General features: G+C 43.2%; 1 protein-coding gene across 3 annotated transcripts; it reads left to right on the top strand.

Annotated features, from left to right (window-relative positions):
• The first annotated feature begins 38,922 nt into the window (after positions 1-38,922).
• Positions 38,923-108,509, top strand: ELOVL5 (ELOVL fatty acid elongase 5). 3 transcript variants are annotated; one of them, XM_054991315.1, is made up of 8 exons: positions 38,923-39,106; positions 81,563-81,629; positions 83,473-83,660; positions 88,881-88,958; positions 93,742-93,913; positions 102,152-102,276; positions 104,660-104,794; positions 106,029-108,509. In XM_054991315.1, exons 2-8 carry the CDS (start codon positions 81,572-81,574, stop codon positions 106,158-106,160), a joined length of 888 nt encoding a protein of 295 aa, XP_054847290.1. In that variant the 5' UTR covers positions 38,923-39,106; positions 81,563-81,571; the 3' UTR covers positions 106,161-108,509. The 3 variants fall into 3 exon arrangements, with proteins under 3 accessions (XP_054847290.1, XP_054847282.1, XP_054847274.1); XM_054991307.1 differs by lacking the exon at positions 38,923-39,106 and adding an exon at positions 75,681-75,771; XM_054991299.1 differs by lacking the exon at positions 38,923-39,106 and adding an exon at positions 75,778-75,801.
• Positions 108,510-127,430: the final 18,921 nt, after the last annotated feature.

Raw genomic sequence — 127,430 nt, 5'->3', positions numbered from 1 at the left:
TGTCAAGTATTTTCAAGAGGTGCCAGAACTCCGTTCCCCCGCATTCCCCCTGAAAAAAAGCCCTCAGCATACCTGAATATGTTTACTAAGTGTATATAGAAGGGTATGATACTTATACACTGAATCACACTGATGTTTTTAATCATATTTTTGTGCTTTCAATTGTTGAATTAAATTATATACTCATGTTTTATTCCTTTGTATTACATTTGCCATGATATTTAATTCCCATTTTTTCCCCTCAACCTCTTTGGTTACACCACCTCTTCAATCTGTTCCTGTCCCTCTTGCTTCTGTTGCTGTGAAATAACATGTTGCTGTGTCCCCATGTGGAAGCAGACCAGCCCTCTCACAAGTCCCACGACAGAAAACTGGGCCTCTTTCGTGCCTGAATAGACCTCTCCAGAAGACAATGAGATGAATAATTTTGTTTATTACCCATGATTATCAATGCATATTTTAAAATAAAACATGCCTGTTGGTATTTAGCATCTGCTTTGTATCTGTGTGGTTGCCATTCCCCACTGGAACGATGAACAGGCCCTGCTTCTTTCTTTCTTTTTAAAAAATAAACAAACCATGCCACAGCTTACAAGAATACTTTCCTTCTGACTTGTCCTGGTTTGGCTGGCATGAATAACTATTTGTTCCAAGCAATAGGATTATGCCACGCAATATTTGTACCAGTTGCATTTACAAAGGAGCAAAAAGCTTGAGGGCACAGTTTTCAAATGGAGGGACGAAGCTCTTTTGAGCAGACTGAGGTGTCTTTCACACAGGGATAGAGTTTTATGGTTTCTCCATTGCTGGTACAGCTGGAGATAAAGTGCAGGAGTATTAGGGCTTCCATATGGCTCATTTCCCCATGGTTTCCCCACAGTTTCCCTGAAGCAATCCCCTGGAAAAGCCCCCCCCCTTCCTGGGCCATCAGAGCTTTTACATTAAAAAAAATAAGTACAAGAATTAGGGTTGCCAGGTCTCCTCACCATCATGGCTGGAGCATGGATGGAAAGATGGTGTAGAAATGTTTTAAATAAATAAAACTGAGTTAGATTTCTTACTGATTTACTTAACTGAAGATTATTGTGACATGAAGTTTTTGTGAACTAGAGCCCATTTCATCAGATTAAAGAAGTGTATCCTATGCTGGCAGCAGGGTTGTTGTTCCTCCAGTGGGAATGGGGGTCCCCCTACTCCCAGCCTCTGCCCCCCACTCACCGCTAACCTGGCCAATGGGGGGGGGTGAAGGAGGCCTCCTGGGGCATGTTCCTGGAGTAACATCATTGCACAGGCCATGGAAGTGCTCCCTTGCTTCAGGCTGAGCCAATTTGGTCCCCTAACAAGGGAGTTCCCAACGGGAAGTATTTCCACGGCCTGTGCAATGACATCACTACTTAAAGTGATGTCATCATGCCACGCCAGGAGTGAATGAGTCAGGTTGTCCTGAAAGTGAGTGCTGGGTCCTCCCCCTCTGCCAGCAAGGTGTCGTAAGTCAGTCTCAGTCAGTGCTCAGTGATGATTCATCAGATGAATAGCTGCCTGCAGTTAGCCCTAAAATGGACGCAGCTGCAGCTGGCCTCAAATCAGATGAAGAGCAACATGAGATCAGGGTTGCTTCCACACGTCCTTAATGACACGGCCTGCTAACAGTACTTTGGCAGGTTATCTCACTCATTACATACGTCATCGTCTCCCATATGCGAGCAGGTCGTCATGATCCCAGGTTTTGAGCGCTTTTTGTTTTCATTTTTGATGCTGGTTTTTTTTGCGCGATTATCTAACGTATCAATGTATCTAGAGGCTTTTTTGTGCTTTTGAAGTGCCCTTTCACAAATATTCAACCCCTCCTCTTGCCATTACCCCTCCCACACAAGTGTCTGGCTCGCATGCGCGATCGTATAAGTTCTCCCCCCCCCTTTTTTTTTTTACTTTTTAAAACAGTCCTTGCGCTATTATGATGCAGTGCTTGCTACACTGGAGCACTCAGCAATCAGACTATCAGTTTAGGAACAACATTGGGAACAGAATGCCATTTCTGATTTTATTTCAAACTAGCATTAAAGCCTGTTGTTTTGGGAAATATAACAGCTCCTAGCAGCACTTCCCCCCACCCCCGCACCTCTCCCCGCGGCATCAGTCAAGAGGGGGATGGGGAAGAGAGCAGGGGGCTCCCTCCTCCTCTGATCCCTCAGCCAGCACTTGGCTTGTGCTGGTCCCTCCCAAGACCCCACGGAAGCGGCAGGGAGTACCACCGCTGCTGCTGTGGGATGTTGGGAGGGCCTTGCTGCCACACTGAGCCTTCCCACAGCCTGTGCTGAGCTATTGTTTTGTCCCTCACTAGCTGCTAGGGAATACGGTTTGCCTTTTATATAGTAGGAGGATATGAAATCGTGTAATTGCACTACTCTACTGTTCTCATATTTATTATACACTTTTGCATTTAAAACTTTGGAAAATCAACGGTAGAGAACAGAGTACTACACATGCCCAGTTTCTATAGAAACTGAAAGACAGGACAATGATATAGCGCAATCCCGCTCAAAAAAAAAAAGGAAAGTTGGGCAGGACTGCACCAACGTCATTTGTGACGAGGTGCAGAAAGAACGTGCTTTCTGTTTTGGGACTTTTTTTTCCTTCCGCTACAAACACACACAAGAAACGCATGAGGACACTGTGTATGGAAGGTGAGTTATGAAAGCGGGTTGGGAAGACTTGGCTTCAGGACAGAGAAAGCCCAGGAAAAAAGGAACATGTCGAAGCGACCCAGGTAACTGGCTGATCAGAGAGCACAACCTACAGCTGAAATAGTCAGCGTCACAGAACTCTGAAGCATTCAACAAGGCTAAAGAAGCCATTCCCAGTCCACCCACTTCTCTGACACCCTTGCAGTGCCGATGCTGTCAGAGATGGGTAGAGATGCAAGAACATAGAAGGAGTGCAAGACTCATGAGCTGTCATTGACTGTCAACTACTGAGATGGATTAGTAGTTTCAGGAGGACAACCAAGTAATTGGCTGGGAATTTAGCTCAATAGGACTTGGCCATAAAAATGGCTGGAAGAAGCAGCAGTTTTCAGACACAACAAGTACACTTTACAAGTATACTTACAAACACACAAGTACAGTGTCCTTGCTGTTACCTAGGCCGATTCCAGACGGGCACAAATAAAGCGAGTGCTTTCGCTTTTCCAGTGACCTCACTCGTAAAAACCCATAATGTCCCGTCCCTGCTTACCTCCGGTTCATGGCGCTGTGTTGCGCTCCAGAAGCGGACGGTGTGAACGCCGTATTGCAGGTTTGCACACTTCTGGACGCTTCGTCGCCGTGGAGAGGCCCTCCCCTTTCCCTCCTTCCTTTGCCGGCCGGCCAGCAACAATATTCCCTTAATTTTTTTTTTTAAACCGGGCGCCATTTGCGCAGTCGCACGTTTGCGCACATCAAACTGTGCAAATGCGCACAAATGCACAAAAGTTTACGCTGCATATTCGCATACCTGCACATTTGCGCATTTGCGCAAAACACGTAAAAAAATTTTTTTTAAAAACTGAAATGCGAACCAATGAAGGCCCCTGACGTCAACTGTGACGGGGAGGAAACAACCAATCCCGGGTACCTCAGTTGGCCGTGCGAACATCCAGAAGCGGGATGGCACGGCATGCTGCGAGACAAAGCGGATGGAGACGAAAGTGAACGTGTGGCCGGTAAGCGATTATTTCCGCAGAAAAAACGCAATTTCTGGCCATCTGGAATCGGCCCTAGTTTCTGGAACTCTGACCCTTGGACTGGACCTGATGGTGGTTTCTCTGGAACTCTTGGACTGGACCTGACTTTTGATTTCTTTGGAACTCTGACCCTTGAACTAGACCTGACCTTTGGCTTTTCTGGAACCCCTGACCCTGGACTGGGCTTGGACTCGTTATCTAGACCTCTTGACCCTGGGCTGCACTAGCTTACCAGATTCCTATAACCCCTGACATTTAGAATGGATTCTGATTCCTCTTTGCTGCTTGGTCATGACTGGCCTCTGAACTCCAGCCCCTGGGCCTTGGGGACTATGCCAGGGGATTGGGCAATCCTAACTGGTAGACATATATGTGTGTATAAATATAAGATTACAAAATTAGACACATGGCTAGAGAGATAAATACTGAGGGACACAGGCTAGGGATGCCAGATCCCCACCCCACCTTTGGTCCCTTGGGCCTGCTCACTTGGCTGGCAAGAGAGAAAGGAGGAAGAGGTAGGCTAGGAGTCACTGGAGCAAGAGGTAAAATGGTGAACATGTGCTCCAGAAGCCCTGATAACATACTTCCAGTTGAAAATGATAAGCTATGGGATCTCAGCACGGCCAAAATTGTCTCCCAACATACTGGTATGTTTCAGGCCAATTTGATCCTGCTTCATTAGAGCCTTTGGAGCAGATACATGCAGTCCACAAGGAAGCTGAATTGGGGCTCCCACCTGCCTAGTGACCCCCTCCCATTTTTAAGGTAAGGGGGACTGGCAACCCTAGCACAGGCATTGCTAACTGCATAGATGATGTAGCAGGAATCATGAGAGGCTGCTACAATGAAAACAGGTGTTTCCAGAATCTTTAATGGATAGAAGAGCTATCTAGAAATGAAACCTTATATAGAAAGATAACAATAGAGAGAGAGGCTGATAAACTAGGGAATAGAGGTGGGCATGGATCAAAAAATGGACCAAAATTTTACACGGATTGGCCCAGTTTGGTGTTCACAAACCGGCAGGTCGTGGGACGGGCATTTTTCACAGATGCGACTACTTTTGGGCTGGTCCATCGGTCCGTTGGTCCATGAAACCAGACATGTCAGCACCAAGCAATCAATTCCCTAGGCAACCAAGGGGATGTCCGCAGACCTTCTCTGGCTGTCAAACAGAAAGCTCCTGTTCTTCTCTATAAGAGCAGAAGGAGTAAATTCCACTCCACCTCTCAGGCAAGTGGTTTCTGTAAGACCCGGAGAAACTGCAGGATGGATTTTTCAGTCACAGAGGGAGGTATTCGAAGCTTTTGCTTGAGATTCTGGCTGCTTCTGTTACACAGCCAGGCTAAGGGGCTAAGCCTGTGAGGACTCACAGAATACTTTTTATATATATACTTTTTATAATCAGTATATATTATACTTATTAACAGTATCATTATTATTTAGAGCACTTGTCCTAACTGGGAAGGTGCCTGGGTTGGTCAGGGCTCTGGACCACCCCCCTGTCCTTGCCAAATGTGACTACACCACCCCACAAGGGGAATTTTAACCTCCTTCCCCATAAGTCCTTTTGTCCTTTAGTCCACCAGTGCCTGCTGCCCTCTGGCAGCATCCCAGGAGAGGGACTCATTGTCCATAGCTGGGTTTGTTCCAGAAGGATCTGACCCCGCCCTTTGGGAATTCCTTGCCACTAGACCATGAGGATCCGTGGTTTTGAAGCATATTTTTGCACCATGGTGGTGCAATGAAATGATGAGTGCATGTTTTTTGGGTGCAATTTCTGACAGTAGACATGATATGGGATTGTGTGGTGGATTTTGGGTGGCCCTATGTAAAAATCAAGAGGCTCGATGAGGACCCGTGCTTTTGAAGCATGTTTTTGCACTTCGGTGGTGCCACGGATTGGTGGGTGCATGACTGTTTCGGTACTGTCTGTAGACTAGGACATGATCTGTAATATGAGGGCCTTTTTGTTTTGTTTCAATATAAAAAGCACATGAATTCATGAGGATCCATTTAAAATCATCTGGATCCAACTTTTACCAACTCCCTTTGATCTGTTCCCAGAGACCATCATTCCACTCTGGTGGCTGTCATTCCAGTCCCAGAGCAGTTTAGCTGCTCCCAGGGACTGTCATTCCACTCTGCAGGAGGGGGGCATCATTCTAGGCCCAGATAGGCTTGCCATCTCCAGGATGGGAAATTCTTGGAGAATTTGAGGATGGAGCCTGAAGAAGGCAGGTTTTGGGGAGGGGAGGAACCTCAGCAGGGTATAATGCCATAGAGATCTCCCTCCAAAGCAACTGTTTTCTCCAGATGAACTCATCTCTGTGGCCTGGAGATCAGTTCAGGGAGATCTCCAGCCACCATCTGGAAGCTGGCAACCCTAGGCCCAAAGTAGAGCAGTGCATCTAAGCTTGTGCAGAAATAACAGAGAATAGCATCTCTGCAGAGCACTTTCCATTCTCAGAGGAAGATTCTCTAACTCCATTCTATGTTTTCATTGCAACTTTTTGGTGCTGCAATTGTGGCTCCTATTATATCTAATGGAACTTTCCTGGAGGCAGCCGCTTTGGGTGTCTATAACTCCGACATCTGAAATCCAATCTTCACCAAACTTGGAGGGTGGCTGGAGGCGAGCCTGCTGAAGACCCCCTGCAAGTTTGGCATCTCTGAGTCTGAAGGGGGCTGTCCTAGGGCTCCTGGAAGTGATGGACCATGGACCGACAAACCGGTCCACGACCAAGGGCAGGTCCATGAAAAGTTCATGGTCCATGGACCGTAAAACGCAATGGACCATGGACCAATGGTCTGTGTTTTTTTCCTGGTCTGTGCCCACCTCTACTAGGGAATGATGTGAAGAAAATAAACAGTGAGAATTTTTTCCTGACTCACTACAACAGTTCATCCATAGTGAACCTGATTGGCAGTAAGTTCAGGACAGCCAAAAAGAAGTACTACATCACAAGCTGCATAATTAATTCACTGAAAAAACTACAATAAAAAGTGACATCCACTAGTTCAGACATCTTTAAAGGGGGATTATTCAGATTCATGGAGGTGGACAAGTCCACCAATGGCCATTAGCTAAGTTGGCTAAATAGAATTTCCATATTCAGAGCCGATATGTGACTGAATAGTGAATACCAGTTATTGGGGGCAACTGTGAGGGAGGGTTGCTCTTGCCTTTTCCCCCTGCCAGTAGGATTCCCAGAAACATCAGGCTGGCCGGTGCGAGAAACAGAATGTTGCACTGGACAGACCTTATTTTATTCTAATGAAAGCTACAGCACACGTAGTTACATTTTTACAGAGGGATTTAAAAATATAATTCAGTTATTCCACTGCTTCCTTTGCATCTTTAAGGAAGGGTGGAAATACACGTTACAAGTACCTAGGTATGCTCAAGTGAACCTCATTTTAAATGTCTCCCCCTCCAACTTCCCATGCACTTGCTCACACAGTCACACTTCAGTTTGCTTCACGTGGGTGCATTCACACATTCGATATTAGTTCATCCTCAACTGCTAAAAATATCCCAGGTTCCCTTGCTACTTTAAAAAAAAAATTATTGTGAGGCTTCAATGTTTTCCATCTTTCCCTTCTGATAACAATGTGGTTTGAAATTGATGCAAACTGTTGCATTATATTTCTGTAAAGAAATAGCTCAGGCTATGCCTTTCTTTACTACCCCTGTAATTAATCTTTGACAAAGAAATTCTGTTTACAGCTGCCAAATTCCCACTTTTCCCCACCTCCCATTCATTGAAATGCAGATCTTGACACTTTCTCATACCTTAAAGAAATGCAAATTGGCAAGTCAGAGGAGCGTACAAGACTTGCTCTACAGTGTCCATCCCTGAGAGTTCTTGCTAGAGATGGGCACAAACAGCAATACAAACAAAAAAAAAAAGCCACGAACGGCCCAATCTGCTATTTGCGAGTAAGCTGTTCGCCCCATACCTGGCAAACATGTGTTCCTTCCAAGCCCTCTTTATGGTGTTCATCAGCCGTTCGTAAAGCCAGACAGTCTGGCGCCTTTCAATCAATTCTCCTGGCAACATAGGCATGGACTGTCTGAACTCGTCTGACTCCTTCTGGCTTTCCTTCTGGCTTGTAACTTCTCAAAGTAGCTTCCAGCAGACAGTCCAGTTTTTTCCACTGTGAAAAGAAAATGTCAGGAAAGGGAGAGACCCATGGATCATGGCTTTCCCAGGGTCCAATCTCTCTGAAACTTGGGGGGGGGGGTTCTTCAGAGGACAGTGAGGACTATGTCCCCTGCAGATTTGGTGGGTATTGGACATTGGGAAGGTCAGTTTGTAATCCCTCAAAGTAGCGTCCAGCAGACAGTCCAGTTTTTGCCACTGTGAAGAGAAAATGACATGAAAGGGGGAGACCCATAGATCATGCCTTTCCCAGGGTGCAATCTCTCTGAAACTTGGGGGGGGGATCAGAGGACAGTGAGGACTATCTTCCCTGAAAATTTGGTGGGTATTGGACATTGGGAAGGTCAGTTTGTAACCCCTCAAAGTAGCTTCCAGTAGACAGTCCAGTTTTTGCCACTGAAAAGAAAATGACATGAAAGGAGGAGATCCATGGATCATGCTTTTCCCAGTGTGCAATCTCTCTGAAACTTGGGGGGGGGGTGTCTTCAGAGGACAGTGAGGACTATGTCCCCTGCAAATTTGGTGGGTATTGGACATTGGGAAGGTCAGTTTGTAACCCCTCAAAGTAGCTTCCAGCAGACAGTCCAGTTTTTGCCACTGTGAAGAGAAAATGACATGAAAGGGGGACTCTCCCTGGCTCAAGTTCAGCTAAGTCCCAAGGGGGCCGTTCTGGCTCCCACGAACCTCCAACTACAAACATGTTCATGAACATGTCATGTCCATCGATGTTCGTGAATCCCTGTTCATGGATGGCAACGAAGAACGAACTTCATGTTCAGGGTTTTTTTCCTGTTCGTGCCCATCTCTAGTTCTTGCTGCAAAAAACAGCTGAATTGGAGCTCTGCCCTACCGACTCAGCATTTGTACTCACTTGCAAATGTAATCACACAAAGGGAGCTCCTGTGAGCAAGAGACAGCCTGCCCGGGAATTTAGGACCACACATCAAATCCTGCACTAGAGCGTCCCCAGGTAATTCGCAATGTGTATTTCCACTCCAAGCTACCGGATTATTAAGGTCCATGGGAAAAAAGGAGACTGCTATTTTCCCGTACAGAGGGGAAGGCATTCTGTGTGTGCCAGAAGTATTTTCCTACTAGAACTCAGCCTGTGCTGAAACAAACTCTTGGGCCAAACCCTAGTGAAATCTTGGCACAAACTTAGTAAGTAGAGGTGAAGGACAACAGTAGCAGAGACAAATTCTAGAAGGCAGCCATGTTAGTCTTTTGTGGCAGAACCAAAAAAGAATCTTGTACTATCATAAAAAATAACACCATCATCTGGGATCGCGGCTAATGTGCCTCTTCTCTAAGGAGGATGCAATGAACTTTTCACATCTACCCAATTTTGCCTTTTTGTTTAGGTGAGTAAAAATATTTTAAAGTATTTTTTTCAGTACTTTTTAAAAGAGAGACTGGTATCACACTTTCCCTCAGGTAATTTGTGGCTCATATGAATTGCATTTGTAGTGCACTTCAGTCTTCTGGCTCGGTAAATAATAAATTAACTAAAATCTATTCTTTACAAATCCTGTCCCTTTCCCTTCACTGTTCATTACCTAATGAACAATCATAATTCTGTTCATGATATCAGGAAGCTAAGTGATTTGTTATGATATTTGGTTTGAATTAGGATCATATTGGGGGAGAGGGCAGAGGGAATCTTTGCCTGGGGCCCATGGTAGCTCTTGGCAACCGGCTTCTTGATAATCTCTTGCCTGGGAACCTCTACCCCCAAAACGTGATTATTGAGCAGCATTGCAGATTATGCACATACTGCTTTAGAATAGATCCAGATCAGTATTATGATATATGTTTTGCCCCACTCTGAGCCTGCTTACAGTGAGTGTGGATTATAAATAAATAAATAAGTAAGTAAGTAAATAAATAAATAAATAAATAAATATCATGTATTTATTTATTGACTTCATTTATACTCTGCCTTTCCCCCCATTGGGGCCCAAAGCAGCTTACATCATTCTTTTCTCCTTTTTTATCCTCTAAATAACACTTTGGGGTAGGTTAGGTCAAGACAGCATGACTGGCCCAAGGTCACTCAGCAAGCTTCAGTGGCAAAGGGGAGATTTGAACTTGATTCTCCCAGATCCTAGTCCAATGCTCTAAATTACGGCTGCTGCTGAAGAAGGTGTATACAACAAGGTAGCCCAGTGCCCATGAACACCTTATGGCTTTTCCATTGCTTGGATTCCACCTAAGGAAAATTGAGGTGATTTTCTATTAACCCCACCCCCGCTGCAGCCTGCCGTGCCTCTCAAACTCTTGCTGCTGGGGGTCAGCAGTAAAGTCATTAAGAAGAAGAAGCTGTAGGGGCAAGTCACTCTGGAAGCCTGTGGAGACAGACAAGTAATTCGACTGAATTTTGTATGATGTTTACTTTGATCTGGAGGCCCATGGTGGCTGTTAACAACCCTGGTCAGTGAATCTTCTCAAAATAGAGTGAGGCGCAATTTAGCGGGACTCTGCCGTGGGAGAGGGGAATCAGAAAAAAAACCCACCACCATCCCACACTTCACTGGGATCTACATTAGTCTCCATGTGAAACTTGCACTTCATTTCAGTAATGTGATTTTCCTGCAATTAATCTGAACAGAGCTCTTCCAGCAGTGGTCTTCCATTATTGATGCATTTTCCTTCTTCTTTCTATATTTATGTTGAATTTGTGCCCTTGCATCCACAGCCCTTGGACCCATTCAGTAAATTCCATTTAGCATATGTTAAACTTGACTACTTCATGATCCTGGTAGCTGTCCATGTTGCGATCTCACTTTGCAATTTCTGCACGCAAACAGCCCTACAAACAATATTTTATTTTGATCGTATTCTGTTAAATGTATTAAAGATATTATATGGGTGCAAACAGTGGAGAAGAGGGGGACTTAAAAATGAAGTCTTTGGTTCTGAAAAATGGGCACATGTTTTTACAGACAGGTACAACTTGCAAAAATTACTATCTAGATAGTAAAGAGCAGAACAGTAAATGTGACAAGGATGCTAGTCTAGGCACATCCTTATAGATATTGGACAGGCAAAGGCTGTCATTTTCAAAGAAAAAATGGTTGAAGTACAAGAAAAATGTAAGAGGAAAGGTCAAAGACGAAAATGTGTGTGCCTTTGAGAGAAGATTAGAGACACTGATTCCCTCCATCCCATCATTATAAACCACACACTGTACCCCACGCTGTTTTTTGACTGTGAAGTAAATTGTAGGGGAAATTGTGAATCAGCAGCACAGTTCTGCAAAATGGAACTACATGCAAACTCCAGGGGGACGTAAAAGATTTTTATTCCTACCCAGCCTCATATACACAACGTTCTCAAGGTGGGTGCATGGGGGGTAAAAATATGCAATCACTTTAAAAAATCATTCCCAACCAATAAAGTATCAGTACTAATAGCACTAAAGCTATAACAATGACATGTTTAAAACTACGATACAGCAGTTAAAACAATTGACAATTTAACAGAAAGAATCATTCCGTTCCATTTATCTGATCAGAACCATTCCATTCCATTTATTAACAGGTTTTAATAAATATAGCTCATAATTTTTTAGAAAATATTAAGTTATATAAAAGGAAAATTATATAAAATATAGGGTTTAAGATAAAATATAAAACCAAACCTCCAAGCTAATTAGTCTCCAAAATCACACTAACTAAAAGATAAACAATAGACAATTATCCCAGGTCTCCCAGATTGCTAGACACCTCCTGCCCCCTGCTAGTCATTCCCATTGCCACTCAGCTGGAGAAAATGGTGGGGAGACAGATGCTCAACCATTTGACCTCAAAACTCTATGGTTAAACCAAAGAGTTTTGGCCAAATAGTAGAACATCATCAGGGACGCAATTATGTCAGTTCTAGTCATTGCATCTACTGATGTTGGTATATCACTAATGAGAAGGGACACCCCCCCCCCCCCCCCGCTGGTGAGTTTCCTGCCATTTTTGGCAACTTTCATCTGATCAGAACAACAAAGTGTTAAGTCACTGTTGGACTTTAACAAGTTTTTTATAGATATGTGCTAAGGAAATGGAGTGAATGGAGCATTCATCACTATGCACGAGGTGCTACATTGAGGTAGAGATGTGGAGGCTAGGTGCAGGGACACAAAAATAAGGGGAAATTAGTCCCTCCAGGACTACTTTCATTTTTCCACTGGGAAAAACTGGAAATTTGGGGGAGCACAGGGAAAAAACCCTCCTCTGTAATGCTTTCTTTTTGGAATAAGTAAAGAACTTTTTAAGAAAAGTTCGTCAGATGGAAGAATCCAAGAGAGTGTGTTAAGGTAGCTTGCAGCTCTCTGTCTCTTTATTATTGGGTAAACTTGCAATTTTCGGTATACTGATAACAAATAAAAAAGGGGGGCACACCAAGGCAAAATGAAGAAGGAACAGCAAATGGTGCAAAAGGAAGAATTCTTTAATGGTAAGTAAGCCCTACTTGTTTCACATCAACTTCATCAGGGGGATCTTCAGAATTCATTTTACTTAAGTGCACATAAGGAATAGACATATTTTTTTTCTGTTTCCCCACAGCATTGTGATGGTGCATTTGTGCACCTTGGACGGGGGGGGGGGGGGTTCCCCCAGCTTTTCTCCAATCTTTCTCAAATTGGCTGGTGAGTAGTCCAAGGGTGTGTGTGGCTGCATAAATGCCCTTATTTCCTCTTTTCTCATATGTTAAGGTATTATGTAATATAATACATGCAATGCAAATATGCCAAGTAGTAAAATTTTGTGGGAGCAGGGGCACCATCACGCGGAATCCCTGCCCCTCTGCCCATCCTCACCAACAGCTGCCACGAGCTCTTTATTTATTCCCTTTCCCACACAGCTACAGAGTGCTGATTCTGTTGCCAAGTAGGCCCCCTCTCCTGCTTTAAGGCCTGCCATGAACTGTGTTGAAGTTTCCTGCGTTGCTGTTTTACTACTGCACCAAAGACTGCCCTGCACGTGTGTGTTCTGGTACACGTGTCAGTTTCCCGCCTGCGTGTTAATTACCTTGCTGCTGCAATAGACTGTGTAGTTCCCTGACTCCATGTTTGGTTAACTGCACAAAGGACTCTTTTCCTGGGCAACCCTGCCCAGACCTGTATCTGGACTTCCCAGTGTGTGTTTGGACTTTATTACAAGTGTGCCTCGTGCCTGCATTGCCATCTGCCACGGACCGTGCCTGTTCCCTGCTTTGGACTGTGTTTTAAGTGCTGTTCCCCCTGCCTCCATGGAAGCCTGCCTCATGTGGGCCCAAGCCGCTGCTAGCAGCCGGGCGCCTGCCGGGGAAACCTCCAGCGAGCCTGGCTAGGCGCTCCCTGGTCAGTTCCCGCCTGGAGCCTCCCACGGGCCGGTCCCCGAGCTTGCCCTCGCTACCGGGCAGCCTGCTATCCAGCCCCAGCTATGCCCAGCCAGCATCCATGTTCTCAGGCAGCCAGAAGACCCAGGGAAGAAGCCTGCTTTGGGAAGCCATTTCGGCAAAGCAGGCACACCACGTCCGCAGCGAGAGTACCTCGCCCCGCTCTGCATATCTTAGGAGCCGCCCCGGAGAAGGAACTAAGTGCCGACCATCCCAAGCACTTAGAGAATGCATCTCAAAGAAACCTCCGCATTCCAGAGCTGATGATATCAGGACAAGCCCTGTCCACTGGAACATCCTTTCAGCCCACTTGGATTTCCCCCTCCCTCTTTTGTCCCCTCTTCCTGAGGTGTCACTTATCGCAATCAGATTACCAAAGTGGCCCATCCAAGCCATTCAGTAACCCATTAGGACCTTTGTTTTAAACTGTGAGAACCACCAAGTACAGCACCAGCCCCAGGGTACGTTTTGGGGTATTTAAGCCGGTCCCTCAGACCGCATGGTGTGCGTGCCATCCTATCCAAAATCCCTTGCTGTCCGTCTGTGGTCCCAGTGCTGGCATTGGGCCACCTCGCTGCTGTGTCTCTGCTTCGCTACAGGATTGTGAGTATTCCCCACCATCGTTGGGAACCAGCTAATGCGAAAGTCTCTGTATTTCCTACTCTGTATTTCTTAGGTCTTGTGTGTTCTCTTGTATGCTTGTGCAAGTTTAGGCTTACGCCACATTGTTAGCAAATACACGTGTTTGGAACCTATTTGTAGTCTTCCTCTTTTTCACTAGAGTGTCTGGGATCGGGACCTCCGTAAACATAGGTTAAGATCCGCGCTAATTTTAAGTTACAGACTGCTAAAGCTAATTTCCCCCTTTAATAAGAGCAGTTCTGGTAACAATTCTTTAATTTGAGTCTGCGGTCCCTTCCCTCATTTGAGGCCTGCTCGCTGTCCCTCTATAAGGATGCCAGGCTACTCTCAAGAGACTTCACTTCATGATGAGTACTTTATTGATACGATGCCAGTATCATACACTTACACCATCCTTGCTAGGACTGGTGGCTACAGACAAGTATCAAGCAGATATAGGTTCCCCAAGGCTACTCCTAATTCCCACCCCCCTTTCTCCTAACAGTCCTCTAACTCTGCATTCAGGAAGACAGGCTGTGTGATTCACGGACTGCTCAAGGTCAAGCAGGCACCCAGTCTCGGGAGAGATTACAACAGGAACAAACCTCTCCCTTTCTCAGTTTCACACCCCAGGTTTAAATAACAGAATCACCCCAACAGCATCAGCTTCAGAGGCAGGGGGGAATTGAATATGACAGGTGATCCTGAGCACCTGACACCCGGCCCCACCAAGGGAACAGATCTGCAACCGGCACAACGGTATATAGATATAATGATATTGTAGTTAGAGTTGCTGGTCCTCTGGTGGGGTGAGGAATACCCTCCCCCCAGCCTCCACCCCCCCCCTCCACTGCTCACCTGGCCAGTGGGGGGGAAAGGTGCAGGAATGGACCACTCATGGTGCGTTCCTGGCGTGGCAAGATGGTATCATTCCCAGGAGTCATATCATTGTGTAGGCCCCAAGAGTACTCCCAAGCTTTAAATATTTAATATTTAAATATGTGAATGGGTTATCTAGGTAATTGTATGTTGCATTCATCAATCTTAAATCTGCTTTTGATTCTATCCCAAGGTAGCGCCTATGGGATAAATTAAGTAAACTGAATATTGACAGTAGGCTATTGGATTGAATTAATGCTCTTTATACCACTCTTAAGGTTAGACTAGGTATTTATGGTCAATTGTCCAACTAGGGTTGCCAAGTCCTCTTACCGTCCTGGCAGGAGGCTGGGGACCTGGCATTTACCTTTCTTGTGGCTCCAATATGCATGCATGGTCCTGCACCTGTGCAATGACGTCACTTCCAGTGATGGCACTTCTGGGTGATGTCATCATGTGGGTGTAGGAGCACACGCGCACTTCGCAATGGGCCCAAATCATCCCGCTGCAAAGCATGCGTGCACTCTTGGGGCAGCACAATGACATCACTCCTGGGAGTTACGTTGTCATGCTGCCCCAAGAGCATGGCCGGGAGGCCCGTTCCCATGCCTTTCTCCCCCGCCAGCCAGGTGAGTGGTGGAAGTGGGGGGCAGAAGGCGAAAGCAGGTCTTTTGCTTGCTGATAAAAATAAATGGGTAACTTCACAAATGGCAATGTTTATCACTCGGGTGATAAAGACTGTCAAAACCATCTATTGTTGCATGGTTGATGGATAAACTGTAAAGTGCTATGCTGGGTTCAATGTGTTAATCTAGGAATAAGTTGCCTCTAATTGCTATGATTTGAATTATTATGTATTTTAATTTTAAATGAACATTTTAAATGTTTTAATTGGTCTTAAATTGACTTGTATTGCAGTTTTTTCCTGGTGCTGTTTGCTAAGGCTATGAGCTAATGAAATAAAATGTATGATTGTGAAACCCAACACAACCAGGGAGGAAGGCCAATAAGTGTTTGCCTTTGTATCTTTATCTAGCACAAAACCAGGGGCAAAATAGGGTGCCAAATGAGAAGCACTGGTATTAATTTCACTAACATCTCTTTTTAAAAGGTTTAGTCATTTCTCATGTAACATGAAGCTTAATGTCTGCAGTAGCAGAACTGCATTTATAAAAGGCCAAGTATCAAATATCCCACCAGTGCAATAATAATTTTTAAAAATGCTTAAACAGTTTAAAAATGTAATTAAATCACTTCTAAATATTGGGGAGGGGCAGTAGTTCTAACTACTAATCCCAGACGTAATGTATGCTTTAACTAAGTCTAAAACAAGCTATATTAAAAAACACAAACAAATGATAGTCACAGACTTAAGCTAGAGTATTGTCTGTTTGAGTTGTTTGATCAAGAAAGTCATTAACTTTTCCACATTTATAACTGTCTATACAGGTTAATACAGATCACCATACATGTAGTGGGTAGAGGGAGTGAAAAATCACCCTTTCACTATGTTGATAGATTGTTGGGAAATATTTACTTGAACATTCATAATATTAACAGAGTTTTGTTGTTCATATCAATAAGGCACTGTGGAGTCCTCTGGGATGTGCCCACTCAGTGTAATGCCAAGTTCCACAGGTACACTACTTGCCTACTGAAGTGAGAATGGTGGTACTCTTGCTCCTTGATTAGCCTCTTGGAGTTATCAAATACCCAGGGTTTTTTTTCAGCAGGAACGTGGTGGAATGGAGTTCTGGCGCCTCTTGAAAATGGTCACATGGCTGGTGGCGCCGCCCCCTGATCTCCAGACAGAGGGGAGTTTCGATTGCCCTCTGCACCGCTCGGCGGCACAGAGGGCAATCTAAACTCTCCTCTGTCTGGAGATCAGGGGGCAGGGCCACCAGCCATGTGACCATTTTCTCCACGGGCAACCCACTGAGTTCCACTACCTCTTTTCCCAGAAAAAAAGCCTTGCAAATACCTGACCTAATCAACTAGTGTTATTAGCTGCTATACTCACTATAGGACAGATATACTTCAAACTCATATAACTCTGCTCTTAAATATTATTTGGAACAACTAATTTCGCAGTAGCATTACAGAGCTGTTTAGCCTTTTGAGTGCCTCAGTCAGCACAGAATGGGGTCAGCAAATGTTCTGTACGACATAAGGAGCATTTTAAGAAAGAATATGGCTGAGCAAATGAAATTCACTGATCTTGCAAGACTACCATGCTCCGCTTTAGCTTCAGATTAAGAAATATGCCGAACCACAAGGAAGGGCATCCATATCTTTGACTCATGGGTTGTGGTTTATTATCTGCCACAAGCAAATGTAACTATTGCATGTCTGGTCTGTCTTATCTCTTCTGACCCACGAAGCCTTTTTCTGCAGTGCAGAGAGCACTAGGCTGCTCATGCTTGCTGAGGAGCTACTGAAAATTGTCCCGCTGCATCTAGAAATTGATCAGTTAGTCCCACCACTTTCTAATTTGCAGGGCATTTGAAAGGAGCGCAAGAAGCAGGAAATTCTCGATTATGTTGAACATAGAAGCGGCAGGGCAATTTGATTACTTGTAGCGAATCCTGATTCCAATCCTGACCCTGTTTAGTTTATTTATATTATTAGATTTTTATCTCAACTATTCTCCAGGGTCTATGCATGGCCTCCCTCCATTTTATCCTCACAGCAACCCTTCAAGGTAGGTTAGGCTGTGTAAGAGTAAATGGCAAAGTCAGTCAGTGAGCTTTACAAGCAGAGTAGACGTTTGAACCTTGGTTTCCTCAGTTATAGGCTGGCTTTCTAATGGCTTCATCATGCTGACTGTTTGCATGAATTGAGTGTGTTGAGTTATGCATGTGTAAGAGTGTGTGTGTATGTGTGTGTGAAAAAACCATGCATTTTCTGCATTATGTTCAAATAGCTTTAGCTGTAGTAGTAGTAATTTTATTGAAAATAGTTATATACCTACTTTTCTCACAAACATCCAAGAATACTAAGTTGATAATAGCAGTAAAAAAACAATGTGGTAAAACAATAAACATCAAAACAGAAAAAATAAAAAGGCATAAAATACCTAAAATATCTTATGCACCTACCAGCAGAGTATTCCCCTTTTGCCAGGCTTAGGCTGCTCCACTAGCTCTCTAGAATAACTCTGTATTACAGCCTCACCAGAAAGTCAGGATGATAGGAGCCCCTGACCTCTTTCTGAGAAGCTGTTCCAGAGGCTGGTGTAGCCAAAATGCTCAACACTAGACCACAGCAGAATATGCCTTAGGCAAGGGGAGTATTGATAATAGACCTTGTTGGGAAGAACAGAGCTGCCATGGATATAATCATAAAAGAGTTTTAAAATGTATTTTTATTTATTTAGCTAATTATTTGTATAGAGCCCTCAATGTACATAGCACTTTAGAGAGTGTGTTATAGCGGTTACACTGCAAGGATCTGGGAGACCCAGGTTCAAATTCCGGTTCTGCAGTGGAAGTTCACTGGGTGACCTTGGGCCAGTCACACTCTTCAGCCTAGCCTACCTCAAAGGGTTGTTTTGAGGGTATAATGTAGGAGAGGAGAATATGTAAGCTGCTTTGGGTCCCCAGAGGAGTCTAAAGATGTAGTGAGTAGAGGTGAGCACAAACTGAAATACAAACCGAAGTTCATCATGAACTGGGCCAGTTCGTTGTTCATGAACCAGCGGTTTGTGGAAGCTCATTCCTCACGAATCGTGACGAATTTGTTTGGTTTGCATTTTGGTCACTGCAGATAGCCTGGAGCCGATCAATCAGTTTCTTAAGCTACAAGGGGGATGGGCTGTCTGCAGACCTTCTGTTGACCCATAAATGAAGTTTTCATGAACCCAACGAACCAGTTTGTGAACCGGGGCAAGTTTGTGAAAGTTTGTGGTTCATATAATGCGACAAACCATGAACTGTATGGTTCAGAATTTTCCTGGTTCGTGCCTATCTCTAGTAGTGAAGCAGGGAATGAAAATGTATTGATGTTAAGTTACGTGCGCTTAGTTTTAGGGATGAGGACACAGAGGTCGTAACAAGGGATTCACAGAAAAGCTGACTTTTTGAGGAAGGATAGGAAGGGTAAGAATGCAGAAACATCTTGTAGATGCCATGTGAGGAAGTTCTAGGTATAAGGGGCAACCATGGAGAAAGGACATACTTTTTGATGGAGCAGGAGACCTTCTGTAGTAAAGTTCACAGGCAGGTAAGTAAGTATTAAAATATGAGAATGGGTCACCCTGGAGTTTGTGCTGGGTCTGAGTGGACAAAAAGCCACTGTAGGGCTTTGAGGGCAGCATCATATGGTCATAAGTGAATAATTTGAGTGGCAGATTTCTGGATAGAGACTGGTGAGTGAGAGGTGACAATGGAAGATCGGCTATACATAATGTCACAATTCCACACAGTGGTGCTTAAATTCCAGTATCATCTAATTCAATCATTCTTGTAACCTCCCTGACATTAACCAGAGCCCATACTTTTTCTTAAACTTCCACACACATTATAGGATGGGCTTTCTGAGAAAGTGAGGGGGGCACCATCTCTAGTAGTTTTTAGGTAGCTTGGCAAGGCCATTTTATTTGCTATGACTTAATAGGGTACATGCTACAGGCATTTGGGAGGCTTTGGGGGATTTTCTTATATTTAACTAGTTATTTGCAGAGAGGACTTCCTACTCCCATATGAACCTACTTGACCATTCCAGTCATCTTCAGGTGCCCTGCTTCAGGTGCCCTTGCCATCTGAGGCTAGACAGGTGGCAACCTGAGAAAGGGCCTTTGTGGTCGTGGCTCCAGAACTTTGGAATTGCCCTACCCAGGGAGATTCATCTTGGTGTTCCTTCACTAATCTTATTAGCCCAATTCCCTGTTTGTGTGTTTTATGTGCTTATATGTTTTATGTAACTCCTTATATGTATGTATGTATGTATGTATATGTTTTAGTGTTTTAATGTTCACTACCTTGAGGACCCTGAATTGGGAAAGGTGGCATAGAAATGTTTTAAACAAATAAATACAATATAATTTTATGTTTTAAATTTGGATGTGCAAGCTACCTTGGCCTATAGTGAAAGGTAAGGTATAAATATTGAAACAAACAAATTGTGCATGTTACTGTGTGTTTATGACATTAGAGAGAGAGCGTTCTCAGCAGGACAAATGAAGGTGTGTTCTCTGTCCTTTAATACTTAATGGGTACCCAGTTGTCTGGAACTTGGACCACAAGACAACTTTCAAAGATCAGCAGCTTGCTTGATCCCCATTTCAAGAAACCCTGTTTGTTCTGGCTCAGTAAACACTTGGGCTTGCCTACACTGGTGCTTGACCTAGCTGAAACTTGCCTGAGGATATATAGATCTGCTTTGCCTTTTTATCTGACCCTTGGCTTTAAAAAATTGTTGCTGACATAAGCAGAACTTGGCATTATACTGCTCAGTGCTGAGTGATCACATGCCAGAATAGACTGTCATCTTTATAGTTTGGGGGCAGTTTTCTTATTTGGGGCAGGAGTTATTTGTGTCTGTAATCATCATAAAGTGGAACTCAGTGTGTCACCTACATGTATATAACCAAGGCATCTGCTTTTGTTACAGAAAAGTCGCTTTTGGAGGAAGCATTTTCAGCAGAGAAGCAGCAGGAGGGGATGCTTAACCTTTCTCCATCCTCCACTTTCCTGCTGTAATTCTCTCTCCCCAAAGACATTTTCCCTTGTTGGGACTCTTGCAACACCCACGACATCCTAGGGGAGACTTGCATTAGAAAAGCATTAGGCAAGGAAAAGATTAAGCATCTCCACACACAACACATACTCTCTAAAAAATCTTTGATTTTCTCTAGTAAATGTGGTGGACCAGGCTCTGTCCCATGCCCTTGCTTGTTATGTTTAGTTCCAGCCTTAGCTCATAATTTGTCACCTTTCCTTTTAATTTAAAATTTCACACAAATTTTTGCAATTGCATCTGAACTTTGTTCAGAAAATGCTGAAAAAAGAAAAAGCGCCATCAGTGGAGGCTGGTCCATTAGGGTGAATGGGACAGTGCCTAAGTGCCAACCCCTTTCCTGCCTCACCAGACAATTTGTGGGGTGAGGGTGGTTACGTTAGGCCGTCAGCAAAATCAGTGTCTGTCTTGTTTAACTCACACACTCCTTAAAGGTCCACCCACACCAGTATGCTAATTCCTTGGTCAGAGAATCATCCTTACTGAGTCCCTGATTAGTCAATGAAGCCATAAAAATCTATTAACCAGGCCTGTCAATTATTCTTTTTTCCTAGGGAGAAGGGAGAGGAAGAAAAGGACCAATCAGGGACTCTCACATGCAACAGAGTAATGGCTCCTGGTAAGGAGCTGTATTTTCTTTAGGCCTACAGAGAATGAATATAGCATTTTTAAAACATATATCTATTTAGTAGGGATTCCTGGAGGCAGCCCAGCATTCCTAGGAGCTTCAGGGATGGGGCAGGAGGCGGAAATGATGTCGGGCTACCATATTACTATAGAGTTTCTAGAGTGTCAGGTGACATCTGACATCATGTCCAGGTTTTTGCCTCGTCTGAGAGGCAAGGGCCCATTAGCAGGAGACTGGCCGCCAAAAGTGGGCAATTGGCATACCTACTATTTAGCCATTTTCTGTCCAAGAGAGGAGAACTCACACAGGTATGTCTCACAAGAAACTTTTGCTGCTGCAGCAACTTCTGTGTTAGTGTGAAGACAAAAAAAAATCTCTCAGCTTTTTTCCTGGCTCTGAGAAGATTGATGGAAGGATTCAATAACTCACTGTCAGTTGTTGAACTTAATGCTACCCTGCCCCAAATATAATTTCATTGCCTAAAGAAAACAAAACCTTTCTCAGTCCACTTTCTCAGTCTATTTGCTTCATACTGAATCCTGTTGAATATTGAAAGACTTGCTTCTAGACATGGGCATGAACCGCATTATGAACCAAAAAAACCCACGAACCGCCTGATGATCTGTTCGCGAACTGGCAGTTCGTGAGGATCCATGGCCAATGAACCAGCGTTCATTGGAAGCCTGGTTCGTTGCATTCGCCCGCGTTTCATGAAGCCAGACAGTCAGGCACCATCAATCAATTCCCTTGGAAACGGAGCTGGGGGAATGCCTGAACTCTGTCTGCACTCCTTCTGTCGCCCTGGAAACCCAAATCGAAGCCCAGTTTACCTTGATCAGCAGGTCTTACTTCCAACCATGGAGCTGCAAATTGGTTACGATTGGTTACATGGGAGAAGACACCTGGGGGGAGGGAGGGGGGAGGGGGTGTTCTGTAGCCATGGGCACTCCAATCTCATCCCTGCAAACCCTGATAGGCACCTGATGGCCACTCGTACACTGGGCCAACGTCAACTGGTGGCTCTAATTTTATAGAATGGGAGTTTCCTGGGGGCCTCGGATTGGAGAGGGTATAACTCCAAGATCCCTATTGTAATCTTGACCAAACTTGGATGCTGGCTGGAGGAGAGCCTGCTAAACACTCCCTGTGAATATGGGCTCTCTAAGTCCAACAGGGGCCATTCTGATGCCCACAAACCACGAACCTCGAACTGGTTCATCAGCAGGAAAAGTTCATTTCGGTTCATTAGTTCGGGTTCGTCAGCGGCACCGAACCACGAACTGCTGGTTCATTAAATTTTTTTGGTCCGTGCCCATGTCTACTTGCTTCTTGTTAAACATGCAAAGAATTGCCCCTTTAGTGGTAAATTCAAAGCACTTTGTGTATGCTCTCATTATTTTGTAACTGGTATTTCTGAAAAATGTTTCCTCTTAAAAGCAAAGGTTCTGGGTCTCTTGAAAGTCTCCTTTTTGGAATCAGGATCCTTTAATATGGTTTGGGATGGTTGTAGGTAATTAATTGTCCCTTGCTGAAGGAATGCCTTTGACTTCTTCCTGTGAGAAAAGGCCTCCCTGCTTGTGTTGAGCAAGATTCGAGTCCAATAGCACCTTAAAGACGAACAAGATTTCCAGGGTTTAAACTTTTGAGCATCCAGCTCTCTTTGTCACAGATTTCCATTCCTACTTGTAGCTGACAAAAGGGGCTTGACTATCAAAAGTTTATACCCTGGACATCTTGTTGGTCTTTAAGATGCTACTGGACTCAAAAACTTGCTCTTCTTCTGCAAACCAACCCATCCATCCACCTGAAACTTGGTTTGTGTTAATTCACATCACTGAAAATGAGTTGTTAAGCTAGGGTTTTGTTTTGGGGATTTCTGGATCAAATTAAGACCTGCAGTGTTCATATCCTTTTGTTGTCTCATAAACCTTACCCTTCTGGTTACTGTGTTCAGTAGCTGGCTTTACAAGGGGAGAGCATGTGACAGGATTTCTTTCCTGCTTTGGGTAATCCTATTGTTATTACTAACCACAGCAACGACAGGGAGAGGTAGCAGTAGTTTGACACCTGCATAGAGATTGGCACTTCCATGTTTTCCAGTATGATTGAAAGGGAAGAGAGCAGGGATAAAGCCAGAACTAGTTGGCTCAGCCTACTGTGTGTTGACTCTGGCTCCCATCTACTTCTTGACCATTGACCACACTGCCCCCTGCCCCACCAGCCCCCATGGCTGCCAGCTGTGACACGGAACGATGACAGAGTACATTGGTGGAAATGGCCTCACTTTGTATGAAGATACCTTTGAAATAACAAGGAGAGAGCAGCCTGAGTTAATATGCAGTAACCCTGATGGCCAAGTGTGTCATCTCTTGAGTACTGCCAGAACAGCAACACAAATCAGAGTGCTACCCCCACAAGTCATCTGTGACATCAGGCTGAGAAGGTCATTGGACCAAAGAACAAAAATACAGCCACTGCACTTCACTGCTGTGCTGAACCCTTTGCTAGTGACAAATCTGCAGCGTTGCTTTTTTTGTGAGCTTCCAGCTAGAACATCAGCACAAGGAGAGTAATTGTTCTTGCCTTCAAAAGCCCAAGCACTTTGTTTAAAAATGCAGTCTCGGACTTTTTTTTAATGGTTTACTTTTTTATGCCGGGGAAGAAAAATCCTGTGATACTTATTCAGTGGTTCAGAGTAACAACAATGAAGATTTAAAAAATGTATAGTTGCAGAAATATCACTAGGGCTCTTTCCACATGACAACACGTGTGTATTTATTGAGTTACTTAGTCCAGCTTTCGCACTTGAGACTCTAGGAGGATTACAGGCTAGAAGCAATGCAGTAAGAACAGCATGATACATACAACCAAGAGAACTAGAAAACGTTGCACTGAAAACTCAGTGCAGCAGGGATTACAAGATTAGAGAAACATTATATTATATAGGATAAATAATCTGATAAAGATGGATTACAAAAGTAGAAAACAATGCAATAAATGCCACATTTTACGCACACACAATGAAGAATGTATTCAATTCCACAACATACATTAGCCTTATTCACTTTAAAAAATGCTCTCCGGTGCGTTTCTGTTTTACATACTGTGGGGAGTGATGGCAACCTGGGATCCTTACCTCAGGTGGGAGCCACAAACATTCACTGTAGCAAATTCCTCCTCACTTTCTTTACCTCAGCCCTCTGTGGCCACCAGTTCCCTCCAGGGCTTTTCCAGACTTTTAAAAATAGTATTGTAATAACATTATAGCTCTATAGTGCGATTGAAAACTGTTGACACGATCTAATAGTTCACATGACTCCCCCCAGTTTTCATTTTATTAAAGTAAGCCTCTACTCCTTTTTGTTGCAGATATGTAAGACATGCATCTTTCTCTTTATGTTTCAACAAAAAAGGGCTAGTGATGGGAGAGACTTGCAGTTTAAAAACAATTAAAGATGGAACTATATTGTGTCAGTAGATCATTATAATGGTATAATGCTAAAGGACAGTAGCAACTACTGATTTTTAGAAGGTGGAAATCTCCTTTGGTGGAAATCAGCACAACCTTATATATGAGTAGTCACCTTTAAAAAGGGGGGGGGGGGGAGAAACAGCAGCCAGGGGCAGGGGTGTATGTGTGAAACGGCATCAATGTGGGTGGGACTTGCAAAGATGAACCTTCCTGCCATATTTTTAAACAGAAATACAAGACAATGACTTCACTGCTCTGGCTCACTCCTTGGCCAACAGCTAAGAACCTTTTGGTTCTTACCTCTGGCTATGTTTATGCTCAATACAGAAACAGAAGCTCAGACCAGATCTATTTACAGCTTATGTGAAGACATTCCATCTCTCCTTTAGGGTTGTCAACAGTGAACTGGAGGTGGCTGGGCAACTTCAAGGATTCCTGAATGAATCTGGATTTTTTGGAACTGTTCCAATGTGGTTTCAGGCCTGGTTATGGGACTGAGATGACATTGGTTGCCCGGCTGGATGACCTAGGAGATGGACAAGGAGAGTGCAACCCTATTAATTCTCCTGGACCTCTTAGTAGGTTTCAATATCCTTTTTGGTATTAATACCCTTGGTACCTACTCCCATATGAACCTACCTATCCACTTCAGTCATCTTCGGAGGCCCTGCTTTCAGTTTCCTGCCATATGAGGCTAGACAGTAGCAACCCAAGAAAGAGCCTTCTTGGTTGTGGTGTGGAAACATTGGCACTCCCTCTCCAGGAAGATTCATCTGTCTCCCTCTATAGTTGTCGTGGGTGAAGGCTTTATTGACCCTTCTCCCTGGTCATCGTCATTTATATCTGTTTGTGTGTTTCTATGCTTTATTGAATTGTTTAAATGTTTTATATACACTTATATTTTAAATGCTATTTTAATGTCTTGATGGTTTTAATGTAGAAATGTTTTAATGTTTCCTGCTTCAGACACCTTTTTTGGGTGGAAAGGTGGCATAGAAATGTTTTGAATAAATAAATTAACAGCCTGGAGGGGAAAAAATCAACTTATCAACTTACATCAGCAAAGTCAGAAAAGAATGGGCAGCAGCCAAGCTTTCTTCTCTTTTGCCTGGAGTGAGACCTCACTCAAATTATATTTTAATTGAGATTTGAATTAGCTTTTAATTGCTATAAACAGCTTTGATATTCACTTTTAGTTGTTTGACAAGTAGAGTAAGAATACAATAAATAGATAAAGCCAGTGGCGTAGTGTTGGTTGCCAGCACCTGGGGCAATTCCCAGCAGGAGGTGGCACCCCGGCATCACACATATGCACAAAGTGTGTGTGTGCTGTCAGGACTGCATGATGATGTCACTTCAAGGAAGTGACATCATCGTGCAGGGTGCAGCCACCTCCCTGTCCCTTACCTGGCAGCCCTCTGCTGCAGCAGCCCTGCTGCCGCCACCTGTTCAGAACACTCCTCAGCCAGTAGCCACTACAGGACAGCAAGCCCAGCGCCCAGCAAGCTGGCTGCCCTATTGGCACGGCAGGCGGCCAGGGCGCCGCAGGTGGCCTCCCACGGACGCAGCACAGGCTCTCCTTGGCACAGCGCCCCCTAAAAATTATGTGCCCGGGGCAATCACCCTTCTGTCCCCCCCCACACTACGCCACTGATTGCAGCTATTTCCTTAGAGCCATCTGGAAGTAGACTTAGATTTTTATCCCACCTTTTCTCTAGGTAGGTTCCAGGACAGGGTAAATAGTTCTTCCTACCTTCATTTAATCCTTTCAATAATTCTGTAAGGCAGAGCACACATGAAGATGTCTTATACCAAGTCAGACATCAAGGTCAGTATGTTCTATATCAGTGATTCTTAGCTTTCCATATCTTATATCTCACTAATAACTCCTCCATGATAGAAATAAAAGGCCCACTTTTTCCAAAGAGGACATGTTAATAGGCACTTTGTTGTTACTACTGGCATCCCAAATGATCACAAATGGATAATCTGTGGCAGGTAGGGTTGGCAGGAGATAGCACATCATACTTGCAAGTGGGCATGGGGATCGAGGGAGACTGAATGCTTAGTAACTGTTATGAAAATCCTGTGTACCACCTAGACTTCTGTTACACCCCACTGGTGGTATGCATACCACTGGTTCAGAGCCACTGACCACTATTGGTTCTCCAGAATCTCAGGTCAACTTCTTTCATATCACTTACTACCAGATCCTTCTAACCAGGGATTTTGGAGATTGAACCTATGACATTTTGCACACAAAACAGATGCTTTCCCATTGGACCACATCCCCTCCCTAGTCCTGTGCACATGGGACAGTGAATGCATGTACAACTTGCATGAACATACTCCCTCCTGTTTTTAAGAAAGAGGCAGGGCTTTTTTTGGTGATGATACTCAGTACTGAGCACCAGCTCCTTTTTTCAGGGTTCTCCTGAAGTCCTGATCTTCATGCACTGGCCTGCCCCACTCTGCCAGAGAAAGAGAGAGTAGACCTCAAGAGCAGCCTGGGGAGGATCAGTAGAGGGAGGGGAGATTTGGTGGAAATCAGCACAACCTTATATATGAGTAGTCACCTTTAAAAAAAATCACTGGAAAGAGCTAACACACATTCATGTGATGTTACAAATAAACCAAGGACCAGTACCTGGTTAAATGTGAGATTTAAATCATACATTCAGCTGTACATGTGTTGAATGCAACATGAGATTTGCTCAACGCATGTATAAAGAAAAATCAAGTGTACACTTAACTGAGATTGTGCATATATTCCCTGTAACTTGTGAACAGGGCTCTTGATGCAAGTTCACCTGATTAATTTCACAAATGAACAGAAATTGGAACCTGAGTACACCACATAAACTACCACACCACAATGGCTGGGCCCTTAATCCTATGCACAGTTATTCCGAGGAAGAATCCCTAAACTCACAATGCAATCTTAAAAAGGATTGTTTGGATGTAAATCCCACTGAGTTCAATAGAACTTGCTGAAAGGTAAGTGTGCACAGGAGACTCAGCGCAGTGCAGTTTTCTTCTGAGTAAGCATATCCTGAGTCATACCTATTACAGTGTTTTGAAATCACGGCCGTCCTTTGAAGCTTATCCTGGCTCATCGGGGGTTTATCAGCTGTGCCTCACAGTGACCTTAACTGTACCTTAGAATATTGCTTCATATTTTGAAATGTAGGCAGAGATGCAGTCGGTTATTCGACTCCTCCGACCTGTCCCCCAGAATCAAGTAGTTGTAATTAGCATTGAGGACGAAGTGAAATGCTTCCTCTCCTTCCATACCTCCAACTAGAGCAAAGGCAGCCATTTTTTTTCCTTTTCCTCTCTGAAGTAATAAAACAGCACTGATTGAACGGGGAAGGTGCAGTCTGAAATGATAAGGGAAATATATCTATTTCTATATTTATACCCTGTTTTTTTCCTAATGGGGATACATCCTTCTTTCTTTCTTCCTCCCTCCTCCATTTTATTCTCACAACAGGTACCCTGTGAGGTAATTTTGGCTGACAGTGAATGTGTCTCAGCCAAGGTCGCTCCGAAAATTTCCATGGCAGAGATCCTAGTCTGGCACTCTAACCACTAGACCACACTGGCTCTGATCACTTGGCTTATGTTGGTTAGTTGGGCCTGTTCCTAAATATTTTTTACACGATAGTACCTGCCCTACTCTCAGAAGTCAAAGTAAGTCCAATGTTTTAATCCAAAGTGGTGGATTAGAGTTTCAGACTTCAGTAAAATATTATAAGGGCTTCTTCTATGCTAATATGAATTAGGTGATCTGAATTAGAGATTATTAGATGACAAATCCTTTTATGAGAATTTTACCAGAATAATTTGGAGTGCAGTCAGAAATGGTGTATAATGATGCAGTGTCTGATTGGAATAACAACCACGTGTGTGAGAAGTATAATGCTTACAATATCCTGTTGATTTTTCATGTGTTCTAATGTATCCCTGGCAAACATGCATTTTCCCCCTTTAAAAAGCTAATAACATAGGTAGCCCACCTTCGAATAGCAAAACCAGGTGGAGGTTAAAGGGTTAAGCACCCTCTCCCTTCCCTGCACAGCTATGAGGCAAACTGAGGCTCTATGAGCGTGCAGGTTGCATTCAATGAAAAGAATATTTGTTTGAACCCTAATAAGCAATCTTTGAAGAGAAAGAACAAGAGACACCACATGTGATCCTGAACTTAAACACTATTTTGCATTCCATTTTCCAGCTTAGTTTATCTCAGAGAATAGAGGGAAAAGTTGTGGGTGATTGAATTCTTAAGAGCGCATTCTTCATTCACTCATTGATTGATTCGCCCCATCTCTCCACAGTGTCTGAGAACTGATGCAGAACTACAATGTGGCGGGCCTGTATCTTTATCACTGATCTACTGGTCAGCAATACAGGCTATTTTTGAACAGAGAAAGCATTAAAATCAGAAATGGTATAGTTTCAAGCTGTGATTTTTTTTAACCATGTGAGTCCCCTCCCCCCAATATGTCGATGTACGATAGAAGACAGAAAAGGTCTTGTTGCTGGGATTTTCTGCATGCTCGACTTACTCCTGATTTTCTTAGCAGTCAATCCACAAGGATTAAAACTGGTTTGGAAATGTTCTTAGGCATGTCTGCCTTCCCTCTGCATTTTTACAGTTGTTGATCCAGTTTATTTTCTTCTGCACATGCTTTAAATAACCAGGATTTTCAAGCAAAGGTACTGTCATAATTGATGGTGTTGCCACTGGCATCACAACAACCCCTCCCCCTTTTAAATTTTTTGTTCATGCTTATAATAATGTAAGGGTATAATTTTTTAAAAAACCTAGCCAAGGGAAGAAACCCCCCTGACTCCCCTGTCACCTCCTGCACCCCCTCTCTATGAAATTGGTGGGAAGGGAAGCAAAGCTTTGGGGACTTTCCAGCAGCTCCAAGCCAAGATTCTTCCTAAGCTCTGAAGTGGTGGGGAGGGGCGGAAATGCCAGCTAAATGGGGATTGTCAGAGTCTAGGGGTGCCAGGTCCATATACCCTCCTGGCGTATATACCATCTCGGCATACCCTCCCAGAGTACTTACCAGGAGGATGCTTGCCTTGGCTGCTTGCCAGTGGTGAGCGATTGCTGGACTGTTTGCAACAGAGCAAACTGGCAGGCAACTGGAAACCCTATCAGAGTCAGAAGCCGTGAAACCCATATCTTTATGAATTATTTGGGTCATGTGCCACCAATCAAGCCCAGTTCTGTGCAGCCACCATAAAGTACAGTGGGGGCAGCTGTGGCAGATTTTCTGTGTGTCTGTGTGGGCATGTGGAAACAGCAAGTTGTTCAACAAGCACTCTTCCCCCCCCCCCCACCTCCTCTTTCTCCCTCCATTTCCAGTGTCCTACAGGAGACTATTATCCACACACACACACCCAGTCTACTCTGTATAAAATAAAAGGGCAGAAAATGAATTTCTATTGCCTTTGGTACAAATCATACTCAAGCAGGCAGCTGGCAGGAGTGAATGGGGCGGGGGAGGACAAAGAGAGGCTGTGGAGAAAGAGAAACGAATTAAAAATAAAAAAGCTGGAAAAAGGGAAGTGCAAAGGGAGAAAAGCAAACAAGTGAATAATAAAAGCTGCAAACTGCCTGGAAATTTCATTTGGCTTTTCAATTTGAAAGTGACGTGACATCTGAGCAGGGAGGCAAATGTGAGGGAGGAGAGAGAGAAAAGACAGAAGAGGGGGGGAAATGCAAAGCTAAAAGAGAAGCAGCTGAAATAATGATATTGGAACTAATCCAAAGACCAGTTGCAAATGAACCCTAGCGTGAAACCTCCGAGTCATGCCAAAGCTGTATGAGGCCAGAATTGCCAAAAAAAAAAAATCCCTGTGTGGAAAAGCCCTCTAATTACTTATCCTAATATAGCAGAATTCTGCAGAGGTGGCATAGAAATATCAGAAATAAATAAATAATAGAGACTATGGGCTTCTAGATGCTTCTGAGCCAGAGAAAGGAAAGCACATTCCAATCAAGGGCAGATATTAACATGCAACCTGCCTGTAACAGGTATGCTATGGGAAGCTGGAATCAGTGCTTATGATTTTTTCCTTGAACTCCAGAAATTTTATTTGAAGAAAAAAAAATGGATTTTTGTTTCAAAGCAGGCTATTTCTCTGGAAACAGGCGAATAACAGCTTGATTTGCTATAAAACAGTTGTACACCATCTTTTTCTAGCCAGAGAATGGGCCCAAAATGTATTTGAATAATGGATACTCACCAATCATAATACATTCGTGTCCCCCCACCCACCCACCCACCCAAACAGTGATCATTTTGTGTGTCAATTTTCCATTTTTGGTTCACTAAATTTGTTCAGGTAACTCAGCATGTCAGGAGAAAAAAATTGTTCCTAAATGGGGAACTTGTATGTGTATAGATGGAAATTTGATGAGGAAAATCTAAAACATTGCCTGCAACTGAGCTAAAATGGCAGACTGAAAACAAATGTCATTAGGGTTAATGTCTTTGAGTGATCCCTTCTGTTTCCATTGAAGGATTTCCAACCCACCCACCCCGATCCGGCACAGAAACCACCCTGCCTTTACAGCAGGCCTTGTAATGAGCTTGTTTAAACAGCACAGATCAATGTTACAGGCAGGACTTGGAATGACAACTCGAGCTGCCAATTCCAGCTTGGGAAATTGCTAGATATTTGAAGGCAATTCCTCGGGAGGGTGGAATTCGGAAGCGATGGAACTCAGCAAGGATATGATGCCATAAAATTCACCCTCCAAAGCTGCCAATCTGCCATTTCCTTCAGGAGAACTTACCTTTGTAGTCTGGAGATCAGCTTTAGTTCTAGGAGATCCCAAGGCCCCTCCACATGAAGGTTGGTAGCCCTAAAGAAGACGCCCCTCTGTTCATCAGCAGAGCAAAGGGTCAGACAGTCTATGCAGCACCACAGGTCTAGACATTCCCTTTTACAGATATTTTCTCTCTGGGACCAGGAGGAAGTTTGGGGATGTCATATGAGCTCCACTGTTCATCCTTCATTTTGTTTCAGAACTTCTGTGTATCTAGCATGTATTGCAAGAGGTGCTCGGGATATAAGAAAAAAGCAACCAAATTGAGAAATCAGGAAACCATTTCTAGAAACCAAAGGACAGTTTGTTCTCTTCTGGCCTTCTCTGATCTCGTAAGCCACAGCTTTAGACAGTAGTCGGCTCTCCTGCCAAGTACAGGACATAGAATGAAGAAGAATCTTGCTCAAAACCGTTTTTTGTCTCATAAGGGAAGACTGATTGTATTACAATACATGGCCGCAATAAGGAGCACAAGGACAAGCATTCTTAGGACAGCAAAAGAAGTTCAGGATTAAAAGGAAACAAGAGATTCAGATAAAGTAGGCTTAGATTTCTCCCTTCCCCGCCAATTTGTGTTTGTGTTGGGGGACTCTGAAACTGTATCCACCTTACCTACTAGTCCAAGAACATATGCCCTCCACAGTAAAGTTCATATGAAAATAACTCTCCCCAAAAAATCCACACACAGTTCTTTGGGGGACATTAATGAATGAATTTAGAGGCGTGCTATTGTGACAACTCTGTTCCTTTAATCCAGGTCAGTGTTTTAGACTGCACTCCAGATCTTAGTGTGGGCAGGGACAAAGAAAAAGGAAGTTATTGGTACTGCAGATCCACACAGGGAAAGAACCTGAGTTATTAAACTGAGTTCCTGTTTAAAACAACGCTCTTTTCTGAGTGCTGCTGCCAAGCACTCCAGGGGCACAACACTGGTGACAAGAACAGGATTTCATTATAGGCACTTGTTTCTTCGTTGTAATTGAGAGTTATTCCACAAAGCACAGCTGGCCGTGTACCCATTTTAGAAATATGCAAGGGCAGGGGGAACCATAGAATATACATGAAGATAGTTTCAGGCGAGTAGCCATGTTGGTCTGCAGTTGAAGAACAAAATCCAGGTCCAACGGCACCTGAAAGACCAACACTTCATATTGCACCTGCTTATTTTGAACTAGATTTTATGTTAATCCTTTTTTTTAAAAAATAGTTTTTCATACAAATAATTGTATTGATTACACACAGGTGTAATCAATGAGTCAGGCAGATGATCATATCTTGTCAAGACTCAGTGAGGTAAGCATCCTCTTAATTCACAGAAGATCCTAGAGACCTAAATCCAAGCAACCATCATATCACAGCTAAACAACACATTTTTTCTGTCAGACTTTAACCGAGACCTTTTATATCTAAAATTAATTATATAAGACTATTTTCTTTTCCCAGTCACCTGCTCCTTCACAGTCAATTCATTACCTTGTCATACAGAAATTGAATATCTAGTTCTTTATTCCAAGAAACAAAACAAAAAACCCTTCCAAGAATCAGAGTAATCCTACCTTGCCTATCGATCAACAGAAAAGAGCAAGAGTCCAGCGTCACCTGTAAGACAGACAAAATTTGTGGTAGGGTATGAGCTTTCTGAAGAAGTGAGCTGTGACCCATGAGAGCTCATACCCTACCACAAATTTTGTTAGTCCTGCTGGATTCTTGCTCTTTTCTACTGCTACAGACAGACTAACACAGCGACCCATCTTGGTCTATCTATCAACAGTTGGGGATGGGCTTTACCCACTCTAAGCAAACTGATATCTTTTGATTGGATCTTGTTTTAAACCAGCCTTTCTTTATGATATATGCATTGGCTCTGGGTTTGCTGCAAATTTCTCTTTTTTCTTAAATGCTTTCACTCAGTTGTGTTTGCAGACAACAGCTATGTAGATCATTGCTTGCTTCCGGGAAATGTTCAGGATGGAGGGACTACAACTGAAGAAGTTCCACTTTTCAGTTCTGCTACATGTTCAGGCAAATCTCACTCCCTGATCTGATTAAATTTAAAGTAGGCTTAGGACAAACAACTTAATGCATGTGGGTTCATTAGAGAAAAAACACCTGCTTAGATCCATTGAGCCCAGGCTGAGATGCTACACATAACCAACACATAGAACTGAGCCCTGAAATCAATGCAAACGGTGAAATATTAGCCTTATATGTTCCCCCATTTGTTTCTTTCAGGAAATGAGCCTTGGCATTTTGCACCAGCTGGCTGCAGTTCATATTTCAGTTCTTCCTTTCTTTGCATTAACAAATGCTTTGAACGTCATAAAATATTTGCTGAAGAGGAAGAAAAGAACAGAAATATAAATAACCCTTTTATGTGCAATTCAAGTAAATGATTGCTATTGTCACTTTTCTTTCCTAACAGAAATTGCAGCCTCTCACTTTAATATCAAAACGAGTCCAGTAGCACCTTTAAGACTAACCAACTTTATTGTAGCATAAGCTTTCGAGAATCACAGTTCTCTTCGTCAGATGCATGGAGGGCAAGAAGAAACTGGTCAGATATATAGGTTATATATATATATCTGATATATATACCTATCTATCTATCTATCCACACATACATACATACATACATACATACATACATATACATATACATATATACATATACATATATCCACCTATATATCTGACCAGTTTCTTCTTGCCCTCCATGCATCTGACGAAGAGAACTGTGATTCTCGAAAGCTTGTGCTACAATAAAGTCGGTTAGTCTTAAAGGTGCTATTGGACTCTTTTTGATTTTGCTACTACAGACTAACATGGCTAACTCCTCTGCATCTATCACTTTAATATGGTTGTTTCTTGTGGCTGTGATGTTCTGATGTGCCCAGGGAGTCCCTTGCCCTCAAGAATTTCCCCATTAATTTCACTGGAGAGGGGAACTCTGCAAGAGCGTTCCTTTGCACATCAGTGTTACCAAGTCCACTGGTATGGAAAAGGATGCATTGATATGCATGCAGAACTGCAAACTGGGATTAGGGGCATGTAGAGAGCTGCTGTAGCATAGTGGTTAAGTGATTGGGGTTAAATCAACATTCTGTTGGTGAAATCCTCTGATTTCCATGAGCCCAGCACAGGGCCTTGGGTGATCCACTCCTCTCAGCCCTAGTTCCCCAGCTGTGTTGCAGGGACTGCCTGCTTACTGCTCTGAGCAGGGCACTAATCTGTCTAGAAGAGTGGTATATAAGTGCAGTTATTAAAAATATGCCGTTTTTAATTTCTTTTAGTTTTCATATATATTTGCTGTGTTTTAAACCTGCATATTTTGTGGGATGTTTTTCTCATTTCAATGCAGCATTTTTACTAAGTGCCATTTTAAAGTTATTAATACATTACGCAGCATTGTACACTAGTTGAAGATAAAATCATGCTTCAGTTTTGATATTAACATACCAAGACAGCATAAAAATAATTTTAAAGTTTTGGATTTTATTTTATGTACATTTATTTTCTTTATACCCTGCCAGTGGGTACCCAAAGCAGCTTACATCATTCTCCTCTCCTCCATTTTATCCTCAAAACAACCCTGTGAGGTAGGTTAGGGTAAGAGTTTGTGACTGGTCCAAAGTCATCCAGCAAACTTCCATGGCAGAATGAGAATTCAAACCTGGGACTTTTAGATCCTAGTATGATATTCTAACCACTACTGTGCTCTGAATCTTAAAAGTATTTCCTTGTATGTTAAAATCAAGTATTTATTTTTAAAGAAGAGCATTCTAGAATCACATCTAAGAATCCTTATTAATGAATCCTGGGTTATTTAATGAAGACCTCTCTAATGATTCCAATCCAATATAGAATCTGGCACATAAACCTTGGACTCTCACCAGTATGTAATTTAATATCATCATGCAGGGAGACATGATGGAGAGAGTCTGGCTAAGAGCTGGCTCTGAAGAGCAAATCATCATTGCAGCGCTAATGGAAATACTCCCTCAGTACTAATTCATTTCATATATCAAGAGTCCCCAAATCAGTGGAATGACTTCACTACAAATACCAGTTCTGAAGGTCACACAGTTTAAAGTCCGCTTTACCCACAATAACCCAACACGGGCAAGCTGCTCTCAGTCCCAGCATCCATTCGAATCCTGCCCTGTAATAATTGCTGTCGCTGTTGATGGCTAATTTGCAGACCGCAAGAGATGGCAGTCCTCATAACTGGTTAGCAATCAGATCTCCAGCTGCAAAATGAGACCACATTCTGCAGTCTTCATAACTGTCAGCAGCAAGCCCCATCCATCCACTAGCTGTTCCTCTGCAGTGTGCTCTGTAGCAGACAGTCCTGAGTGCCTGTTTGGACTCTGCCAGAGGCGAGAAAGCTTGCAACCTGCCTTTTTGTGGAATGGCCAAGGATGGAAGTTCCAGTCTCAGCACTAGCTCCCAAGCATAATGAAAGTTGCTGGTTTTAATCTCTGCAGCTCTGAAGAGCTTGATCCAAGCAAGATTAAGAGACTACTAACATTTGGTCATGACTCCTGAGTGCAACAATCTTAAGGAGATCTATTCAGGTCTATTTAGTAAAGCTTACTTCCAGGAAAAGTGTTCTTAGGACTGCACTACGAGAAGAGCCATTGAAGAACATAAGACTCATTTCCGGGTACACCTGCTTAAGATTGCTCTTGAAGCCTCCTGTTCTACATATGCACCAAGCAAAGGCACATTGCATGACATTGTTGATAGTGGCCAGTTACAGAACTCTATCCTGTGTAACGTGTGTGTGTGTGTGTGTGTGTGTGCGTGCCCGCATGCCTTAACAATGATTATATTAAGCAAAAAATTAGCAGCTTAAAGTGATATGTAAAGACTGATCTAAGAGTGGTTGTAAAAAGTTAAATGTCTATATAGAGTGTTTAAACTGTTGGCTGGCAGAATGTATTTGAACGAATGTACTTTCATGAATGACTGGTTTCATCTGGAGGCATAAGGATGGAGGGATGTTTACTGTATGGTTAATTGTCAATAAATTGTCAATAAATAACATGTTTGAAAAAGCTGATCTTATCTAAGTGGCATGATGTCCACTCCCCTCACCTGACTGTGGTGTTGTCTGGGGACTCTGATCCCTCGGTTTCATTGCAGTCAGCAGCAGTTACAACAGGAAAAGAACTGATTTCATACAGGAAGACAGAAAGTTGTGTTTGCATGAGAGATTCTGGCATTTGAAATCTCCAACCTCCACAGGTGACCTTGAGCCAGCAGCGCACTCACCGTCTGCCAGAAGTGTGCAATAATGCACAATGCATCTGGTTGCCTGCCCTGAGTCCTTTCCAGAGGATGGGGAAGAAACGCCAGCTAAAGCCTTTGAACACAAAAGCACATCTGAATTGTGTGGTGATTCAGGGATTCTGAGTTTTGGACTTAATTAGGCGTTTTGCTGGGTTTAGAAAGGAATCTGAAGTTTTTCATGGTTGTTTTTTCAAAAGCCAAATGGCTTGTACGCATAGTTATCTTGATTGTGGGAACTTGGGACTTCTTTGTCATTGAGAACATTCTGTTCCAATCAGTTTCTGATTGCTGTAAGAGTAAGCAAGTTTTATCAAGTTTATAGAATGCTTCATTATTCTGCCTGTATATAACAGCTCTGTGTAACTCAAAGGTTTGCATTTTAAAAAACCAGCCTTTTTACTGCAAGTGTGTAAAATCAGTCTCTGTGCAAAACTGGGTAATTTCATTCATGACATCCATAGTTTCCTACAGAATCCACTAAAAAGCATCTTGGAGCTTTTTCTCCAGTTTTATGTAAAGGATGGCTAAAAAAATAGTGTGGACGGGATTATATACATCAGGTGTTACACAGACATGAAAAACAGAATACACACAGAGTGCATTCCTCCCCACCCACTAGTTGCCCAACCACTGGCCATGCCAACCTTTCACCCTGGCAGCCAGTCGAGTGACCTCCCCCGGGGACTGCCTGGGTCAGACCTCAGGAGCCCCCTCCTCGGCACCTCCCCTCGCGGCTCCCATTGGCCGCCTCTGCGGCCGGCTCCATGGGGTGACCCGCCAGAGGGGGAGAAACAAAAGCGAGTGCCGCTGAGCCCCGCCCCCTGCCCCGGCCGAGCGGGGGATGGGGGGGGGGAGAGATTAGAGAGGGGGAAGGCCGGCTCCGAGCCAAGGATGAGGTTCTCCGCCTCCAGGAGAAAAGCGAGCTGTTGCCTGAGCTCACCCGCCGCGGCGCAGGGGGCAATGTCAGAAGAGGCCGCCTCCAGCGCCGGGGAGCAAAGGGGCAGCCAGCGTGGAGCCGCGAAGTGCCAGACTCCCGCAGGGTCAGCCTGCGGGCAGCCCCTGCGCGCCTCGCTCGTCAGGCCCTCATTGCTTCCGAATTAGCCCCCGCTCACCCTACGATCCGTGATACAATCGGCCCTCCTTCCCAGACAGGCGGCCCTCTCCACCACGCCTTTCTCCTTCTCTGAGGTTAAACTACTCTCGCCGCCAGCCTGGGCAGGCGTCTGGCTTGTTTATTTACCAATTACACCCATCGGCGGCGCGCTCCTGTAAGGTGCGTTACTTAGGAACAAGGAGCCTGGAGGTCAATGGGGCTTACTTGCGAGTAACTTGGTGCGTGTCACCTTCTGCGTTACTTCGGGCGATTCCTTTCTTTCAGGATCATCAGTTTGTCTCATCTGAAGCCATCCCACTTAGGTTGCGATTATCAGAGCAAATCATCTGCAGTTCCGGAGCTGAAGCAACGCGCGTTTGGGAAGTATACTGCGAGAGGTCTAGTTTAATTTGAGCGGCCTCGTTGTAATCCCCATTGAGTTCCATAAATCTTACTCCTAAGTAAATATGCATAGAATTACAGCCTCTAAACTTATCTTCAACAGACCCCCCCCCCCGGTTCAATTCGATGCATATTTCCTTGAAAATAAAACCCGTTACGTTGGGCAGAATACTTTTTCTCAACCCCCCCAATCCCATTCAAAGTGGAGCCCAATCCAATGCAGAGATAGGCTGAAACTTTATGCAGGTTCATATATATATATAATAAGCGCGAATCCACCAAAGTTTATGCGGCAATAAAATTTTGCTAATCTTTAACACACAACAAAACTCCTGTTTATTAGTTCTGGCAACAAAAGTAACGCGGCAACTTCTCGGAAATAATCTATATAAGATTGCAGCCTTAATGGGGAACCAATGCCAAGAGATTAATTTCCAAAGAAGGATGCCTGTCCTGGGGTGAAAAATGCGCGCCGGATTGCAGCATTACAGCGAGACACCGATGCCTGCCTCGGATTTAGTCTTTGCTCTCCAAACGGGTTCCCCCCTCCCTCCTGCTCCATCGCCCGCTCCCGACACAGGCAGCGTAACGTCATAGTCACCCCTTGCCAGATCCCTTCCTATTTGCCTCCCGCCGCCTCTGTGACGTCACAATCAGCCCACAATTTAGCCTGGGAATCGCTCTCTCTTCCCTTCTTCCGTCCTTTCTAGCGGTGCCGGAGCCCGCGGCTCCGGACCCCGCCCCTGCTTCCCTTCCCCGCCTCCGCAGCGTGACTGAGCCGGACTGGCTTCTGCTGCCGCTACTTCTCCGCCTTCCTTTTCGCTGGGATCCACGGCCGACTTCGATTTGCTCGCTGCTGAGTTCGAGGAGAAGGTAAGGCGCCGGCTTAGTATTAGCAAGCAGCTCTAGGCTGGGCCCCGGTTGCAACTCTCGCGGGCGGCAGGCAGGCAGGCAGGCAGGCGCCCAGCTGTTGCTTTGCAGGGCGGATGCTGCTCTTGGAGGGAGAGGGGAGAATACTCCGTTCCCTTCCCGCTTGTTGCGGCCAGCCGTTGGCTGGGGCGCTGGGCCGGCCCGGGCGAGCACAAGGCAGCAGCCGGAGCCGATCTTGCGACGATGCGAGGGGTAGGAGCGCGCGGGGACACGGGCGCTGCCGGATCCGCCACCCCACCCTCGCATCAGCCCATGCGAGGAGCGGCCGGTGGTTGGCTGGGATCCGCTGACAGACACGGCTGGCTGTTGAGGGGGCTGCTCGGAAGCGGGCTGGGCTGGGCGGGAGGGCGGAGGGAAGCGGGGCTTGTTTCCAGGCAGCCTTCATCCGAGCGGGGCGCGCGTGTGTGCGCTTTCGCCGTCTGCAAAAAAATTAAAACCGCTTCGCTCCGGGCGGGCGTCGGAGCACTGCTGCACGTGCATCCGCCCTGCTGCCGGCAGCCCGTTATTGCTCCAGGCCGGAGCGAGCAGCGGGGCAGGCGAGGCGGCTGCTGTGGAGTAAGTTTGAGGGCGCAGACCAAGTGCTGCGTCTTCCTCTCCGCCAGGGGCACCGAGTGCTGCGAGGGCTGCAGCGCTCTCTGCTTAGAGGAGTGAGCGTGAGCGTGTGCGGGCCGGCCAAGCCTGGTTCTCCTCAGAAGTCAGGATCACTGATGCATGCAGTTGGCCAGCGAGCTGTATTTGCTACTCAGAGGCGAGAAAGTGAGAGTTCCTTCAGTGTTGGAAAACTCTGACCTCTGCACATCCATTTGACTGTGATTACCAGCTCTGGAGAGCCCACAAGTAGTCTTAAGGGCGTCCATCCCTGAATGTTCTCCACAAGTGATGTAGAGGTAGAATTTTTCTGAGCAGAAGCAATATGCTTGGAGGTATTCTTTCTGAGGCAAGGTGTTGGATCCAAAGTTTAACTTGGTCCTTTAATGAAGAGAGGTATCTATTTCCTTCCTAGGAAGTTTTGAAGAATACTTATAAATTGGTGCCCTAGACTGGGATTGATTGTGTCAGTGACCCTTATGTCATAAATGTCAACCTCAGGTTAACTAGAAAAATTGAATTGGGAAAGCATGCTGCACAGAAAGATGTTTGGCTTTCTTCTCATTTGGAATAATCTGTTTCCCATAGACTACTACTTACAATGTATTCTCCTTTAACTCTGGCTATTTGGAAGGAGCTTTTTAAAATGTAATGAGTGCTGTCCTGTGACTTGTGTGGTAACAGCAGTAATGACTTCAAAATGTACTGATTACAAAGTTTATAAAGAACTTTTTGAAGTTCTAAACCTTTTTTTTTAGGTATGAGGGAGGTTATGTTCTTTGAACAACAGATCACAAGAATTTCAAAAACTTCCCAGCCCCAGACTGTGGAAACTTTAAGCAGGGAAGAGGAAACATCAAAGTATACTGCCCAAAATGTCCCTCTCTTTGAGTATTTTTAAAATAAAATAATATTTTATTAAGGAATCTTAAGGGAAGGTCACACGTGCAACTTGTATGCTGCAGAACAGTAGTTCTTAACTTGGATCCAGAAATGACTTCTCCCACCTGTATCTACCTGTTCACTCTGGTCATCTTTGGAGGCCGTGCTTTTGGAGGCCCCCACCATATGAAGCGAAAGAGGTTGCAAGCCCAGAACGGGCCTTCTCAGTAGTGACACCAAAACTTTGGAACTCCCTTTCCAGGGAGATTCTTCTCTCCCCCTCTACAGCTGCCTTCCACCAGCGAGTGAAGGCTTTTTTTGTTCTATCTGGCATATCCCCAGCAATTGTTATCAGCACTCCTCCCTCTGCTTTGTGTTGTATATTTGAGGCCATATTTATTGAATTGTTCTAATACCATTTTAAATGTTTTAAATTTAAATTGTTTTAGAATGTCCTTTTAATTTATTGGATGTTTGCTGCCTTGGGAACCCTGTTTTGAGTGGAAAGGCAGCATACAAATATTTTAAATAAACAAATACACCCATAAGTGCAATGATTGTAAAATGCTATCAGATAGTTCCCTGCAGCTAACCCCTTATAATAAATGGGCTGCCTCATTCTGTATTAAATGTAGCTTTTGCATTGTCTTCAAGAGCAGCCCTCTGTAAAGCAACGGCAACAATCAAGACATGACGTTACTGTAATGTGGATCGGCACAGTCAAGTTGACAGTCGTAGAATGGAGTAAAGTGCAGTTGGAAGATTGTATTCTTTGCCACCAGAGACTGTGTTGGAGTCAACAGTCTAAAACAACTCTCCTTTGCCCGCTGTCCAGAAGCGCTATAAGTGGAGAGAAAGGGCTACCTAAAATCCCAAATGCCGTCTGTTTGTCCTCCAGTGTTCTGAATACCCCTCCAGATTTGTGGATTGCCCCCTAAGGAGGCCATATACCCCCTCTAAGAAACAATTAGAAAAATGCCCCCATTAGAAAAAGACAAAAATACCCGTTCACAAGTCATCATCCACCTTCAACCAAGGAGAGAATAAGAAGGGAAACATTTTTTTCAAAGCCATAATGCTAGACCAAGTGCTAGAAAGCAAAGCTTGCCTGTCAGAAGTGTCCCGTAACATCTGCTTGCGAGTGCAACCATCTACTAATGTGCCTGGGAGGAAGCAGGAAACCCCAAAAGAGTGATGTTTACTTTCCACTTGTAGGATTATACAAATTGCACTAGAATATTTTTATTGGGCAGAGAAATGCAAATACAGAGGCTCAGTTAAGAGAGATTTTTTTTTTGTACAAGTTTTGCTTCTTGAGATTTTTCTGATCAGATACAAATTTGCAAAATGTGGTAGCTCCCTTTCTTTAGCTTGCAATGCACATATTAAAATCTAATTTATTGAACAGCATAGATCAAAAACCAGTATGGGAGACATGTTGCCACATTAGCTGAAAAAGTAAAAATCTCTGCATCAAGAATTTAGTTGCTCTTAGACTTTGAACATCAAATAATTCTGTATTGCAGAGATCTTTTTTGTTGATAAGGAAAACTAATACCATTGCTTAGTCAGCAAGGAGGTTTGCTCTCCAGGCAAGGTCTTTTCCTCGGAAAAAAATGATTACATCACACAGGGAAAGAGGATAGTGAGGTCTTGCATCTGTGCATGGTGGCTGGCTAATCCTATGGCCTTGCAAACAGTGTAGCATGGCTGCAGTCCTGTGCATTTCCAGCAACAATAAATGGATCACATGAGAACAACTGTAGACATAACAGAGGAAGTTGCAATTTTGAGGGATGAGCTGCTGTGAAAGGAGTATGCCTCAAAAGAGTCATGTGTGGAAGGTGTTCATCGGTATGTGGTGATTGCACAAACAGCATGGCGATGTCACCCTCTTCGTTATATGCTGACTTTCACATAAACAGCCCCATTACCAGAGGCCTGTCCAGCCCAGCTGATAGGAGGGGCTGCTGCTGCCTTCAGCAACAAGCTCTTGGATGGTCACATCCCCAGAAAACCAAACACAACCAGCCACAGAACAGGAAAGGGCGTAGCAACCCTTTTGTCAGAAAAAAGATTAGGGCCACCCAAAGCATGAAGGTAGAAAAAATTAGATCAGGCGGAGAAGGACAGCAGCCAGATAACTCCAGAGCCCGGTGTGTTAGAGGCCTGTATGGAGACCCCATAGCCACTCTTCCCATTTGAGAGATGTTGGAGTCCTGCATGAGGCACCAAAGCTCACAGCAATGGTCAGAAAGTCTGCCCTCCAAACAGATTTGCAGCCACACAACCAATTACAGATTGAAATTGATATATTAAAAGCTGCCTTTTTAAAATTCATCAAAATGCCTACTAATTTACTTGTAATAATAATATTTGATTTATCAGGACAACTTAACACCCATTCAGAGCAGTTTGTTAGAGTGTTGTTGTTATTCTCACAACAGTCACCCTGTGAGGTGGGTGGAACTGAGAGAGCTCCGAGAGCTGTGACTGACCCAAGGTCACCCAGCTGGCTTTGAGTGGAGGAGCGGGAAATCAAACCTGGTTCTTCAGATTAGAGTGCTGCCACTCTTAACCACTACACCAAACTGGCTCTTTTATATCTTGTGGCACTGAGGCAATGACACCCGGGCACCCTCTGCCCAGGTGCCATTGCCCTGATCCGAATTAGAGTACTGCATCATGTCCAGTGCTGAGTGGTATATAGTAGCTGGCACATGAGTCTGAATCCCCATCTTTGCTGTGGCAGTCATTGGGTGGGCTTTGAGTTACTTTTTCCTAGCATACGTACCTTACAAATAAATGAAATGTGTGTTGTGCATGCTGCTCTGTAATCCTTAAAAGAAAGGCAGGCAGTAGATAGTAGCTTACTATTAGGAGCAATTGTTTTCCTACTAGACATGTCTGCTTGGCTTTGGGGAGAGGTAGCATTCTTGCATATCTTTGTGTTAAATGGCTGCCTGGTTGCCTCTGGAGAGAGGGGGGTTATTAGAATAGAAAAGTATGCCGTGGCAGACATAACCTATGATTAGGTGCTTGTTTGGGTTTGGCGAGTGTGCTGCTACCTAGATCTTCCTTTCCCCATGCCCCATTCACATTTGTCCGTGGATAGCCCTAAGGTTAAAAATGCTTGCTCATTCTGTCTAGTGAGTTTCATCGGAAGTTGGGCAGTAGGTACTAGTTTTCCATTTCTGTATGCCCTAGGCCTGATTCTGGGAGAAGCAGTTCATCACAAGAAGAGTGCTCAGTGCGCGCCAGCTAAGATGATTGTGCTTCTCTTACCTGTTTAAAATAGAGAGGGCTGTTGGTCCAGTATCTGGCCCTCATATTTGGGCAGGGGATGGGTGTCTGTAGTCATGGACATTAGAATATTCTGTACACCTTGGAGTAGCAGGGGATATACAGAGGATGTTCAAGGGTCCTGTCTTGAGATGGGTTCACATCCCCAGGGAAGGCCCCCTTTCAGTGTGAGTGTCTTGTCCTGCAGCTTCAGGTATAACACTGTGGGTATTTTTGGTAGAGTACCTGAGAAAAGATACCAGTTTTCCCTTTCTACTTGTGTTATTAGACTTGTCTGGTGGTGGTTTGTATAAGGGGTTATGTTTATGCGAAGTGCCCTTTTCCTTCACCAGAGTTCCCACATGCAGCCATGGGAGCTGAGAGATGCCATACATCTGGATATGTGATCTTTCTTTCCCTTCCAGGGGACTACATAACCTGGTGCTGTGCTTCTGGCTTATGTGAAACTGTCTCAAATGGAGATGTTTTCACTTGTCACTTCTGATGAAGGTTTCATATGATGCATTGGGGAGGGAATTAGCCTCTGAGCAACTTTTGAACTTTAAAGAAACAAAAGTAAAAGCACAGCTTTGGCTGATACACGTGGCCGTTCCTCAAAAAACGTAATCTGGCTACTGTGATCCAATCACAGCAATCCATGCTCTGATTACATCCAGGTCAGATTATTGTAATGCACTTTATATGGGGGCTGCATTTGAACATTGTCTGGAAACATCAGCTCCTTGAAAATGCAGCAGCCAGGCTATTGTCAGGGGTGGGATACAAGGATCGTATCGCCTCAATGCTGAAAGTTCTGTGCTCGCTGCCTATTTGATTCTGGGTGCAATTCAGAGTGTGGTTCTTACCTTGGAAGCCCTAAAAGGCATATGCCAGGATAGTTGAAGGACCACCTCCTCCGATATTGGCCAAGTTAAGATCTGCCTCACGTGCCCTGCTCTGTGCGCCCTTGTCTTCAGAGGTGAGGCAGGTGGCAACCAGAGACTGGGCTTTGTGAGTAGTGACACCTTGCTTATCTTCCCCTTGAGTCTGGCCTGGCACCTACCTTGCTTTCTTTTAGGTTCTATTCTAAAACATTGCTGGGTTCACCCAAGCTTTCAGTTAAGTGGTTGATTTTTTTAAAACACAATTTTAGTCTGGAAACTTACCTTAAGCTGTCAGTAGTCTGTTTTCGTGGTCTGTTTTATGCTGGGCTGGGTTTTTATTGCTGGATTTTAATATTTTTAATGTTTTTATTTTTATGTATTTTGTAAGTTTGCTTTGGGTTAGGTGCTTGTTTGGGTTTGGCGAGTGTTTGTGTTTAATTGCTGATTTTTTTTTAAAAAAAAGACCATTGGTGGCAGCCGAGGAAATGGCCACGGAGGGAACAGTGTCAGGAAAACTAGCTGCCTTGTGGGCAGAAAAGTCCAAACTTTCCTACCCCCGTGGCACCCATCCAGGCTGTACGGCAATCTTTTCCAGAATTTGACATCAAAGCAGGTTTGAAAGTGGTCAGAGAAAAGCTTGGAAATGTACTACAATCCTGAGGGATAGCAAGATAAACTGCTTCCCAACACCATTGAACCCGGTGGAAATGGTCCATAGCAGCTTTGAACACATGGATAATGTTCTTGAAACGGAAATGTTAATGACTGTGAAAACAAAAAGTGTTCCTATTTTCATTTTTAATCTCAAGGGTTTAATTTTTTTTAACTTCATTTATACCCCAACTTTCCCCAGTGGGCACCCAAGGTAGCTTGCATGATTCTCCTCTCCTCTGTTTTCCCCCACAACAACCCTGTGAGGTAGGTGTAACTTGTCCAAGGTCGCCCAGCAAGCTTCCATGGCAGAGAGGGATTTGAACCTGGTTCTCCCAGATCCTAGTCCAACACTTTAACCGCTACACCACACTGGCAGTCTATACAGTGAGTTCGTTACTAGGATGCACAAATCGGCTACACATGGATTACCCCAATGTAAGAGATTAAATAAACATCTCTAGTAGAAGTCTCTGATGTATCCTTCTTTGCTGAGGGCTTGTTAATTCTAGTTGACTATTTCTTGTCAAAGAGCCCTGTTTAGGTAATTTCTTGATCCTGTCATTATTGCTCACATAGTCAAAGTGCTGTATAACGCTTCTTATTGCAGTAATCTTGTGAGATAGATTGGGTTGAGAGAAGATGAATACCAGATCCACCCATTGATCCTATAGGCTGAGAATGGAGATAGCTGAGAGCACATATTTACTGAGATAACAACTACGTTGGCTGAGATAATTTGAAGGGGACACTTGAAGGGGAAAATTGCCATGTAAGATTTGCCAATCATGGTTGTCATGATTAAAGGTCGACTCTCATATATTCTGGAGAACTTCTGTGATGTAGAGCAGTAATGGGTTCTTGAGATGGGAGACATGGAGGAAGCAGCTAAGAGAATCCCATCAGTTGTTGTCAGTAGCTGAGTTCCTCTACATTTCTTGCAGCTTCTTGGGTAGCAAAATATCTTCAGGATGAAACTCCATGCAGCGGTTTCAATTGTACAATTATTTGTGCAAGAATGGAAGTTGGTTGGTTGGAATTCTCAAGCATTGTACTTAGTTTGCTTCATTCTTTTCAGATTTTGGATAAGTGTGTGTGAGTTAAAAATGCAAGAATAGGCTTGCTGTGTATGATATAAAAATATGCTTCCTTTAAGCTCTGTGTAAACTCAAAAAGTTCCTGGAAGTTCAGAGGGCAATGGAGCCTTAACACATAGAATCATAGAATCATAGAGTTGGAAGGGGCCATACAGACCATCTAGTCCAACCCCCTGCCCAGTGCAGGATCAGCCTAAAGCACCTCTGACAAGTATTCATCCAGCCTCTTCTTGAAAACTGCCAGTGAGGGGGAGCTCACCACCTCCCTAGGCAGCTGATTCCACTTTTGAACTACTCTGACGGTGAAAAAGTTTTTCCTAATATCCAGTCGGTACCTTTGTGCATGTAGTTTTAGCCCATTGCTTCGCGTCCTACCCTCTGCTGCCAACTGGAACTGCTCCCTGCCCTCCTCCAAATGACAGCCTTTCAAATATTTAAAGAGAGCCATCATGTCCCCCCTCAACCTCCTCTTCTCCAAACTAAACATTCCCAAGGCCCTCAGCCTTTCCTCGTAGGGCTCAGTCTCCAGACCCCTGATCATCCTCGTCTCTCTCCTCTGCACCCTCTCGATTTTGTCCACATCTTTTTTGAAGTGAGGCCTCCAGAACTGCACACAATACTCCAGGTGTGGCCTGACCAAGGCAGTATAGAGAGGTGCTATGACCTCCTGCGATTTCGATGCTATGGCCCCTTTGATACAACCCAGGATTGAATTAGCCTTTTTTGCCACCGCATCACACTGACTGCTCATATTCAGTTTACAGTCCACTCTTACCCCAAGATCCCTTTCACATATACTACTGCCCAGAAGTGTATCCCCCATCCAGTATTTGTGCTTCTCATTTTTGTGGCCCAGATGTAATACTGTGCACTTGTCTATGTTGAATTGCATCCTATTCACAGCTGCCCACTTCTCCAGAGTATTCAGGTCTTGTTGAATTTTAATTCTATCTTCTTGGGTGTTTCCTACCCCTCCCAATTTGGTATCATCAGCAAATTTAATGATCAGCCCTTGCACTCCTTCATCCAGATCATTGATAAAAATATTGAAAAGTACCGGGCCCAAAACCGAGCCCTACGGCACCCCACTGGACACCTCCCTCCAATCTGATGAAACGCTGTTGACCACCACTCTTTGAGTGTGGTCCTCCAACCAGTTCCCTATCCACCGAACTGTCCTATAGTCTACTCCACAGTCTTCCAGTTTGCCCATCAGAATGTCATGGGGGACCTTATCAAAAGCTTTACTGAAATCCAGATAAATCACGTCAACAGAGTTCCCCCGATCCAGTAAGCTGGTCACTTGATCAAAGAAGGAAACCAGGTTGGTCTGGCAAGATCTGTTAGGAACAAAACCATGCTGACTTCCCCGGATCACTGAGCGGTCCTTCAGATGCTTACAGATTGATCCCTTTAAAATCTGTTCTAATATCTTCCCAGCAACAGAAGTCAGGCTGACTGGCCTGTAGTTTCCGGGGTCATCCTTCCTCCCTTTCTTAAAGATTGGGATAACATTCGCTCTTCTCCAATCTTGTGGCACATCCCCAGTCCTCCAGGAGGCCTTGAAGATGATGGACAGGGGTTCTGCAAGTTCTCTGGAAAGTTCTTTCAGCGCTCTTGGGTGCACCCCATCCGGCCCAGGGGATTTGTATTCATCCAGTGCAGCCGGATGCCTCTCCAGTACCTCTCTGTCAATGTCAATTAGCCACTCAGGTGTCCTGCCACATTTTCTACTATCTCTAGATGTGCCTGAGTTCTTCAGGGAGAAAACAGAGGCAAAAAAGTCATTAAGCCTGTCTGCTTTTTCTCTGTCTTGCATCAGAGTCTCTCCATCTACTCCCAACAGCAGTCCAATTGCCTCTTTTACCTTGCATTTGCTTCTCACATATCTGTAGAAGTTTTCCTTGTTGTAGCGAGCCCTCCTGGCCAGACCCAGCTCGTACTGAGCTTTGGCCTCTCTGATGGCTGATCTGCAGTACCTAGTAACCCTCATATACTCCTCTTTAGAGGTCTGTCCTTCTCTCCATTTCCTGAACATTTCCTTTTTCTCCCTTAGCTTATTCTGGAGCTCTCTGTGCATCCACATCGGTTTCTTGGAGCCCTTACCATGTTTCCGTCTTGCTGGGATAGTGAAGGCTTGAGCTTGCAAAAGCTCATGTTTGAGAATGGCCCACCCTTCACTCGCTGCTTTCCCTTCCAGCACACTCCCCCACGGAATGACTCTCATCAAGCCTCTGAGTTCATCGAAGTTGGCCCTACGAAAATCTAACCTATGAGTCTGGCTACGAACTTCCTTGGCTCCCCACAGCAACTGGAATTCAAGAAGGACATGGTCACTTCCCCCTAAGGTCCCCACCACCTTCATCTCATCTACCAATTCTTCCCTGTTGGTTAATATCAACATGTTAATTACCAGCTGAGCATGCTTATCAGGTGCACGTTAATCTAATTAAAGTTGAGTCTGGCTACTTCCCCCCAAAAGGATGTACTGAAATAATAATAATGATAGAGGCAAAGTATCTACTTCTCTGATTGTAGCTTTGTAGCATTCTCACTTAATCCCAGGGACACCTCATTCCATTGGGGCTAGTAATATGGAGGAATTGTACAATACATGACTGTAGTATAACTAAACTAAACATAACTAAATAAAACTTTTTAAAAAAAGAATCCTACCTATGATCTCTGTAACCCTCTGCACTGGCAAGTAAGGAGACAGGTGAGAACTGGGGACAGCAGAGCCTGGTGGGGCAGTGCCCCCTTCGCCCTAATCAGCCAGCCTCCCCTGTTAGTTTGGTGGGGGCTGGTATTATTTATTATAATGTATTAAAATTACTCTAATGCCTGTAGTAAAGCAGTAATAAAACCAGGTACTTTACTGTTTTGGGAGGTGAACTTTATGCCCTCAGTGTCCTGATCCTTCTGATGACTGTGGTGCACTAGGGCAAGCTGTCCCTCCCTTAGTATTTTCAGTGCCCACTTCTGGCTAGGGACTTTGGCATTGGTTAATGGTGTTCTGTACTGATGCTGCTGCTGCATGTTAACAGCACTCCTTGGTGCAGAAGATGTCCCCAGACCTTTCCATATTGTGTAAACTGGCCACAGGTACAACCTTACCCAACCTATTCGTGGTGAGGCAAACAGGGCCATGAATTTCCTCACTAGACGTTAGTATCTTCTTGTCCTGCCTCCTTTTTTTTTTGGATGCTAGACAAAACACAGGGACCATGGAGTGAAGAACACATGAGCCACCAGAATGGTGAGAACCTCCGTGCCAGTGTTTCTAATGCTGAAGGACCTTTGTTCCATTACAAAAAGTTGGGATTGGCTTGTGATATACAGTAGCAGGTTCCACATTGAGTGATTACACTTTGGAGAAGCTTGCGACTTAGGAGGAAGAGATGGATGAAACGAGCTTCAACTGGGTGCTTGTAGAGTCAAGCTACAAATATATTTTATGTACTGTGATCAAGTTATCAACAGCAAGATGTATCTACTCTACGTCAGGAACTACAATGCCAAGACCACGGCTATACAGCTCGGAAAATCCACAACAACCACTGCTCTACACAGTTTATCTACTGGAATTTAGTTGTAGTCATACAATAAGATTCTTCATTCTGTGTCTTTAAGAAAGCATATATGACTGATGATTCCACAGCTAATTCTTAACATTGTGGGTAGAAATTGTAGTTGGTATATTGTGGTTATTTTTGGACATGTTATAAAAGATAACAATAACATAACAGATTAATGAAACAAATGCACATTTTGTAATACAGGTTTTTATAATCACAGAGAGGTTTGTTCCAGCATGGTATACTTTTTTTTTTTTTGAGCCAGAGGTATAAAGAAAATTGGCTGTAGGTGCACATAACTTTGAGTCTGTAGGTTCCACTTCTTGTATTCTTTATGTGTGATGGGGCTGCCTGCTCATGTCAGGTTTGGACAGTGTGAACATGCTCTTAGTAACTCTCTTGCGGTGTTCCTGCCATGCTGGCAATGTGCCAGCATGTGACTCACACAGGATGTTAGCTACTGTGTATTTGCATCCTAACTTGGAGTACTTTAGTAGAGCATTTACGCCTGATAGTATCCACTATTGCAGATGGTAACACTGTGAAATGCTTGAGAGCACGTAGTTTCACATGGTATTGCAACGAACCCTGGGGTTCTTCAGAAACTCCTAAGAAAGGGTCCCAGGAGAAGATTAGCAGGCGAGCTTCAGTTTACCCATAGCAGATTTTTTTTCTCTGCCATGTGCATCTGCAGGGAACTCTTAGGTGTGTTCAAGTGCACACTCTTGTTTATGAGGCACATCTAACAGGCCCATGTGAATTAAGGGTGAACATCACAATACTGCAGTGTGCAGGGGCTCCGTGGCTATCAAGGTTGATGTGGAAGTTTTCCTTGGTTTTGGAAAGCCTGGAAAAGTACTGAGCTTGATAAAAGATTTGCAATTCTTTTCAGTTCAGCTCAGTGCTCCTTCAAGCTGGTTTAATTTTGCTAAGGGTATGGCATGACTTGAATGCCATGTCCTTTGCCACATTAGGGACATACTCAGGAATAAATTCTGCTACGTCTGAGTGAATATGTGCAGGGCTGAGCTGTGTGTATGCTTTTGCTATGTAGCATTTTCGTGTCCTGTGTAGGGGTAGTTACACACTGTGCTCAATTGTGCATAATAGAATCCTGGCCTTTTGTAAAAGAAAAGTCGCTTTGCAGAGGAGACGTTTTGAATGACAAGGTAGCAGGAATGAGGGGGTGCTCCTTCCCTGGCTATAATTTCTCCATTCTAAATCATCATGCCCCCACCCCGTATCCTCCCCATTGGGAATTACCACATTTTTTTAACCTCATGGGAGATTACATTAATACCTCCTAGAAAGCTGTTTTATTATAGCACTCTGTTTCTCCTGGGTGTAATTAATTTTAAAAAAAATTACTTATGCCATGCCTTTCTCTCCCAGTGGGACCTAAATAGCCTTAGACAGTCCTCCTCTTCTCCATTTTATCCTCTCCACGGCCCAGTGAGGTTCATTGTACTGAGTGTGTGTGACTGGCTCAAGGTCACGCAATGAGCTTCCATGGCAGAATGGGGATTTGAACCTGGGTCTCCCAGATCCTAGTCCACAGGGAAGGCACCTACCCGGTGGCTGTGCAGCATGAGCTACCTGGCCAGAAGTGACATGGTACTTACTGCTACCCGTGTAATAGCCACCTTGTTGCTACCCTGGAAATCTATAAATGACCTGCGCAGCTAAGGAACAGAATGTAGCTGGAGCTGTCCTGGAAGAAAGCTTCAACGTGGAAGGCTACCTGAAGAGGCTTCTGGGGGTGCTTCATCACAGGAAGTCAGCTGGTGCTTGCCCCCTCCTTCAGTTACTGCCTCTTGTGTCATTCATTCTTAGGAAATGGCAAGACTGAGAATGCATTCCTAGTAGAACTGGTTTTAGAAAAACCTAGACAGCTCTTTTACTTAGCATTGTCTTCTCAGGAACTTAACCACACGGTTAAAGGAGGTATTATTGTATATCCAGCATTGAAATGGCAAACCAGAAAGGGGTTAAGCCTGCCCAATCCAAAGCCTCCGTGCTGGGCTCCATTATGGGATGGTATGTGGTGAGCTTGACAGGTCATAGGAGCGCTCCTTGTATCTGAAAGCAAAATCTAAGAGAGGCTTATGCCTGTATGTGTTCTGCTGGTTTTGATAAGCAAGCTGTCCATTAGCTCATCTGCATCTTTCTCAAAAGTGGATAGTTCTTTCTCTCTTGACTTAAGTGCTTCGCCTTGCTTTCTGCCCATATCTTGGAACATAGGCAAGGCTTTAAAAGCTCTTTCTTTTCAATTGGGCTTTTTAATGCAAATGGAAGACTTGCAGCTGGTCAGGATGCTTGCTGGTATTACAGATGTCTGCTTCGTCTGCAGGGTCAACAATAGGACTTGCGGGCTGGAAAACCTCAAGAGCCATCTAACTTTAAAATGCCTGTTCAGTTCATGCAGGAACTGAAAATGGGTGTGAGGTGTTTGTTACGCAGATGAACCTTCTGGCCAATGTAGGTGTTATGTTTACATTCCAAATCAAAGTTGCTTTAAGCCTCATGTATGAAAATATACTTTGTGTAATCTAGGAATTGGCCCTTGTTGATGTTCTTTGGCTGTTAAAGTTTACAAATCTGAAAGCAGCATAATGAGAAGTTCCCATGCATTTAATATTGTTACTGCTTTCCAGTTTTTTTAAATTAAAACAGGACAAGTAGAGATGAACTTTTAAAATATACTAACAAAACTATATTTCTTCCTTCCCAAAAAGTCTTTGATTGTGTTTATATGCCCCTTTAAGAGATCTGTGGATACAACTGGTGATGGTTTTCAGTGTTTCCCTTGTTTCTGTGTCTTCCCTGCTAGCTGTCTTAATTCTGGTATTACTTTGGCTGTGGCTAAATTTCTGGCAGTAGTGGCTTATATGCAAGGATGGAAATAGAGGATGGTATTTGTAAGATTGGTTTTGTCCAAGACTGTTGGGTCATCGGATTGTTAAAGGGAAAAATGTTCCACAAAAGGACAAGACAATTGTGGGAAATGCATACAGGGAATAAAGATAGGAAAGTGGTGTGTGTGTGTGGGGGGGAGATAGAAATATAACAACAACAACATTTGATTTATATACCACCCTTCAGGACAACCTAACGCTCACTCAGAGTGGTTTACAAAGTATGTTATTATTATCCCCACAACAGTAATCACCCTGTGAGGTGGGTGAGGCTGAGAGAGCTCTAAGAAGCTGTGACTGACCCAAGGTCACCCAGCTGGTTTCAAGCAGAGAAGTGGGGAATCAAACCCGGTTCTTCAGATTAGAGTCCCACACTCTTAACCACTACACCAAACTGAAGAAGAACAAATTGGTGAGAAGAATTCTGAATGCAATAAAACTTCCTCTGAAGTGATTCTGGAAAAGAAGGGTTTTCTTGATGTTGTCATTTTTGTGCCTAGAGTGGAAAGGGTTCCCCCCACCCATACCTGTGGTGACAATCCTGCAGGTTTTTTTCTGCCCTTTAATGGAATCCCCAAATCTCGTCCCTCAAACCAGCTGCCATGGAACTTTTATTGAAAGGTGAGAGAACTCCTTCACATGGTAGAAGAGAAGGAGTCTTAATCAGTTACATTGGGGAGATGTTAATCTTCAAGGCTTGTCTCTGTCAAAGTTTTAGATAGTTTCTTTGCCAGTATTTATATTGGCTAATTTTGGTTCTGATTTTAGGCCCCCCCTCGCCTCCTTTTGCACTGTTGTACAAGCAAGCATGACAATCTGTATGCTTCAATTGTAAATCATGGGCTTTTTTCCTGCATTGCCATCTTGTAGTTACTGTGTTCCTGTTTCTACCAGCACATACTGCTGTTAAGATTTTGCTGCACAGGTCGTCCTGTGCAGTGACCTTCAGTTTCTGGTAAGCTTCAAAAAACATGATGCTTACAGGAAAGGATGGCTGCTTATTGCTGAGGAATAAGCATCCTGATGACGTCATAAAAGGTTACTGCCTTTTCTGCACAGGAAACCGCTCTGTAACCTGCAAAGCCTGCTTGTGTGACTTTCCTGCCTTAACGTTTGCTTTTTGCTCTGCTTAGAAATGTTAGAGGTTTATATTCAGTGTACCTCTGCATATCAGTTTGTGTTTGCTTTGATTTTCCTATTGCCTTTTTTTTGTGTGCGTGCGCTATTGTAAGCAATCACTTCACAGTACTGGTAATTTGCATGCCTCATTAGAACGGGGTTGATCACAAAGTGAAGCATATTCTGTGCTTCACTTAAACTGGAGCTCCACTTGTGGAATGCTCTTGTCCTGCCTCCCTGTTCCTGCCCCCTCCCCCGGTCTTAGAGATTTACTGTTCATGTTGGAAATGCATAGAAATTGTGGGTCTTCCCTAATGAACAGAGGGCCTTCCGCTCACAAAAGGGCACATTTAGATCCAACTCTGTATACTGGTCCAGGCTTACCACTGCATGAGAAACCCTAGTCTTTCACAAAATCATCTCTTTTTTTTTTCTACTTGAAAATTCAACACCCAGACCATGTTGCTTTGGAGTAAACTAGCTTTTAAGGCTTGTTAGTTTTGAGTGCTCCTGCCTGTATTCTTACCAACACCTTGCAAAGAAGTTGGGTTCTTTTTCTGTAAACATTTCGAATCAAGCGATACAATTCCTGCCTCACAGAAAATATTTGTTGCTTGTCGGTACCACTTCAGATTACAGGTGGTGAGTCAATGGATTTTGTCTTGATGATGGGGGTTGTGTCTTCATTTCAGTCCTTTATAGACTAACTAGTTGGCTTTGGGCAAACAGCAGCATTGCAGGCTTTTGTTCTGCCATATGTAAAATAAGAGACAACATGACTTACTTGAAAGAGAATGCAGTGTCCTGTTTTCTATTAATATTTCCAAAGCTGGGCTATCTTATTACCATTTTGTTGGTATGGGCTTGGATTGGCAGCTCAGCCCCTGCTTTTTCACTATACAATTTTATTTATTACGTTTTTTATCCCGTTCAGAGGTGGCTTACATCAATCTCTCTTCCATTTTGTCCTCACAACAATCCAGTTGGGTAGATAAGGCTGAAAGAAAATACCTGGCCCACAGTCACCAAATGAGCTTCTTGACTGTGTGGGGGACTAGTTTCCCTGGTCCTCCTCTGGCACCTTAACCACTACTTCACATTAATTTTTTCCCCTCTGTTTTTTTCCTTCCCTCCCCATTAATTTCTAATGTGGCTAACAGCAATCCTGAGTTACAACTCCCCAAACACTATTAGTAAGCCGCTTGTTTGGGAGTCAGATTGTTAGCATTACCTCAGCAAAACCTGGGAGATTTTGAGGGTGGTTCCTGAGGAGAGTGAAGTTTGGGGAGGATGTGATATCACTTCCAGGTTGAAGCTCTAGAGATTTCCTCTAATGTCTGTGATAAAGACCACAGAGACATAGGGAAATTCCTAGAGTTTCACTGTGGAGGACATTTCCCAGCCATTTCCCCCCCCTGCTCCTCAATTTCTTGGGTCCAGGGGAGGGGAGTTACCCACAACAGGCAAATGGCAAGCCTGCTTTTTGTTGACTCATATCTGATGTACTAATATGGGTAGCCATATTAGTCTGTCTGTAGCAGGAGAAAGGAGCAAAGGGTCCAGTAACACCTACTAGACTAACAAATGTATGAGCTTTATGAGGATATGAGCTTTCGTGAGCCACAGCTGAAGAAGTAAGGTGTGGCTCATGAAAGCTCATATCCTACCACAAATTTTGTTAATCTTGTAGGTGCTACTGGACTCTTGCTCTTTTCTACTGATGTACTAAGCATGAGTAGCTGAAAACCACTACCTTGTCTTCGTAAGAATTCACATTCTGTCTGTATTATTGATGTAATTGTGCACACACAACTGTTGGATTTTTCCTTTGAATATTTGTCACATTGACACAGTCTCTGAATAAGCAGGCAAGAAACTACAAACAACTTAGAAGTTTCTGTGGGAAAGATCAGCTTCAAAATGGATTTCAGCAAGCTATCTGTAATCACTGCATTAGCGGGCTGAATTTGATGTTTGATGTGTGCTTTGGCATTTTGATGTACATCTCTATCATAGTATAATTGGTTGAAGACATGTTATATTTTTGTTTATATATTGTATTTTGTCCATATCAGTTTTTGTAGTATGTGAGTGTTTATCTATTGACTAATGTGCTGAATACAGTCCTTTATTGTGTTTTTGTAATACACCTCTAGTACATGAGTACCTTCTGTTTTCTCACTTGAAGTCTCTTTGGGAGCTTCTGTTAGGAACTTGGTTAATGTCATTTTCTTGAAGTCTTACTTTTCCTTTGCCCTTCCTTGCCTTTTCATAAGAATATTTTTTTTAAAAAAAAAAAACCTTTGAAATTGGGTGGAACATACAGAGCTAATTTAAGGCTCCAGCAGTTTGCAGTGTGAGAACAGAAAATACAACTCTGTCTTTTTAATCTGGTTTGCATTTCTCGACTTCCTGGTTCTGGCTCACTGTGGTGAACAGAGGGTGGTGATGAGCCAATGGCATAATTTTCACAGGTCCTTCTAAAACTGTCTTCGTAATGTGTGCTGCAGTTCTAGCATGGTAACATGGTGATGCCTACGTGCAAAGGAACTGACAGGAACAAGTAGAATATGTTGCTGCACCTTAATACTCTGACTGTAGATAGATATGACAGAGGGGGAGATAACAGGAATATTGAAATGCATGGATTTATTTTTTTCATCTCTTTCATAGTTGTCATTTCTTTGGGGGTTTAAATTATTTTTACCTCTTCTTCCTCTTCCACCTGCCCTTCAGATTTATACACTGTTCTCTCTCTCTCTCTCTCTCTCTGTGTGTGTGTGTGTGTGTGTGTGTGTGTGTGTTTTGCAGGTGGGTATCTGTTGTGGTCTGCAGTAGAGAGAGATTTGATGTCCTGAGGAGAGAGAGAGAGTTTCTGCTAGCTTTTCAAAACACTCAGCAGGGATGGGTCGTTTCTGTGGCTTATGACAGCACCTTTCAGTCTGAACTGTACAAGGGAGTGTTTGGCTTCGAGCCTAACTGTGACTTTCTTTTTTTTATCTGTTTAGCTTGGGTTTTTAAATTCTTTATCTAGGTGCTTATATAACATTTATCTGGTATTGTTTTGACTTTTGTTTGAAGTGCCAGAAGCTGAGTTGAACTAGGGTTAAGTCAACTGCCTTAAAAAGTATGCTTGCTTTCTTCGAACCTTTAAAGTCGTCTTTGGTTTAGGGAACACTGTCTTTGAAAGAGCAGGAATGGATGTTTAATTCTGTTAAAGTTGTGCTGTTCAAAAGAGTGTCCTTTCTGCTTGCAGAGAGGGATTGTGGGACAGTTAATTCCCATGATGTTTCTGGGGCCCCATTGTCCTAAGCCAACACAATTATACAAAAGAGACGAAGACTGTAGCAGGAGGCAGGAAAGACACTGTTTATGCAGTGCAGGTCCACTTACGTTGCATAGGATCAAAGTGCGACATTCCTACAGATGTCACATTGATTTTGATGTGGGAGAGAGATTGCTCTTAGAAGGACCATTAAGAACCCAGTAAAAGAGACTGTGGTTTGGCACCAGCCAAAGTGTGCAAAAGGAATTTGTGGGTTCAAGTCAGCTCCTTCACAGATGGTACCAGAATACCTGTCCTGTACTGCTGTTGTGCAGGAAAGGTAAGGATGGAAGGAATCAGCCTGGCTCTCCCAACATACTGATCTGAAGGGGTGGTTTGTTCCTGCCTTTCTCTTTACCCACCTTACTTTGTTGGTGTGTTGTATCTTTTGTGGACAGGAAATTTTAAAAAATGTGTTCAATCTATGTGGGACACCAGAGTGGTAATTCAAGGTCTGGTTGTTATATTTGGCCATGAGAGAGTCTCTGCTTGGTCCGGAGATAACGATCGGCTGCTTGTCCAAGAATCACCTGGTATTAGATGTGCTGCGGTTTGAGATGGAGCTTCCATTTAATTGCCATGACAGGTATGGGTGGGGTCAAAAGGTGTTTTGGGAGTGTCTTGATAGGAAGTGGGGTATAGTTAAAGATGTGAATGTGTGGAGAAAAATGGGGGGATAGTTCTTTTTTCATCTCCAGACCTTTTCGATTTTTTAGTAGTTAAGTTGGTAAATGAGTTGGGGGGATGCTTGTGAAATGTCTTCTCTCAAATAATGACTGAAACAAAGTTTTTAAAATGCATTCTGTAGCCCAGTCAACAATATTGTGTAACTACAGTTGAGATAAACAGTTCTTGAATCCTGCCCCCCTGTTTTGGATAGCTCCATCTTGTGCTGCAAGTGAAAGAAACTGTTCTGTGACTTGAAATCTACACACCCAATCAAGAAAAGGCTTGTGCTGGAAGAGTAGATAAGCTTTTTTCAACCCAGGCAAATAGTTAGTTCCCTGAAGTCCATCAAGTTCAAAATTAGAAGCTATTGATCTTTCAGAAACTTTTCTGATTAGAGAACACAGCTTGAGATGACAGTATATTATTGTTTCAATGACATGTGGCAAATTTTGTCCACATTTACTATGTGTGATGATGGTACAATACTGAAGAAATCAATGTGATAAAGTTTAAATTTATAACCAGTTTTTGTTAATACTCCTAGTCTGGCCCTGTACTAAAGAAGAATATGAATAACAGCACCGGCTCCACTGTCCAGCTAAACTTCAGTTTAAATATATGTATTACACAGAGTGAGAGAGATTTATACCCTATTTCTTCCCTCATTGGGGGAGACAGAAAGTGGTTCACAAGGTAATTCTCCCTTTCTCCGTTTTATCCTCGCAACAACAGCCCTGTGCAATAGACTAGGGTGAATGACTGGCCAAAAATTACGCTAGTTCAGCACTGTAACTAGTACACTGCACTTCATCTAGTAAGCCCAGTTTAGAGTCTGTGGTATAACTTAACTTAAGGTCACTGACATGCTTGCAATCAGGTACTATATTGAATTGGAACGCAAGCAAACTGGCAAGTTTTAATTAGGATGTCCATGCACCTTGCGCCCCCCACCCCCACCCCCAGTTTGGCTCACATCCAGTTCACCAGTCATGAACAGGAAGCCATTTTTTGACAGACTATTCATCAACCTGTTTGGCAGGCTGCTTTTCCATATTCCTTTGTAATGGTGCAGTATAGTACAATCAGTTTTATGCACATGTACAGTCCTATTGATTTATTTGATTTGTGACTGACTCACAATCTCTTCAAACTGTTGCCTACCCAATAGAGCAGTAGTGCCAGAAAGGTGGGGGTGTGGCTATAGCATTCAATCCTAAATAAACACTATATGTTAAAAAAAAAAAAACGACCATTCAGTGTTCATCTAAGTAACCCTTAGCAATGTCAGTGACTACTGAACTGTCTAGAATGGCAGAGTTTGTATGCAGAGTTTTTGGAAAAAAACCCACAGCAAATCTGTTTAGAAGGTATTGAGGTCATCCGGTACCGAACAGATCTGGTGATCAGCTAATGTCATTGTGTCAAACTCAGGAGTGTGAAATTTGTAGCATCCCTAGTTTTAACTGCATGAACTTCTTGCACAAAAGGGAGATGGGGTGGGCACATACAAGCACAGTAGCAACCTGTATACTTGCCTGATTGGAGTTCAATCGCATCTTGTGATGTCTGAATGCAGCCTTTGTTAAAGTGACAAATGAGGTGTGTACTTAGTCGTGTGTAGGCCCAGCAGTTCTTCCTAGAAATCAGCTTTTGTCTATGCTGTATTTCAGTTTCATACATAGTGTTGCTGTTTCTTTAGTGAGTGCTGAGTGACTTTGTAACATTAGATCTCTTGAAGTTCTGGAAGTGCTTTTTGCTTCTGTTTATACTGGGGTCAGAAGGAGGAGTTCTGGCTTTCTCAGACTCCGTGGCTCAGGGCAATCCTATGCAGGTACTCCAGTCTAAACACTGAAATCATGGTGTCTTCCAGTGAAATCCTAAGCGGAGTTATTCCAGTCTAAGCCCATTGAAATCAGTGGGTTTAGACTGGAGTAACTCTTCTTAGGATTTCACTTGTGGTAGGGTCTGAGCTTTTGGGAGTCATAGCTCACTTCTTCAGATACTGAAGAAGAGAGCGGTGACTCCCAAAAGCTCATACCCTACCACTAATTTTGTTAATCTTATAGGTGCTACTGGACTCTTGCTCTTTTCTACTGCTTCAGACAGACAAACTTGACTACCCATGTTGATCTAGGATTTCACTGTTAGACTGGAACAACTCCACATAAGTATGATTTCTGAAAAAGACACAAATTCTGCTCCCAAGAAATGGTTGAGTTTATGAACTAATTTGATCTTGCGTGCATTTCAAGATGTTTCCACACCAATATTGGTTTAAAGACTTCCTGTAAAAGATTTTTATATAAATTCAGGCTTCAGTGGACTTCTCTCAGCCAAGACGCTGCTATTGATTTAAACATGGAAAACCTCATGTTGGAAACAAGCTTGAATTTTGTTTTTCATATTAATTTATAAATATATAGCCTTACTGGGCAACAGGCTGTGTTTGCATAACAGGTGAAAATGGCCTTGAAAGGCAAAGCCAGATTTGCTGTCAGACCTCCTCTGTCAGCTTATCCCCTTCCTTATCCTCCCTCTTGGCTTTGCCACCCATTTGTGTGAGTCATCATGACCCACTTTTTGGGTCCTTTCCCTCTATTTGAGAACCACTGGCTTATATAGATAATGATGATTTACTGCAGTGCTTTCAAAACTTCTTTTCTTTGGGCAAACCTTTTCTTATTTCTGCCTTCCTAGGAACCCCTGCACATCAGTAGCTGACAAATCAAGTGCGTTGCAAAGGATTTGGGGATAAGCTTTAGCTACCTTCGGAAGCCCTTTCTATGCAGACTCAATTGGTGTTTGCCATCAAATATTTGCAGGCGGTTCTGAATCATGTTTTACGGCAGTCACAGGGCACATGAGGACTCATTGCTGTATTGGGAAGAACAAGTATCTTAAAGCATATTCAAAGTCCCTGCATTTATTATTTAGCAGGCTGTAATAATCTCTGTGCCCAGATATGTCTAGTTTGACCCTTGGAAGGCAGATCTGTCTCCAGCAGAGAGAGGCACAATAAAGCCTAGTGCTACTGCCCACCGTTCCAACCTGCTCTATGGATGCTGAAGTAGCCCGGCCCTAGCCTGTCCTCCTTCTCCCATAGTAAATGCAGTTGCTTAGACAGCTATGCTGAGTATGCTTCCCATAAGCAGTCTTCAGCCAAATATTTTGAGGGTTGCCCTTTTCTTTCTTTGTCAGATTACAGTAGATGGTTGGCACACAAATCCTAGATAACTTACTTATGACTAATCCTGTTTACTCCACCAGAGTTCACTTGCTGGCCTGTGCAGCTGTACCAGTAGCCTCGTGGAAACTCTTCCGTCCAGTGAGGATGGTCTCATCCATCATACCCCACAAGCAGAAAAGTTTGTGCAAGAAACAGCTGACGCTGATTGTTCAGGGCCCCATGTATACTGGCATGCCACTTGGAGACTTTGCCCTGTAACTTGAGGTTGGACTTTGGAATATGCTGCCGAGATGTTTCAATAGTTGCTTTTGTGCCAGATTCTTTAATAAGAATTAAATGTTTGGCTGCTTCCTAACAGCAAACTCCCTTTTTGGCCTTTTCAGTCTAGGTTATCTCATATGTCAACCCTCCATAGGGCATAAATCTGACTGAATTTGGAGCTTACTTTAAAGTAAAAAAAATACATAGATTTGGGCTGTTGGTGGGACTTTTAGTGCTGTAGGAATCAGTAATAACATCCATCTTATATGCATAAGACATTGGGTTGAATCTCGCCATGTGATAGCAGAACAGAAGTTTTACTTAACACAGTTCTATTTGTGTAAAATATTGTAAAAGACCTGCTGTAAAAGTAAGTACTGTTTCCCCCCCCCCCCATTTCTAATCACAAAATCAGTGTACAAAAATCAAAAAGCGATCAGTGCAGTCATTACAGTCCAGTTTCAATGTATGGTATGGTATGATTGAAGGAGGTCATCATTGGGAGTGCTGAAATATACCTTGCACTAAGTAGAAAGGCAAGTAAAGTACAGTAAAATAGTACCTTAAAAAAATAGTGCTTTACTTGTAAGTAGTGGGTGACCTCTTTTATCATGCCTGTCAGAGCAAATCTCCTTCTGTTCCTTTAAAGCTTCATTTTCATAGGCGTTAGGGTATGTTCGTTTCATGTGACAAGTCTTGCCCAAATATATTCTTATTTCCTTAATATCTAGATCTTGGAAGTGTTGACAAATAGCACTCCTGCCCTGACAGTCCAATTTCCCATTTTTCTTATCACAATATTTTGAAACAAAGATTCACATAAAGGTTGGTTACAACCTGTTCTAACAGCATATTTGGCTGTTGCCTCCTTGGAGAAGGACTTTTCCTGGATAGTGAAGAACCACCATTGTTTGAGGATCCTGATCAAAGATCATAATTGAACAGCATTAATCACGCTCTTTAGTATGCAGTTTCTTAACATAAGAAAAGTTAATCTGACCTAACCAAAAACAGTATCCCAGACTGAGACGTTCACCTGCCTCCAGCATTACTTAAGGTAAAACTCAAGTCAATTTGTAATGAAACAGCAATCTCAGCTATATGAATGGTATTGCACCACTTATACAAAGAGAGCAAAACCAAATTCTAGTTTTAACTCCCTTCTGTTCCACACACACCCAACTATCTGTTGGCTATAGAGTTGTTGGACTTCAGGAACAAATTGAATCTGGGTTTGGCCATGTGGCTAGAATAACATTAGTCACAGTTTGTGCTTCACCAGATTTTGGGAACTAGTTCCTCGAGGTTTGTCTGTCACATCTTGCCAGAGGCATGTTGGAAATGTGTAGACTGAGTCCATGACACAGTTTCTTTCAGAGCTAAAAGATTCTCACTTTGCAAGGCTTTTAATGTGGCTCAAACCTCTGTTTGGTGGTGCTTTGGAGGGATCATGCTGTGGGGGAAAGCCTGTATTAATTATGAGAAATATATATTTATTTGCATGTTCTTGTAGTTTGTTTACATTTTTCCTCTCTCCATAGTGGGGCTTCAGAGTGGCTTCCATCATTCTTGTTTCCCACATTGTATCCTCACAACAACTTTGTGAGAAAGGTTAGTCTGAGAGTATGTGACTGGCCTGAGGTCACTCAACAAGCTTCCATGAGAGAGTGAGGATTTGAACCTGGGTCTCCCAGATCCCAATTGGGTACTTTTAACTACTACACTGGCTCTCTTCTGAATAGCGCATCCTGAATCATTAGAAAACCAACAACATTCCAAAGATGTTAGTGGTCCATTTTGCTACTTAGAGATTCTCTCTGCAAGGCCAGTTGTTGGTGTCTTCATGACATTTCCTCCTCACCCCCCTCCTCATACAGTTGTGTGAATTTTTACAACTTCATCTAACATTTATTATAATATTTCATTAAAGTAATTCTGCAGATTCAAGTAGCTATAACTGTAAAAGAGAATCCCTTATGCCTGGAACAAGTACCATGATATTAAAAAATATCATTTGCATTGTTATGTTTCCTAGAGTGCTCCTACCTCTTGAACTTATTAATGGTACAGGAGGTGTAATAAAATCCTCTAATATCCTCCCTCCACTTAATAGTAAAAAATTAAAATTAACTTTTACTTATTTCCTTTATTTAACTTATTGTGTGCAACAACATATGAGAACAGACAGACTAGACTTGGACATATCTCTCGTACTCTCAAAAGGCCAACTAGCACATTTTTCTATTTTGCTACTTCGTTTCAGCATTCTTCTTGATGTATTTCTGTTGCCATTAGGACTTTGCGTTCCCTGTACTTGGCAATTAGCCTCAGCCTCTCATTTCAGGCCCTTGATATCCATCACATAGAAAGCATTGTCCTACCAAGAGACTAAAATGTAAGATAATGTCTTGAGCTTGATGAAGAATAACATTTCTTTTTGTTGTTGTTGTCCGACTTTGGGGGTGGGGGGTCAAGGGCGGGTGACAGTCGGTTTCCTGAACTCTGATTCATTGTCCAGCCACTTGACATTAAATGATTGATTAACATGAAGCCCCCCCCCCCCCCGTGAATAAGCATTCTGGGTGTCAAAGGGCAAGAGGGGAAAGTAGCTTGCAGTTGGGATGATCTGTGGCAAAGAAGTAGTGGCCAAACATGCATGGGCAAAGTTGTTGGGGGGAGGGAAGGCCCATGGGTCACTTTGCACATGTTTTAGGGCACATATTCCGTGTAATTTCTACTTCAGAAGTTGTCTTGGTCTGTGAAGCATTTGTGATGGAGAAGCAGAAAAGCATAAATCTGTACAGCAATGTATGCATCTAGGTTTGTAGCATATTAGATTGCAAGAAAAGAAGCCGTCAGCTCCTTGTGCCTACTGACCTGGAGAGCAAGTCCTGTTTAACTTAGTAGGATTTATTTCCTGTGAACATGCATAGCATTGGGGTGAAAAGAAGCAAAATTTTAAGAGCAGTAGCAGTGATGTGGGTCTGCCAGGAAAAATTTGAAATGAGAAATATTTGTAAAATTTTCTGATTCTAAATTAAATAATTAAAATAATGTTAGAAAAAGAAGATAAATACACCGTGTACAAGCCTGGACCACATACAAGCAGCTAGGTTTGTCCTTGCTTCATATTCCACATGATTGATTTGGCGCACTACAGCCCTGATAACTATAGATAAACCAACTCTATTTACAAATACGTGGCAGAAATTTTTCTGCTGAAAAATACAGCAGTGGAAAACTTTCGGTCCCACATCATTGAGTGGAAGAAAGCTGGGTTCTCTCAGTATTGTTTTATCATATTTGTTAAAAACAAATCATGACTGAAAGTTTTTCAGCTTCCAGTAAGATGACCCATAGTTTTACCTGGGCAAGTCTAAAAAGACGCTTATGATACTGTCAATGAAAATTCGAGATTTTACTTTCTACATAAACTACAAGATGTTTATTTTAGTTGAGGGCCCCAGACTGCTTCCAACATTATTCCTCTCCTCCTCTAGTTTATCCTCAAAACCAATCTTTGAGGTGGTTAGGCTGCGAGAGAGTGACTGGCCCAAGGGCTGTCAATTTTCTATAGCATAATGGAGATTTGAACTTGGGTTTTCCTGTGTTTCCTGTCTTAGCAAAGAGGCATTAACTAGCTTAGCATAACTAGTGGATAATCTCTCTGTTGTTCTTGATATTTTAAGTCTACTGAATTTCATGATCTCTTGGCTTTTTTTTTTTTTTAATAAAATTTTTATTGGATTAGAATCATTTAATTCCACATTACAATCAATTCCCCCATTTCCCAATTTCTAACCCCCTCCCTTTCCCCCCCTTTTTGTAGACTTCCAACAGTTTTCTAACCCTTTGTCCCTTTTCCCTTACTCATTTTAAATTCATCTATCTAACAAACGTATACTTTCCCTTTGTTCTAAGCAATAATTCTTTAACTATTTTTAATACTCTGTACCCTATCTTTAAGTCCCTTCTTCCATATTAGACAAACAATTTGTCCCATTTTGCATAATTTCAAATATTTCCATAAACCATATAAACCACACGTTCATATAAGTCAACCAATTTAACTTATACTCTATATGTTACTTTTTCTGCATCTCTTATCTTCATTCTGCTTTAGTTATATTTAATTATGTTATTATTTTTATTCTACCTTAATTATACATCTATATAACTATCATCAAAAGTTATCAATCCATTTGACCCCTATATATTTTCAGGTAGACTTATTCAATTTAATACATTATACAATTTTTACCCAAAGTAATATTAGTTAGTCAGTCCTTATAGTTGGTTATTTTCTATCAATATTCTATATATTATTCTATATATAATAATCTAACAAAGTAACTGCTTAGAAATACTCGTTTGCCTCTCCTCCCCCCAGTAAAGTCACCCCCCTCTGCATTTTATTGTGTTTCAATAGTTCTCAAACTGCCACAGTTCTCCTCCCACCTCCCATTTCTTCACTAAATATTGTTTCAGCTTCTCCCAGTCTGTGTTGAACTGTCCTGGGTCAAGGTTTCTCAATTTTCTTGTCATTTTGTCCATTTCCGCCATATACAGCAATTTGTAAATCCAATCCTCAATAGTTGGCACTTCTTGTACTTTCCATTTTTGCGCATACAAAAGTCTAGCCGCTGCTGTCATGTAAAATAACAAAGTCCTATGTTGAGCTGGAATGTCTTCCAGTCCCAAGTTCAATAGCTGGAGTTCTGGGTTCTTATTAATTTGAAATTGTAAAATCTCACTTATTACTCTTATTATTTCCCCCCAGTACTGCCTAGCTATCTCACACGTTCACCACATATGATACAGGGAACCCTCATGTTTTTTACATTTCCAGCATTTGTTAGATGATCTCTTGGCTTTTGTTTTCATACTCTGTTACATAAAGTTACAGCATAGTGAAGATCCATTCATTGCAGCTGAAGAAGTGGGCTGTAGTCCATGAAAGTTTATGCTGATATAAACTTTTGCTAGTCTTTAAGGTGCCACAAGAGTCCTGTTTATTTTTGCAGCAACAGACTAAGACAGCTGCCCCTTTGGAAACATGTATAAATGAAAGTTCTGGAGGAGTTGTTTTCTGTTGTTTGCTGCCTGACCCTGAAAAAGGAAACCGGTCTGTATTTCACAGCAGAAAGTTCTCTGTTCATAAGAAATGCTGCTTTAAGGAAGTTACTGCCCCTTTAGAAGAATATGCCAGACTTCAGAACTTCATTGGCTGGAAGAACAATCTGAGGAGCAAGGGGTTTAGGTTTTCTGGTGGTGTGGCTGTGGTGCAAGATTTAATTGAGTCAGGATTTTGCACCTGGACCGATTTTCAATAGGGCCCATATAAATATATAGAATTATCAGTGTGGCCAAATCTGTAGATACTTAAATCCACAAATGGACAAGACATCTTTCTACAAGCCTGAAAAAAGCCCCAAGTTTGCAGAAGAATCTGGAATCTAAAAAGAATAAATGCAATGGTGGAGGTTAACCACACACACACCCGCCCCCAATAACAGAAGCCGGGCCTGTAGTTTTAAGAAACAGATACATTTTGTGGCTTTTGGTAGGCAGCCACAACACTATTGCTAGTTGAAGCTTTGGTTTCTGTCTAGAAAAGGTGTGTATGGGGGGTGGGGATTCTTCAGGGGTTGATTTGGCCTTTGAAGGAGTACTCATAGGGGCCAGGCCTGGCAGCAACAACCAGTAACTTGATACCTCTCAACTTGCATGACTCACCCAGGCCCAATTGCTTGCTATTGTTCAAAGCAGCCAATAAATGTAGCAAATAATAAATATAGCAGAGGATGGGAGAGATAAAAGGTAGATTGGTAAGTAAAAATAATGAAGCAGGGAAGGGGGAAGGAAATGGGGATGGCTAGGAAGTGGGAAAGAAGAAATAGTGTGGGGTGGGGGATATAGGAAAAAGTGAGGTGCCCCACACAAGTTCTTGGGAGTTTCCCACTGCTAAACTAAGCCTGGCCTGGTCACCAACACTGCACAACTCAGCCAGACTTTTCCTAGGCAGAGGCTGCCAGGGGTAGGGAAGGTTAAAGAGAGGGGCAGATAGAGGTAGGTTGACTGGTGGGTGAGAAGGAGGCAGGGAAAGAGTTGCTATGGGAGCTTTCAGGAACGGGAAAGGGGGAATAGTGGAGGAGGTGAAAATGAGATGCCCCCTTCAAATCCTTGTGAGTCCTCTGCTTACCTGTTTCATCAATGTGCTCGTGAAGCCTGTTCTTCAGCTACAAGCTTGCTGAAATTGAATGCTTCTGAATTTTAGTCACCAAAGCTAATCCCAACATAGCTTTAAATAAGGATGTATGCAGTATGAAAAGTGAACTCACCTGCCACATATTCTTCATCTGCACTGCAAACCTGATTCCCACTCCCCCCACCCCCACTGAACTAATTGGCAAGAATCAGTCAGGCACCAGTTCATGCAGTCAGTCTCTGGTTAAGAGAAAGTTAACAGAATACCTTGAAATTTAGATGGGTATTGAAGGCTCTTTAGTGTGCTTCCTTGAATCAAAGGGAGGCTGTCATAACAAGGCCAAACAGCATAGATCAAATCTGTTCTTGCCAAACTGGTTTAGTTTCTAATTCACGGTCAAAAATTGAACAGGTGGGAAACTGACAACGTCTCTTCTTTGATCATGTAGTTTCTGTTATCTTTTCAAACATTGCTGCAAGAGGAGTCTACCATCTCTTGTGGAGAAGTTTACTGTGACTAACTTCAAGATGTCTAATTTCACACGAATACATGAAGCTGCCTTAGACTGAAGCAGGCCACCGGCCCATCAGGGTCAGTATTATCTACTCAGATTGGCAGCACCTCTCTCATGCCTCCGAAGGAGGTCTTACACATCACCTCCTGCTTAATCCTTAATAACATAATAACATTCTATTTATATACCGCCCTTCTGGACAACTTAATGCCCACTCAAAGCAGTTTACAAAGTATGTCATTATTATCCCCGCAACAACAATCACTGAAGTGGCGGAGTGGGGAATCAAACCTGGTTCTCCAGATTAGAGTCCTGCGCTCTTAACCACTACTGGAAAAAATACTGGAATTATCACCAATGCATGAAAAGAATTAATTCTCTATGGAGATTCCTGTAAACATTTTAATACTCTGTAGGCTTTTTGAATGTGGCTTATGAGGAAGCTATGCGAAATGGGATGCTTTAGTTGCTAGCGCAACCGTTGTCAGCTCTCCCAGATCACTGCTTCCTGTCGGATGAAATCTTTGTTCTCTACAACGGTTGTCTGCCTGCAAAAGAAAATACGAAAAAAATTACAACAGGAAATGGACTTCATTGAAATGTATTTATTTATTTACATCATTTATAGTCCGCCTTTCTCACTGAGACTCAAGGTGGATTACACAATATGAGGTTAATACAATCAGTATCAAGTAAGTACATTTCACTACAATACCATAAGCTAAACATATACAAGTTTAAAGACATAGCATTAGTAAGGATCCAAGACATAGTAGAAAATACTGAAGCAAAACAATCAATTCTAGGACTAACGTTAGACAACATGGAGCACTGGTTGTACATAGGAGTACATATTTAGAGCAGCAGATAATATATAAGGCAAAAATGGTGATGAATATTAGTGAAGCATCTGAGACCCCATCCCTACAATACAGCCCTCCCATTTGAGTAAAAAGCCTTTTTGAATAGTTCAATTTTGCATTGTTTTATGGAAAGCCAGGAGAGTGGGGGCTCTTCTTTCCTCAAGCAGGTCATTCCACAGGATAAGGGCCACCACAGAGAAAGCCCGTGTACAGGCTAGGGGTGTGCACTTCGGGAATCCGATTTGGGTAAAATGCCCGAATTGGACCCGATTCGGAAAGTTCCGCAATTTCCTAATAGGGGCCAGCATGCTGGACCCGATTTGGATGTCCCGAAGCAAAGCTTCCCGAAGCATTCGTAATGCTTCGGAAAGCTTCGGGTCAAGAAGTTTAAATGCCCATTTCCCTGCCGCTGCACAGCAGCAGGGAAAGGGGCATTTAAACCTCTGAATCAGCTGCTCATTGGGGGCTTCCCTAATGAGCAGCTGAGTGCCAGCGCAGCTGTAGGGGCCAGGAAACTCCCCGGCCCTGTCCACGGCAGCTGAATGGGGCGGTGGGGATGCAGGCAAATGCCTGCAAGTCCCCGCCAGACGCTCCCTGCAGCCACCACAGACGGGGTCAGGGAACTCTTTCTGGCCCCGGCGGCGGAGGCTGAATGGGGTGGCAGGGATGCAGGCAGATGTCTGTGAATCACTGCCAGGCACTCCCTTCAGCCGCCACAGACGGGGCAGGGGAACTGGATCCAGCCCCGGTGGCAGCAGCTGAATGGGGCGGTGGGGATGCAGGAAAATGCCTGTGAGTCCCTGCCGTGGGAGAAACAGCCCAGCGTGCTCAGCCTCTCGGTATGTGAAAGAAGGAAATCCCCCCTCCCTTTCACAGTGGGAAGGTCTGCGCTGTCACACTGCTTCACCCCGATGTCAAAGAGACAGGGAGATTTTCCCTGTCTCTTTGACACCGGGGAGAAACAGCCCAGTGCACTTAGCCTCCCGGTGTGAGAGAGGAGGAAATCCCCCTTCCCTTTTGCACCAGGAAGGTCTGCACTGCTAGGCAGCTTCTCCCCGATGTCAAAGAGACAGGGAGATTTTCCTGTCTCTTTGACACCGGGGAAACAGCCCAGCGTGCTCAGCCTCCTGGTGTGAGAGGAGGAAGTCCCCCCTCCCTTTTGCACCGGGAAGGTCTGCACTGCTAGGCTGCTTCACCCCGATGTCAAAGAGGCAGAGAGTTTTCCCTATCTCTTTGACACCGGGGAGAGCGCTCAGCCTCCCGTTGAGAGGGGGGGGATTATCTTCCCTCACTCTCAGCACCGGGAAAGTCCAGTCACCTGCCGGATGGAGCAGCCCTTCAGCGCCTGCCCTTTAAACTGTCAGCTGGAAGGCAGCAGGGGGAAATCCCCCCTGCCGCCTGCCAGCTGATAGTTTAAAGGGATCTTTAAAGGGCAAGGTAAGTGGGCTGGAGGGGAGGGGGGGTAAGTGTGGGATTTGGGGTGGGAGTGGGTGGGGGTGCTGGGAGAAAACTCAGCCCTCTGAATCACTTTGGAATGCTCCGAATATTTATGGAGCATTCTGAAGCGATTCAAATACCCGAATCCGAAGCGGGTTTCCGCTTCGGGTTTTGGGTATTTCTGAATGTTTTTCCTGCTTCAGGTAAACCCGAAGCAGGAAATCCAAATATTTTCAGCGTGCACACCTCTAGTACAGGCTGTTGCTGACTTCACCTGTGTGCAGCCTGGCACCTGCAGGAGACCCTGTTCAGATGAGCGAAGCTGCCGTGACGGAGACGGAGATCATCCACTAATGCTACTAGTGCTGTCTCTGTCCCATGCCCTGGTCTGAAACCTGATTGGAAAGGGTCCAGAGCGCTAGAGTTATCCAAGAAAGTCTGGAGTTGGTCAGCTACCGCTCTCTCAATCACTTTGCCCAGAAAGGGCAGATTAGAGACTGGGCGATAATTGGCCACATCATTTTTGTCTAGGGGTGGTTTTTTAAGTAGTGGGTGGATAACCACCTGTTTGAGCTGTCGGGGAAAGCTGCCCTGAGTTAGCGATTGATTTACAATAGACCTCAGTGGCTCACTTATGTGGTCCTTACTTGAGGTTAACAGCCAGGATGGGCAAGGATCGAGCGCACAAGTAGTGGTTTTCATAGACATCAAGATCTTGTTAAGATCTGTCATTGTGATTGGTTCAAAGCAGTCCAAATATAAGCTGCATGATGTATTTGGCATTTCTTCTATCTCGCTTGCATTGCAGCTAGCATCTAGATCAGAGTGTATTCGCGCTATTTTATCAGCAAAAAACTTAGCAAAGGCCTCGCAGTTAATTGTCTGTTCTTGGGACTAAAGGTTCAGATTTAGGGGTTAGTAGGCATCTGGATATCTTAAACAATTGGGATGGTTGTGAACTAGCCAACGCAATAGTTGCCGAAAAATAACGTTTCTTTGCCACTTTCATTTCCGCTTCATAGGTCCTCCAGTGGGTTCTGTAGCATATTCTATCTGCTTCTGCGTGAGCTTTTCTCCAGCACCTTTCTAAACGTCTTCCAACCCTCTTTAAGTCAGCCAGCTCCGTGTTGAACCATTGGGCTAGTGCCCATCCTAAGGGCCGGAGCAGCCAATAATGAGCAATGGTGTCAATAGCTTCAAGGAGCGTTGTGTTCCACATTCCTACAGCAGCTACCACAGGGCATGTGTCTGGGATTCTAAAATCCCCCAAGGCATTTTAGAATCTAGAAGGGTCCATGAGCCTTAGTGGGCGAATCATTTTAACTGGACCCCCAATTTTGTGGGGAGTTGGGGCTATATTAATTTTTGTCTTCAGCAAATGGTCGTCTGACCACGGTTCCTGCCAACTCTCCAATGTTGAAACAAGGTTTTCTTTTAAAGGCTCCATGCAAAATATTAAGTCTAAGGTGTGGCCTCTTTCATGAGTAGGGCCTGTCACAATTTGCAAGAGGCCCAGGGTTGCCAGGGAAGCTATAAATTCCTGAGCCGGGCCTGACTTTGAACACTCAGCATGGATGTTGAAGTCCCCCAGAACAATATGTCTGGGTGTGTCCAGCACCATGTCTTCTAGCAGCTCTGCCAACCCAGAAAGGGTGCTTATGGGGGAGCTAGGTGGTCTGTGCACAAGAAGGATACTCAATCTATCTTTAATTCCCAGAGACAGGAACAAGCAGTCAATACCAGCTATAGCTTGTACTGGAGATCTATGGAAGTTGAAGGACTCACAAAGAATAATAGCAACCCCTCCTCCTCGGCTACTATAGCGAGGTTGGTGTAGGACTACATAGCCAGGCAGAGTTAGTTGGGACAGACACACCTTGTCATTTTCCTGCAGCCATGTCTCTGTTAGGCAAGCCACATCAATTTTCTCTTCCTGCAACATCCCCGCAATGCATGCAACCTTGTTCCTAACAGATCTGGTATTGCATAGGATTAGTGTAGCAGGGGTGGTAGAAGCGGCCCATTGTCAGCAGGTGAGGTTGGATAAGCAGCGAGCATTACTGCTCAATGCTGGGTGCCTTTCATAAGTCCTCCTCCTGTATCTACCAGCTCCCAACTGTACTGGAATAGTAAATTTGCCTGACATTTTCTACCAAGCAAAAAAGTAGTATGTAAGAGGCTCAGGATTGTACCCTACAACCGCATATTACAATATCAAACATACTGCTGGTCTCAACTCAGACTCCAGTCAAGGGCTACAGTCTTCAAGTATTTACACAAGCAGTGTTGATTGGTTGTTGCAATCGTCTCAAGCTATTTCTTCTTATCCTCTCTTGTCCTCCAACTCGTTTAGCTGTTGGCTGCTCCGGGGCTGTGCTCCTCGGGCCAAGAGCCACAGGCCAGGAGCCCTTGTGCTCTCGCCAGGAGGCTCCCGCCTCCTGCATGGAGCCCCAGTTAAATAGCCAGCAGTACCTGTGAGAGAGAAGGTGGGGTGGGCAATAAGGCCTGCATCAGCAAATGGCCCCAGCTGCAGATCAAAGGGAAGCCCCAAGAGCTTCCTTTTGAACTGTGAAACTTACCTTGTTTGGGAGCATTGGTTGATTGAATAATTGCTACTTGGGGGATTAATTGATTGGATGTGAAGAATTTATAGTTATTAGATATAGTATAAGATTGCACTTTTTGCACCTTGCACTTCGAAAAAAATATAAAAATTAAAAGTTATATTACTATCAATCTTAGTATTTGCTAGGTCTCACAGGACTGTGGTCCCTGGCTACTTACTGCTTTCTAGAGACCTCCCCTCTATTTTGTTTGTGACTATTATTATCATCCCCACAACAGTAATCACCCTGTGAGATGGGTGGGGCTGAGAGAGGTCCTAGAAGCTGTGACTGTCCCAAGGTCACCCAGCTGGCTTCAAGTGGTGAAGTGGGGAATCAAACCTGGTTCTCCAAATTAGAGTCCCACGCTCTTAACCACTACATCAAACTTGCTCCCTACTGGAGATGCCAGGGATTGAAACTGGGACCTTCTGCATGCCAAGCAGATGCTCTGCCACTGAGCCCCAGCCCTCCCCCCCATAACAATCTAAACTAATTTTCCAGTATAGTCACAACGTGACTAGGAGAATTATGACAGTAGGTGTGTGTTTGCAGCTGTAGTTTCCATGCTGCTTGCCACAGCTCACTTTCTGGTTCTCAGGTTGAGGAAACACTGGTTGCTATGGCCAAATGAGCCAGTTACATTGTTTGTAATAACGAATCTTCCTGTCAGACACGGTTTCCAGGGCAATACAAGCTTCTCTGCAGTCCATTCCTAAACAGTATAATGAAACAGGCTGTGTGCCTCACCTCTTTGCTTTTTGTTCCTTTCCAGTAAATGAGGTGGCCTTCACCCTTCTTTTAATAAAATTATGCTTTAACCTCAGTCCAGTGCATTGTAACACTTAATGTACAAGTCTTCATATACAACTAGTTTTGTTTAGGTGTAGGATGCCTGAACAACCTTGCCTTGGGCCCAAGCCATGTGTGACTTCGATGGACTCCTCACTTGGAACTCAGGTCTGCCCTCTTTCACATGAAGCGAGGGCGGGGGGGGGGGTTGCATCTGCCGGTCATGCTCTGCTTCTCCACTCCACCCCTTCAGCTGAGTTGCTCACTTTATTTCTGAAGGTGTTTTTTTTTAATGAACATGCAGCATGTTTACCCTCTCCTGATGTTGGTCTGACACTTTTCTTTTTTTAAAGCATATTTTCTTTCCACTGTTTGTTTTTCACTTAGAAGTTGACTGTTATAGGGAAGGTGCTTAACACAATGGCCTGTTACAGTCCAGTTCTGAGAATGTGGGGAGTTGCCAATCCGTACTATGAAAAGCCAGCTTGGTTGTGAAAGCAGCCTTGTTGGAAGCCTAATCCTCAAAAGAATGCTGTGTATGTGTTTAAAGTCCTTTTTCACAGTTAAGCTATGAACGTATGTCTCGGATCTCATGCTGGAAATCAGGGAGGGTTTAGTACCCCTGCTTGCATTAAGGATGTAGATCGGCCATAGCTTGGGTCCAGTAGGGAGGCTCAAAAATTATGTGACATTCTTCATTTATAACTTCATCTTGATATATAACTAGTAAAAAACTGTGAATGATGACCATCCTCTGAACACCCAAGCATGCAGTCAAACCTTTTGTGATCTGAATAACTAATAAACTGTATCTTTTTTTTAAAAATGAATTTTATCTTCCAGGTGTAATAGCAACTCTGACTCCCCTTTTTTCTCACAAGGTATTTTAAAGTAATAGTGGCTTTTAGGAACCTTCCTTTACAGTAAAACAGGAGTCTGGTGGCACCTTAAAGACTAACCATTTATTCTAGCATAAACTTACATGAATTGGAGGTCATTTCATCAGATACTTTGAAGTGTCAGTCCATTAAATTGATGCTTTTATATTATAGTGAAAAAGTAATCAGTTCACTCAGTGGGTGAATTCATCCACTCTGAATAAACTGATTACTTTTTAAAATTGGATCTTGTTTTAAAATGGTCTCTTTTAACATCTCCCTGCCCCGTGTCTTTCTGTTGTAAATTGAAAAGAATCGATCTAATGAATATATAATTGAGTACATGGGGTAAAATGAATTCTGATTCACAAAACTTATGCTGGAATACGTTTTATGTATTGTCGAAGGCTTTCACGGCTGGAGAACGATGGTGGTTGTGGGTTTTCCGGGCTGTATTGCCGTGGTCTTGGCATTGTAGTTCCTGACGTTTCGCCAGCAGCTGTGGCTGGCATCTTCAGAGGTGTAGCACCAAAAGACAGAGATCTCTCAGTGTCACAGATTAGCACATCAAGCACCAATCCATATGCAAAAGAACCTCCTCAGGATACAGTGAAGCCTCCCGCCATTAGCATTCCACACCCTGGGAAACTCTTACAGGATGACTCAGCTCAACCCCACCCCTCCTGAGTAGATACAAATGACCTACATCTTTTCCACACTGTGACACTGAGAGATCTCTGTCTTTTGGTGCTACACCTCTGAAGATGCCAGCCACAGCTGCTGGCGAAACGTCAGGAACTACAATGACAAGACCACGGCAATACAGCCCGGAAAACCCACAACAACCACTGGAATACGTTTTGTTAATCTTTAAGGTGCCACTGGATTCCTGTTTTATTCTTCTGGTAAAGATTGACATGGCAACCTATCTGGAACTAGTTTTACAATGCAGTTTTCTGTATGTTCTGTTGGAGGCTAGTCACACAAATACCGATGGAAGTTACTCCCAAGGAAGTGTATTTCCAAGAAACTGAAGCCTGTAAACGGACTGAAAACTGATACCTTTTTCCTCCCTCCCCCTATGATTTAAGGGAACAAAAGCTGGCTTTAATGACAGGAATTAATATGTTGCAGAGAAAACAGAAACGATTTCCTTGTATCTGTAGAGTCTTCATAGTTACAATAGATTGTGTTTTTCCCTTGTAACTTTTTCACTTGAACTGTGTTATAGCATTGGAGTGAGAAAAGAGGTGGAAAAAAGATTGTCTTGCGTTTTTAGGGAATATTCCGCAAGAAATGTGTTGAATGAATTGGTCGCCTGACCTGTGAAAAAGGTAGAGCAGTAACTTTGGCTTTCCATCATTCTTTCCTTTCTGTAAAGTTTTTACAGTGCTGTGTTAAAAGAAAAAAAATTATACTTCCTAGAAGCAGTGCAATGAACAGATTAGGCTTGTGACTGAGTAGACGTTGTAGTTCTTTTTTAAAAATACAATACATTTCTCACTTAGGTAATCCTTTTTGGTCCGAAGGAGATTGTGGTCTGACAGTGTTATATAGCCCAGTCATTTGTTACTGGATTGGTCAACAGGATGACCACATGGAGATTCAGATAACAAATAGATGGCTTACCTTGAGAATATGCTGTTTCCGAGAATGTTGGATTACAAAAGAGAATTTCTTCTTCAACTTAATTTTAAAAATATTTATAATATATGTGTAATTTTTAAAAATCAGTTGAAGATGACTTATGACGGTGTGTGTTGGCGAGGTGGGGGGAGGTATCCCCAGCCTGTCTGAGCCTGCAGGCATCTTTGGGATTCTGTCACAGGGTGGTGAGTGCAACCACAAAATGGCTTCCAAGAAGCTGGAGTCAGCCACAGAGTGTCCTGGGAGTGAGGTTATGCGTAACCCTAATAGTAACTTTTCAATGTTTCAGGAAGAAGCTCTGTTTAACAGGATACAATTTAAAGTGAACATATTGTTTACAAATATTTTCTTGCATACAGACAGCTTACCTGCAGTCACACAGTGAAGATCCTTTTGCTGCAGTAGCAGCCACTGCCAAAGCAACTTTTAAAAAATCTGCACAGCCAATCAGATCTCCAGTGGCCAGTCAGAAGCTTTGTTGGGTGGAAAAAAGCCCATGTGGCCCTGTCCACTTTCTAAAAGCATCTAGCAGGCACCAGGAAAGGTGGTACTGTGGTACCCACAGGCACTATGTTGGTGACCCCTGGAGTATGGGTATATTTTAAAAGTAGGTATCTGTGTTGGTCCATAACAACAACAACAACAAAAAAACAATATTTTTTATTAAGACCAAGCACAGTAACACATCTTGGCATGCAAAACTTTGAATTGTCTAGAATTGACTGTAAGTAAACAAACAAAAATGATGGAGGTTGGAGGGATGTTCCAGACAATAATCTGAAGGCTTCTCTTCCAACATCTTGTACAGAAATCTTTCCTGGCTTCATTGGGCACAGGATGTAGCTGGCTGGTATCAGGTTGCACCTTTGGGGTACTAGGAACAAGTAGCAAAAAAGGAAACCACTCAGTTTGAAAATACAATCAATAGTTGATCAAATTCTGATGAGAGGCCTTAAGAACATAAGTTGTAAGCTATTTTTCTCTTCCCCCCCCCCCCCGTTTTCTGCTTTTTGACATCTGGCCTGAGGAAGAGTTCTAGACAGCTTGAAAGTTTGCACACAGAGTTGTGTTATTTTGGTTGACTTTAGAAGGTCTTGTACATCGTGGAAATGGAGTTCTTAGACTTTTTCTGTATGAAGTCTTTATTGCCACATTCTACATTTCTGTTAGTAAATTCAGCTATCTTTCTGCAAGCATTGAGACATTCCCGGCTGCTGCTGAATCTTGACACTTACATGCCTGATTCAAGTGTGTTAAGGAGCTGTGGATGTTGTACCACTCTTTGTATTCTGTCCAACGCATGGCTTGTCTTGCACTGTGCAAAGCCAGTACTCATGCTGTCAAAGACATCTCAAGTGTCCAAAAAGCTTGAGAATGAAATGTCTGCCTTAGCACATCAGCCCGGATTTCTGCATAGAGCAAAGAATGGGCAAGGTGCTGGGAGATAGGAGTTACAAGCCTCCTTGGGATTGTTGAAGGGTGGGTGGAGATGGATTTAGTCTTACAGAAATATAAGTCATGCTTATTACTTTCTGATATTAAATTCATTTCAGGTGCTTTGGGTAAGGCACAGCCTGATTAAGTTTAGACTAGTGGAATAATCCAAGGGTACATGCCGAAGATCACTTAATGAAGATTAGTTATCCCTCATATTCTTTTCTGTACTGACAGTCAAGGTTGTTAAGAGAGTCTTTGGCATACAGTCAGGATCGAAAAGCTGTACCTGCCCTTTTGCTGTTGCTCCGTGAGGGATGCAAGAGAACAGGCCAATGTGTGTTTTACTATCACTACCACCGCTTGGTTCCAGGAAAAGCTACTTGCCCTTCAAATGGGGGACAGTTAGTCCTGCAGTTTCTCTTCAATAAGGCCCCTGCAATGTGTTTGAATGGCTGCATTCCCACAACATTACTAGAGGAAGTGTCCTACCCGTAAATTGAGAGATAAATGTCTCCCGTAGCTGTTACCACAATACTAATTGGAGCTTGTTACTTGCTCCATGAGACCTGGGTGGATTATATATAATGTTGCTTTGTAATGTAGCTACTCAACCTCACTATGGCTTTGCAGAGGCGGAAGTCTCACCGGTGCTGTTCTGCAAGTTTCTTTTAACTGGGGATTCCAGGGGTTGAACCTGGGATATGCAAAGGATATGCTTTGCTCCTAGGCTGTGCCCCCGCCTTAAGTTAGGTGTTTGCTAATGAAGTGCAGCAACTCTGCTGGCAATAGGACTGGAAGAGAGCCAGCTTGTTGTGATGGTTTAGAGTATCAGACTAGGACCAAGGAGACCCAGGTTCAAATCCCCACAGGGCCATGAAGCTTGAGCCAGTCACCTCTCCGCCTAATCTACTTTACAGGATTGTTGTGAGGATAAAATGGAAGAGTGTGACATACTTGGAGCTCCTTGGCGGAAGAGTGGGATACAAATGTACTAAATAAATGCACTGCCTCCTGAACTTTTGGTGTAGAAATAAGCTGCAAGGAGGCTTCTAATCCTCAGATGACAGAAAGCTGCATAATAACAATGCCTACTATGCAAAGAAAAGAGGTGCGGTCTTTGTTTTCTGCAAAGGGTTCAGCTACACTTCTCAGAATGCAGGAAAGGAACAGAGGCCTCTATAAACCACAGCTTGTTCTGCTGTATTTACTCATTTAGTATTGGGCTGCACCTAAGCTTTGTTCAAATGCTCAGAATCCTCGTTAAAATGAATTACTACCCTGTTTGAAGTCTTTACTGCTCATTGATTTAAAGCAACTCAGAGTTTATTTATAAACTGGGATGAGGTATTCAGGAGAGTCTCTCTCAATCATATATTTCTTCTGTAGTTACAAGTAGTCATAATTCAAATAGCTACAGTTTCAGTTTCTCATTTAGTCTTGTAGACATTGTGGTTCACTATTCAGGTAGGTATTCCAACCTGAGTAGCCCAGGTGAGCCAGATCTCAGAAGCTAAGCAGGCTCAACCTTGATTAGTAATGGGATTGTAGACCTCCCAACCCTCCCAGGGTTGCAGAGCCAGACAATGGCAAACCACTTCTATTAGTCTCTTGCCATGAAAACCCACCAGGGGTTACCATAAGTTAGCTCTAACTTGCAGGCACTCTCCACACATTCAAGTAGGAACATGTTGATTAGATTTTGACATTTTCCGTATATGATTCCTTTAAGACTGTTTTCACTGTTTCTGTGAGATTTTGAGTGATCACTGTTCATCCCCTTAATGTGTTTCATTACACTAATAGACTTAAATACTTCTCTGAATTCTAACAGGCCTTCTCCCATCTCCTGTTGTCTTCCTGCACTTATCTTCCTACGATTATCAGCTGCTGAATGCAAGCAAGTTCTTACCTGGATGCCTTGCACATTAAATATTGAGCACTCCTTAAGATATCATAGATTTATAAGGAAATGTCCTTATAATGTCATCTTTCAGCTTCTTATATGCACTCATGTTAATGTAGGACAAAGAAGGGAAAGCACGGTTTCTGAGTGTGTGTGTCTCTCCAGTGTAGATTGTGTAGTTGTGTAACTGGCCTAGAAATGCTGGGAGTGCTTTTAGTGGCCTATGTGAAACAAATCTCGTGGTGTACTGTTGGTCATATGTGAAATGCATGCATACGTATGTCAGGTATTCTGCTAACAGCAGCATTAAAAGTAACAATGGAACTGCGCACAGGACAAAAATAAGTCCTGTTCACGTAGTCAAAATGTGAACAATGTAGGTAGAGACTTATAAGAGCGGGACCACAAGTGATGCCTGACACAGGTTGGACACTTGCCAGCTTCCCTCAAGTTTTGATGGGAAATGTAGGCAGCTTGGCGGAATGTTGGACAAGTGACAGTTGAAAAGTCCATGGGACAGCAGTCAGAGAGTCAAGCTGCAAGACCAGGATGCCTACATTTCCCATCAAAACTTGAGGGAAGCTGACTGGTGTCCAACCTGTGTCAGGCGTCATTTGTGGTCCCGCTCTTAGATGGCACCTGTTAGCTGTAGCCCGTTTTTCATCCCTGAGGAATTTAACAGAAGGAAAAAATAATAGCCTCCACATACTGATGCTCTAGGAATTTTCTCTAGTCTCTATGGAAAAGATCATAGAGATATGGGAAGGCAGTCTAGATATTCATCCACAAGTGACATCACATCCTCCCCAAACTGCCTGCCCAAGCAGCCCCCTCCCCAAATCTGGTGTTTGCCAAGGCAGTGTTGGGAACCCTGTGGATAGCGATTCATACAGTTGCATGTCTACAGTGAGTCTCTAATATAAGAGTGTTCTTGTGTTCAGTACCTTGCAGTTTGCAGCGTTCTTTGACACACAGGCCGTTTTCACACTGCTTACCGGCCATGGAATACACGCCAAGCTCCCGGAACGACAGCGTCTTCCTGGCGTGATGTCGCATGAGAAATGCAGACATTTAGGAGCATGTTCAGCAAGTTCCAGGCACTTCTGTTAACGTTGTAGAGCATATGTGATTTTGAACAAGCTAACAAGGAAATAGTGTTCCTGCATTTCATTGGCATGGTTCTTTGACATGCATCAGATGGCATGGTTCAGATGAGCCTGGGATATTTGGGGGCATGTGCTTTCCTTCCCTGGAGATTGCTGCTGGGCCTAGCAGATAAAACCTCCCTCAAAGGACAAAACAACCTTGAAAGGGCCCCTCCCCCCCCCCACCTTCCACTGACAGGATTGCATGCTGACAATAATGTTGCAGTTGCCTAGCAATGACCACTGAGGGCATCTGTTTCTTAAAGCTATAAGTAATCTTTTTATCATGGAGGGGTTAACTCTGCCTGTGTGTGGTTTGGTGGATTTCAGATTTTTCTGCAAATCTGGGGTGTGTTTCAGCTTTGAAGAAAGATCTGTCTTGTCCATTTATAGCTGCAATTTTTGGATTTAAGTATCCACAGATTTAGCCATGTTGAGAATTTGGATACATTGATTCAAGATAATACTCTTAATTTATATATTTGAATTTCATTTTGGACAAAAGTTAACATTCAGCTTCTCTCTTTCACCCAGGTTTTTACCATGGAATCCCTGGATAAAACAATCAATAGCTATCTGGATGTTTGGCTTGGACCAAGAGGTATGCAATTTTTGTTTGAGATGGGTTGAACCACTGAGGGCCAGATGATTTTCAAATAGCCTTGAACAGTGCACTCTGCAAAACTTGCAGCGCAGTTATTGTACAATGGTCATTTGAACTGAAGTCTATCTGGTGGGCTATAATGGATGTGCGTTGGGATTTCTTTTTAACCAATAGACTCGATCTTGCAGCTTCTTTCAAGGTAAACAAACCTTTCTCCAACAGAGCAAGCCATTTATGGGCCAGTGATTTATGCTGTCACGAACCTAACCACCTGCAGGTAGCAAACGATTTAAAAAAAAAATAAAACTACTTCAAAAACTTTCCAGAACAAAACCCGGAGAGCAGTTCTGTCCTACTTCCCAGGACACTTAAACCGTGGGACACTTGACCAGCGACACTTCCCACTTAAGTTCACTGTGCACAAAACTTCTTGGTGGTTTTATCCCCATGAAAAGTGCGGACATTTTTTCAGTCACCTGTTGCATGTTAGTTCAAACCTTGTTCATTAGAACTACCATGAAAATGCTCCTGTGTCAGCATCTTAAATGAAGATTGCATTGACATCATTGACAAAATGTTGTGTCCACATGACCTGGTCAGCCAATAAGGCTGAATTTCTGTGGGGGAGCCCATTTATGGGAGCAGCATGTTGAACAGATGCAGACATGAGTGGCCTCAAACTTGGCATGGCTACTTAACAGCAAAATTAGCAAAAATCAGAAGCATAATATTGTATTACTGGATGTTGAAGAGTATGAATGAACTAAAGTTAAAACTCTAAATTCCATTGATTTTGATGGAAAGGATTTGTGCATAGCCTGTAGAGACTGTAGCTCTGTGGTAAAAGACATGCTTTCCATATAGATGGCCCCAGGTTCATTTCCTTGCATCTGACCAGAAGAGCTTTACTCTGTGACTGTGGAGGGCAGCTTTAAGTTATAGCAGACTGCATTAAGCTAAGAGGTGGACCGAACAGCCTGGCTCTGTATAAGGCAGCTTCATGTATGCTTAAGTATTTCTTTAAGAACATTATCCTTTGAGTTGGATAATACCCTTTTCAGAGTAAATGCCCCAAAGTTTCAAAGCTGGAGCTGTTAACAGCAAAATCCTAGATTTCTTTTTTCTATTTTGTAGAAAACCAATGAGCTCAAATTGTGCCTTGTTTCTGCAATCCCAGCGAATGCAAAGTATTTTTTAAAAATTATCTCTTTCCCTCTCCCCAAACCTGGCAATGTTAAACTGTATAATTCAATAATGTTGTGCATGTGAAAATTAAATAATGAGCCTGGTACCTCTGGAGGGAGTAGAATCTAATAAAGCACAATACTTCTCATATTTTGAAAACTTGATACAGGGCTTGGGGGAGGGGAGAGTGGGTAGAGAAAAGAGAGACTGAAAAGGAAGTTTGGAATAAATGTAGTGGAATCAAGATTTGGAGATAAATATCAAGGCTAGTATCATGTGCTCCACTGGGAAGCAGCATTTTGTAAAGGGAGCATAATTAGTTGTACTTCCCTTAGCAACAGGGCAATTAAATAAAACCACGCTACATGTGGAGGTTGTTGTGTAATTCCAAACAATTGGCCTTTCTAATTGTATTTACCAGCTGCTTATTCCTTTAGCTTCTGTTGTTAAAGCCTTGCTTGGAGGGCGGGGGAGCACAATTTGTACTTGGACCCCTCTGTTGTTGGGGACTGGCGCCAGAGTAAGCTAGAGAGCTCTGTAGTTGGTGCATAGACACATGTAACACCCTTGTCGTTTAGAATGATCAGCATTTTGTTAGTCTTATGACATTTGCGGTGCTTACATGTATTAACTTTGTGTTTGTGTTCTGTTTCAGATCCCAGAGTAAAAGGGTGGCTTCTCCTCAGTAATTATACACCTACCTTTATTTTTTCCATCTTATACCTACTAATTGTATGGATAGGGCCAAAGTACATGCAGAACAGACAGCCGTTCTCATGCCGGGGTATTCTAGTGATCTATAATCTTGGACTCACATTGCTCTCCCTTTATATGTTTTATGAGGTAAGAAACAGTGGGCACCTCTTTGTGTTGATTTCTGTCTGTGTTGATCCTTGCCGCAGAAGTTGTGTTCTTTTTGTGTGGGCAGAATGAGACTGTTCTTCTGAGAGACCTGTTTTAAATCCTGTTTGTGGTTGCTCCTTCAATAAAAGTCAGATTCGTACAACACATCATCTAATAATCTGGCTTCTACTGTATCTGGTATGCTAAACTAGAGGATGGCTGCTTGCTTGAAGAGAAGGGCACAGAAAGATGTCACGTGTGTTGAGGCCATTTCCATTTAAACTGCTATAACAATAATCATGTGCATTAGCCCTATGCCCAGGTCATACATGCATATTCATTGTTCAAGTTTTTTCATCTAGTGGTCATTTGCGTGTAGGAAAACTCCATTGTCTGTCTGGCAGCAAGTCATCGAGAGAGGAGAGACCCGATTATATTCAGTCATTTATGAACTAGTCCTTGGCATATGAAGGAACTATTATAAGATGCGATATGGAAATATTGCTGGAAATACACAAAGAAATCAAGAGTCACAATATTATTCTCAGGGAATGTGTAAGTTGTGTTCTCTGCCAAACTGCAATTGAAGTAGTGCACCAGCTTTTAAAATGTGTATAACACAAGCAGCTCTTGTGTTAACAGGAAATGTGTGATGGAGCATGTTCATCCTGGTAAAGTTCACTGTATAGTAGCAGCATTTCACAGATGATGCTAAATAAAACTGAGATCTCTTGGAACGCTGCTGTTTTCCTGTCATCCCTTATTAATATACTCATACCTAAAGGAACTGAAAATGTACAAACTCTGATGTACCAAAGAGTGAAACAAATGAAAAGGACAATATTACTCAAGAATTGCACATGGAGACTCATCCTGACTATACTGAAGCATAATGCGCTCCCTCACAAATAACTTCGCTATTGATTTAGAGTTATGTGTTCTGGAAAGTTGCTTTCTCAATTTTTCTTGTGCATTCAGAGTAGCAGTTAGACCATTGAAGTATTAAATGTATTATTTATTGCTCCACCCCCAGTCTCCTCTAGTCACATTGTTGGTTAAATTAAAACACAACCAAAGACACCATGTGTTAAGGCTGAATTATGCCTGAGGGTGTTTCAGGCTCTTACATTCATGTAGTGCACTGGTTGGATCACTAAATAATGTATCACATAACGTGTAAATGCCATCTCTTTCATGGCTTCTTCGATCTTTAGTAAGGCATGTTTGCTTTCAGCATTAAGCTCTCCCCCATGGCATGTGACATCACCTGGGCTGCTTATTTTGTTTGACGAACCATTCTCCTATCAGTAGATAAAATTATACAATAGGAACTCTAGCATTTAATCTGTATACACATTTTCTGTCTCATGTGATAAGGAGCCAAAGGAAAGTGAAGGTGATAATAGTTCCACCAACTCATGAAGTACCATCTAATGTCATAAGCTGGGCATGGTCTTAGACACCACTGTGCCCACGAGGTTTCTGTGGAAAGGTAACATCTTTTTCATGGCTGGTTTAACCAGAGATGAGCTGTGCTGTTGTTTAGGGCAGCCAGATTCAACCCATATCAAGAAATATGCAAGTTCAGATTCTCTAGAATATGCAGAGCCATGCCAAGGATCCATCTGTTCCAGCATCTAGTTTCTCATGGCCAATCATATGCCTCCAGGAAGCTCACAAGCATGACATGAAGGAAACAGCTTTTACTTCCCAATAGCTGGTGTTCTGGCATGCTCTCTCTTCGCACATGGAGGTTCTGTTTAGCTGTCATGGACTTAATTGCCTTTGTGTGCTGTGTGTTTACCTTTAAAACTGTCATAGCTGGTTGCCTTCACTTCATCGTGAGTCAATATATTATGCGTTGTATGCAGAAGTGCTTTATTCTTCCGTCCATTTCCTTGGATGTATCTGAGTTCTGTAATTAAAGTTGGAAACAGCTACACTCATGCTGCTTTTGATGTGAATGGTTCCAGTATGAACTTGATGTACCCCTGATGTCACAGAGGGTTCTGGAACGTGCTCTCAGTTTGCTCAAGATTAGTACTGTATGGGCAGAGCTGGCTCAGTAGTCATTGCTAGCACAGAAATGTCTGAAAGTCCATCTCTAATCTGTTACTAAGTATTTGGGTGGGCCTCACATACAGTGCTGAAAACACCTCTAAAGAAGAGTAGGATAAAACTATGGCATGAATTTGTTTTTTATTTTATCCCTTTTTTACTCAAATGTTCAGTGTGGCTTACAGCAAATATGCCACCAAAGCACATAAATAAAATGTCCTAAAATGGCCGTTGAAAAATGTAATTTCTCTAATGAAAAATATTATTTATGGTCCAACAAAATAAAGCTTCTTTCAGAATTATTGTTGGATGTTCTTGACCATATCTTTTTGAGAATTGCACTATGTGGAGATATGATAGGAGCAGCTTGTTCAGATACAATTAGCTGCCTTTTACTTTTCCACTTGAACATACTTGCCATGTCAGAGTACGTTTTTAAGCAAGATAACATCTGTGGTATGTGCTCTGGTATGAAATATTTTGGCACCACAATAATGAAGGTGTTTTTTTCCTGCAGCTGATCATTTTTCTGTAGTTCCTCCAATCATGAATATTATTTCCCTTACTTTAGTCCCACCTCATGGCAAAAAATTGTGATGTCATAATTCTCACAGTCTGATCCTGCCTTCTGTCAATTTAAAGCTGGAAATCCATGTTGCCATATTCATGTGACATGTTTCTAGTCCTGTTTGTGCTGAAAAAAAGCTTGCCCCTCCTTCCCCCACAACACATGCACAGCCTCAGTGAAACCTGTTTAAATGCCTCGCTCTCCTTTGTAGCACTCATTTCTCAGTTGCCTGCCTGAGGCAATGAGATGGGCTTCAGCTGTTTTTTTTTGGTAGATAATGGATAAACTCCCCTTGGATCACCTTATTTAGGGAAAACCTTAAGTCTTTTTAAACACTTACAAAAAGAACTTGAAAAAAGAAGTGGGTTAAGTATACCACCCCTGCCAGTGTTCTTCTTCCCACTCAAAGGCAAGACCCCGATATTGGGAAGGGGAATGATAAGTATAGGAAGTTCAGAAACATCTTTTCCCATTAATGAGAGGTTTCCTCTTTTGCTCCTTTCAGGCATTCCCTGACTCCAGTGATGCATATCTTCTCAGCAGCACAGTGGATGTGTCTCCCCCTCCCTTTGGCTTCAAAAGATAGTGCAAAGAGGAGTGTTGGTGGCTAGCCACAGGGCACGGGTCAGCCCTGTTGCAAGCTGATCCTGAATGCGAAGAAAACTAGGTCTTGACTAGAGACGAGGGAAAGCTTTTCAAACTGAGAAAGTTTGCACTGCAGTGTCCCTCTGGTTTAAACTTGGTTTCCATTCCCCAGTAATAAGCTGTGTTAAGAGTCCCAGGTGGAGAAGCAGGGGTTGACGAGCCAAAGCGCCAGTGTCTAAACTGATGTTGGGAGGGCAAATCTTGATACCATAGCCACTTCCCATCACATGTCCCTGGGGGTTGGGCTGCAGCTTAGTGGTGGAACATCTGCTTTGTACTGAGTAAGTCCCTGTTCAATCTGTAGCGTCTCCAATTAAAAGGATCAGGAGGTAGATGGTGTGAAAGATCTGCCTGTGATAGAGGAGAAATGCTGCATGCTGACCTTTGAAGCAGCATCATACCAAGACAAACCACTGGTCTCTCGAGTTGCGTTACCAGTGAAGAGAAAGTTTGTGGGTCTTCCCGCACCTGCTGCTTTCTTTGCGAAAGGATCAGTTCTAGTTGGTGGAGACAGCAAAGACTAGAGCTTCCTAACCAGCAACAGGAAGCTTGTCCGGAATCAATTGCCAAAGATTGTTTGGAAAGGAGGGGAAATTTTCTGTGAACGAAGCTTTCAAGCAGATGTGGGAGTAGCATGGTAGGATGGCTGAAGTCTGACTATCCTGAGCAGCTACAGATCAGGATGCGCATGGCAAGGCATTGTTTAAATGGCTCGCACAATTCCACGTTGCATGTCGAAGCTACACAAACAGTCTGTGGCTAATACCGCAGAGAACAATTAATGGTCAAGTTCTCATTCCCAGGTGTACTTTGTAAAAGTATTTGCACAGTAGAGAATATGGGGGTGAACGAGGTTGCTAAGCAAAACTTGAAAAATATAAACACAACAAATGGTACTAGCCATGTTCCTTAGCTGAATTTTCACTGCCTTCAAAGAAAAACACTTAGCCTAAATTCTGCTGGTTAGTGCTCAGCTGCCCTTTGGAAGCTTTTGCTTGCAGAATGCTTGTTTTTATTCATTGCTGGAAACCGATAAGAATTAATACTCCAGACAGCAATAAAGAAAAACAGGCTGCTTATAAATCCTTTGCTACTTATGTTATATCTGGCTTCAGAGGGTTACATTAAAGCCATCTGATAGTCTGAAGAAAGGAGCCTGTGGAGGCCAGTTGACTTGGTCAGTACTAAACACAGAACAATTCGTTGTGGCTAATCCTTTTAGATCATGAAATGCTTTTGTGAACCACGAAAGCATGGGTTACTGAAAAAATATGATTCTTGGGGATAAGTATGGGATATTCTCCTTGCTGTGCAGAGTTTTACTGGGGTCTCTGTACGTGAATAGTATGGTCACACTGAAGTGAGCATTCAGAATATTTTGTTACTTAATTGCACTGATGTAATAAATGTCTGCTTTAAAATCTAGCTGTTTGGAGGCGCATTGAAACGCTAAAAGAGACTTGCCCTGTTTAAATCTTCTAAAGAAGTCCCCACTAGAACAGACGAGACTAACAAATTCTGACTTGCTTGGCCAGCTACAACAAGTAGCAGTGACTAAGGCTGGAGACAGAATAAAGCTTTGGGTATTTTTAGTTATTTGAAAGTCATGTCAAAAGGAAATTATAGCATGTACACTCACCTTACTTTTTACTTCCAATAAACAAATTTTGCAAGGATTTGAATTTCAAGAACTTGTTTGTTCAGTGGCAGCTTGGGAACATGAGGTACATTAATTGTCTTTAACCATTTTAAGTACTCTTTTTTAAAAAAAATTGACTCTCTCCAGCCTTGTCTTAAAATTGCTCCTGGGGCCTTTACCTAAGATCTCATGTCAAGAATATCAGCTGTTGTGTTACTTGTTATCTTAAAGCACTGTATTTTTCAATTTGTAGCATGAAAAAAAAGAGCAGCACTGTCAACAACTGATTGCTTATTTCCCTTTTTGTTAGCTGGTGACGGGTGTATGGGAAGGAGGATACAATTTCTTCTGTCAGGACACGCACAGTGGAGGTGAAGCTGATATGAAGGTAACATTATACATTATGAGCTGACTCTGAAACTTTGCTTTGTCTCTTGCTTTGAGAGTGAAGGTCATTGCAATAGTAAAATATGTATGCAAATTTGGGAAGGACATGGACTTTTCTGTATTCGTATAACTGAAGGGAAAGCGTACTTTTCAGTCACCTGAATAGTGCTCTGAAGGAAAAGGGAAGAAAGTAGAATAGTTTGTGCATTGCAACAGTTTCAGTGTATTAATGCACACTGCGGTATAAAGTACAGCATTTACCCTTATGTACACACACACTGTTATCAAGGTCTCATAAGAAGTGCAGCCCGCCATGTCAGCATCTTCAGCTGGTATCTCTGGGACTTCTAGCTTAGAAACATTTAAGGGTTGCGGAAACCACATCTATTTTGAATGTGTGTGATTCCTGAATGGGGAAAACATAATTTGGTTATCCAACTTTGAGACAGAGGAGACCTAAGAAGCTTTCCTTCAGAGCTGAGGGCTCTTTTGTTGATGGAAGGATCCTTATGCTGGAAGAAAACTTCACACACTGCTCGGTGGAATGCAAGCCGGTGAGTTGGGAGAAGGATGCCAGCCTAAAATAAAACTGCATTTTTGCAGATTAAACTTGAACCTCGTTCCGTGGGTGACTCTGCCTTTCCTCTGCAAATGTTGACAGGAAGGTGCATATCCATTGCTTCCCAAAGCCTCTGCCTCAAGTAGGTAGAGCCAGAAGAGGCATGCTTTTGCACGTACTAGAGGAGCCACACAAATGATTACTTGGGAGGTAGCTGTCCCCCTTCTTTGACAACTACCTCTCCTGTAGCATTAAAGTCTGCTCAGAGCTAGTGGAAAGGGAATGACGGATGCCTTCCATTCTACTTAGCATTAACAATCCAGTGATTTTTTTTTCTTTTAGTGTTAGGAGAGAGACGCCACCAGAGCCTGGCTAGAATGACTTAAGTGTTGCGTGAGACAGACAAGTTCTAGCATTCCCCCTTCCTACACTTCTCACCCCCTCTGTCTTGTTCAGTGAAAGGGTACAAGGGGTGTCTTCTTCCAGCAGTAGGGATCACGTGGCAGTCCCAAGACATCTGTCTGCATTGCTGCCTTTGAATTACCAAGGCTGTAGACAGAGGATCGCTTGCAAGAAGTTTGCACGCATGCTTTTGCTGCTGGTGTTGCAGGTTTCTGAATACCAAAGTTGCCAAAGGTGTCTGTGCAGCAGCCCCTTTTTCAAACCAATTCCCCTCACTCTGTGAACTGAAGTGAATTCTAAACTAATCCTTGTCACGTGAGCCAGCACCAAGGCCAAAGCGCAGCCTGATGCAGAAAGATAGCTGTGCGGCCGTTCTGTTCAGGCAATTTCTTCCTTCAGCAGCCGGAGAAGGCAGTTGCCATGTGAACGTAAGAAGGAGCCCTGCTGGATCAAACAAGGGAGTCCATCTATGCTAATATCCATTAGCGATTGGGGGCCTGCAAATGCCTACAATGGTAAACTTTCCCGAATAGCAAGAGAAGGCAGAAAACTATCTTTCTGCTGCTTATGATAATAAGATTGTCTCCCCTGTAATCTTAAATGATCACCTCTCTCCGTAGGATTAGGCAATAATCTTTTCATAGCTGTCTATAACAAAGGGATTCCCACTGCCACAGGAGTGTTGAAATTATCACTGCATCAAATCCCTCAAATCACTTGTCTTGACAACCAGGTTCCCCTTGTGCCTCAGACAATCGGGTGTTTGACACAGAAGGCCAGCACGCTTGCTTATAATGGTGCTGGACAGCAATAAGAAGCAGTTTTCTTCAGGTAGACCACAGGGGCACTTTTGGGGACTTGGTTCCTGTTTGATGCTGAACTTAATGAAAACCTATGAGATAGTGGCTGCAATCTTGTGCATGGCTAAAACATGGGCCTAGATGCTATTGTAGCAGAAAATCTTGGTTTCTCTTTGCCTACATACGCCCCTCAGCTCTGTTCAGGAGCATGTTTTTGCATGTACAGATTGTACTTGAGCCTAGTTACTTTCTCTGGGGAGGGGGAGGGAAGGGGGACGGATGGAACATCCATCATATGCCAATTTGGTGTAGTGGTTAAGAGTGCGGGACTCTAATCTGAAGAACCAGGTTTGATTCCCCACTCCTCCACTTGAAGCCAGCTGGGTGACCTTGGGCTAGTCACAGCTTTCTGGAGCTCTCCTACCCACCTCACAGGGTGTTTTGTTGTGGGGATAATAATGATATACTTTGTAAACCACTCTGAGTGGGCATTAAGTCGTCCTGAAGGGCAGTATATAAATCTATTATTATCATTATTATTATTACTACTACTACTACTACTAGTACTATTATTATTATTGATCAGAGTAATACAAATAGCCTGTTTGGATATCCCAGAAAAAGAACCTTCACCAGCGTCAACTGCATCCATCAAAATGGTTTATAAAACATATTCTGAATTCTTTAAGCAGGCAAAGACTCTAAAACATGAAATCATTTTTAACTTGTGTCTAGTTGAAACATTAATGCTTGAAAATTATGCCACTAATTATTACCAGTGATGGAATTTGAATCATAATCACTAAATCTCATTTTTTTTTTAGTCCTAAATCCTTCTAACAAAATGCTTACTGACATTTGCAAGTGACAGTTTAAAAGGAAAGAACATTAATAACTAGCAACAAAGAACTGAGCCTCTGATATCCCTCTGGAGGATAATGTGAAACAAACCCGCAGTGTACTACTCATTATATAATATGATAAAATTAGGTCATAGGGGGCAGTAGCATTCTACGCCTGAAAAGGGAGAAGTGAACAAGTAGTGAGATTGCAGACTTAAATGAGTACTTGACTCCTCCAGTAGAGGGCTTCTTTTAGGTTATTGGTGATACAACCCAGAAAAAGGGTACAAGCATCTGTGGGAGGGAAGGCAGCACGGTGCAGCCCGATCTCAGCAGATCTTGAAAGCGCAGCAGGGTCAGTACTTGGTTGGGGCATTCACCAAGGAAGACTCTGCAGAGGAAGGCACGAGCAGACCACTGCTGCTTCTCACTTGCCTTGACAGCCCCTTGCTGGGGTTGCTATAAGTCAGTTGCGACTTGGCAGAACATATGTTACATATAGAAACACTTATGCTGTTTATGTTCTTGCTCCTTCCGTGGGTCTTTGCTGATGCACTTGGTGTGCTTCTCCTGTATGGATAGGGAATGTCTGAGTTGTTAAAAAGTTGGCAGATAACTTGGGCAGATACTTCTTTGCCCTTTAGGGTTTGAGTTTGGAGGCTAAATTTTGGGCCCCAGCAACAGAAACATTTTTCTTTTTTTGTCTATTGCTTCATAGCTTATAGATTTTGAAATCTATTTTTTGTTGTATTCTGAATCCTGACGAACACATTTAGAAAAATCAAAGCTACAACCCCCTTGTACAACATCAGACTACAGATGGGGTGGTTTCAGTACTTAAATCAATGCACAGAGATGGACCACAAAAGGTGCTGTGAAAATGTTCTGTTTACTAAAGCAGTTCAGACTGCCTCCAAATATGCAATTGGAACGCTTCTATAAAGAGAACCATTTTTTTTCTTCTTGTCTTTTTTGTGGTTTGAATTCTTTCTCATACTTTGAATGTTTAAAATGAGCATTTCATATTCACCTACACTCTGTAATCTGCCTTGAGTCTCAGTGAGAAAGGCGGACTATAAATAACAAATGAATTTCAGGAAGAGAGCTGGAAGAGAATCGAGGTGCAGACTTGCCATGTGAGCAGCTTTCAAATATGGAATTCCCCCCCCCACACACACACACACACACACACCACATTGTATGCTGCCAGCAAGGGTGTTTAACAAAGCTGGTTTGTTTATAAGATTTTTGTCCCTCATAAGGACACAAGGCAGGTAACAAAGTAAAACGAATTAAAATCTCAAAAAAAAAAAACCCTTGTGTTAGCACACAGCTACATCATTAAAACAATTTAAAGCCAGACCTTAAAATAAATGATTATTCTGAATGATGGTTGTCCTGAATGAGAATGAGAAAATAATCTGCAAAAACTTGTCTTTTTAAAATAACAGTAAGAACACTACTATATTTACTCAAAAGGAAGATAACCTTGAATATAAGATGACCCTCATAAAAGAGAAGCCAGTACCCCACCCTCTCCCATCTCTTCCTGACCTCCTCAAAATTCACAATACAGCCCTGAGAAAAGCAGTGCTTGTCAGTAAAGTGCGTATCTGCTGGGCTTTCTCCCTCTTTCTCCCCCCCCCCCATTACGTCAAGGCACACCTACCTTTGTCCTGCTTAATGAACAACACAATCTTCTTAGTGCGACAGATAAGAGAGACTAGTGAATGAAGAGGCCGTGTGAGCAGGCGCTGTCAGTGCGGTCAGCTTTCCCACTGCCCTTGTCTTAAAATGACAAGACCCTGACAATCTCACTTTCATTTGACACTTGGCTGGCAGCCTTTGTGTGTGGCTAGACAAAGTTAGCTTAATCTTTCTGTTGTGCTACTGGCTGGGATCACAGGCTTCCAGGCTTTAACCTCTCTGAACAAAGCCACTGACAAAAGCATGTGGGCATCAGACTGTGGCAGACGTGGTACAATGGTAGTTCATCACTGGAATCTGGAGGAGGGAGAATCTTTGACTTGGTCAGTTTTACCTTGAATTCTTACATTACCTGATCAGTGTATGTAATATGTAGGCTTATTTGTTTTAGGCTTAATATGTAGGCTTATTTGGAATGAGATGTGGAGAAGAAATGGAGTGAACATCTGGATTTTTTTTTTTGTCTTTCATTAGATCATACGTGTCCTCTGGTGGTACTACTTCTCAAAGCTCATTGAATTCATGGATACCTTCTTCTTTATTTTACGGAAAAATAACCACCAGATCACTGTTCTTCATGTCTACCACCATGCAACTATGCTGAACATCTGGTGGTTTGTTATGAACTGGGTGCCTTGTGGCCATTGTAAGTATTACTGTAACTCAAGATGGAGAGCTGTTTGTGTATGGCTGAGCATTTGTATCTGTATCACTTTTTAAAAAAAACATTGTAGATATTTAGTGTATCACAGACTATCACTCCTAGCCCCTCAGCTGCTCCCTCTTCCTGTCATTTTGGGGTTCCACTAAGTCTGCTAGGATTAAGATCTTACTGGTTAGATCAATATTAGACCACTACAAATATTGATCCAGCTGCCTTCTTGTCAGCCCCGTGTTCCTTAAATTGCAGCAAACTCAAATGTGTGGGTGTAGTGTGAATGTGTATACGTGCGAGTGAAGATTCTGGACTCCCCCCCCCTTTGCCTTTCTTCTATGCCATCTATTTCAGCACTCCTTTTTTAAAAGTTTGGTAGGTTCCATGACAAAGCCATCATTTTCTGAGTAGGCTCCTGAAGTGTTCTCTTCCAAGAAACCAGAGTTCATATTTTTAAATGTTTATTCATCTAAACATACATTCTAAAAAGTGCAAATAGTCAAGCACAATTTGTAGAGAGACTTTTGTTCTAGTCCGGGAGTTCCTTCCCTTGTCCAGTCAAAATGTGGTGTAAAGATTCTAAAATTCCCTCCAAGAAGGCTTTTGACCAGTCAGTTCACAAGTGTAGCTGAAACGTTTGTTACACTCATCACAGTTAGTGTCATGAGCAAACTGGATGCAGATGGGTGAAGACCAAGAATGACAATATCTGATTGTTCTCTCCTCACATCAGTCTGTGTAAAACTATCAGTTCATCTTCGTTCTTCTGTGCCTCCACACATGGGGACTGCGCAGGCGCAGGCCAGCCGCCGGAGAATTTTCTAGAGCTTCCAAGGCTCCGAAGGGGCCGTTTGTCGCGCGCCTCAGCGACCGTCTTCCCGCCCAAACGGTCACGTGATCCTACAGCGACCAACGGCCCCTTCCCTCAGTTCTCTTCTTGCCGCCGCTTGGAGAGAACGTGAGCTTCGTTGCTCTGTGCTTTTTTGTGCTTCGTGCTTTATTCTGACTGATTGCTGGCTTTTGACTTCGGACTTCGTGACCTCGACTATTCTTCGGATCTCGTTTTGGACTTTGTTGTGGACTCGGTAATTTGACTCGGACTGTTTTTGACCTTCCTTTCGCGTGCCCCTGAAGATGGCCTCAAAGGCTCTCTTCAAGCATTGCCTCCAATGCCACACGAAAATGGCCAAGACCGATGGCCATGAACTGTGCCTGTTCTGTTTGGGGGAGACCCATAATGTGACGGCCTGTAAAATTTGCCAGGGTTTCACCAGCAAGGCCCGGCAGGAGCGCAAGGCCCGACTGAATTCCTCCCTGTGGCAGAAGGTCATGTCCGGAGGCGCTCCGTTGCCCTCCTCCAAGGCCGGCCCAAGCCCCTCTGCCGAACGGCATTCCAGAGCTGGCTCAGTGGCCTCCGCGAGGTCGGGGTCGAAACCGCGTCCCCCGAGTACCTCGGCGTCGAGAGCGGCCTCTCCAGCGCAGGGACCGGTGCGGCCGCCCCGTAGCGCGTCATCTACCAGGTCGGATCCGAGACCTACGTCGGAACCGAGGATCCTGGTACCGAGTCCCCGGTCGGAACCGACGTCCGGATCGGTTCCGATGAAGCCTAAGAGGTCGAAGCCGAGGTCCCCTTCGAAGGTGAGGAGCGCGTCGGTTCCGAGGTCTTCTTCGGAACCAGCGAAGAAGAAGAAGAAGACCAAGCATCATCGGTCGCCGCGTCCCGCTCCTCAGGAGGAGGTCATCGTGCTTCCTCACACGCCTTCCCCTCACCTGGGCTCCCCGGAGCCAGAAGACATCACCGTTCCTGTGCCGGATCCGATGGCCTTCGAGACGGTGCCCGCGGAATTCTCGTCGGGTCCGGAGCCGAGCCCGCACCGTCGGAGCCGACCATCGCTTCCCCTTCGGTCGCCGAGGCTGGAACCGAGCCCGTCTCCTCGTCGGAGCCGTCCGTCGCCTGCCCGTCCGTCTCCACCTCCGGTCGGTCGTGAGCGGCATGGTTCCGGGGACAGTGTCCGATCAGTCCGGTCCACTGCGTCCCGGCATCGGCAGGCTTCCTACCTCCCCTCGCCATACCGTTGCCAATGGGAGGGGGCACCTGCGGGCTTCTCCGTGTCGGAACCGAGGCCTTCGACATCGAGATCGGCGTGGGCTCCCCCTCCGCTCCAGGTTCCGGAATCCCAGCTCGGTTCCGATGAGGAGGATGGGGAGAGCTTTGGCGGCTACCAGTCGGAGTCCTGGTCCGAACCATCGCCAGCTGAGGAGCTAGTGCCATCGGCGGACTCGCCATTCGAGGACCTCCGCATCTACGCCGACCAGATGGCAAGGATGGCCAAGGCTCTCGAGATGGACATCTCCTCGGCGGTTCCCCAGACCAAGGACAAGCTCCTCAAACGCATTTACGGGGACAACCCGGCGTACGTTGGCTTCCCCATGCTCGAGGGTATTGAGGAAATCGTGGAGAAGGTATGGCAGGTGCCCTGTGATCAGCCTCCAACATCCAAGAGGATTGAGCAGCTCTACAAGATCAAGCAGGGTACCTGGCCGGCGCTGGTGAAACACCCTCCACCTTCCTCCTTGGTCACAGAGGAGTTCAACCCCAGGCGATCGGGTCACTCCTCGGTGCCTGCCGATAAGGAGGGCAAGAAGCTGGATGCCATGGGCAGGCGCCAGTACATTGTTTCTTCCCTGGGTCTGAGGATTGCCAACTATCAGACCATCATGGCAGGGTACCAGCTGTACCTCTGGGAGAAGTTGGCATCCTATACACGAGACCTCCCTCCTGAGCAGAAGGCTGTGGTGTCCCTGCTGCAGACAGAGGCTGTGAGGCTGTCTAAGCAGCAGATGAACGCTGGGAGCCACGCTGCTGACACTGCTGCTAGAGGTATGGCGTCGGCGGTGGTCCTCAGGCGCCACTCCTGGTTGCGGTCTACGGCCCTGTCCCAAGAAGTACGTTCCAGGGTGGAGAGCATGCCATTTGAAGGGGACTCGCTGTTCTCCAAGTCCACCGACGAGACCCTGAAGAAGAAAAAGGAGGACAGGCAGACGGCGCGGTCTTTGGGTCTGGCTCCAGCGGACAAGCCCTCCTCCAGGTCACGGTACGCTCCCCGGTCTGGCCCTTACCATTACCAGGGCAGATACCAACAGCAGCGGCCGGGCTACCAACAGTATCCTGCCTACCAGCAGCGGCCTTACCCTCCCGCACAACAGCAGAGGAGGCGTCGGCCCTTCAAGCCTCGTCAGGCACAGCAACCGGCCCAGCAGAAAGACCAGCAGGGCGCCGGGAGGCAGTACTGACGGGTCGCGCCAGCCGTATCCCCGAACTTTTCGGACAGACTTAGTCCACTCCTCTCTGAGTGGGAGTCAATAACATCTGACTCATGGGTCTTAACTATTGTTGAACTGGGATACGGGCTGGAGTTCGTTGAGCTGCCTAGATGCAGTTCACCCCTGACAGCTGTCAATAACACTATGGCCGAGCTGGATGCGGAGATCGTGTCGCTCTTGGCCAAGGGTGCTGTGGAAGAATTGCCCTATGAGGACTCTGTAAAGGGTTTCTTCTCTAGGTTCTTCCTGGTCCCTAAGAAGGATGGGGGTTTACGTCCCATTTTAGATCTGAGGGGCCTTAATGCCTTCCTCAAGGTGACCAAGTTCAAAATGGTTACGTTGGCGGCGGTGATCGCCTTACTGAAGCAAGGGGATTGGTTTGCGGTTCTTGACTTAAAAGACGCATACTTTCACGTGGGCATACGGAAGGAGCACAGGAAGTACCTGAGTTTTGTTTACCGGCATAGGGTTTTCCGGTATAAGGTGCTCCCCTTTGGCCTGTCCACTGCCCCACGAGTGTTCACTAAATGTGTGGCCCCTGTGGTTTCCTTCCTACGGGAAGAAGGCTGTACCATCTTTCCGTACCTCGATGACTGGCTCATCGTGGCTGAATCGGAGTCTAGGCTGTTGCAGGACATTGGCTTGGTACTTAGCACTTGCCAACGCCTGGGGCTCCTGGTGAACTTGGAGAAATCCAAGCTGGTGCCCAGCTGCAAGGTGTCCTACATTGGTGCGCTTTTAGACTCTGTGGAGGGTAAGGCCCTGCTCCCCTTGGAGAGGGCTCGGTCCCTAAGGGGTCTAGTGTCCATGTTTAAAAGGAACCGGTTCCAGTCTGTGCGCACTATCCAGTGCTTACTAGGGCATATGGCAGCGGCCACCTCTGTGGTGCCTTTCGCTAGGCTGCGTATGCGCCCTCTCCAGAACTGGTTTGTGCGGAGGTATGATGCTCTACTGCACCCTCCGTCCCTCAAATTCTCTATCCCGAGGGTCATCCTCTCCTCCTTGGACTGGTGGCTGTCTGATGACAACTTGTTTAGAGGGACCCCTTTCGGGTATCAACACCATGACATCACGGTTACCACTGATGCCTCTCTGTTGGGATGGGGGGCTTACTGTGGTGATGTGTCGGTGCAAGATGTCTGGTCTGACAGGGAAAAGACCCTCCATATCAATGTGCTTGAACTAAGGGCCATTCGTTTCGCACTTGTGTCTCTTACAGCACTGCTGAGAAATCGTCATGTCTTGGTGCAGACGGACAACACGACTGCCATGTACTACGTGAATCAGCAGGGGGGCACAGTGTCCATGGCCCTGTGCCGGGAAGCCACACTCACTTGGCAGTGGGCTATCAAGAACGGCGTGTCGCTCCGTGCTATACACGTGGCTGGGTCAGACAATGCCCGGGCAGATGCCCTCAGCAGGGTCCCTTTACTGGACCACGAGTGGGAACTGAACGTAGAGTGCGTTGGGCCGATCTTCCGGATGTGGGGTCATCCAGTGATAGACGTGTTCGCCACTGCGGCGACCACCAAGGCCCACACGTTCTGTTCCAGGGCAGGGAGCGACCCCCTCTCTATTGGGGATGCCTTCCAGTTTACGTGGACGCAGGGCTTGCACTACATGTTTCCTCCATTCCCCTTGATTCCCAGGGTCCTGTGCAAGATAGAGGAGGACGGGACGGACTGCATCCTGGTGGCCCCCTTCTGGCCACGGCAGGTTTGGTTCCCGAAGCTCCTGCGGATGTCCCAACGGACATATGTCAGTCTGCCCCCTCGGCAAGACCTTCTCCTGAACGGGAGCCTGGTCCACCACGATCCCAGGAAGCTGCACCTAACGGCTTGGCGGATCGTTCCTCCCCGATAGGCTTTACTGACGAGGTACAGAGGGTCCTCCTGAATGCTCGTCGGCCATCCACTAGGCGCGCTTATGCGGCCAAGTGGCGCAGGTTTGAGCTCTGGGCACTTGCCAGAGGAGTGGTGCCTGACAACAGTCCCTTGGGGGTTGTGTTCGAGTATTTGTGCCACTTGCGTGGCCTGGGCTTGAAGGCTTCCTCCCTCAAGGTCCACCTGGCAGCGATTTCAGCTGCTCACACCCGAGTTGAGGGTGCTACGGTGTTTTCTCACCCACAATCCCGCCAGTTCCTTAAGGGCATGTACAATCTTTACCCACCTGTGTCGGCGCCAGTGCCTCAGTGGTCACTGTCTTTGGTGCTCTCACGTCTCATGTTGCCTCCGTTTGAACCTATGGCTACATGCCCCTTGGATATGCTATCCTACAAGGTAGCATTCTTGGTGGCCGTCACGTCGGCTAGGAGGGTCAGTGAGCTGTCTGCACTGCGGTCTGACCCCCCTTTTCTTGTGTTTCATCCCAACAAGGTGGTCCTGCGTCCCTGCCTCGGGTTCCTGCCCAAGGTGGTGTCCGCCTTCCACCTCTCGCAGGATATCTCACTGCCTGCATTTTTTCCTCAACCTTCCTCTAAGGGGGAAAAGGCCCTTCATTCCCTAGACTTGAAGAGGGCCCTAGCCTATTACCTGGATAGGACGAAGGAATTCCGCTCCTGTCCTCACCTGTTTGTATGTTTTGGGGCCAAGGACAAGGGTAACAGGGCTTCCTCACAGACCCTGTCTAGGTGGATTGTGACGGCCATTAGCAAGGCCTATTCCCTGGCAGGGGTGGCTTGCCCGCTCCATGTCAGAGCCCACTCCACGCGGTCCCAAGCATCCTCTTCGGCACTCCTCAGGGGGGTGCCCCTGGTTAACATTTGTAAAGCAGCCACATGGTCCTCTGCAGACACCTTTGTCAGGCATTACGCCGTTGATGTCAATGCGGAGCAGGATGTATCTGTGGCCAAGGCTGTCTTACACTCCCTCTTTTCCTGAGGGAGTTTTGGTATGACTTTCTTGGCGTACCTGCTGGGTACCCTTGAGTGAAAGTGTGTATGTATGTACCTGGGGGTGTGTATATATGTAAATATTGAATATTTATGTGTCCTTACACAGTTTTTTACATAGATGTATATATGCATATCTATTTATTGTTGTTCTTGTTTGTTCAATAAAATTGTGTTGGACTTCACCCCCGCCTTCCTTATTGTGTGAAGCTTGGTACACTCCCATGTGTGGAGGCACAGAAGAACGAAGATGAAAACAGGGTTAACATACCTGTAACTTATGTTCATCGAGTTCTTCTGTGCTGACACACAACCCTCCCTCCTACCCCGCTGTGAACTCCAATGCACAATACTGTGATGGCTGTAACGGATATTGGTGTTTTTAAGGTGTTATGGCTGAAGTGTGTTGGTCAAGCGGCGGCAAAGGAGAACTGAGGGAAGGGGCCGTTGGTCGCTGTAGGATCACGTGACCGTTTGGGCGGGAAGACGGTCGCTGAGGCGCGCGACAAACGGCCCCTTCGGAGCCTTGGAAGCTCTAGAAAATTCTCCGGCGGCTGGCCTGCGCCTGCGCAGTCCCCATGTGTGTCAGCACAGAAGAACTCGATGAACATAAGTTACAGGTATGTTAACCCTGTTTTCTCTTCCTGGAATATAGCTTGCGGGAGTTCTGGCCCACTAGTGTAATTCTAAAGTCATATTCATCCATCCATAGTGTACAGTAGCACCATCCTGAAATCTTTGCCACTTCTGCTTTCTTTCTTGGAAGTTTTTTTTTTTCTAAGGAAAACTCAAAACTTGTAGAGCTTGTGTATAATTGTGTGTCCATCAAGTTTCTGTTTGGTAAAGATGCCCAGTCCTTTAATTTGCTTCCTTCTACAGGTAACAATAACAAATGGCTGAGTTAAAATCATCTGTCCCATGGAGCTTGATTGATGTCTGTTTGCCTTCTCACCTTAGCTTTAAATTTTGCTCATTATGGTTTGCCTTTGCCTCTTTGCTTAGTCCTCTTGTTTTAAAATTCAAAACAACATGAATGCCCCAACTTACTTCCATCAGAAACTTAAGGTGGTTTTTATAGAGTCCCCTGAAGGTTGTTTCCCTCAGACTCAAATGGGCTTGGCTTTAGCTGTATCATGTGCCTTCCAAGTTCCAACCATACCTTGGGGCTTCATAATTCCCAAAAGGCCAATAGGTGGGCTGGTCCTGATACTGGACTTCGAGTACACATCGTCAGAAAATTCTTCCACGTGAAATTGGTTCCATGTGAGCACAAGAACATTTTTGAATGGTTCAACCTATAGATTAGCCATTTTAGTCTAGTGCAAACAACCTGTTCGTGCATTGACTTGCTGTTCATGGGGAGGGGCTATGCATGTGGGGTCAGTGTGCTTGTGCCCACTGTCCCTCCCCACACATGAATGGGTCATCTATAAAGAGCTATTATGCAGCTGTATCCACATCTGTCTATATGGAATGTGCATCCACAGTGTGAAACAACTGTAGTCTCATATACTAGTGCAGCATGAGAGGTTTGTGAAGAAGCAAGTGCTGTGCATTGATTCCTCTGCAGGACCAGGATCCCAGGTTTGCAAACAACATACAAACAGAGACATTCACCTGTGAGACCTCTGAAGCAACTACCATTCATGCTATACAGTGTGGATGGAGAGCACACTTCCATGCACATTTCATTTTAGGCAGAATGTGTGTTTTCTGCATCTGCCTATATCTGAATGAGGATGTGCAGAGGAGCTAGGGATCCATGCCAGTCCACAGTGCCCTCTTTCAAGGCTCGATCCAGGCTAACATGTGTGGGAACACTCTGCAGTTATAAACAAGCTCAATTTATGTGGCAGATGTGATCTCAGACAGCTGCTTCTGGCTTCCAAAAAGCTGTTTCTGCGTTGTGTTCATTTTGGTTCCAAAAGGTAAACAGGATCATTTTTTTCAATTAAGACTTTTTTGTATATTGCTTCATCGGACATTAAAACAGCCTTTCTTCTTATCACTTATAGCCTATTTCGGTGCCACTCTTAACAGCTTCATTCATGTCCTCATGTATTCCTACTATGGATTATCTGCTGTTCCATCCATGCGTCCATATCTCTGGTGGAAGAAGTATATTACTCAGGGACAGCTGGTGAGTCTTTCTCCAGGCACTTGTAATAACTTTATGAACTGCAGCTTGTAAGGGGCATCTGGGCAAACAGCAGATGCTCTTCTGAGCGTGCTGACTAATGCGTGATCTACTTTTTAGTCTGCAGGGGTAACTAGAAGCCTTACACTAACTGCGAAAATTCTCTGCGGTGCCTACACTCCCTAGCTGTGCATTGGCCTCCTTAGTTGTGCAGCCTGCAGGGTCCACTTTGTTCATCTTTTTTTTTTGTTCATCTGACATCCTGCCCACTGAAACAAATGGGCAAACCTGTAAAGTGATTGAAGGGTCTCAGTTGCACATTGCAGTACCCGCAAGGCTCTGAAGGACCTGTTCCCTAATGTGTAAAAATGAGACCAGCTGTGGCATGTCTTCTTTGCCCCCCTGAATTATTTCTTAGCCTTCCTTCCTACTCAGTGAAGTGGGAATTGATGCATTTCTCAGAGGGTTGGTTTGTTGATGCAGACTCACTAGGTTCTTAACACTTGCTACGTAAACAAGCATCACATTTGGTCATAGTCATGTAGGGTGACCCTGTTCCACACTGGGAAAGACTTCACAGATATTGGTGGATTTTTCCTTCTTTCAAGTTCTACCGTTTTAGAATAGACTGACCAGTCCACGGACTGGATTGATGCCAAAATACTGCTTCGCTCATTAGTGTTGCAGTGATGGAGATTTTAATAACTATGTCCCTGCTGTACAGGAAAGATGGACAGATCCAGCATGGTGCAGTCTAGGAGACCCAGGTTCAAATCCCCACTCTGCCATGGAAGCTTCCTGGATGACCTTAGGCCAGTCAGTCTTTGGCCGTTTCCACACAGCTTACCTGATCCTGCAAAATAGCGAAATCTCACAAGAAAACGCAATAACAGCGTCTTCTCGCGAGATTTCACGCAAGATTTTACTATTTTGCAGAATAAGGTAAGCCGTGTGGAAATGGCCTTTGTCTAACTTCACAGAGCTGTTCTGAGAATAAAATGGAAGACTGGAGAATGTTGTAAGCTGGTTTGGGAGGAAATAAGATATAGTGTTATGTGCTATAAGTGAGAGATGGTCAGAAGTAGATTGTAGACCACTTTGTGCTTGTTGGTTGCTGCGATTCTCACAATCTAGGTAGCCTTGGTCTTGTTCACAAAGCATATGTTACTTATTTGCTTGTTTGCTTAAAGTGTTTATTAGCCACCTGTCCTCCAAAGATGCTCAAGTCTGTTTACAAAGTAAAATATAAACATATACATATATCTTAATGCTGTCTTAAGTACTCTTCCTTTTCAACACATCTATTCACTGCACCTTCATCACCAGTACACACTTGCTATTAAATTTACAACATGTATTGATGGATCATGGAGATTACAGTAAAAAAAAAAAGGTGATCGCACAAGCATGTTTTCCTCACCCATTATACATGATGAGATGCTGCAAATTAGAGATCAGAACCTATGTGATATGTGACATGTAGGAGGCTACATGTAGCAAACTCAGAGGACAACTGGCTGCAGGATTGCAGCTTATGTGCATCTCCCATGGCAGAGTTGAGCACCTTTAATTGTGGGAGAACATTGTAATGCTTAGCTCAGCTTGCTGTCTAGCAAAAGCCTACAGACTTTTGCCACTAATTCACTGATTGTGAATATTTGAAAGTAATCGGATGCTGCTTCCTCTGGGGCTGAACAGCTTCAGTACAGGCAGCCAATACCACTCTGCCTCCATTTTAAGGATGCCTGATTCTGGTCTTAAATAGGCACTACTACTCATTGTAGTCTTCCCAAAAAGGAAAGGCTGAAGCTTTGGGTGGGTTGTCTGTGTAGGGAAAAGCAGGGACTTAATATAAATGTTCAAAATTGTTTGGTGCAAAGGAATAGATAATTTTTTAATTCCTTTTTCATAGCAGTAGGCCACGGTCTCACCCAGTGAAACTGATTAACGGAAGGTTTGGGACAAACAAAAATTTTGCACACAAGGCACTTTTGAAAGTCACTGCCATGACATGGGGTGCTGACTACTGGTTAACATAGCTTTTAAACAAGATTAGACATGATCATGATGGCCAGGATCAGGATAGCTGTTAGTCATGATAGCCAAATGGATCTTCAGTAGTTGGAGGCAGTGTGCTTCTGACTATCAGTTGCTGGGAGTCGAAGAAGAGGTGAGCCTGTTGGTTTTCAGCCCTTGCCTGTGAACTTCCTGGGAGCATCAGGTTGGCCGTGGTGGGTGAGAGGATGCTGGAACAAATAGACCTGTTATATTTATGTTTATATTTAGATAGCAGTTAGGAAAAGATTTGAATATGCCTTGCTTTTGTTGTAATCCTTAGCAGCAGCCTGTTCTTGCTTACCAATCATTTTTCTCTCTTCTTGAACAGACTCAGTTTGTCCTGACAATCTTCCAGACAAGCTGTGGGGTCGTGTGGCCTTGTGCATTTCCTATGGGATGGCTGTACTTCCAGATATGCTACATGATCTCCTTAATAATCCTCTTCACAAATTTCTATATTCAGGTAAGCTAAAAGTTAAAGACATTCACCCTCCATAGTCACTCGTGCCTTCGTGAGATTTAGAAAACTCAGAAGAATCCATTTTTAAGCTTTAACGCTTGCCGATAGTTGGATCCTAGTACAGGGTGTTCCTTGGAAGCTTTTCACTGTGTTTTATGTAATTAAGAGAGATAACTTCTCTCAATAACAAGTTGCAACATTTCTGTCAACCCAGGCTTTTAACAGAGAAGCTTCCATTTTTTAAAAAACTGTTTTGTGATCTGCTTCTGCTCTGACGACAGTTCTAGGAATACAGTTTTAAGCTGCTGGGTGTTGTTTTATGCTGTTTGTAAGGCTGTGGCTTGTTTTTAGTGGCTTGTTTTTTAATTATTGATCATCTTTCCATCCTGCTACAGTATTAAGTCATGACCTTGGCAGTGCAGTTTGCAGCCCAAGCCAGCTTGATCGTTGTACGCCAAGAGCGAGGGTGGGGTGTTGCCCTCCAGTGAGGAAAAGGCCTCTTTCTTCCTGTATTCCCAGTTGCAGCCCCTTTCCCTGGAGCAGAATCTGAGCAGAATCTTAAACAGGATCTTCCTATTTAAAACATTTCATTATTTTAAAAAACTGTTCTTGAATGGGAAGTGCATTATTCAAAGTAGCTTTGAACCATCATGTGGTTCCCTGCCTTTTTCAAGCTCTACGTGAGCAGAAATGCCTGTATTTAAAGTGTTCCAAAATTCTCCTAGCCTCTGTGTGTATGTGATGGGTCAAGAATGCTGTCCCTTATATTACTAAATATATGCCTATGTACCTAACTGTAGCAGTATTAATAGTGCAGCTGGGAGCCAGTTTTGGTTTCCTCCTCTCATTATATTATTTGAAGTATGGTTAATTTGTCCAGAGTCCATGGAACAGTCAGTACGGTATAGTGGTTAGAATGCTGGATAAAAATCATTAAACTCATTGGGTGATCTCAGGATAGTTACAGTCAGCCTGAACTATGTTACAGGGTTTTTGTGAGGATAAAATGGAGGAGAAGGGAGTTTTGTAAGGCAATCCGAGTCACTGCTGAGGAGAAAAGTGGGATCTGAATGAAGTAAATAAATAAAAGCATCAGCTGGTCTTGAACATGGTCTATCTCTACCCTTAAAACAAAATTGTATGCCTTTTTAGTAATGAAACACATCAAGTAATTTTGTCTCTTCTGTTGCTGTGGCAAAAATTAATTGCTGAGTTGTATGTGTGTGATTTTTTTTAGACTTACAATAAAAAGGCTGCCTCCAGAAGGAAAGAGTATCAGAATGGTTCTACAGCTGCTGTGAACGGGTACACAAATAGCTTTTCTTCCCTCGAGAACAATGTGAAGCAAAGAAAACAAAGGAAGGATTGAAGACCAAACTGAGAAGCCATTTTGATATTCCAAGCAACAACACCACAAAAAAATCATCTGATTGTAAGCACAATACAAGTTGTGCACTGATAACTCTTGACAGCTACTGTAACTATTCCTGCCTAGAATAGTGGCAATTTATGTAGGACTTAACTAGTGCAAAACATCCTAGAAACGATTGAGTAGGGTTAAAGTTGTGGACGACGATGATAAATTTTGGGTGGTCACAGACCCGAGTATAAACTGTGGAAGGGAGTATTATTGTAGTGTGAGTGTCTGTATGTGTGTGTGAGAGAATATATATATATGTATATATATATGTGTGTATATATAATATACATATATATAATGACACTGCTGTTGCCTTACTAGTCAATGATAGGTGCTGAATTATCATTCACAATTTCAGAACACTGTAATCCAAACTCATATTTTTTAACTGTAGATATGCATGTGATTGTAATTTGTACAATGAAGTTGTTTGGCGGTTGTTTGTTTTTTTATTTTCTGTAGTTTAAAGCACACATGCCTTAAATGAAATAAAAGCAGAGCCCAAAACTTAATACAGGTTTGAAAATCATGGAGATGTTTCACTCTGGGAGTGACTTCTCACATGACAGTTTATACTCGGATGCAGATACCCAAGTACAAAATAGATATGTATCGTGTCGGTTTGAAAGGTGCATGTGTGGAAAAAGTAGTGGCTTTTCTGCTTAAAATGCTTGTAAGCAGCAACCCCAAAAGACTGGTTACGAGCTTGCAAACATGTTTGCACATGTTCTTTGTCAGGTGCCATGGTATACATTTACGCTGTACATGGAGATCACTAGTCCAAAATGAATCATAAGAAGCCACCCCAGGTTGTGTGACTCCCTTCTAGAGTCTGTCCAAAAAGCCATTGTTCGATTTACCTTACTGCGTACTACACATTGTTTGCTACATGTTATTGGTGAAATTGGAAACGGCAGGTACAGTCAAGGAAAAACTCTTCTCCATGTGTCCTGTACAAAATGAAAGGGACACATCCAGAGCACGGCCATTTATTTCTCTCAAAGGCTTGAAGAGGAGAAGTTCTTGTTGGGCCACATTTGTCTTTAGCTCGGGTCACTCACAGTTCTCCCAAGCCTACAGCAGTTTTATTTTTATTTTTACTAATGCACAAATATTGGGAAATTAATTAGCACTTAAGCAGTATCTAAAACATAATTCTGACTTGCTTAGTATTAAAAATATACGGAGTGCGCAAAACATCTTACAATTCCTATCCCTTTAAAATTGGGGTTGGTTTTAGAGATCGTACTCTGCAAACTTGAAGATCTTGTGCTCATTGAAGACTGTCATGGAGGTAGGTGGGCTTGAGTGGGTGGGCGGGGAGAGCTGTGGCCTGGCCCCTCCCACTTTTCCTCCTTGGGTCCTTTAAAGGAGGGAGCTGGTTGAGTGAAGCCCCCCAGTTGGTTCATCGGCGACTTTACTGGTCGCTTTGTGGAACAAGAGTGAGTATCCGGGCTGCAGCAGAGCACCCTGACTTCCACTGGGCATGACTTCTTTAACTGCAGAACAGTTTTCAATCTTGGAATTAAACTGATGGAGTTGCATTTCTGAAAAGGACTAACTTGTTTAACTCCAACTAAAAAGTGACTTCAAGGCAATACAGGGATTTGACTTTGCATGCCTTCTTGGCATCCCTGTTGCTGTTTGTGTAGCAAACATTGACTTTGAAAATGTGCCTAACAGCAAAGGGTTTTGTTTGTTGTTGTTGAGAAAAGGAAAAAAAACCCCTAAAAACGTGTTGGTGATGATGAGTGTCTGTTTTCTTAATTGTATGTTGTGTATATCTCACCTGTACTTTCTTGGCTTGTTCAAGGTTTATTTAGAAGTGCTTGTTGCAATTAATGTTTCTTGTGAAATCCCTACCCCTACCCCATATTTGCAGCGTCAGTTGTAAAAGCAGACATCTGTAACGGATATGCTATGTAAGATGGTGGAGTTTAGCCTGTTAACATGTTCATCAAACACTGTTTCAAGCTATCCTATTGCTCATATTCCCAACTTTATATATTATAATTTGATATTTATATAATACCAGTTTTACCATATTTTTTGCACAGCTAATGTTAGGGAACTAATGAGTTCTCCCTGTTAGCCATGTGGATTTTCTTTTGCTTGTTTTTGAAAAGTGAGACAGCACCAGTTTACATTTTTTTAAAGCTTTCAAAGTTTGTGTGTACATGTCTTGGTTTCTAGGTACTGATTTGCAAAGTCTTTACATATTTCATACAGCAGCTTCACTGTTCAAAATATGCTGTCTGAGTGTGCTAAAAATAAAAAAAAAACCTAGTTTGTCTGAAATATCAGCATTGTTAATGTTTTTGTTTTTAATCATTAAATTGTTCTTGATTACCTGTGCCTGCATTTTCATACTGTGACATTCTGGTAGATTTTCTAGTTTGGCATATAATACTAAAATTATTTATTTAATTATTTATTTGGACAGACTTTTAACACAATGCCTATATTTTCGTATGAGGTATACAGGAAATGATGTTGCCATTCCACGAATAATTAAGGGGTGATTTTTATTTTTTATTTTTTAAAATTGCTTCCATTTTGCAAGTTTGATAGGATGCCTTGGTTTTCTATATGGATCAACATTTCTGTATTACATCCTGTTAGACCACTGACACAACCTTGTTCAGGAAAAAATACACACATTTTGCAAACTCATGAAAGGAATTTCAAAACAGCCTTTTTAAAAAAAAATTGAAGAGCAGTTGGAGAAAATGTCACTTCTAAAAAATGGGAGTAGTGAGAGAGGGAGAAGGAGTAGCCAACCTCTTTCCTTCTTACTGGTTTTGGCTTCAGATTGTCCCTGGTGGTTTTTCTCCCTGCAGGGTCTCAGAGGATGTTTTCAGTGGCTAATGAGCAAAGAAAACTGCTTGAAAGGGATTTTGAGTGAAATGGCTAGGGAAGGGGTTAAGTATTGTTTCCCTCTCCCACCAGTTCACTGCTCCAGACTTCCCCACAACCTCCCCCCCTCCTCCAATTGGTTTCTCATTTTTTGGTGGTGGTGGTTTTGGTTTCATGATGACATGCTGTGATAGACAATAGCTAGTAAATAATTAGCCTGACAATAGCTGATAAATAATTAGCTGCTTCCTAGAAATATTGGGAGTTACAGTTTGGCTGAAGGTGGAAGTGACCCCCCCCCCAATAATTTTCAGTACCCTCAAACTATAATTCCCAGAATTCCCTTTTGTGGAAATATTCATGACAGACTGGCATGAAACCAGTAGTAGCTCTATCCCTATATTAGGTTATTGAGACATTTAGGGCTGTACCACGTTCACACAGACAACTGATGGGAATTATATTCAAGGGCACGCACAGTTCAAATCACTCTGTGGACCATTTGTTGTGAATTCAAGAAGGTAGTGCTGCCATGTTAGCGGCAAGAGCTTTTATTTTTGTTACACTCTTTACACAGCAGGGTTTTTTTTCAACACATTCTATTATTTCCATTTTCCTTCAAAAGCAATTTTTCTCTCTACTACCACAGGATTCTTTACTCCCCTTCCATCTACTTATCCTAATTTTTCTTAATCCTGTAGTGATTTCTCTTCGTACCTCTGCATCCTTTCAATACATGCTTTAGCAAAATTTTTTAATGCTACCCTTCCCAGGTACTTTACTGCCACAGTTCTTTCAGCCGCACCAATTTTTCTGTCCTGCCCATAGGCTCCTTTGCATTCCACGTCTAAGTTCTATGCTTCAGTCCTGTCTGTCTCTCCTTGCTCTCCTTATGCCTATATTTTTTTTCTCACAGTATTCATCACAACAGAACACTAGATTTTTAAAAATTCTCCGAGCTATCCAGACAAGCAAAGCATGCAGGTGTGCCATGCGATATGGCTGGCTACAACAGGCAGGAAAAAACCGTACTCATTCTACAAGCATGCAGAGAACAGGAACAGCAATATGCATGCGCTGAGATGGGGCACTCTCCCATCTTCATGAGGGGTTTAGTAACTCACAAAGGAACATTTATGAGCTGCAAACTGGATAATTGGAATTCCTACCAACAACCTCTGCAAACAATTGGTCTGCACCCATTATGATCTTGTTAAGATGCGTGGGCATGTAAAACTCAACAGTAGGAGTCTTCAGCCACAATCCAGAGAGCTATTTGAAGCTCAGCCAATGATTGTATTCCTTTATTAGGACTTCTCTGTTGCTTGTTCTTTCAGCATAAGTTTTGCCCCATAGTATCACAAATTACCTCCTGCAGGTGTAATAGTTGATAATGGATAGGAAGCTGCCTGAACACAATAAATAAATACTAAGTAATTATTATAAATTATAAATGCTAAGTAATTATAACTCTAGTTGGGGAGAGGTGTCAAAAGTCTTACTAGGCATGCAGGTTGAGTTAGGCTGTGGTCTGTGGCTTTGGTGTTTAATACATTTAGTAAACTTAAGGACAGTAATCTGAGATGATACCAACTTGGTTTTTCTTTCTTACTAAATCTTCCATTAAATGTGATTTTGTTCTCCGACCATATGAATTAAATTTTAACTTGTAGTTATTTTAATTTTTGTTGAATTAAGATGGTAAACATGCTTCCCTCTTAAAAAGATGGCATTCTTGGAGAACACAATTTTGCTAAAGATAGTGCCTTTTCTTGGGTCAGCTCTAATGGCTAAAAAATGGCTAGCATGCTTTCAAATGACAGAAAGTTCTTTTTATCAGGATGGAGGCACAGACCCAAACACAAGACTTACGTTACCTCCCAGATTTGATGGCTTGTTCAAAATCCCTCTCTTCTTTACTGTCTGAATTTGTATTTCTGGCAATGACTCAAACAAGGATGGAAGCTTGCAATTTTCCAAAGAAGATACGGTTACATATCTTTGCCTAGCAACGTCAGTAAAACACAATGTTAATCAAACTTCAGTAAAACACAATGCTAGGAATGGGAATAGAAATCCAGAGGTGGAAAGACCGCAAGTGGATGGTAGAAAATAGTCAGTACATCCAAAAGTACAAAAATCAATACTCTGATGTATAATCAATAAATATTGCAACCATATCACAAAAATGTATAGACCATAGGTCAAAAACAAATTACATATGAATCAATAGCAGGCAAGCCGCTCCTTATACTCTTAGAAGTCCAACAGGTGTAGTCCTCCACTTGTACAAAGGGATGTGATAAGTGGAAAGGAACAAGTAAGTCCAAATGAGTAAAGTTCCACAGTGGGTAATGTTCTAATTTCTTCCTTCAACAGGTATGTTGTCCCAGATGTAGTATGGACATATAAGCTCCGCGCCCAACAACTTGGGCCGGCTGTTGCCAGTTTCGTGTGCAACACCTCTTCAGGGGCGGCAAACAACACCACCTGTGGTTACACATGTAAGAGAGTCAAAACGACACACAGTTCATGAATCAACAATATGCTCAGAACGAAGTCAAAAGGCGGTGGCTAAGCCAAGCATCTGATCCCACCTCCTTCTGACTAAAATTTCTATTGAAAACTCTATGAGCTTCGATGCTGGATTGCAAAAAATCAGCACCTTCCCCATCCTCTAGTAAGTAGTAACAGTATCTGCACAATGAGGTGCTGTATGTATCCACTAACAGTTCTGTAAGTGCTGTCCCTGCACCCTGCTACATAAAGGCCTCAGACCTCAGCTGTGAGGCAAATAAGTAGTGATGCAGAGAAGTTAGCCGTGTTAGTCTGTGGTAGCAAAATCAAAAAGAGTCCAGTAGCACCTTTAAGACTAACCAATTTTATTTTAGCATAAGCTTTCGAGAATCAAGTTCTCTTCTTCAGATGCCTGATACAGAGACTGGTCAAACACAGAAGAGCAGAGGGAACAGGCAATTAGGAGGGGAGGGGGAGGGAGCAATCAAAACATTCCTTTGCTAGTATATGTAAACATCTCCTTTTGGTGTGTGTATCAGTTGGCTTCAAAGGAGTTTGCCCTGTTAGTTTGTAGAAGCCAAACAGCTAGACCATCCAATTCCAATGCAGTATGGGCCTTCGATAACCACAGCTCTCCCTGCCAGATGCATCTGACAAAGAGATCTGTGGATCCCGAAAGCCCACGCCAGGTACCACTGAGCTCCCCCAGACCCCACCTCTGTAAAGGAAATCTGTTACCTGTGGTAATGTGATAACCATTCATAGTCCCTATTCAGTCCCAGCTTGACAGAGTCAAATTTGCATATGAATTCCAGTTCAGCAGCCTCCCGTTGGATTTTGTTTTTGAAAGGTTTCTGTTGAACTACAGCGACCTTTAAGTCTTTGATGGAATGTCCTGGTAGGTTGAAGTGTTCTCCCACTGGTTTCTGGACGTTTCCATTTCTAATGTCAGATTTGTGTCCATTTATTCTTTTGCGTAGAGGTTGGCTGGTTTGTCCAATGTACAGAGCAGAAGGACATTGTTGGCACATGAGGGCATATATCAGATTGGAGGATGAGCAGCTGTAAGAGCCAGAGACAGTGTAGTTGATGCCATTGGGTCCTGTAATTGTATTCCCTGGGTAGATATAGGGGCAGAGCTGCCCCTATATCTACCCAGGGAATACAATTACAGGACCCAATGGCATCAACTACACTGTCTCTGGCTCTTACAGCTGCTCATCCTCCAATCTGATATATGCCCTCATGTGCCAACAATGTCCTTCTGCTCTGTACATTGGACAAACCAGCCAACCTCTACGCAAAAGAATAAATGGACACAAATCTGACATTAGAAATGGAAACGTCCAGAAACCAGTGGGAGAACACTTCAACCTACCAGGACATTCCATCAAAGACTTAAAGGTCGCTGTAGTTCAACAGAAACCTTTCAAAAACAAAATCCAACGGGAGGCTGCTGAACTGGAATTCATATGCAAATTTGACTCTGTCAAGCTGGGACTGAATAGGGACTATGAATGGTTATCACATTACCACAGGTAACAGATTTCCTTTACAGAGGTGGGGTCTGGGGGAGCTCAGTGGTACCTGGCGTGGGCTTTCGGGATCCACAGATCTCTTTGTCAGATGCATCTGGCAGGGAGAGCTGTGGTTATCGAAGGCCCATACTGCATTGGAATTGGATGGTCTAGCTGTTTGGCTTCTACAAACTAACAGGGCAAACTCCTTTGAAGCCAACTGATACACACACCAAAAGGAGATGTTTACATATACTAGCAAAGGAATGTTTTGATTGCTCCCTCCCCCTCCCCTCCTAATTGCCTGTTCCCTCTGCTCTTCTGTGTTTGACCAGTCTCTGTATCAGGCATCTGAAGAAGAGAACTTGATTCTCGAAAGCTTATGCTAAAATAAAATTGGTTAGTCTTAAAGGTGCTACTGGACTCTTTTTGAAATAAGTAGTGAAGATGTGAAGTTGATTTGTGTGGGATGGAGCTTCATGACCCTGTGGCTAGACCAGGGGCTCCCTTTGCAATGCAGCCCTGTGAAGAATCATAGTTGGGGAATAAATTATTAGGAAACTCCACACTCATTGCCCTACCATGCCACATGACTGAAATCCAAGGCCACAGTGGCTTCATCTAGCAATCTAATAGCACAGTATAATTGCCCTGTGCAAGGTTGGAGTTGGGTAAACAAGAATCTGTTCATTTGGCCCCAAGCCTAAATGGTACAGTGTGGGAGCAGCATCTATTTATTGACTCATTTCATATTCCACTTTCCTCTCCAATGGGCACCCAACGTGGATTAGAACATTCTTCCCTCCTCCATTTTATCTCCACAACTCTGTGAGGTAGTTTAGGCTGAGAGACTGAAACAAAGGTCACCCAGCATGTTTCCATGGCAGAGTGGGGATTCAGTCCGGGGTCTCCGAAATCCTAGTCAGACATTGGTAGTTGTTTTGCCTTTTCTTGCTGCTATTGTTAGAGTTTCCTTTCAATGGAATTACATGCTCCCACATGATCTTAACTAACAGTGGTTGTTTCCCTTCTCTGAATTGCACCATGCCTGATGGGGTAGTCGTACACCCTCAAGGCGTTGTCAACATATATTGTTGAGAGAAAATGAGTCCTGCTTCCTGATATTTGAGGAGGGGGCAAATGTTTGCTACTATCTTCCATTCTGATAAAAGTAGAAGCAAAATGTGTCTGCCCAACCCCATTGTCAGTGAAAGTGCTACTGAGAACCCTTTTGTTCCACTAGCTCTGAGCCGCATTACTTGCTGTTAGCATGACTGAGGCTACTTATTAGAATTTTTTCTATATGCATGAGATTCTTTTTCCTCTCATTCCATCTGCCTATTTACATCCCACCATTCCTTCAGGAAACTTAGGGCTCCTCAGCCCTCTAGAATTTGGTCCTCCTCATCTGTCTTGTGCCTGCCAGCCCAACAGACAAAACATATTTCCCTGTTCCTCTCGCCCCCTGCCCCGCATTACTGCCTATATGCTAGGGTGCCCAGTGGCTGGCATTATAGAACAGACAAGTATGAGCCATCCCTATATACATTCAAAATCTTCCTTTAAACCAGTTACTGGTGGATAGCCATGTTGGTCTGCAGTAAAAGATTAAGATTTGAGTTGAGTAGCATCTTAAAAACCAACAAGATTTCCAGAGTTTAAGCTCCCTGGCATCTGACAAAGGGACCATTGACTCTCAAAAGCTTATACCCTATAAATCTTATTGGTCTTTAAGATGCGTTAAGGTCTTTAAGGTGCTTCTGGTCTTTAAGGTGCTTTCCTTAAGCCAATGAGCCAGCAATGTGATGGAGGTAAATATTTTGTGTATCAGCAGAATTCTCTAAAGTGGCCAGATTGGTAAATGTCCCTATCAATTACATATCTTCTGAGTCACTTTCTCCACACTTTTCTCTCCCTCTGACCTTCATGAACTCTAAGCCAAACAGCCATATAATGGGTTTTCTGTATGGGATTGCAATCAGTTGACATCCAAGTATATATTTCTAGATTTTTATCAGCTATGCCTTTTATCAGCTATATAGTAGACACGACAACCCTTTTTTTGATATGAAGAGTCCACTGTAGGAAAAGCTTTACATGCTTATTTCTGCCTCTTAAACATCTGGTAATACCGCAAGGGCTTTACCAAGGAAACAAATTAGACCTCATTAGAGGTGAGAAGAACAAATTATGCAAATAGATATATGCAAATTCATACACACAACAGAATCCAGCTTTTGAAAGTATAGAATTTCAATGATATTATTTGTTACATTTTTATATAGCCCTTCCTCTGAAGAGCTCAGAAAGACATTTAAGGTTCTCCATTCCTTTCCAGGCCCTGACTGGGCAGAAAGCTGAGATACAAATGTTGTATGTAATAATTATAATTTTATCCTCACAGCTACCCTGTGAGGTAGGTTTAGCCTGAGGAAGAATGACTAGTCAAAGGTTTCATTGAGTTTTAAGGCAAAAGTGAGTTTGAGCCTGGATTTTCCTCTTCCTAGTGCCTAACCACTTTACCACAGCTGCATGAGATGCATGATTTTGTGAGCTCTTTGGATTACAAAATCAGGATATCAGTTAATTAACTACATGATATAAAAACCGAACCTGGAACTAATGCTAGTATCTACTCTTGCAGCTTTTCTCATATTCTCTATGTAAAGGTATTTATGCTGGGTTATTGAATATGCTTTATACCAGGGTTCTCAACTTTTTTTCATCTTATGTCCCACCAATTACTCCCACCTTGATAGAAATAAAAAACCCACTTTTTCCTAAGAAGCACATCTATATGTTTACAAGTAATCTGTTTATCATTTACAGTGCCATTTTAAGGACATGAGTAATTGAAGAAGCACAACAGATAATCCCTGGCAGGTAGGGTGGGCAGGAAGTGGCACATCAAATATACTTGCCGGTAGGTAAGGGGAATGGGGGATTAGGAGATATACCAAGTACCCAAGGTTACAGTTAGTGTGCCAAAAAGTCACAGATGGATAATTCTTTGCAAGTAGTTTTGGCAGGCGGGAATGTGGATTGAGGGAGTGTGAATTCTTAGTAATTATTATGAAAATCCTGCATCCCACAAGACTACTACTGAGAGCCAGTTTGGTGTAGTGGGACTCTAATCTGGAGAGCCGGGTTTGATATAGTCCCTTTCCTGTTTTTCTTGGGAGTCTTCCCGAGAGAGATTCTGTAAACAGCTGTCAACCATTATTTGCAAGGTAACTATTTTGATATGTGCCTGTAATAGTTCTCTGTAGTGCTGATAACCAGAATATAATGCACTTGACAAGGCTCTGAAAATGTTCCCCTGCTATCTCATCAGACCTGTTCATAAGCAGTGGCCACTCGTAAAAAAAAAACTGGGGGAGGGAGAGGGATAATTCAGTTTCCCTTTAGGCCAGAGAAGCCCCATTTTAGTGTTACAAGAAGGAGGAAGAGAAAATAAAGGGTTCTCTTTATACCCTTTCCTTTTCTCTCTCTCACAATGAAGTTATCGTAGGAAAGGGGAGGGATGGTTTAAAAACAGAAGTACATTTCTTACCTAGATCTTCATAAGGTATCTTTCAGCCAAAACCCCAATTTGCTATCTGGGTTAACACTTTATATGTTATGCAGAAATCTAAGATCTTTTTCATGTGATAGCATAGATAAACTACATTTGGTCTGAGATTTAATTAATTATTCATATTTTCAATTGTGTGGCATTCTACCTAGTCAAAAAAGTGACACTATGTCCTGCTGCAAGATAAGAGAGAGAGAAATCAGTCAAGATTACAGGAAAAGTTATGTGAGCAGATCATCATTGGTCCATTCTAACAATTAGAGAACATTTATCTGATACTGTCCACCATTTTTAATTGGCTGTCAAAGATGAAGAAGCACTTACGTAGTTATACAATATGCTAGAAAAAAACTACAGTAAAGTTCATACAGAGTTCACTAGAATACTTGTGTATCACTAAGTATAATGTGCTCTAATCCTTATTTCCATGACAGAAAGATGTTTTGCATGGCTGAAAAAAAATTACATTTTAAGATAACAGATCTGCAGAGTTTTTAAGGAAATGTTGACGAGAATAGCCTTGAAGGCCATTTCTGACTAGCCCAAAGAAGGCATCTTTCAAAGCCACTAGTCCAGACTCTTAACCCCGTGTATCTTAAATGGAAACTGAGGGATCCTGTCAGAGACTTTTCTTGGCATTGCAGGGAGCAATACCAAGGTGCTTAACATCATTCTGTTTCTGCAGTTAAACAGGCTACATGCATCTTGAATGCAAAACTTTCAGGATGCAAGATGCTTAGGTGGGGCACAGGAATAAATGTCTCTGAATGGGAATTCAGCAGGTTGAATTCAGAATGTGAGTTCTGCTGCACATCACTGGTGATGTTTACATAAGCACTCTGATTGCAGTTATTGCCAGTAATATAGCAGTAGAGTCATCAGAGCAAGAGAGGTTCATTACAACTCCAATATTTAATCAGTGTGATTAATTCACACAGAGGCCTTTTAAAAAGCAGATAAAAGATAAAGAAAGCTGCATCATTTTTGGTGCTTCAGGAGACAGGATGAGAAAGTGCTATCATTTAAAGAATATGTTGTAGATTATTCCATGTCCTTAGCAAAGGTATACAAAGAAATGCCTCAGGATTATAATTTGACACACAAAAAATGAACTGGGTTAGCAGCCGGCTACAAAATGGCCGCTCAGCATTGCTCTTAAGGCATGCTGTCTCTTGCTTTACCTCTTGATCATTTCAGGTACCTGGATGCTGAGGATAAAAACCAGTCCTCTGTGTCCTTCAGTTCTATAGCAATGTTAATATGTTTTATTTCAAAGTGTCATGTATTTCCCAATGTGATTTTTCTTCACAGCTGGCTGGGCTCTAGAACTAATTGAGTATCCACCTCAGCTGTGTAAGGACATGTTGCTAGCTCTCATGCTGAGAAACTTGATGTATCCCATGGAGAATATAAACACTGACAGTATTCCAATAGGATCCACAGTATCTGAACTGTTCATAAAATAGCTATTAGGTTCAGTCCCCAGCATCTTCCATTAAAATCAGGTAGTAGGTGAGATGAAAGACTTTTACCTGAGACCCTGGAGAGTCACTGCCAGTCTCAGTAGACAAGAGTAATTTTGAAAGACTAATGGTATGACTCATTATAAGGCAGCATCATGTGATGTAGTGGTTAGAAATGATGTGTTCATATGATGTAGTAGTACTGGACCAGAACTGGGGAGACATGAGATCAAATTCTCGCTTTGTCACGAGATTAATTCAATGATCCTAGGTCACCAAATCACTATCTTTCAGCCTACCTCACAGGACTGTTGTGATGATAAAATGTGTGTGCACATGTGTGCATGCATTTGCCAACCTGAGCTCTTTGGAGAAAAAACAGAACAAACAAAATTCTGTGAAGTGGATTCATATCATCACCTCCATCATGAGAGACAGTGGTTTAATTAATTTACCTCATGAATATATTTTAATTGTAAGGTTTGGTCTTTCTGGTCTTTAATTTTGTGCTTTTACCTCAAAAGTTCCAAAAGCTTGAATTTTAAAACTAACTCTGCACCTAGGGATAGTCACATTCATGAGCAGAACCCTAAAATACATACCAGTGTTTGGTTCTCCAAATTATAGAAGGCTCCAGGCTCTGTGTTCTAGGGGCTATTTCTCACCCACCCAGAAGCTTGTCACACATGCTTCACTTGGTGCCAGGGCTTTTTTTCAGGGGGAACACAGGGGAACGGAGTTCCGGAACCTCTTGAAAATGGTCACATGGCTGGTGGCCCCGCCCCCTGATCTCCAGACAGAGGGGAGTTGACTCCCCTCTGTCTGGAGATCAGGGGGCGGGGCCACCAGCCATGTGACCATTTTCTCTGAGGGCAACCCACTGAGTTCCACCACTTGTTTTCCCAGGAAAAAAAGCCCTGCTTGGTGCTGTACCACATTCACTTGCACCTGTCTTACTTCATGTCTTCCTGGAAACATTCATTTCTAGCAGCAGAATCTTGTAGAAGATAAGAGTCATGAAAGTCACATCTTCAGTGGTTCATGTATGCTGTTAGGTGACATCAGGCTGATTGATATTGGGATTTAGGCCATAAAGTAATTGGTTATATCCTGAAAAAAACCCCTAACTTTCATTCTTCTCACCCCTCCCATAACCCCTGTGTTAAATGTATATCATCAGCTAGTCATCTCTGTTTTATCAGAAATCAATCCCTCCCTTCTTTAGAGTAAATGTCATTTGTTTCATAAACTTGTCATTTAGGATTGAAAACTTGGTCATTCACTTGGTTCTCAGCCTGTAGTTTGCTTTTGTGTCATTGTTTAATCAGGCTTGTATTACTTTGTACTTTGGAAGTTAATGATTTTGCCCTTTGGTGCTACTTGGCTTTTGGAAAGACTGATGTTCTGTCAGACTATGGAATCCCAGTTATCTAGAGTTCATCTCCCCACTTCTGCAAGAAGCACAACGTTTCTTGATTCCAAAAGGTTTATTGAAAGACAATGCTCAGGATACAGTATCCATATTCCAAGGATTAGGAAAGCCTTGGCTGAACGAAAGCTTTGTTGAGAATGACACACAAAATGAAAGTAACAACACTTCAAACACCCATTCCCAGCCTCCCCCCTTTGGCCTGTCTAGAAGGCCTGGGAAGGTGAGGACGTCAAGTTCGGCCGGAACGGGTAGATAAGAATTCTTTGCTCCCATGGATATATGCGGCCTGGGCAGCACCTGGGCCTGGAGGGAGAGAACTAAACAACTACAGATTATAACATGAGAACATGGCATAGCTTTGGCTTGAAAACTGACAAGGAAACTGACACTCTGACACGTTCTTTCATCATCCTCCCACTGTCATCAGATATTCAAAGACAGAGAGGAGCTAGTGCAATTTTCCGGGGGATCTCAGATGTACATTCAATGAGACTGTTGTCCATGATAAGAAGTATCTAGGACCTTAATATTAAATTTGATTCCTGTTTGCTAAGTGCCACTTCTTAAGGTTCTGGGGAAGAAATTTGGGATCCAGGATTTTATTCTCAAGACTGAGCAATATAAAGTAACTCACTTGTTCTGGCAATCAGAAGCCATTCTAAGTGGAGAAAGGGAAGTACTTAAAATCCTAAATGCCTACAGCTTGCCCCCAAAAGTTATGAATGCCCCCCCAAGATTTTGAATTTGTCCCTTGTGGGGGGGCATATGACTCCAGTTAAGTGTCACTGGTCTAAAACGTATTTTTTTTTTGCATGTAGTGCCTTTTGTGAGAAAACCTTAGTCATTCAATGTATTGTCGAAGGCTTTCACGGCCGGAGAACGATGGCTGTTGTGGGTTTTCCGGGCTGTATTGCCGTGGTCTTGGCATTGTAGTTCCTGACATTTCGCCAGCAGCTGTGGCTGGCATCTTCAGAGGTGTAGCACCAAAAGACAGAGATCTCTCAGTGTCTTTTGGTGCTACACCTCTGAAGATGCCAGCCACAGCTGCTGGCGAAACGTCAGGAACTACAATGCCAAGACCACGGCAATACAGCCCGGAAAACCCACAACAGCCATCTTAGTCATTCAGTTTTGAATTCCTGATTTCACAGGCATTTTGGAGAATAGGCATTTGGCCAGGAAGTATGAAACCCAACGGGTGTTGCTGTCTTCTGACCTTGCATGGGACTGCTTTCTTCCAAATGCAACTTTTAATCTGCAGAAGATCAGCTGAACTGTTTGCATACAGTGCAGATTGGTGTCTGACAAAAGTGTTTGATGCTTCCCATGATACAACTGCAACTGGAACAGAGTGAGACTTTGTCCCGAAGGCTAATGGGACGTATCATTTAAGTGCCTCAATGTACTCTCCTGATAATATTGACAGATGTACTTGACAAGTTTCTGAGAGTGCAGAGAGGTCTTTTGTTCTGGACATGGAGGTTAACCATGAGAGAAGAGTGATATGAAATAGTTGTTCATAGAAATTGGGTCACAGGAACCAAAAGCAGTGCTAAAAATAAGAGAGTAATCCTCCAGGAAAATGAAGAGGTCTGCACAATGCAAACTTAGAGGACTCTTTGCTTTGACTCTGTTGTCCTTCAAAGCTGAAAACTGCTGGATCACAAACAGAGACCTGTAGAAGAATAGAAGGCATCAAGGTAATGCACCCGGTTCTATTATTAATAAACATACTAGTGCAATGAAGATAGAATGCAAAAATCGATGCAAGAATTTCTCCTTGACTTTGCTGCATTCTGATAGATTGAAGCTGAGACATTTTATTTATTTATTTAAACACTTTTAGCCCACTTTTCTTTCCAAAGCCAAAGGAAAGAGAAAAACTCTCACTGAGGGAACAAAAACCAATTACTAGATATATAAATATTTATAAAGTGCTCTAGTGCCAAAGTGCTAATAAATATCAACAAATATCATAGTTATAACAATGTGGAACCTCATTATCAATAAGTACACAATCTAAACATACCAATAAATTATGTCTGTAATCAGTAAACAGTATATATGAAGCAGCCGAACATGCAAAATATCGTTCAAAACACAGCAAAGACACAATGTCACAGTCCATAGGATACCTTTAATGCAGTCTTTGTCTTCTTGCATGCGTGGTAAGATGAAGAAGGGAATTTCATCTGTCTTAGCTAAGTATATGAAGCTTGTTAACTTCTTGAATGTGTTTTCTCCATAGGTGGAACCAACATGCCAGGGAACAACTCTACAAGGGGCCAGCTAATCAAGCACTTGTTTCATATGTACACTTCATCAGGAGTCGTGCAATAATTGGCCATTTACTGAAGTGTGCCTCCACAAACAGACAAGAGAATTACTATGCTTGTGTGGACTTATTGCACGACTCCTGATGAAGTACACATACAAAACAAGTGCTTGATTAACATTTGTTTCATATGTACACAATGTCACAGTCCTATGGACTGTACACAATGTCATATGTACACAATGTCATAGTCCTATGGACTGTAACATAGTATCTGATGTATTTTGAATGATATTTTGCATTGTTAGGCCGCTTCATATATACTGTTTACAGACATAATTTATTGGTCTGCTTAGATTGTGTACTTATTGATACGAGATTCTACCTTGTTATAACTATGATATTTATTGATATTTATTAGCACTTTGGCACTAGAGCACTTTATAAGTTTTTATACACGTAGTAAGTGGTTTTTGTTCCCTCAGTGAGAGTTTTTCTCTCTCCTTTGGCTTTGAGTTCTATTTGGGAGTTGCTTCTTTGCTTTTTGTTCTGCACTTTTCTTTCCAGGCAGGACCAAAAAAAGGGCTTCCCAAAATACAATAAGAAATTTAAACAAACCAACTACGATTTAAGTAAAGAAAGCAGGGAATAGTCAATTGTGTTCTTTAGGCCAGCTCAGTGAATAGCTCTTCTGCCCCACTCAGATGTCCCTGCCTCCTGCTTGCCACACTTTCTCATACAGCCCCGAGGGTCAGTCAAAAGCCAGTACAGGTCTCTCACTGTAGTTCAGTGGTGTATTCTTCAGATGCTCCTCTTCTGGCAGCTCCTGGCTGACAGGGCTACAAGTCAAGAGTCCTTCTGCTCCCCTTGCCTTGCAGCTCACACAACAAAGGCTCATGTCACTGCACCAGTTCAGACTTTCAGTGCAATCCTAAGCAGAGTTAGTCCAGACCAAGCTCATTGATTTCAATGGGCTTAGACTAGAGTAAATCTGCTTAGGACAACACAAACAAAGGCAGCGACTGAGGATTCACCCGCCCCCCTAATCATAAACACACCAAACCCAACAAGACACAAGAGATTAGTGATAAGGAAGCGTCAGACTATCTATGTGAGGAAGAATGTTAGTCTTAGTATCTGAGATCAGTCTAGAATTTCATGTAAAAACACTCAGCTGTTCTACACTTTATTCTATCCAGATTTACACACACTACCCAGCTGCTATTAGTCCTGAATGATGGGGGGGGGGAATAGATAACCCCTCTGATTTGTATGTAACCCAAGTAGAGGCAGGGTCTATTTTTAAACAACACCTGCACATGCAGAAAAGGGGAACTAAATCTTATCTCTGACCAGACCTTGTTACATGCTGGGTTTTGTAGCTAACTGGCTAACATCTACCCACAGTCAGGCTGAGAGAAAAAATGCTGAAAACATCAGAGTAAAGTGAGATATAAGAGGGCAGGAAGGATGGATGGTTTAGTCCCCCTCACCTGTACATTCCAGCATTGTTTAAATATTGTCCCCACCTGGCTCCATAGCTGAGGATTCTGGGATAAAAGGGAAAGCTAATTCAGATTTCAATTCATACCTCCCTCTGGAAGTAAAAAATATGTCTGGACCCTGTATATTATTTCTATCTGCCTAAATGTAGGCAAGATGATTCTCTCACATGAGAGTAGAATCACGGAGGGAACAGGAAATGCTTAACTAATATTATTATATTTATTTAATATTAGTGTTAATATCTATGGTTTATGCTTTTCTTTTTTCTTTTAACTGACTGTACTTGGTTGTAATGGCCTTTTACTGCACACAATAAATGCTTTGCATTTAAAAATGTCTTTCCCATTGAACCTGTTTGAAACAACTGCTCGACTGATTTCCTTATAGAAGTCACTTTAATTCTGATATTAACTAAGATGATTCAAATTTTTTAAATCTTCATAGGAACTTGTTTTTATTTTTGTTTTTTTGCTTGACTCTGCTTAACGATGTTTTAATAGCCTTCAACAATCATCCATAAATGCCTTGCTTAAAGGTTAATTGTGCCCAAAGCTGGTCTCTTTCATTGCAACTTTTATACAGACTTAGTCCAGTCAATAAACTTAAACAGGAATAACTCTGAATAGGACTGCAGTCTATAGAGTTCTTCTGGGTACTACATAGAGTTGCCAATCTTCAGGCAACTGGTGTTCAGGCCTGGTGTTCTCCCAGAATTATGGCTGATTTCCAGACTACAGAGATCATTTTCCCCAGAGGAAATAGCAGGGGGGATTTTCTAGCCTTCTGGTTGCAGAGTTAAAAGGAGAAAAGTACAGCCAATACCTTTCCCCTTAGAACTCTACAATGAAAAGTGCCACTATTTTTTTTTTAAATGAAAGCTGGGAACTATTAGACTTTTACAACAGATTTGTATAATGTTGTAACACTATTTTGAGGCAGCTGTTACAGATTTTTTTTAAAGCCTGCAAAAGCACTCCAAGGGAGCAGGGATGGCTGCCACAAGGACTGAGGTAAGGAAAATGGCACTGAGGAAAAAATGCACATCTTACCATCCACATGGCAAGATGTGGAACCTCTTTTCATTAAGCAGCTTCTGTACACTTTGGATAATGTTGAAATAGACCTAAGTGGACTGACAGGATTGCATAAACCTTGATCATCTTGGTCCTCTGCTAGGAGGGGCAGCATTTAAACCATAATCTTTTGCATAATTCAGTCTTGTTTTTTGCATGACTTTTGGAAGGAGTGAAGTACTAATGGTCTTACCTTAAATGAATAGTACGAACCTAGCTGCTTCATACTATGAAGGAAAAGAATGCCTTTGGTGCCATCTACTGTGCATCTGATAAAGTGGACTGGGGCCATGCCAAAGCATATGCTTCAATAAATGTGTTAGTCTTTAAGATGCCACAAGAAGTCACCTTTCTGTTTCAGTTGAAACGACTCCAATGAAATTTGCGCCTACATGTATCTAGCACAAGACGCACTTCATGCATAAGCCCCAAGTGGTAAGACATTCTTTTTTAAAAAAATGCAATATTTATTTATAAGCACTGGCTGACTGATTGGCTTGCTCATTCTTTATTTATATGATTGGCTGTAAAGCCGATGTTGCCATCAGGGCGTGGGTGTGTGGGAAGAGATGACTAGGACTTTCATTGGGATCTATGAAAGTGCACATGAATGAAATGCTGTCAAATGTGCTATACTGTTTGGACATGAGGAAAGTAAGGCTCTAACTGCTCATGAGCAGCTCAACAAAAAAAATGGCTCTGCTATTGACTGGGGAGAAAAATGTGAAGTTAATCAGTGGGTGGTTGGTGTATGTTATATGGTAAATTTATTGGCTTTATGGTATGAATATTTTGGAGATTTTTTTAATTACCAAAGAAGGGGAAAAAATTAATTAAGATATGCTTTCTTCCACCTTCCACCTGTTCATGATACTGAGCATGTTCTCCACCCAAATCAAATCCATCAACACTTTCTGCTTTAACAGATAAACTGAAACTTCTTGTCTGAAAACAGAATGGCTTTGCAGCTTCCAAACTGGTCTGAACTTTGTGATTAGCTCCACGTTTCTAACTCTTCATCCTCTTAATAATTTGTTCAATAGGACTGGTTTTACTTTCTGACTGTGCATTGTTAAGTTTTGATCAGTGGGCAGCCTGCGTTGATTGGCAAAAGGCAACATGATATGGCAGAGATGATATCATTAACAACAATGAACTTTTGTAAACAATGAAAAATGGAGGAGACCTAGGGTCAGGTTTCTCTTTGTGGTTGACCCTACATTAGCTGTACTCATATAAGACATTGCAAAGGATCACAAAGATAAAATGCCATACATTACTAAACAAATAGTACCCCCCAGGGCTTTTTTTTCTGGGAAAAGAGGTGGTGGAACTCTTTATTATCACATGTGCGTGCGCAAAGTGTGCATGCTTCCAAAAATGCATGATGATGTCACTCATGGAAGTGATGCTGCTTCCTAGAACCCAGCACAATGCATTACGATGAGATAAATGTTAGTAAGCTTGGAAAATTACACTATTATGAGAAAGAGTTTTTTTCCTTTCTGTATCCTCTACAAAAAGTGAAATCTTCCATTCCCTTTCCCAAACATTTAACTTTTTTGGAATAATATTTTAAATTATGCAAGAAAGAGGGGGCTTCTAAAAATCTAAAACCCATCTCACAGATCTAAATTCTAAGAGATTCCCTCTGCCAGCGTAGAAAAAAAAATCCAAAATTCTTTCTCAAAATTCCACAGAGTCTGAAATTCCTAATCTAATGAATATTGAATTTTCAAATTTTCAGGGAGGGTTTTGCTTTACTGGAGCAATTCAAAATTAGATACTCAACTTTAGCTGCATTAGATTTATACTTAGTTTAAAATGGCTTTTTTGTGGGGGTTGCCTGCCAACTCTTCCTTACCAAACTTGTAACATTGTGAAATGCTCATAAATATTCCAATGTCCCACATAAAAAATATTCATAAAAACTTCCTTAACACCCATATGTCCACTGCAATTTCAGTGATGTTGATCAGCTGATGGTGGGGAGAACCATTTGAGCTACAGCTATTAAGACGTAAGAACACCTATATGCTGATGAATATATTGATGAACATATTGATGAATATATTCTGTGACACAGCTATCCATTCCTAGCATAAAACTGGAATAACCATAACTGATATTTTAACTAATACAAACTGATACATAACTGATATATTTTAACTAATACAAACTAATACATAACTGATATATGTAACTAACACAGAACCAATCTGCATTCAAAAGCTGTGGGGACCATAACAATGTCAACTTCAGTCAACAAAATGAAAGCAACACACACACATATACATACATGCACAGCCTCACCCACCCACATGAAAAGAAAGCAGAATGAACTCAAAGCAGCATGTGCACACACACAGCCCCCCACAGCCCCGACACCCACATGAAAAGAAAGCAGAATGAACTCAAAGCAGCACACATACACACACAGCCCCACACACCCACCCCTGAATGAAAATAAAACAGAATGAACTCAAAGCAGCACACACATATACAGAAGCCCCTGAATGAAATGAAAGCATAATGAACTCAAAACAGCACACACACACACACACACACACAGCCCCACCCACTCACTCCCCCAATGAAAATAAAACAGAATGAACTCAAAGTAGCACACACATACACATAAACCTCTGAATGAAATGAAAGCAGAATGAACTCAAAGCAGCTAAACCTCCTTTGCAGAGCCAACCCCAGCAGCTCCGCTTGCACTCTCTCTCTTGCTCTCACTCATGAATGAAAAAAGCAGAATGAACTCAAAGTAGCTAAACCTCCTCTGCAGAGCCGACCCCAAAAGCTCCACTTGCACTCTCTCTCTCTCTCTCACAGACACACACACTAACAAATGAAAAAAAGCAGAATGAACTCAAAGCAGCTAAACCTCTTCTGCAGAGCCCGCAGGGCCAAAGGAGGGAGGAATCACACGGGCAGATTCTAGAGCTGCCGGAACAGTGTTCCGGAGCATTCCCCCTCAAAAAAAGCCCTGGTACCCCC

The sequence above is a fragment of the Eublepharis macularius genome, chromosome 1 (genome assembly GCF_028583425.1).
Source record: "Eublepharis macularius isolate TG4126 chromosome 1, MPM_Emac_v1.0, whole genome shotgun sequence".
Lineage (NCBI taxonomy): Eukaryota > Metazoa > Chordata > Lepidosauria > Squamata > Eublepharidae > Eublepharis > Eublepharis macularius.
This window is presented reverse-complemented; position numbering and strand designations above follow the sequence as displayed.

Coding starts and splice junctions, on each gene's coding strand:
- ELOVL5 (XM_054991307.1), top strand. CDS start 75,700: ATGACAAGACCACGGCAATACAGCCCGGAAAACCCACAACAACCACTG. Junction 93,914..102,151: donor CTGGGTGCCTTGTGGCCATT/GTAAGTATTACT, acceptor TATCACTTATAG/CCTATTTCGGTGCCACTCTT. Junction 104,795..106,028: donor TCACAAATTTCTATATTCAG/GTAAGCTAAAAG, acceptor GATTTTTTTTAG/ACTTACAATAAAAAGGCTGC.